Consider the following 124,360-nt stretch of genomic DNA (forward strand, 5'->3'; position numbering starts at 1 on the left):
CTTGACTCTTCTTCCTTTCCCAGGCACTCCAAGGCCAACCACATTCAAAATAATTTGGATCCGTGTCCACGATCACTAAGCATTTGCAGGAGAATGGGGAACATTTATTCCCTGCCAAGAGTTTCCAGACACTTAGAGAAACTTCAGATTTAGGCTCGAAAGAATTTAGGAACCAAGTAGCTCAGGTTTAGTGAGAAAGGGTAGGGCAACAGAAGAAAAGGCATGTCACCAACGCTGGTTTAAGTAGATTTTTAGGGTACTGACTTGTTGGAATCCCTAACAGAAGCAGCTGCTTCCCAGGGCTGTGACAAGAGACCTTATGTCTTTGCTAAAAAGAACTTTAAACATTATCTGCTGTCCAGCATATTGTTGAATAGGGAGGAACTAAAGGAAGCTTAGTCTCTTAAATGATCTTACCAATTTCTCCATAATAAAAATAATTCTCAAACATCACAATAAGGGTGTTTGGAAGGCATTAGCAGATGTTGAACTAAATTGGAGAAGCTTTTTAAAAACCAAAATTGCTTTTCCTTTTAGCTGTGTCCCCTTCTCCCATAATATGGCATTGTGCTACACATGTCCAAGGTGTTTACACACTTCCGTTGCCTCTGAGACTTAAAATACAGGTCACCGGGGACAATGCTGTGGTGCTGAAATATAAGAGAATATACATCTCACAGTGGAAACATAAACTCTAGACTTATTATCTTAGCTTTATCTAAAATGGTTTTCCAGGCATCTGGACTATTTTCCAGACATCACTGCAAACACAGGTAGAATAAATAAATACTTGTGTTACATGCTTCCCTCCAACACGGAAACACACACACTGCTCAGGAACATACCTGACAGAGGAACAAGCAGGTGGTCAGGCAGCCAGGGGACAGGCTGGGCTTCTGCCTTGGTCTGAATATACTTGGTATGATCATTACACTGGAAAAACTCAGAGGCTGTCCACAACCTAATATGTGGGCAAATCTGCGCTCTTCATTTGAGGCAGCACGTGCACTTGCAAGGGGTTTATCAAATGACTGGTTAGATGTGAACCTGTCCCTATTTCTCTAGTGCATGTTATCCTCCATGACAGGAACTACATGGGAAAGACTTGTCAGGTAATGACCACTTCTCTAGCACTGGCTTTGCATTTCTTTTCCACCCTGTTCCTTGAGCTACCACTGAGCACCTTAACGTTCAGTCCCTTTGGGATACAAAGAAAAATCCCAGGCATGCTCTGACCCCTGCTTCCCCCATGTCCAACAACCCCACTCCTTCCCTTCCCCTGTGCCACCTCTCTCTCCCCACCCCTGAAATACTGCCATGTACCCAGAAGGGACCCTCCAGAAGCACCTCTGAAGTGCCACCCCAGTCCCTCTTGTTCTTCCACCTTCAGGAGACAACACGCACCTTGGAAGCATTACAGCCACGCACAAGGTGACTTGCCAGCGTGTTGCTGCCTACCTGATGAATTCAACCAGTACTTACTTCTCCAGTGAGGGAACTGGTATGGTCTCTCCTCTGTCCCAGCCACTGATTTTCATAAAACTTCTGTGCATTTAACACTTCTGAAAGAATTTTGCCTCTTTGTCAGATCTGGCTGGAAAGATTAATAGTCAGAAGTTGATGGGGGGAGGGAAGGCGGGAAGGGGGCTGATTTGATAGACAGACAAATAGACAATGTGATTGCATCAGTCTCATTTCCTTAGGAAACTGGGCTAAAAATAAAAGGCTTTATTTGCCCCTGGGAATAAAGCAGAATGTCTCTCACATCTTTACAAAACATTTGTTTCTATGTATACTTATAAATAGTCAGGATGGGAGAGGAAGTTTGCACTGGATTTTGAGCAGAGAATTAAAAGGAAGAGCAGGAGGAGCGTGAATTTCAAAACCTGGGATCCTTTTAGACATACAACAGCACAGCAACAAATGCAGGGCCTTGTGCACCAATGCCCCATTACCCATGCGTATACACTGTTGGCCTGCAAACCAACTGCCCGTTGGGCGATTTCTCACACCACCACGGAATGAATGCACTTCTGCGCCGATGATGGATGATGTGCTTTAGACCAAATCCTTCTTGCACTTTGAAGTCAGCAGACTCTCACAGGTGTAAGTGAGCATCATGGAAATTGCTATATTTGATTGGATTTATGGTCTAGAGATTCCTGTCTGATGGTGACCAAGACTAGCTACTTCAGAGGAAATACTCCCCAAAAAGGTCTCGTCCATCATTAATAGATTATGTAAGCTGAAGAAGCACTTAGATAATTTTGTTATCTTTGAAAGTGTCATATGCCTCCCTTACAACCCTGGCCTCTGCAATACTCTGTGGCAGTAAGTCCTTTTTATGCATGCTGTATATAAAATGCTTTTTGTTTACAAGATTTGAATTTACTACTTTTCGGTTTCATTGAACTGGCAGCATTGTGGACTTGGGCTTTTACAGTCATACTTAACAGGAGAAAGGTTCATACAGCAGGAGCTGAGGGGGACTTCACTCGGATTGAGAGAAGAGAAGCAGTTGTATCACTCCTCTGCTTTTGCACTACCTTTTAGTTTTTGCTGCAATGGCCTATGCATGGAACTCCCTTCTTCGTGAGACATGCTAGAATTTCCATTACAGGGATACTTTGCAATCACTGTACTGAGGACTATGGAAACATGTCACTAGAGGCAGGCCTTGTCCTGAAGAATTTAAGTTTGAAATATGGAAGGCCAGCACAGTCTGGGGAAAAGAGATGCAATAGACCGTTGGAAGATAAGAAAAGGAATACATATCTTGCCTGCGGGTATAACTGGGGCTTTTACCAGGACTTGGCCTCAACTTGGCTTCAGCCTTGATCTTGCTTCCCCAGGGGATTCAGCATGACTTTAGAGATGGGATTAGGGATCTGTTCTAACTTAGAGGTCAAAAATTGATCCGATCATTCTACAATCCCTCCGTGGTCAGCCAAGAGAATTAGGTACTTCCAGGAGAATGTTCATGTGTCCTATCTTAAATAAAATAAGAACAGCCATTTCTTCTGTCTACGGTCCTATGCATCTGAGATTTCTTCTCAGACTGGTTTAAAACCCATGCTCCACTCTACTGCTTTCAGCAGAGTTACTCATTAGTACCACCATCTATTCAAGATAGACTATTTTTCCCATTTCCATGTTTGTCAGCCAAATGAAGATGGTCTTCTCGATCATCTCTGTCACTAGTTAGAAGTCAGTGTCTCTGGTATGGGAAGAAATAGAACTTATATTTTAATGTCAAATAGTTTTGAATTTCTTAGGTAACCTCTGAGAATCGTGTATCTGAATTTTAGCCTAATTTGCATGCTGGGAACTACTACTAATTCAAAAAGCATCTTAGACTTCAAAATCACTTACATATTCTCAGAAATATTCTCATTGATCTTGAAAGCAAATCACAAAGGTTGGAAGAATATGAACAAAATGGTAATCAAAGCAGTTGATTTTTTTTTAAGCTCAAAAGCAAAACCCTGCCTAATTATACTGAACTGCAATAAAGTCTGAGTCGTGACTTGTCAGATGATCCTCTTGGTTGATGTGGTTAAAAACCAACAGCTGCACATCGGGAAAGGAGGCAAACTGAAGACCTTACAAAAGCATAGATTGTCTTTATTTCCCTGGTCCTTTGCTTTTTTCTCTCTCTGTGTATTACCTTATGTTCAATCAAGCCATAGGGCAGAAATAGTATTTCCTAATATCTTGATAGTGTCATGCATACTTATGTTGCTGTACAGGCAACTGATGTGTAAAGAATATGAGCGATTCTGTTAAAAGCCAGAAGGGTAAGGTTAATACTTTATGTAAACATCACTTATATTCATTTGTTATAAACACTCCCTGAAAAAAACATGTCACAGCACTGGAAAAAGAAGGTCTTTACTTATAACAGAAGGAAAATATGTGGCTGGTGCAGCCTGGCAAGGCTGCTGTTAGTTTTATGTCCGAGTAGCCACACACGCAGGCGAGTTGGGGCACTATACGGCTGCTCCACATCTCGCTCATTGACTTCTCTGAAGGCTCTCCTGAAAATAGTACTCTCCATAGGATGCAACTACTGAGTTAGTCACCAAAAGGGAACTGTTATCTCATTTTACATTGATGTGTATGCTTGCTGGCTTCATTTTTGTTAGTCCGCCCACTCAGCCTGAGTTAGGGTGTCCCATAACTCCGCTACCTCCTGCCTAGAGGGCGTCCTTGGGCAGTTTACTTCGCTATGGAGCTGACTCGTTGCGCACTGACAGCACTGGCTGGATCTGGATCATTAATATCTTCATCGTGACCAGAGCAGATAAGCAAAGCTGTGTCTGGATACAGAGATTTTGTGTTTTACCATTTTATTTCCTTGTACCAAGGATTATGGCTTGCTTGTTTTAAGACACTGAAAATTATGCACTTTTAATGCAGCTGATTGCAACAAGCAGATTGCGGGCAAGGTGGGGAGACCGAGATCAGTAGATTGAGATTGTGGAGGTTTTTTAGGAGACAGATATTGCATTGCATTTGCCTTGTCTTTGAATCACATTAAATATACACACTGTTAAAAGCCTATTGAAATGTTCAAATGTCAGTGTTTCAAATGAAAATCAATAGCATGCTATTAGGCTCATTATATTGCTGTTATGCATCATTAAAATGTATTTAAAAGCTTTCAGCATAAAGCAGGAGATGGGATGAATAACAAGACATTTTGAGGATGTGCAGCATAGTAAGAAGGCAATAAAGAGTCAGGCAGAAGAGAAACTTTGTAGGCAGCTGGAAAGCCAAGAGCTCACTGGGTGTTTTAAACATATGGGAACACGGGAAAGTGAATGACACAGAACTCTGAGGATATAAATCAGCGGAGCTGCACCGCTGCTGGAGGAAAACAAAATCATCAAATATTTTTCAAGGTACTTTTATAAATAGGTCTTTGCAGTGAGAGGTTCTCTCTTTGCCTGGTCTATGTATATCACTGTCCCACAATGCTCAGTAACGCCCCTAAAAATACTACTGACATTTTGCCTTCTTGCGCAAAAGGATTGTATCAGGTCCTAAAATCACATTTAAAAATTAGCTTTTCCAAGCATCTTTCTGGTCAAATGTCATGTGGAAAAGTGTCACATCATCAGATACTCTAACCTACTTCTTCCCTATCTGGAATAGATTTCTAATGAGAAACTTTTGGGTTTAATAGTTAAATATGAGTGTGCATGTTTATACATGAATAAGTATGTACATATACAATTATATACATATGAGAGAAAGAGAGCTTCCTTACTAAATTCCTGGAGTTTTCTTTCTAAAGGGAAAGAATGGGAAGAAGCGACTGTCCCAGTGGCTGGGAGTTTAAATGGGCAGGAGGGACAACAAGACGTCGAGTCCCTACACACATGCATGTTTATGCTTTCATACCAGATTGTCATTGAGCACATGCTTGCCTTGCACCCGGAGCAGGACTAGAACACAGACCGCCGTCGTGCATCTCACAAAGCACACGCTCACTAAAACCATCTGCAAACTGCTTTTGCTCCCTTTCCCTTGCAGTGAATCTTTAATCCCAGTCAACAAAGCAAAGTAACTTCAGCCAGAGGAGATGAACACTCCCTTCGCTCCTAATAGCCACAGCCTGGGCTGAAGTTTAAAACTCTACGGGCAGAGGAAGAAATAGAACCTGAATTGCCCATTTCCTGGACAAGAGCTCTCTAATCAGCTCTGAATTATTGAATACTCTTCAGAAGGTGGATTTCAAATCTGTATTTTAAGCATGAAGTCCTTCCCCCTGCAATTTTATCTGCATAGGTCAAGATTCAACTGAAATCGATTTTGGATGAAAACAGAAACATAAAGCATAAATCAAGTGATCGAGCCAGGGGACGGAAATAGTGCCATTTGAGTCAGATATGCAATTGCATAGCTCAGATTATAAATGCTGAGTGCTCAAATTAAAGTTCACAGTGAAGAGTTCCCAAGCAATGCATATACCGAATGTTTTCCACACAAAACGTGCTCAGCTATTTTGGAATTACAGATGGATTTTTTAAAAATCCCTGTCTGATTAAACAGTAAGAAAAAAGGACAAATGAAAATATTGGTTTGCTTAAAATAATTTTTTTAGGAAAAAAGATTTCCGAGTTATCAGGGAAGGGTTTCCTAGTCAGAAGAAGGGTCTACGTAAAGATATATATGCAAATAGCCATACTGTATGCTGCTTTTACATGCCAATAGGACCCTGCTGGAGTTTCACCACTGATTTTCACTGGGGCCAAAGCACCATCTCTTCTGGAAAGTGTCTCATGCTCAAGAAGTCAAGTGAGTGGACTAACATTCATTTACATGTGTGAGCACCCACCGATGAAAACTGGTTTAAAATGCAGATGTATCACTAAAATTCAAAGTAGTTAAAGAATTCAGCAACAAACGTTTATTTCTAAGCCACCCAGTGCGTTCAGCACTTATGAAGCCATTCATGCTATGATATTTTTGGTGTTTCTTAAGTGCTCTTCAAACTGCATCCAAGAATCCCTTGGCATCTTTGAGGGCTGCCTAACAAGTGAAGATGTGTTCTCACATGGTTACTCAGGAAGGCTTTTAGGCATTGTTAGTGTGCCAGTATTGCTGATTACTCCAGGAATATAAAAATCTGTTTCTGCAGTGGTTGTCCCATCTTGTGTTTTGAATTGAAGAGAAGAACTAGGAAGAAAAACATGCAATGGTTACTAGAAAGATACAGATTAAGAGATGCATACAAAACGCACCTACTCCTTCCTCTTTCTGATATGTTCCTATTTAAAATACACAGTAAATGGGACGGGTCACTTAAATTATTATGGAAAGGAATTTGTCCACAAGAGAGGCGTCTCACGAGAATAAACAGAACAATCTGGAAGTGCTTTAATTTCCCCTTTGACTTAAGGTGTGATTTAATTCCTTCCCACTGTGTCCTTCCCAGATGAAATGTGGGATAAAAGATATGCTGGTGGGAGTTGTCTCCCAAGTATTCAGCCTCTTTGCTAGAAGAAACTCAAATACTCGCTGCACAGTAAGACAATTTAATATATCTTCTTTGTCACTGTTTCTTTCTCCTTCTAAATGCTGTCTTTTTCTACTGCTCCTTCATTAGAAGTTTTTTTCCCAGTACCCACACTGCAGTTTGTGTTCCTTGGCTGTCATCTAAATACAAAAGCAAACAATAACATAATCATTTTTAGTAAGGAAAGAAGGAAAAACAACATCTACAGTTAAATTACACAGCTTTTCCCTTAGCTCAGGAAATCAAATCAAATCAAACTAATGTACTCCTTTGCTCGTGGATCTAATTTTCCAGTTACAATTACAATTTATCGAAAGCTGGTGTTCATTTAAATACTATACCAATTGCATACTAACGGTCAAATAATTTGGGATGGTTTATTTGTATTTGCAAAGGGTTACCTGCCATGCTGGACTGTCTGTGTCACTTTTAGTTTGGAATCTGCGCATCTGTATTAGCATTTATGAGCCAACAGGACAGAGTTAGGCAAGGAGACTGAAAGTTGGTAATTTAAGTATAGTCACATTCCCTTTATCCCTCTTTAGGAACTCAAAGCATGATTTTTACTGGGTTTCTTACTCAAACTCAAACATAAAGAATGACGGGTGTATTTTATGCTTTTATTGACCATTTTATAGCTATTCTACAAGCTATCTAAAAGAAATGGAACATGCTCAGCCTGGTTCCAGAGGAGCTGCTGTGCAAAGGCAGAAAACGGAACCCTTCCCTTTACACCGCGAGACTGTGCTGCAGTGATGTGTCCCCTGTGGAATCTGACCCCTCCAGACCCACCAAGGAAGCTGGGGCCCCGACCTTCCTCCTCAAATGTAACGTGATCCATTTCAGAAATCAAATCTGGCTGAGAACTCACGTATCTGAGTCCGCACTAGTATCACATACTCTCGCTTCTTCATTACACAAGTTTTGAGCCCAAGAATATCCAACACGCTCACATGCCCGTGAAATGCTGCACCCTGCGCAGTTACAGAAACCCTCTTTTGCAGCACGTTTACTACACTTCCTGCCCCAGGAGTATTTTAGCCCCATCTTCTCCTTAGATTAAGTTTTTTACTATCCCAAAATGGCAATCTGTCATAAATCATCATGACTTCAGAATCCCCTTTATCAACTGACGCTTGTGCCCACCCCACTTCCTATAAAGTACATCGTCTTCTAAACTGTTAGCTTTCTTGCTCTGACCAGAAACACTTTAATTTGGATAGAATAATTACAGAACCCGCATTAGCCACGTATGAGTCACACAATTTTTTTGCTATCTATCTCAGTCATCGGGGAAAGTTTTTATTGCCCTGAAGTCCATTTCTGCAATTCTACATCCATTATTCCAGTAAGCACATTATCCAAGAGTGGTTTACATTTCTGAAATTTATAGGAAAAGAAGAGGCAGCTTTCTCTTTCTAACCACGTTTCTTCTTTTTGCTCTGCTCTCCTCAGCAGAGTTTGTTATTAGGAGCCGGTTGTACAAAAAAAGACTGCCTGGACAGAAGCACCACAGGCCTATTTGACTGTGGTTTGCACCCAGCAAACCATCCCTCAGTTTAAGGCACAGTTTTAGGCGTGATCAGTTCTAACCATAAACTTCATCCCAAAAATGAACAAATGCAACTTTTGCCAGCACACCAGAAACAGAAAATCCGCTGGTCAGCTTAAGGTCAACAGACGAGCACAACATACACAAGCCTCCAGGCAGGAGGCTATAGGAGAAAAGCTAAATTAATTCTTTGCATCTTGACATGAGATGCTGGAGATGTTCCCAGACAAGAACCTTTGCTAGTAGGGTACAAGTGAAGAGAACTGTCTCACAGTGAAGTGTTAGTAAGAGATGTGAAATTAAATGCATAAAATGAGTCACTATTCATCACCAGGATCAGGTGGGATTCACCCAAGAGATTTTTACCAGCTGAAGGATGAAGATGCTAAACTATGAACTGTGATGTGCAACCTGCTTGTCAAAACGGTCTCAGTACCAAAGGAAAAAGGATGGCAAGTCTGGTACCAATCTTTAAAAAGGCCATGGAGATAATCCAAACAACTATAAACCACCAAGTCCAATTTCTGTACCGAGAAAACTACAGCAATGACCAGAACTTGTGTGTGCAAAGGTGAGACTGAGGAGTAACCCCTCGGAGTGTGCATAAAGGGACAGATGATGCAGTCTTCCCAGGTATGTGCTAAGTTTCCTGGGGAGAAAACAATAATTCAGGACTGCAAAAACAGCCAGGAAGGTGTTACAGGAGATTTTTGTAATACTAAATGACTTAATTAAATGGCAGTGAAAGCAAATATTTTATAAACGCAAAGTAAAATACTGCAGTGAGAGCGGGGTGGAAAGGGAAGGAGTCCTTCCTTTTTGTAGTGGTGGGTGCTACCTATCTGTTCCTGCTGAGGAAGTCATCAAGGACAGTTCTGCTATAGCATCAGGTTCATGGCTCAAAAGAGCAAACAACATGGAAAGGAAAAACAGAAATAAACAGGACACATATTATAAAGGTGTATAAGTCTACAGGACACTCACAGCTTCAACACTGGATGAAGGTTTGGTACCTCCTTCTCTAAAAGGATGCAGCAGAAGTAGAAAAGAAAGAGAAGGACAACAGAATGAGGTTGCCACAGAAGGGGACACGACCTCAGAGAGGCACAAACGAGGTAAGACACGGTAAGAGATGCACAGAATGATGAGCGATGAACAGAGTGGAGAAGAAAGGACAGGTCTGCACAGCACAGATCTTAAACTGCAGAACTCATTGCACGCCAAAAATATTAATGGGTTTGCAGAGCACTTAAATTGAGCTCAAGGAAGAAAATTTCATTGGGGCTGGGAATCACAACAATGAGCATTCAACCTTTGACTCAGGAAGTACCTAAACGGCAGCTGGCCAGAAGCCAAGTGTACGCTAGATGCTTCTGCCAGCAGTCATGGACAAGACGCTGAGCTAGACAAACATCACCCTGTGTTTCTGTGTTCAGTTATGGACGTTTATAGCCACAGGTACTCACATGATTTTCTTCTGTTTTAGACCAGTCACTTCTATGAGGAAACCTTAGTTTCACTTCAGCAAGCTATCACTCTCCCAAGTCTTCTACACCCTCATATCAAACCGTAACTCCCAGTGTCTCTCACAGGTTTAAGAACGAGCCAGAAACAGCCGCTTGGGCCCTTTCCACTCTGCAGACCACTGACATGGTTTCACCTTCCCAATCTATTGCATGGTTCTTCAGCCCCACAGAGCCAAATCTCCTTCTCTGACAGGAACAGAGAATTACAATTTCTCCATGGGTCAGCAAGACAGAGGGGAAGACAAAGTCGGCCTGTTCCGTATATCCTCAGCTCCTCTGTAAAGTGAAACGTCTTCTCATAGACTGGGCGTTCACGTCAGCTGACAAAGTTCATCTTTCTACCCATTTATACACAAATCCGTACGAGTTACGAGGAACCTTCTTCTCCCACAGAGTCTTCCTCTCTAAACTACTGAGCTGTCACATTATTTGACTGAAAAGATTCAACTTTTTCTCTCTGTGCGTCACAAGTAAGGGTGGAAAGCTCTCATTCACGTCCATGCTTTCCCAAGTTCTCCAGCCAGTCCTGCTGCACACCTACACTGACTGCTCCCTCAGCAATCTGCAATCCTTTGATCTTCTTCCTAAATCTTACAGTTAAAAGTCCTTGCTGCACTTGTTAGTAAATTCTGAATTGGCCCAAACTTCCAAGGACTCCTTTGTTTCCCTGAATCCGCTGGCCGCGGCAGGAAGCTCACCGGCATCCTCTTCCATCTGCTTTGCTATTCTAGCTGTCTTGCGAGCAGAACTCTCACTGTGATCTAGTCAGCTGGCCAGCAGCTGCTCTACCAGCAAGGCTTCTGGATCACGCCTCGCACGGCTGCACACCCTGCTTTTTTTTCCCCGAAAAGCATCATTTTTTGACACCTGTGTATGCACGTGGGGCTGTTAACACCTCCCAGACCTTGGTTTCTTTCCCATTAAAAATGGGTCTTGGCCCCTCAGGCCTTTCTGTCACTCTCGGGGGTGGGACCCGCCCTCGCGGGGGGACGGGCGCACGGACAGGGGGGCAGACCCGCCGCAGCCGCGCGCCGCCGGGCTCCCCCTACCGGCCCCAACGGCTGCCGCGCCCCCACCCCGCCCCTCCCCGCCCCACGGGAGCGCGCGGAGCCGCCCGGCGGCAGCGGCAGCCAATCGCTCGCGCCCGCCCCGCCCCCGCCGGGCAGCTCGGGCCAATCCCGTTCCTCCAGGGAGTCCGGGGGGAGATATGTGTGTGTGTGTGGACGGACCGCGGCTCCCTAACCCGTCCCCCTTCCCCTCTCCGGTGACGGCCAATCGCGTGCGCGCCTCCCCGTTGCCGAGCCGGAACGTCTCGTCGCCTTACGGCCCCGCCGTAAAGCGCTGCCAGCGCGAGCACGGCGTTACAGCAGCGGGGAGCGGTGGGGCCGGAGCGGGAGGCGGCGGCGGCGGTGGTGGCGGCGGCGGCGGTGGCGGCGGCGGCGGCGGGCGGTGGCGGATGCCCGGGGGCGGGGGGAGCCCGGCGCCCGGCACTCAGGTGGGAGCGGAGACGGGCGAGTCGGGCGGAGCGGCGGCGGGCGGCGGCGGGCCGCCGGGCGGCAGGATGAGCCTGTCGCCGAAGGAGCTGTCGAGCCTGCTGAGCATCGTGTCGGAGGAGGCGGGCGGCAGCACCTTCGAGGGCCTCTCCAGCGCTTTCCACCACTACTTCGGGAAGGCCGAGCACTTCCGCCTGGGCTCCGTCCTCGTCCTGCTGCTGCAGCAGCCCGACCTGCTGCCCAGCCCGGCCCAGCGCCTCACCGCCCTCTACCTCCTGTGGGAGATGTACCGCACCGAGCCCCTGGCCGCCAACCCCTTCGCCGCCGTCTTCGCCCACCTCCTCAACCCAGCCCCCGAGCGCGGCGGCGACGAGGCGGAGCGCACCCCGCTCTCAGGTCTATATGCAGCTATTCAGTAACCTTTATAGTTACGTGCGTTAAGTTAATACAGGTATGAAGTTGTATTGAAAAGGGCGATTATTTTCCTTTCCACGAGTCCAGCGGTAGGCACCGTGCTGGGCCGGATGGCTGCACGCTGGCGCAACTCCACGCGTGTGCCCTGACCTGTGGTCAGACGGTTCCCCTTCTGCTGAAATCCCGTGCAGATACAACCACGCACCAAACCTGTACCCTCCGGGGAGGCTGGCGGGCTAGTGCCGAGGGGCTGACCTAGGAGAAAGAGGAAAAGATGGCAAAGCTTTGTTTTTCAGTTATTTGGTAATGAGACTTTTGCTGGAGTTTGGCAGCCCAGATTTGAAGCAGCCATGCCGGCTCTTATGTATTGTATCTGGTATTAATAACTCATGACTCAAATGTACCTGGCTTTTATCTCCCCTTCGTTTTACTGCGGGTGGCTTTGTGCTTGCCTGGTTTGGGCAAAAAGCGGGGGGTTTTTTTTTTTTTTTCCTTCTCCATGGCAAGCGTCTCTGAGCTTGGTGCTAGATAGGTTGGACCATGGCAGGGGGTGGGAGGGGATGTTGGGAGAAAGCTGTTGCAAAAAGCTGGAGGTCATGGGAGGCATTGGACAGTGTTAAAGCTGTGAAACGAACCTCTTAAAGAAGTACATGAAACACTTTCCCATTGCAGTAACCGCAAGCATGGCAGCGAGGGGTAAATCGGTTTCTAAAAAAATTACTGCTGTAACTTACAGTATGAATTGCAAAGTCTGGTCATGTTTAATGACCACTCACTAGTTGTCTGAATTAGAAAGCATGTAAAAAAACCGCACTCCAACTGGTTTAGCATCAGACATTGCATGTCAAGGTGCCTGATACCGATCAGTATAATGTTGTATTTTGCATCGCTTTAGGAGCTGAGTAATAGCACTATTGCACCTCCTCACAAAGACTCTTCAGTTGCACTGGTCTTGCCACAAATAACACGTTAGTTTGCATTTTATTTTTACTTGTTCCACGTGAATCATATAAAAACAATTAATGCTACTGCCTTAAAAATTGGGGGTTGTTTTTCATTGTGTCTTTGCAGGCTTCTTACCGCCCATAACTCCTCCAGAAAAGTTCTTTCTTTCTCAGCTGATGTTGGCCCCCCCTAGAGAACTGTTCAAGAAGACTCCACGGCAGATTGCTTCAATGGACGTGGGGAACATGGCCCAGACTGTGGACATAAGTGGGCTTCAGCTGGCGTTAGCAGGTAGGGAAGATTTGTGGCTGTGGTTCGATTATGAATGGAAATGCTAATTGTAATGTGGCTGTGAGTTACTTGAGAAACACTTGTGTCCATCCTAAATATGAAAAAGGTTGAACTGTGCTTTAGGGTCTTCAAGTCCACATTCAAGCACATAGAGAAACTTAAAGCAGAGATTGCGCCTTAACTGTTTTATCGTACTTAACAAACACCTTTTTAAGCACTTATGTCACTGCCTTAAACATTAGAACATTTTGCAAGCATAGGAAGATTTTTGTCTTAAGCTTTGTGGGACCTTTTTTGGGATGATTTTTTGTTTGTTTGTTTTCACCCCTTTTCACTCTGCAGTATTTCTGGTATGAGAGAACGACAGCTATTACACTGTCATATACTGGTACTTCAACTGCACCTGGCAAATTAGTTACTAAAATTATAGCATCAGTTTTATAAAATGAAGTCAGAGCTTAGAGTGTTAGCTCAAGAGTGGGAAGGCAGTCTTTTACTAGATTGAAAAGAAAAGCAATGCGATGCTTGTTTGACAGGAGAAAAGGAACATGATTGTTCTGATCACGTTGACTGAGTCACATCTGGAGCTATTCTGAAATACAAAATGTTGGGAACAAGGAGTCAGTTTGAACACCAAAAAATAGCAGGCTTTTTCCTAGGTACGTGCAAATGGACCTGCTTGCTTGAAAACTGACCATCCCACTTCTATATCTGTACAATGTGGTTTATTGTTCTGAGGTCAGGCACTAACTAGGCTTTTTCCCTCCTGCAGTTGTGTCTTGGTATCATTATTTTTTCTGTAGAATCCAACATTGGCTTGTTTTGCTGTGGTATACTGTCCCTTGTTCCCAGTGTACAAAGGTACTCTGGTGCCCTCAGCTACTATCTCCAGACCATGGGATCTCTTGACAGTGAAAATTGAATTACCCTTGCATACCACCATGGGGGAGACAAACCTTTCTGGTTCCTGTTCTGTTCATCCTGTCTGTATTTTCTAGAATAATTCAGTGCATCCAGATTTTGTGAAATTCAGGTAACTTGTGATTTTTTTTTTTTAGTATTAGGCGTATGTGATGCCTTAAAGAAGCCTGGAGCTTTTTCATTTGTTTCTATTTGTTTTCCCCTTGGTACTGTGTTTGCTTTGTGAATCGCTTGTTCTCATTAAAAATGAAACGCGTAGGGAACCTCAAAATGGTAGTTATATGGGCGGGTACTCTGGGCCATGCATTTTAATTTGCCCTTTTGAAAACAGAAGATACTGATGGCTTAAAGTACAGTACAAAGTCATTAATGGGGCTTTGCAAAATTAAGCCCTTTAAGATGTACTTGTATCATTATTTACATAATACAGTGAACATGCATAATTAATGGCTTATGAGCAGTTTTAGGAGTTATGTAACAAAACAAGCTGCATCGGAAAAAGCTTCATGATATCTTTCTCGGGCTTCTTGCTGTAGCTCCCCAGAATAAATGTCTGCTTTCTCTTCATTTTCTTAAGAGATAAATCTTTTGCTCGTTTGAATATTGCGTGCTACCTGGCTGTCTATTTGTCATGTTTTGGAAGGTCTGTGAGTTTTTTGGAAGTCTTCAGTATGCTCCTAATGATTCAATAAGCTGGATGAAGCTGTGCTGCTGACAGTGCATAAATACTCATATTAAGGTGCTTAGATACGATGTTTGAGGTGTTGCCTTTACACCCTTTCCCCCCACATTTCACAGAACAGAACAGTTGTAAGGCTTGGTGGCCTTTCAAAATTGTGGTCCCTGAGATGAATTCAGGGCTATTTAGAGCAGGATGATTTTGGCTTGCTTTAGAATATACCTGCAAAATCAACTTCAATTATTTAGAAAGCATTATTTTTTTTTCAATCAGCATATCTAATCTAATGTTTTTATTTTTCCCTCCCTTTACAAAAAAAAAAAAACAAAACTTGGCTTGCGTTCTGTCATTGTGACAGTTGCAGCTGTATGGTGGGGGTTTCTAGTTTTGATTATTCTTTTTGTTTTTAGGGTTTCCTCCCCTCCAAAAAAGTACAGTGTTGGAATAGAGCATCTTGGGAATGAGTATTAAAACTTGCATTGTTCCCTTTTCCCTTTGGTCTACAGAATGTTCATTCGAGCCTTGGTCTCTCCCTATAATTTGGTTTGGTTGATCTGGTGTGTTACTGTATCAAAAATGTCACTTTCTCCTAGTTGCAGGAATGGGTCTTCTGCCAAAGTGCTTGTAACTGTTTGCTAACCCTTATTTGATCTAAGAGTAATTGACCTGTATTAAGGTTAAGTTAGTAATACATTGTAGAGCTTTCCTTTAAGAATCAAAGAAAGTTTTTTTTTTACCTGTAAAAAGAAAAAACATAGCTCCATAAGAGAACCTAAGTGATTTGTTTGCAGATTTTTTAAAATTTAAACATTTAAGTTCAAGGTGCTATATTCTTTCCTTTTAAATCAGTGTTCTAATTCTTGCTTTTGCTTACCTGAAACTGTTGATCCAGCCCTATTTCTTAAAGCAGTGAGGGTGAGCTTTTGAGCTTCAATGCATATAACTGAGGCCTCACAGAAGCTTCCAAAATCAGTGAATTGAAGGACTGTATCTTAAACTCTTATTTCTAATTAAGCATAGCTAATCATTTGAGATTATGAGGATACAAACAAATCGGTGACTTACTGACCGATGGATTTAATTTCTAGACTATAAATGAAAAGACTGAAAAAAGACACCCAATATAATTTTTTTTTTTAGAACTTCATTTGTTAAATCAGCCTGTCTGTTCAGTGCCTAAGTGAAAGTACTCACAGCTGGAGTTCGAAATAGTTTGAAGTAGAAGACATGTTTTATAAACCAGCTCATTTAGACTTTGACTTTAAAATTGGTTTGTGTTTTTTTTTTTTAAATAAGTGAAAGGTATGCTAGTTGTTGCCTTTAACAGAAGAACACACCCTGCTGTGCTGCTTCAGTGGGGCATATGTGCAGATGTTTGCATGATGTGAAATAATTGGATAAAGTAGGACAGAAAGTCAAAAAAGAAATTAGCAAAGGGTGGTGCTTTGTTTTGATGATCTTTTTGTCACTCTCAGTTTCAGCATCTCTCGTGGATTTGGTTGGAGTCATATGAAATGCTTCATATACATGGGAAGCAGGGAAGGGCCAACATGGTTGCGTAGAAAGGAGCAAGCGCACTTTGCTTAGAAGTGACAGGAACAGTACACTAAATCTAACAGCACTACACTTAAATAGTTGGGAAAAGAAGTGGTGTTTATTTTCACATGGAACTTTTTTTAAGGGATTCCTTGTGTGGTACCAGCGATTTTGGACTTCAGGTTACTTAAGGCTTAATCTGCTGCCCCCTCTGTGGAGGGTGGGGAGGATGTAGTTGTTTTTTTCTGGTTTTTGTCTGCTGGGGTTTGTTGTGCTTTTTTTTGCCAAAGCAACGGAAAACATGATCTCTCAAAATAACACAGAAGATATCAAAGATGAGCCGTTAAGTCTTCAGATACAGGAGAGTGATAGATTGTGACAGGAGAACACCTAAAAATCTGACAGAGTTTTGAGCCCCATAGTCTTCAAGTCTTCAGCTGTATATACTGAATGTAATACTATTTTTATGTAACTTGTCTTATATAACATGGTTTGTAATTTGGTCTTTAGAGGAGGGATGCTTTCAGCTCCTCTTTGGTTTGCTTTAATGATGATGTATGTAGAATCACATAACAATTAAACTCCATCTTGTTCCACACAAGCACTTGCTGTAGCTTGACGGCAAATGCAAAAGTAGCTTACGCGATGCCACTGAAATGTGTTGGATAAATTTGAATAGCTGACTTCAGGTTTAGTATGACCATTATCGTTGTGGAGCCTGTAAATATATCTGAGTAGATATTTTAATTCCCTGCTCTGAGAAGTGATTTCAAAACTAGATATAGCGTGTGAACTCTTTCAGGAGTACCATGTGAACCTGCTAATGTTCCTTTAGGTGCAGATTACATTGGTTACGTTCCTTCTCTAAAGCCAAGGCTATGCTTCAGATTAATTTCTATTTCTTCTTTATCTTCGCTGCATACCTCCGTCACTCACCTATCAGCTGGCACTCTGAATACCAGCTGCCTGACACAGTATTAAATTTCATGTTGATGTTTTCTGTGGTTTTTGTGGTTGTTTTTTTCTTAAGCTAGCTCTTCTCTAAAGCTGCTTGTTTCTTACTACTTTTAGTATTCCAGGCATCTCTGTTTCAATTTTATGCTTTAATATTATGGACTGGCCTTCTTTCAGAACGTCAGTCTGAGCTGCCAACGCAGAGCAAGGCCAGCTTCCCCAGCATTCTCAGCGATCCTGACCCAGATTCTTCCAACTCTGGTTTTGACAGCTCCGTTGCCTCCCAGATCACAGAAGCCTTAGTGAGTGGACCAAAACCTCCTATAGAAAGTATGTGCATTTTCACATCTTTGTTTCTGTAACTCATGGCATGCTATATTGTTATGCTTCTCCAGGTGAAATGTAATGTAATTCAGAGGTATTTCCATGGTATGAAATGGGAATGAAGATGAACAAAACCGTGCAAAACTGTGTCAGGCTCTCTGGATCAGAATCTGTAGTGTTCACCACATTTCCAGACTTCTAAAAATCTGGAGCCTGTCTTCAGGATGTTACCTGTGTCATCTGTTGGCTAAAACAATGGGTCTGATGTCCCTTAGATCTTAGTCTCCTACACTAAGATCTGTATTGACAGCTAACGCCTTCCAAGGAAGCAGTTACTGTGGAAGGAGAAAAGACCGTAGGATCAGTAATGTAGTGATCTGAATCAAGAGGAGAAACAGGCTGATATAACAGCATCACTAAACGTCATAAATAAATGTTTTTCTGGGAGGCAAATGAGATTGTAATGCTGTTCTCAGTGTTACAATATCTTAAAGAAATGGGGGCTTTGGGGTTTTTCCTTTTTTCACTGGTGTAAAACGGAGTACCTGAAGCTTGGAAACAGTTTCACATTGTTGCCATTTCAGGTCACTTTCGACCAGAGTTTATTCGACCGCCTCCTCCGCTCCACATATGTGATGATGAATTGGCATGGTTAAATCCAATAGAGCCAGATCACACAATTCAGTGGGATAAGTCAATGTGTGTTAAGAACAGCACGGGAGTTGAGATAAAAAGAATCATGGCAAAAGCTTTTAAAAGCCCCTTGACTTCCCCCCAGCAAACACAGGTAAGTATCATGCACTTTTCTGTCTAGAATGGGTTTTGTAAAAAGCTGTCTAACTCATGTATTTTAGAAAACTTGGATCACTTTTATTGATCTGTGTTTGGATTCAGGGAACTCCAAGGACTCCAAATTGTAAACACCTAAGAGTTTTGGATTGGCTTTTTATGAATAAGGAAAAAATCTTGGAATTTCATAGCATTACTAGACATAGTTACAGTTGATCAATAAGCGGCACCAATATTTTTCTGCATGGAAAAATCTTCATATAACAAAGTTGCTTGTGCTTCTGTGGAAGCTTTTGATAAGTATGTATTTCAGAAATGCCAACACTGTTCAATTCCCTGTCCCCCCCATTTTATAGTATTACCCCTGATTTCAGCTTTTTTGATAGTCATTTACAACAGGACTATAAAATATCCTTTATTTGCAGAACGTTTTCTGAGAACAATGAACTTGAAATGGAGGTTTATTTCTGCTGGACAGGAAACTAAAGAAGGCTGAAACTTTTCATGTGTTTTTTTCCCTCCCTTCTTTGCCACCCACTGATGACAGACTAGTAAATGCCTGACATGGAAATTTTGAAGTATACCTCCAATATCTTTCAATAGAGATGCCCAAATCTAAAGGGTTATCATTCTCCTGTAGCTGAGATGTATTATAGCAGTTTCTTTAAGCAGTAATGTGAATAGTTAAAAAACCAGAATTTTTTTTTCTTTACAGCTCCTTGGAGAACTGGAAAAGGACCCCAAGCTTGTTTACCATATTGGTCTCACTCCTGCCAAATTGCCAGACCTGGTTGAAAACAATCCTTTAGTAGCTATAGAAATGTTGCTGAAACTGATGCAGTCTAGTCAGATAACAGAGTATTTTTCTGTCTTGGTCAACATGGACATGTCTTTACACTCAATGGAAGTTGTAAATCGGTGAGTCCTATCTTAAATCTAAGGAGGTTTCCTTAAGTATGTAAAATAAATAACTGAACAGTTATTAAGTGATTGTGAGGCTGGCCACAGGGCTGTATTTGGATGCATTCTAAAGACTACCAAAAGTAACAGGTATTGAAGAAATGACTAGTCAGATAACGGGGAAGGAAGAGTATCAAACTATCATTCCCTTTTCAGTTTCTCTACGCTGTTTGTGTGGTTTTGGTTTTTTTAATACTCCTTTAATAATAAGACTTAGTGTACTCTGATTAATGCTGCAGATGAAGAGAGTGATGTGGATTCGTTGCTTTTTACAACTACCGGACTGTCAAAGTCTGTTTCTTTCATAAAGGCTTGACTTGCTTTTTGTGTAGTTCCTTATTGGTGGTGCCTGTGGTGAAAGAAAAAACCTCTTATTTTAGTCCAGACTAAGCTTGTAAAGTTAGCTGTGGGTTGGTAATAAAGAATTGAACCTCTTAAACATCTTCAGTGCTAAGTTCAGAGAACGCTGCCAATTTTTAAGTTCCTTTTTGCAGCAGTGCTATTTTAAAATATTACTGTAATGTTAACAGCTTTCTATTAGCAGTAGCAAGACTGCAACTGAAGGGGCAAAACACCCCACAGCTTCCCAACAGAAAGATGTGGAGGCATATATAGTATATTTGTGATTTTATTATATAAATATTTTAAAAATTATTTTATACTAATTATAGCATACCATATTTTACCATATTAGGTATGGTAAGAAGCACATTTCTTGCACAGGTGCTATGCTAGTTAATCTTTCAGTCCCTGCTCCAAGAATGGAGAGGCTCATTCAAAGGAAACTCTGTTACTCTTTAATAATAGCAAAGTGTTTCTACTTTGAAAAGAATGGGGAAACACATACTGTGTTGTGGATAACTTCACCTGGAGTTGATAGTTACTAGAGCATCATTCTATTGAGCTGTTTGATATGTTCAGCTCAAAACAGTATTTAAGAGAGTTACCACTTAAGGGAGCCTGTCACTGCAATCTATAGCATGTCTAAAGTCTTATTCAGACATCAGGTTCCTGGTTAATAGATAAATGTCACTAGCAAGTATGTCCTACGTCCCAGGAAGCTGCAAGTTTAGTTACTGACTTGCAAAATGACCAGTTACTGGATGTGCATGGTTTTGTCACTGTAGTGACTGTCACTCCATCTAATGGGTCACAATCTAGTCGTTCCTGGTGAAAAATTCATTCTCATATCTTAAAAATTAGCCTGATCTCTAGCTTCTTTCTTCTCTTTCAGCTGAGGTAGCAGTTGTGTGCTATTAGGACATCTGGAAATGTTAATTTTGATCCCTTTTGAGGTATGCTTGTGTGGAAGATAGAAGACTACAGTGGGACAAAGGGCAGTTATTGTGAGAATCCTCTGCAAAAAGTTAATGCCACACAGCTGATCTGCTTAATCACAACTCACATTCTTGATGCTGCTTAAGTGAATAAAAGGTGCCATTGTTAAATAGCCGTTCTGCTTTACAGTCATGCCCTTTCTTCATTGGGAATAACCTCTGCATATAGGTGCAACCCATTTTCTTAACAGAATGCTAGCCCCTTCAGTGGGAAAACTTGCCAGACAGCTAATCCCCACAACCTACAGATGTACAACTCCCACTTACTTTCTCTGATTTCTTGGCAATTACTGAATGTGAACTGCCAAATCAGCCTCGTTCAGCAGTCTCTCTGCAGCAGAGTTGAATTGCACCTTTGAGGACAGAAAAATTTCTGAAATAAAGCCCTCCCTACTGGTGCAGACTGAGAGCAGTTATTGCTCTGAAGTTGGGCTAGTGATCACAACATGGAGAAATAGTGGTAAGAAAAGAGCTTTTACTCCTGTCCGGGGTAGCTACACGACCAGTCAGGCATGCTGGTTCTCCCACACCGTAACTACCATAGGAACAACTTTTCTCAAACTGCAAAACGATGGTCAGTGCAAACAGGGCAACACTGATTTTTAAGTAAAATAAGACAAAAACTTGAAGTGGAAATCTCAAACATGCACTGTTTTCCCTATTGCTCCCTCCCCCCTTCACTACTTGAGATAGGACTGTGATTAGAGTTACACTGGTTAAATTCTGTGTAACTTTATGGCAGTTCTACATTTAGCGTATGATATCTTGAGAGCTGTATTGCTTCTTCAACTAAGAAACAGTGACAGCTCAAATACTTCAGTAGTCAGTATTGCTAAACTACAAATAGGTGTGCTTTGCTGTTAACCCTTAAATACACTAATACAGTTCTTTGCAATAGTTCTCCAGTTCTTCTGTAGTAAGACGTGTCTGAGATTATTGCGCATCTTTAATCTCCAGTTAACACTTCCAGCTAGTCAGGGTCTCTTATTTGGCCTATAGATAATTCATACTGTTTCAGTTCCTAGGACTAAAACTTAGATCTGAAGGAACTAAGGAAACTGATCTTTCGCCATTACAAAGGAGTTATTCTGGTTGTATACTTAAGGAGTTCAGCATCTAGATTCATTAACTGAAATTCAAATATGAATATGCAAAATTGTATTGCAGTGCTATTGTTGAAGAATCTTGGTACTCGGACAGCTTGGGAGCTTCATCGTAAATTAGAAACTTGCATCATTGGCCATTTGTGTAATAGAGCAAATGTTTGTGGGCGTGTCAAATATACTAGAAACCAGTCTAACTCAGCTTCTGTACTGTGTCAGAGTGAAAAAAGTTTTGGGCTTCTAATGAAGAAATTGAAATGATTAGAAATATATCTATGGAAGCTGTCAGAAATCAGCTCTGTATGACGTGACTGGGAATAAACTAATGTCACAGGCCTAACTCATCCATTTTGCAGTGGAATCGCTGGATTTATGGCTTCATAAACCACTGGATATTTTTAATTTGAACAGGCTTACTACTGCAGTTGATCTCCCACCTGAATTTATTCATCTTTATATCTCCAATTGTATCTCCACCTGTGAACAGATTAAAGACAAATATATGCAGGTGAGTACTACAGTAAATTGATTAGAGAAAAGGGCCCCATGTATTGTTTTGTGTAATATGTGCCGAGATTTTGTACGGCTGGTGGCATTATGTTATTTTTGTCTTACTGCTGCTTTATTTCAAAGGTACATTGTTTTTGTTTATCTTTCTGCCCTAACACACTCTGCAGTTCTTTATAGTGTTTAACAGATGTTTCTTCACCTTCTTATGAGACTTCACAGGTAATTACTGTTCCCTGTTTTTCTGTAGACATAATACACTTCTCCCTGACAAAGCTGCGGTTTTATGTGGCTCAGGTCCTTACATGCAGAAGGTGTATCTGTCACTCGGTGTGCCTTTTCTTCACCCCCAGCATTAGTTGTTTGCCTTCTGCTTAGTTTTAAGCTTCAAGTTTCTTTTCTGTACAAGTGTGCCCACTACTTTCAGACCTTCGAGATGATGTTAAAAAACTTGCGTGGAAGTTTTGCCCTTGAATCATGATTATTACCCACCTATGACAGCTTGCAGATCTACTCAAAGACCTAAAAACTTGGTTTTCTGCTGTCCTAACACCATACTCCCTGCTTCCCAAGCCTGTCATACTTCCTCAGTACCAGCATGCAAATTGTAGCCACTTCAGGGATCTTTAAACCCCAGGGAGGCTTCCACACCTTTGGCACACAAGGTTGTCTATATACTGTGCGAGATACTCCCTTTTATCCTAAACAGATCTGTTGGTTTCACCGAGTGCCCAGTAGAACTTGTTTTCTTGGATGTCATTGGTGAAAAACAGTTCCGTGTTCAATTTACCCAAGGCTTTGTGAATCTTGACCAAGTCCTGCCTCAGCTTTTTCGTCTCAGTACTGAAGAACTGCAGCCTCTTTGGTCTCTTGCAACAAGGCAGCTGTTCCTTTTCCTTCAGCTTTTTTTGGTGTCCTCCTCTAGTGCCTTCTCTACCTCTACTATATCTTTAAGCTGCAGAGATGAAAACTGTGTGCAGTACACAGGACGTGGGTGCTATGTGGTTTTAGATAACAGCAAACCCCATCCCCCCAGTCTCATTCTCACTACCCTTCCCAATGATGACTAATCATTTGTTATCTTGTGGTGACTGCTGATGGTTCTCTGCTTTGGGACTGTCAGATACATATGGGTGGCTTGATCTGTGACCTGCTGAATAGCTGTGCCTACTGCATTTGGTTCAGAATCGGAAAACAGCAGCAGACCTGGGCTGCAGCTGAGAATACGCCCACAAGTGGGACGCAGTGCTTGGAGGGGCTGCTGAGAGTATATAGCAGCTGTGCTTCAGGCACACGGGACAAAAAGGAACAGTGTCAAGGAACGCATACTGGTCACCAAGTAGTATGCGAAGTGTGTGAGGTCTAACATTTGTTAATACTGCGTACGAGGCCTCACAGCAGCTGAGACACAAGATGTTTTGTCTGAAAAGCATGGTACAAAAACACTCCTATTGGAAGTGAACAAGGCGTGATCCTCAGAGACTGGGAGTCAGCCAGCATCTTGCATTTGTACTTTTGTTCTGAGTTTCATGTTCCTCAATTATTACTCTTGCAACTTAATTTGTGTCGCAGAGAAAACGTGATGCCTTTTGATGGTAGTGAAGCAAATAACATGTTCAGTTTCTGAATTCTCTTGGTGTAGGTAGCAAACTTTGCAGTAGTAAGCTCAGTTCCTGTAAAAATAGTTGGTAGCTTCTTTTCAGTGTAAAATATTCTAAAATACTTGGGACACTTAACCTATCAAGTCCTCTCAGTTCTGATAAACATTGTTAATGTATATAGTTGCTTTTAGAGAAAGGTTTGGGTTCAACTCTTTCTCACAATGTGAACTATGAGACCACGTCAATGATAAAGATCTGATTTTGTCCTTGAGGAAAACAGGATAAAGCAGATAGTTAGTGACTGGATCTGGGTGTGACAAATTGTAGGTGCCAATTCCTAGATCTCCACTCCCCAGCTCCCAGTGTGCTCTACCGGGTGTTACCTAAGCAGACCTTAGGAAGGAGAAGTGCTTCCCAGATCCCATGTTTTCACTGGAGCAGGTGGAAAATCACAGCTTGCAGCCATGAGCTCTGAAGTGTCTTCTTGGATTAGGTGTCCCTGGCACTGCCTTTTCTTCTAAAATAGAGCAAGAGGGTCATGTGTTAAGTCAGCAATAGACCCCTTCCCACAAGGCAAGTTTGGGATCAGTTCTGCCGCTGTTACTTCCCAGCTGGAGTGCCTTAATCATGTGGTTATGGGGAATTTTGAGATGTGAACCTTGTTCATCTTTCTGTATGAAAGAAAATAAGACTAAGTGGGAGGGGTGACCCTAGTGATGACATCATCTTGGGCTATGATCCCTTCTCTCTGAGTAAAGAAATTAAGTACCGTGCATGTGTAGATCTGGCGTTCCACTTGTGTGTGGGACTAATCTTGAGAAAGCTCCTGTATCAAGAAGTAAAGTACCATAAAACAGAGTCCATTTTTTAAACACAGTAGTAGTATGAGAGGTGGAAAATAGGGGCAGCATGTACAAAGCTTGGGAACAAGATGACTGCTGAAGCTGATTGCTCCTGGAATTGCGTCAGTTGTACTGCTGAGGGTCAACAGTCCTTTCACTGACTTGGTTGCAAACATTTATTTGGTTTATGAAACCATCTCTCTTCTGTTTCAGAACCGCCTGGTACGTCTTGTTTGTGTCTTTCTTCAGTCTCTAATCAGAAACAAAATTATTAATGTACAGGACTTGTTTATAGAAGTGCAAGCATTCTGTATTGAGTTCAGTCGGATACGAGAAGCAGCTGGCCTTTTCAGATTGCTGAAGACGCTAGACACTGGGGAAAATCCATCAGAGACAAAAACATCAAAATAAAAACCACTGTGTCACTGGCAAAAAAAAAAAACTCTGCCAGTGTTCCATACCAATTACTTGTATATTTTTAACTTAAATCACTGGATTAATTATGTAATACACTATAAATAGCATTTTATTCATTTAAACAATAAATAATGCTTTTTCTGATACATATGCTTGAGTTTGTGAAATGTGTTAGACTTTACACTTCTGCTGTTTTTGACTCTGGGTTAAGTTCTGTATGTCACACATATTCTGACCTACAGGCTCTAATTCCAGAGGGGATGTACATGATACTTGCCATTTCACAGCAAATTTACGTATTAATCTGGCACTCACTGTCTCTGTGTCCAGAAGTCAAGTCGTATCAAAGTGAGTAACTTTAGTTGCTGTTTGCCCTTTCTTTACTGTGTCAGACCTTCTAGCAGCTGGATACAACTTCTAATGATGCATGCTGGTTTTGGTGAGTGAAAGAAAGTCTGTCTTGATGTCTAAAAAAAGCTAAAGGCTAATCGTTCTGTGGCAGATATGAAGTGTTGGGTGCTGTAGGCTCAGAGCAGTACTCTCTCTTTTCAAGATCACTGAATTGTGCCAGGATGCTGGCCTTACACCATCAGTAGTTGAAGTACCATGCCTATTTCATGCTTGTAAGAATCTTTCACTGATGAAAGATGGTGGGTCCCATTTCTTCTGTAAAAATCCAAGTTCTGAGCTGCTTCTCACTTCAAAACTTGCATAGGCAACTGCTTTGTGGCTACCAAAATTAAAATAGCCTCTTCCTTTTAAAGCATGTAGTCATGAGTACATGATGCCAGGTGTTGGGGTAAGGAGTCTGCTAAAGTATTAGTTTAAGCCGAGTGTAGAATGCTGCTGTTTGTTATTTAAGCCCTGAGACTGAAAAGGAGAACATCTTGAAAAGCTAGCTACTTCCAAGTTAATGCTGCTTGATAAATGAAAGCTGTTTTAAATCTTCATGTGTCTCACACTTCTATGAAGTGTAAGGTCAATACTGCAAGGTCAAGAATGTCTTTTAGCTTCCTCTTTCCAAGTAATTTAAGTTGCTTAATTGCTTGGATTGAAAAATCCCATTGATCTCTCATCTCATGCAGCATAATCTCTTGGTAAGAAGTCCTGTGAGGAGTGTTTGCCAGTTATTAGGAGTTGGACTTGTACAGCTTCCCAGAGTTAAGATGTATTTGAGACTGCATTTGGAGTACTGGGTCCAGTTTTGGGCCCCCCAGTTTAAGAAGGACACAGAACTGCTTGAGCAAGTCCAGCAGAGAGCTACCAAGATGATCAGGGGGCTGGAGCATCTCCCTTATGAGGAAAGGCTGAGACCTGGGTTTGTTCAGCCTGGACAAGAGAAGACTGAGGGGGGATTTCATCAATACCTATAAATAGCTGAAGGGTGGGTGTCAGGATGATGGGACTAGGCTCTTTTCAATAGCACCCAGTGACAGGCCAAGGGGCAATGGGCACAAGTTGGAACACAGGAAGTTCCACCTCAACATGAGGAAAAACAACTTCCCTGTGCGGGTGCCAGCGCAGTGGCACAGGCTGCCCAGGGAGGCTGTGGAGTCTCCTTCCCTGGAGACATTCAAAACCCACCTGGATGCATTCCTGTGCCCCCTGCTCTGGGTGTCCCTGCTCAAGCAGGGGGGTTGGATGAGATGATCTCCAGAGGTCCCTTCCAACCCCTACCCTTCTGTGATTCTGCAATTAGGCTAACTAACGTAGCATTTATTTAAGGTCTGTTCCAATTCTAGACATTCCTTCTAGCACCCCAGACACTTGCTCTAAGTCAGTGTTAGTGCGCAAGCTAGCCTAACTTGCTGCTGGATTTGTACCTTAATGCTTCAAATCCATTAAAGTTTAAGTACAATTTGACTGTCTTCTACATACTAGTACCCCTCTTCAAAGACAGTTAATAAAATGCTTCATATAGGTTTTAGATTTTTGTTTGGAACTTTGTATTACAGCTTATAAGAAAGTAGGTGGGGCCATCAGAAAACTGATTACCACTGCTTCAAGGCATTGCAATCTGCCTTATGACTTACTTACAGAATTACTTCAGAAGAATTTAAGCCTTGCAAAAAAAAAAAAAAAGTAGGTTGCTACAATGATGTTATAAGAAAAGCTTATCTGTTCTGCCTCTTCACAGTATGTGCTTCAGTTGTACTGACATACATAAATCCCTGGTCCCTGCATTTGTCCTGTAATTGAAAAAAGATACCAAGAAACAGTCTTACAGAAGTGCCTGTGATGAAAATTGTAATATGTTTCTATACTTGGGAAGTAGGCAGAGCTCATTAATTTCAGAGCCCTGTGCATTGATGAGACCATTCACACTTGTTACTGCATTCACTGTATGCTTCTGCATTACTTGCTTGTTAGGAGGGAAGTGTCCCCCAGTCCCTAGGTTATTGGGCTTATGTGACAAGGTTGCAGTAGCGGGGGGGGGCTGCAGGGCAGCCCCTCTGAGGTGCGGCCAGGGCTGCCCTGTGCCAGACCCAAGCAGGTGCTGGCTGGTGGCACCTCTGTGGTTACTCTGTGTACCCCATGGAGGATCCACATTGCATCAGTTCTTTAAGAACTGAAGCCCATGGGAAGGGCCCCACACTGCAGCAGGGGAACAGCACAGGGAAGGAACAGCAGAAGCCAAATGTTACACACTGTTCCCAGCCCTCCTTGTTTATCTTGACCCATGAGTTTTATCATCTTGTTTTGCGCCCTGTCCTATCAAGGAGGGGGAGTGAGAGCAGCGGGGTGGGCATCTAGCAGCCAGGCAAGGTGAACCTATTGGTTACATCGGGGAAACTCAACAACATAGAGAAGGGGTCTTCACCAGCATGAAGGTAAGCCTGAGTTGTGCTGTGCTACTTGAGTGTCTCAGATACATTTATGTAAGTGTAGCAAAGAAAACAAAACCCTCAAGTGTCTCAGACAGTGCTTTTTAAGATGTCTGTATAATTTATTATGGAATTTGAGCTTTTAACCATTAAGTTACAACAACAATGCATAACTTGACATTCTTACAGTTGTACATACACAATGGAAGAGACATAGCCCAGTGCTTAATCCAAACAATGCAACCAAGTTAGTACAAGTTACCATAAAAGACAGTCAATTGTGAATGGTTTTTGACAGACTAGCAAGTTCAAATGTTTCTCTGCAGTTACGTTTACAGTAGAAGTAACAGGCTTCAAAGTTTTGGACTTAAGCTTCAGACTAACAAAACAATGTAAACTCAAATTATTTTGCTCTTCTGAATGAAGTAAGATATGTTCATTTAAAAATGCAGTATCATTACCATATTTCAGATGGTGAAAAGTAGCTTCAGGTCCAATGGAAGTATAGTGGACATTTTCCAGGCAATGCATTCTTCACACAAACACATGCAATTATAGAGACATTCTACTTTTAAAACTTTCCTCAAATCAAGTTTTGCAATACAGCAGGATATCTGAGGAGAGAGATCAGGACCCATACTGAACAAAAACAAAAGCCTTCAGCTTGATTTGTGTATGTTTAATCTACAATTCCAATTTCCAAATCTTCACATAATCACCTGTGGGAGAAAAGAACACATCTAGTAAAGATCAACCTCAAGGACAGAAGACATGTTACAATTGTTGCAGCCATTTTGGTTGAAAAGGTAAGAATGCTGCTGCCATCTTCCATTTCAGGAACTGTAATTCTCACCATGGCCCTATTATAAAACTGCATCTCTTAACCAAGGAGAGAGTCTTGCTCTTCCCTCCTCCACCCCAACTCCTCTTAAGCCCAGCTCTAAAAATCAAGTCGGTTACACAGTAAGGATATTCAGTTTCCTAGCTTCTCAAAATACAGCTTTGATAGAGTTCATTTTCTGCCACTTAAGCTGAATTATCTTATCACATACTCTTCATCTGAATGTGAGACAGATCAAAGTAGATAGAGCAGAAAAGCAAACCAGAAAGAACCACTCTCTCTCTCCTTGTAACAGCAAGCTATTTAATTGGTCTAAGCCGTTGTGCAGTCTCACCCAGCCTAGTCGCTGAAGGGAGACACACAGAAGATAAAGGTCTCTTGTCAACCTACTGACACCAAGAACTCTATTCCCTCCAGGTTAACCCAATGAGATGTTGCCGGCTGGTTCCTCAACTAGATTTTAATGTGTTCTTACTGATCTCAGTATCTTCGTTCAGCACAGAAACACTGCATTCAGTGCCAAGTGCTGAAAAAATCAAACCAATGAGGACTACACATGCAACCTCCCCACTCAGAAACAACCAAAACCCCAACAAAAACAAAACAGACCAACCCACAGAAAACCCCAACACAACACCAAGAAGCAAACAAAACCCCCAAGCACCCACTGAACCATCACCACAGGATCATCATTAGTGTCTTGATTCAGGGCGCTGAAGGCTCAGTTGAGCAAGGGTTCCCAGATTTACCGAACACTTGGGACAATGTATAGCAAAACCGTATCTTTATTACACATTGTGGCAACAACTGAAAAAACATTCCATAAATTCAGAACGCCATTACCCTACTGGTGTATACTTCAAAGTACAGTTAGCAATACTAACAGTACTTGCATGTCTAGAGAGAAGTCTGCTTTTATGGGGCAGCTAAAGAATCAGCCCAACCTGCTGTGTCCTATCTGTTGCCATCATCATGCAAAACCAACACCGTTTGCTTCTGGCCAAGCTCATCAAAACCTGCGAGTGTAGATGCTGCCTCTGCCTCAGCCATCCTCTGAGCCACAGGGCACAGGAAGCGGGGTAACCATCGTGACACGCTTGCTGGCCTCCTCTCCGCAAAACTGCTACTGCCTAGTCTTAGAGAAAGCTTAGCAGGGCATGCAGAAAACTAGGGCAACTGCTCCTGAATCAAGTGATTACAGATGTCTTTGCACATCTGACAAAGTTGTTGCACTGGTGTTTCTCTGTGCCAGTTACACCCTGGCGCAGGACCAGAATTCCCAAAGTGAAACAGCCCGGTTTTGGTAGGAATATACCAGTGCCCAATTAATTACGTCAGCATGGATTAAAAGCATTCTCACTGTAGTTAAGTTATCGTGCAACTCCTCTGGCATACCTCCAGAATCTACTGCTAATTACTTGCAACAGGTTACTGGACTACATTCACATACTCGGGCGGGTGTGTGTGTGTGTGTGTGTGTGTGTGTTAGGGGCAGGGGGAAGGAGCTACTGCCATCTAATCAAACTTCCCTAGTACATGCAAAGAATCTCCTCCAAGCATTACTTAGAGCCAAAGAACAACCCAGTCTAGAGGTACTTAGTAAAAAGCCAAATTTTCTAGTTAAATTGGAAGGTAGCACAGGTAATTAAACTCACTGTTAACATGCATTTAGGTCTGAAGTGTCTACAGGTCATTTTTGCTTGCTATCCAGTCTGAAAGCTGAAGCTAGTTTAAATGGTTATTTACTATCAAATTTATTCTCCAATTTGGCATTTGTAGACTATTATTAATAAACTAAGTTTTCTGAACCTCTAGTCTCACTTTGAGCACCAGTCCGTTTTGACATGTTCATAGTTCCTTTTTGAAATCACTTCACCAGTTTTCTCCCCAATAGTAACACCAGAACTAACAAAGCCATACCCACAAACATGATACTAACAAAACCCATTCTACAACAGCAACATGCCCTAGCCCTGACCAGGGCGGGATTCTCCCCAGCTGATTCATTCAACGCCACCACTGGGGGGCCATCCACTTCATGCGGGCACCCTGATTTAGCTTTCTGTAACCATACCACATGAACATCATCAGTAAGAAACAAACCCTCCGCCCAATTTCAGCACGATCTGACAGAGAGAAGTCTCAGACGGGTTCCTGCATGTTTTATGAAAAATGCACAGCTGGGAACAGAGAGAGATTGGGCCGGGCTGGGGGGGGCGGCCCAGAAGGAACCCACAGCACATACAGCATCAGCTCCCACATGAGGCAGGGCATTGCCTAAGCAGAGGGGGCAGATCAGAGATTCTCCAAATGGTAGGGAAGGCACCTAATCCTGCAAAAACATTCACAGCGTGGAAAGACTTGTTAGTTCTGACTTTCATATAAGCTTTTGGTAGTTAAAGTGCTAAAAACTAGAAATACCAGTGTGATCCAATACAGCCGGTCCAGATCAGAAAAGTCTGGGAACCTGTATTTACCTATAGCTGCTTACACCCATTTAACTGTAACAGTAACAACTATAGGTCATAAAGCTTCATGTTTTAATCCTCTCTTGCCACTGTTTTAAGCTCCACAGATTGCGCCTTTCCTGTCCTGTGCTTTTTACCTAACGCTTTTTGCTAATGCATGTCAGCTTTTTGACTGAGGTCAGACTAATGATTCGCTTCGGAAGATTTTTGTCATTGTGCTTCCACAGAGAGCAAACTGCTTGCTGGAGGCACTGCAATTCGGCCTTTTATTGTCATCATTCCTCAGCAGCACAGCTGGCCTTATGAGACCTAACTGTATCGAAGATGACCTATGTACAAACCAATTTGACTGAAACACTAACTATGATTGTGAGAGGTTGAAATAAAGTGGTACTGTGGCAGCATTAGATACATAATCCAGGAATCTTCATACACGGGTATTTTTCTAAGTCAGAAGTGTTACTTGCACTTCAAACTTTATAAGCCCACTTTTCAATTTGCAGCTTTTCTTCCAACCTTCTGCCAGATCTCAGCTTTGATCCTTAAGAAAAGCTTTTGGTTTTATAGGTATTACAGAAAAGCTGAAGTACTTACCACATTTCTCCCCTCCAGCATGAATATTGTGCTGCAGGTATCAGCAAGACACACTCCACAGACTGACAAGACTTTTCTTGATAACGCCTTTTGGTTCCTCCTTGAGCCAGAGTTTAAACCCTCTCAACATTTACTACATCAATGTTCAGTTTTGTGTTGAGGAAGAGGGAGAAGACTTTGATTTTAATATTGATGAGATAGTTAAAAAGGCAGTTCTGGAAATGTTGATAAGCTTCTTTTGGAGACATAAATGTCCCTTTACATTGTTTGGTTTACTTGCGGGTAGGTTTTTTTATTATTTGTTCAGTTTTGGAGATGGTTGGTCAGTCATACTCCATTCTCATGTGCTTCTTGTAAGATAAAGGCATCACAAAAACTTGCACCTGCTGGTGACATCAGAACTACAACCTGACAATTTTCCAGTAAACCTAAAAGTTACACTCCTACAGGGAAGAGGCAGATTTTTTTTTTTAAGTAGGCATCAATAGGAATATTTTGAAGGAAATTTAGGGTGAAACATCTGCTCTGCAAAGTAGAAGTTCAGATTGTATTTCCCCAGCTGAAACCTCTGTCATTTCTGGAACATTCATTCTAAAATTAAAAAAAGTTATTGCTTCTATTGAAGCTCAATATAAGTTAGAAAAAGAATTGCATATTTTCTTAAAAATCATTCCAAATATACATTTTAAAAACAAAATGCACTCTAAAACAAATGTCTAGTAAGAGACACTGTTTTAAGCAACCTGTAGTAACACAGCTTTACAAAAGAAAATTGAGGAATGTAGCATATTATTTATAACATGACAATGCTAAAATCCTAAACAATTAACACTCTTAAGTAGTGTTTTAAATATACATATTTCTTTACAAAACAGCTTAGCAATTCCTTATACCACTTCCAATATATAAATATTTGAAGAGGTCATAATGGGAGATGCCAGGGTTTATATTTACTCTCAGATGCTTCAGGTTTCTTGAGTGTTCACTATAAGGCACAATACTGCTAATCTAAAAGAAAAGAATAAAAGCTAATGGCAAACCCAGTCAAAACTCCTAATGTGGAGTATCCAAGAGAAGAATTCCAGCATCCCTATGCAAAGGAAAAGAAAAAACCCAAAACAAAACTGAACTTTGTAGATCCTAAGAAACAGTTTCAATTTGTACATAATGAAGTAGGACAGGATGGGAGCAGGAGTAAGAAGGAATTAAGTAAATTCTTATAAATAGCCTAATAAATATATTTTAGCCATAATTAGCCCTTTACCTCTGTTCTACTGAGTTTAAAGATTGAAAGAGGTAACCAGTGTGCATATATCTAAATAAGTCTACATGCTCAGCACGTGAAGACCGCCTAGCACAACCTATTACTGCCAAATTCAATATAAAAGCTAGCAAGATGGAGAAAGTCTCCTTTTCTCTCAGCATCCACTCCAAGTAGAACACATTACAAGATCAAATTAGTATTTGTTACATGTAAGGGAAGTTGCAACTAGCAATTGTTTCATCACAAAAAAGGACATGCAACGTATCCATGAAGTTATTTGAGTCCTTCAAGGTTGGATTATGTCTCTTCTGAGACTATCCATCTCTAATTACAACGGATCAGAACATTTTAATAGTTGTAGTCTTGTAAGTGTTCTCCATGTGTACATACTGAATGGAAATAGTGCATCCAAAATATTTATCTGTTAGACATTCTACATTGTTTTCACTGCCTAGTCTTCATCTTTATTACAGCCCTCTGGAACACAACGACATTGTAACAATGCTTACAGAAAAAGGGTTATTGCATCTTTTTTTAGGATGAGACATCCAGAGGAGATTTTATAAAATCCTCCTATGTACAAAATTCTTAGTTATTAGCCCTTTTGGAACACCAGCTAGAAAAGTTTGGAAGGTAAAATAATTTACATTGTTATTTTTTCCATTAACTAGACAAAAGTCCATACTAATTAAATAAAAAATAATAGTTCTTCAACAGTCTATTCAAGGTCTCTTCCATGAAACAGTTCAGTGGGAATTTCCATTAGATAGATGTTCTCCATGCCGGTTATTACTGACATCCACATCTAGAAGCCAGGAATTAGAAGAAAAATTGTTTGTCGATTTACCATTTTAATACATTTTATCTGTTACACAGATCCAAACTCTAGCAACAAATTTCATATTTATATATACATAAGGTTCTCAAGATTCTCTACGTGAGTAATGCTCCTAACACACTGTTTACCTCTCCCTCCCCACCCCCTGCCCCATTTTCTCTAGCTTGATAGAATTCTCTCAAAATCTACCTGCTTGTGTTTTCTGACCATCAGTAGTGACACCACTCAGCCTGGTCCGCAGTGCGATACCAACACTACCAACATCACTTAGAAAATGGCTGCTTCTAACACAATGAATGGCGTTAAGGACTGCCAAGCGATAAACTAAACTATTACTTACCAAGCAATGCTGTCGTTTCACCTGCATCCTCTTTTAAACTGGTACACTGCAATACCGATTCATTAGTGGAGGAAGCCGACAATTCGCTTACTTCATTTCTGTCATCATCTTGTAAAGCAATACTCAGACTTCCAACTGAAACACTGCCACTTATTGATTCGGGTATTGGAACTTCAAGTACATCTTCAGGGTCCCCCTTCAAAATTAAATACATTTAACTGACTTTTGTCTACCATTAGGCATCACCATTCCTCCATGTTACCACTTTGTAACATCATCTTATTGGAGAAACAACCCTTTTTTTGCCTACTATCTATGCGCTTATGGGTACAGCGTTGAGCCGTGTGTACTTGCAATGTTATTGGCTGATTGCAAAGCAACAAAGGCAAGCAGAAGAAAAGCCACTTTTACAAAGCCACTCCGAAGCCAAGAGCAGCAAGAGCAGGAGTCAACCCAGCCAGCCTTTTGGATAGAATATTTCAACACTGTAGCAACAGTATTGCTGCAGTCTGGTTAGGATCAGGCTCGGCACATGCAGAGTCTTCACCGAGCAAACATATCGATCCTTTACAAATTCGTGGAAGCTGCTGTACTTCATGATAAAGATGGGCATGGTTAGACTTTTTTTACTGGGGCAAGAAAACATTTGACATCAGAACAAACTTCCTTCCTCCTCTACCTCCAGCCTAACTTTAAGTCTGTTCCAAAAAATGCAAATATGCTGGCTTGTCACTTTGCAGGAACAAAACATCTGCAGCACAGGCAAAGGAATTTCTTTTCACCTATTGTATCGCATGAGCTATTTCTGATCTATTCTGAAAATTAATTAGAAGTCCTACGTGCACGATTCTGTTCCTAAAATTAAAGAGGCTACCTTCATTACACCATTGCCATTGATACACTGACATTATTTATACATAAGTATACTGCAGTACCAGTAGCTATTCTGTGGGCTTCATAAGGGGTATTTTTCCCTCCTCAATAATTAGCAAAGGCCCATCCTAAGATTTAAGAAATTCTAGGCTGATCTTTTCTTTAGCACCAGAGTGGCATATTTTAAAATGTACTGAATTTTAATAAGCTATAGAACTGCTACCATTGAACACAAGTTAAGACACATGTGATACTAATCTCTAGGTATTTGGCTGGGGGTATTAATGATTTTGGTTTCCAAAACTCAGGCAGTTAAATAAGCAACAAAACTACAAGATTCAACAATGCTCTAAATCAGACACGTTGGACTGCAGATCTTTTCTTGTAAGAAATAGCATAATGCAGAACTAGACCGCTGAAGTCTGCTCTTCAGAAAAGAAAAGCCAGGTAATAGGACTTAGTGCCTTCTTTCTACTTTGAGCCCTCAAAAATTTTGAGGCATCTGAAGTACTTGTTTCCCATAAAACTGAATTGAGCCTTCAGCCTGTGTGAGGAGGTTTAATAGATTTCTATAATAAGGCTGCACATTCTTGTCTGCAGTTACATCACTCAGCAAGCACGCTGCTGAAAGAAGCTGCCTTGCTCTTCACACTTTTTCCCCCTCACATCAGTAAAAAACTCATACAATCACTCTACAAACTAGATTTTGAGCCTGATCCAGGTTGATCAACCAAGCTAGAAAAAAAAAAGCTGACTGATTCCCCACATTACTAGCTTCAGTGGGACTTGAATGATTGATGCATAAGCAAGACACATTTTCCTCATTTCAGTAGGGAAAAAAAAAAAGAACTGGGCTTCTGTATTTAATATAATCCCATTCAACCAGCTTCTCAACATTTGTTTTGCCTAATGAGCAGAGGAGGTATTACTCCTCCTGGTTAGGCTTGGTATCAGTATCCTCTGCAAGAACAGGAATCCAGGGAATAGAAGTGTTCTGAAGGCCCTAGTAATTCAGTTTTCAAAGGGTATACAAAAGGATATATCATTCTGCATATAACACAAGTTACACCAACTCCAAGAATCAAAATGTGAGCAAAAAATAAGCTGGTAACATATAACAGTAATAATAGCTATTTCACATGACAAAAAGATTGCAACTGTTGGGTAAAGTCTGACAACACATAGAAGTGCCACAACCTGGTATATATATTACATGGCAAGCGTATTGTCACCTTTGTCATAAAGTAAGCCCCAGTAATTCATAAGAGTCTTCCATAGATTTACTAAGTCTTTGCAATGAAATAAGAGGAAAGCTAGTCAAAACACAGTCCTAGTCTATGAAAAGATCCCTGAAACCAAGAAACACCCTTATTTTCTGAAGATCTCTGTAGATCAGTAGAAGAGAAGTACATTTGCACCTATGGCATTTTAGTGGAACTCAAGACTATTTATCAACAGTGACCGAGTAACCTACCGCATGTGTCTTCATCTCTCTTTTCTGGTGCTGTCAGAAAGAAATGAGAGCACATCATTTTCTCTACTTAACCAATTTCTCGTGAATGTCTTTAGGGAGGTTCTAAGTACTGGCTCATTTACGGGGATAAAACACTGGGCCTATGTGGAAGTACACAAACACTCGAGATAGAAAAGCTATAATTTCTTCCTTTGAATCGCAGTTCTCACCCAGATCAAATATATGCTCTAGGTCTATAGAATTAAGCCAAATTGCCTCACCTCTGCTTCAGCCTCCTTACTACCATCAGCTGGAGACAGGAAAAAAACTGGTTATCACAGAAGAGTACACAGAGGACTCACAAGCCACTCAATACACTGTTTAAGCTCTTACCCATAAAATTCCCTTATTTTTCTGGTTCTCACTCAATTACTCCTGCATCTTTGTCCAGCTTCTTGTCTCGTCAAGTAACAACTATTCTCATTCTGAACAGTTACATGAAGTCTTGCCTCCTGCACTGTACTTCTACCTTGAAGGTTAAAGTAAGTGTGCAACATACCCAGTATCCCAAAGCTTTGATAACGTCTAGTTTACACATTGGACAAGTTCGGTGGTCCAAAAGCCAAGGGTCAATGCACGTTCTATGGAAGATGTGCCTAAAGAAAAGAAATGCCCTTTAGAACTTATCGTGAAACCCACACACTATTCCTTCAAATGGTATGCAAGATACTGCATTAAAAATAAACCCATTCCTTTACAATCTTGATGATTAGGTACTGCATAGCTCTGGAAGCATCTTCTTCTGGAAGCATCTAGCTTTCTGAAATAAGAGATGTTACTAACCACAAAGACACCACAGAGCTACCAGTTCAACAGTGTACAGTTCTAACTTAATACTAAGAAAGCTATACTTCAATCCTATGCCTCTCAGTTGCTCCTTTTTGCTGCATAGATATGAAGTGCTACGTGTTCTTCCAGTGCCCTTCAACATGTGACAGGCCATGCAAATGGCACAGCTTCAGCTCTGCTACCGGAGTTTCAGAGGGGTTTCCAGAAAACTTATCACATATTTCTTAAGGAAAATACGCTGAGGAGAAGAGAGTAATTATGGCAACTTACTTGCATGGCAGAATTCGGACAGTGTCTTTCAGTTTATAGTTCTCAATGCACACAGCACAGTTTTCCACATCAACATCTAGCCCCTAAAGATGACAATACATTTAAAATACACCTCACCCATATTTCATTACAGAACAAGCTTTGTATAATAGCTAGCTTCACAGAATGTTTTTATTTGCTAAACCATTTCATACATTTTACATCTCCCTCATTTAATGCAAGATTCCATGAAGAGGTGATTTGATCAAGTGATACCAAATATTATAAGCAGCCAAACTTGGATTTTCTAATTTAAATAGCTATATGTGGTACCTTAATTTGTTAAGTCTCAAACATCAGCTTTGTTCATGGGAACACAGTAAAATGTCTGTTTAAAGTAACTATAAAACAAAGAAACTTTAAGAAGAGGTCAGCTTAGATGAAAGTGCACAATCTAATTCTTAACTGGTGGTCCCAGAGACTTGCAAGTGCTTAAGTAAGATGAGATCCTTGGGATTGCATACAGCAAGCCCCTCTGCCCCACTTCTGTTTTTCTACCACATCCTAGCAGATATCCCTTGATAGCTACAAGAGAACTCAAGTATGCAATTTGGGTTCGTTTTTAAAACTTCTCTCCAAACTCACACCAGAGAGGCAGTCAAACTGTAGTATTTCCCCACTTCAGTTTGCTTCTCTAAGGGTTAAACATCTTTCCTTACTGCCTCCTTGAAGCCATGGTTATAGTTACACTGCAACTATGATGGATATTTCCAGATACAAGACAAATAATTCAATGTTAATTGGGTTGTATAAAACGTAAGTATTAGAAGAACAAAGTGGGGCAACTTCTTCCCTTTCATCTCCCACAAAAAACTTATTTTGTGTTTACTGCTTACTGAAGCACTTCAATTTCATTACCACAAACACTCAAATGAATTAGTACTGCAAGCAAACTTTCAAGTTCAAGGCAAATTTTTCCCTCCTTTGCATGCTATCAATTTACATAATTAATGCCTGAAATTCCCAAGTCAATCAAATTAAGGTTTTTTTACATAAGCAAAGTTAAGACTAGTATTTATTCTATAACAAATATTTTTTTATTCTCTACAAGAGGCAAAACCCAAGCATACCATATGTAGCACACTCAAATGAGTGTCCATTTAACAATAATCCCATAAGCTTCTCAGGAAAGATCTAAATGATAGCAAATACACTTTTAAAATATTGCCCTATTTTTAGTTAAATACCTCAGCCCCAAGTGAAGTGATAATGAAAGACTGTACTGTGTCACAATAAAAGAAATATACTATTTTAACCACAATGGCTGAAAGGAAGTATTTAAAGAAAAAATACACATCTACAGAATAGACAGGACTGTATTTCCAGATAAATTTATATTAGTTCATGAAAGTACCTCTGCATCATTAAGTTAAATAAATTTGCTGATAGTAGGTTGATTCAAATCAAATTGGAAGACTTGATTTACCAAGCAGAAAACCTCTATTTTGATAGAGAGATTTTAATCTAATCTTGTTCTACGTTGCTTAACTTACATGGCATTCACAGTTACAACCAGCATACTACATAAGTTAAATTCCCTCATTTTGTTTATTTTAGTCAAGGGTATATTGATGGGAAGGAACTACCTGCTACACTTCAAAAATCTCATAATGAAATCCTTTTTAGAGGTTTACTGAACATCAGCTTAAAAGCAGTTATCAACTTCCTTGTGGTTCTCACCACAGGTTTCAGCATGACCCTTTTACATCCTTTTCTTCCTGTGCTGCTGTTATGCTTTGATACTCTTTTACACAAGTTTTGGTTCGGTACCATCTTTCTTGATCTCTGATCTCACCATTGGACGACTAGAAGTATGAACATCCCTATGTTCACAGCTTGATAGCATTTTGAGTGTTTGTTACTTTTAATTATATTCTAAATTCTAAACATGCTGAATGCATAAGAGAAAAAGAGGCAAGTTCAAAGACAGTTGAGTTTTTTAATTTCAAAACTGATTTACTAAATGAAGGACATTCTCTGTAGCATGTCACCTGAGCTGAACAGCTTCTGTTGAACCACAGCTTTTAAAGTTCTTACTCATAAATGCCCTCTCACACCTTAATTTTATTCATGGATTAAAAAACAATCCTCGTGTTTCATCTCTGAGCAAATCAGTCCTTCAGTAAAAACTAATCAATAAGACAAATAAGGGGAGGAAAAAATGCCTATATAGTAGCAGAAGTTTAGTCAAACTAACTTAGCAGCTGCCTGGAACTCCAACTAAAATAATATTTTCTTTCAAAACATTGGCTTTTCAGTTATTCTAATAGAGCTATGAGTTTAGGCCGTATGCTGTCAAAGCTAACTGTATGAAAGCTGTTTTAATTTTTAGAATAGCTTTATTTTAATACCTAGAAATGTACTTCTAAAAAATTTATGCTTCAAGTAAGTCTATACAGCTCCTTAATGTATTGTATGTCAAAAGATGAAAGCAAGAGTTTCATTTTTCAAAGCTTTTTAGCTTTCTACAGCCTTCTGATCAATAAAAAGATGGATGTTCTTTTAAGAAAACAAAAGATTACATCAGCTGTAAAAACTGTGCAATCAATAGGTCCTAGGAAGTATTTTGCAATCCACTTGTTGATGTTTTCAAATGCTAATAAGATATTAGTATTTCCTCATCTTTACAGTATCAGCCCTGTAGTCTGCTGCAACATTCTGTATAACCAGACATTATTTGCAACAGAACAGTCTTACATTTCATAAGTAGTTCAAATTTGACTCTGTTTAAGCTTGGCCTTATAAGCAAAGGTGCTGAAATGAGCCTAAAATTTTAAGAGTCACACTGCAATTACATTGTGACAATTTTAGTTTAAATTCTGTAAAGACATGACAACAGTTTTTAATCATACAGCAATAACCAAGGCCACTGAATTACCTTTTCTCCACGTTTCACAGTATGCAGCTGAAGCTGGCTGATTGCTTTCTTGGTTTCTTTCCTGTGTCCCTTGAATAAAGATTTTAAATATTAGTACAAGTTAGTTTTAAGAGTTACATTTCAAAGCTTTTAAATACTTTCCATGTGGATTACTACATCTTCTGAATGCATTTAACAATTCATCTCTGGCTAGCCAATTTGTTTACAAAATACCTCCAGCCAGCAGGTGCTGAGGAACGGCAAGTTTTGCATTCTCAGGGCACAGCAGCAAACGTGATCTATAAACATAGTACTCTTACAATGAGCTCAACTAGTGCAGAACTATTCGGACCAAGCTGACATACATAGGCTCCATCATGACTGTCTGCGTCACGGGCCTTCCCGCACAAGAAAATGGACACCAATTTAGGCTTTAAACACATCAGAGCTGAAAAAACAGACATGTAACCAGACCTTCTAGTTAGGCAAGCTCATGAGCGAGTACACCCCACGTTTTGCACAAGCTTGAAAGAAGGTGGAATCCTGCTGGGCAGCCTACAGCTGGCCACCAGGTCAAAAGGCTGCTTGTAGCTATTAATGCTTCCCCTCAGTTAAACACTGTCTCACACATTATGCAAAGCTTTGTACTGAAAGGACACATTCTGAAAGGAGATGACAAGAAAGGCTTAACAGACATGAGACATCATACTGGACTTCTATACAGTAACAGTCCTAATTACGCTTAGAGGGGAAGCAAGAAAAGAAAGCAGTACTGTATTCCAAGACAAAGTGCTAGCTACTGCTAGAAATTGAGAAACTAAAACTCACCCAATTAACAGCTGTGGATCTGTCTAGCAGCAACCCTCACTGATGAAATCCCATAAAGCAATCAAAAACATAGAATGGCAGCTTTTCTCTGTACAGATAATTACAATTATTTGTATAATTTTACAAATTTATAGTATTGATAACTGGAAATTTTTTTAATGGGGTTAATAAGAATTAATCTGAAAGTTCTCTCAGAAACAGACAGACAACTAGCAGCAGCAGTCTGTTCCACCTTTTCTATCAGCTCAGGGGTTTCTGCACAATCCTGGTTCATCTTCAGTAGCAAGGAGGTCTTCCAAAGACTTACTGCTAAACTGATATTAGAATACATCTTAAGATAACTGTCTTCACCTTCACTTAGCAGCTACACAGTCACTTGCTTTCTCCCAAGTTTTAAATATACTGGAGTCAATAAATAACATTCGGTTTAGAAAAGCAGCTTTTTGTTTCCAAAATTCTTTTACAGACTTGTAATGATATATCTTGACCAAGGTATTCACAACATTTTCAAACTCTGCATGGTTTTATGAACATTTTTGTTTTTCAATGGCCATTTGAAAAAAAAAAAAGGACAATTGAGGAAAGTGGCATAACCTTTAATGCTAAACAATTTCATTTAAGATGCATTTAGATGACAAGCCCAAAGGCAAAAATCTATTTAGAGTTTGTGGTACATATTTCTGGGAAACATCACATTTGACCTAAAAAATGATCTTAGAACTACTTATAAAGCACTTGAGCATCCCTTAGCATGAACTATCCTAAAGCCAACATAACAGGAAGAAGCAGCTGTCCTCATGCTGTTCCAACACAAAACTACACCCCTTTTCTAGAAATACTTCTCAAAATTTTTGTTTTCTTGAAAGTCTTCTCAGAACGTAAGTTATAAGACTTAAAGCTTAGTAAAAAAGACCCTAGGGAACCAACATTTCAAGTTTAACCAATACAGAAGTTCCACATGTTATCCTCAGTTACTCCAAAGCTATCCAAAGTTATCCAAAGCTAAAATCTACATGTTCAAACAGAAGGCAGGGGAAGTCCTTGTGATAAGCAGTCATATGAAACATTTTTTTGGTTTTGTTTTTCTGAGAAAAAAACTACAGAGAACTGCTTGCAAAGAAAAACAAGTGTAACTTTCTTCTTCACTGTTTGTGGAGAACTGTGGCAGAGCTGCTGATGACCACGGAAAGAAGCTAACCTATTTAAGAGGGTTGAAAATCACAGGGAAGTGCCTTCCTAAGGTATTTTAAAACCTCAACTGGACTAGGTCCTCAACAACTCCATGTAAGTTGCTCTCTTGAGTGCAGGGGTTTGAACCAGATAGCCCCAGAGGTCCCTTCCAACCTAAGTTACTTTATGATGAAGTACTTCTCTCACAGGTAGAAAGTAAAGCTGACTTTTTATAACCTATCAAAAAAATCCCAGGGATTTCGAAGGGGCAAATTAAGGAGCAAAGTTATTCCTTCCTGATCTTCCCGGTACTCCCACCACTCTCAGTGCTTCAGGTAGTCAAAAAGAACTGAATCTAACCACACATGCTCCTTCTAGTCTGCTGCCATTCAGTAATCCACTACAGTGGAGTTGTAGTATTACAAGTATCAAAAGCAGTTTTCATAAAGTTTTAGAACCAAAATTTTAGCCCTAATTACTTGTGGATCTTAAGATTACCATGGTCCCTGTCCATTAGAAAAAAAAATCTGGTTAAGGAAATCAGTGCTTTCAGAATGAAAATTACTGAAGAATGAAAATAATGTTAAAAGGAAGGAAGTTAAGTTAGGTGACAAATCACACAAGAAGTTGCTTTTACTCAGTTGTTAACAAGTGGCTAAATCTTTCCCACTTCATACAGGTATCTAATAATTACAACTAGCCAAACGTGTGATGCCAATTAGCACACTGCTTATTAGCCTCACTAACCATTACCGAATAGCATTCACAGCTACTAAAGTAGCAAGAGGGCACAGACCTTCAAGAATGCTTCGATAAACAAGCAAAGTTAGGCAAATGATTTGACATGAGAAGGTGGTAAATACTCTAAAGCATCATCATGTCCAATTACCTGGTTTCCAAACTGTGATCCTGTATATAGGAACCGTTGTATGTAGTAAAATATGAGCCAAGCAAGCGATATAATCATCATGGTGATAAAGGCAATGGCTACAAACACAACCGACTGACCACTAATATATTCCTGCACATGTCGTGTGCCAACAACAATAGTCATTTTTACTGGAATCCCTCTTCGTACTGGCTCCAGTATCTCTATTCCTTTTGGATAGCCAACCATTATCACCACTGTATTTCCTGTTCCTGTTGGAGGGGGAAAAAGACAAAGAGTCAGTCATCACAGTAAAAATTCAGGCATTCTGGCTTGATGGTAATTTGGGCCTCTTCAGTTAAGATCAGCAAGCAAAGCTGTAGGAAAACCTCTGAGTTTTTTTCAGGCACAGCAGACTTGATAGGAAGTTTATAGTAAAGAACCCTTTATTTACTTAATGAAACTCTCAAACACAAGATAAATGTCAACAGATGCATCTTTGCTGTTCAAGGTCCTATACTCCTCATTTCACACAGCAAGGTGGGATGTGGATGCTGTGCAAAAAAGAGACAGGCAAGTTATACACATCTCACTTTAAAGTTGCTAAAGTTTTAACATGCAACTCAGGAACAGCTGGCCTTTTATTTGTCAGTGTGGGAATTTTAGCTGCAGCTGGAGACAGTATGTGAATACCATGGAGAGACATTAAATTAAAACTGAATCTGAAACTATAGCATGATTACACTAGATATGCAGATATTAATATTAAATATTGAAAACTTAAAAGATTCTTCAATACTAAATATTCAAAATGGAATGAGACTTCACGACAAGGACTTGTCAAGAAATACTTTGGGACTCTTTTGGGAGCATGGAGCCAAAGGATTTTTCTATTATATTAGAACTCAAAAGCACTCAATCCATGTGAAAAAGCACCTAATTTAAAAAAACCAACAAACTTTAAGCACCATACTGCCACCAAAAATAAGGTACTGCCAAGACTAGTAGAAACCAAAAGATCCTCTGACTAGTGTTTTATCCCATTTTGTCTGCAAGCATCTCCAATGTTGTCTCAGAAACATCTAACCTAAATATAAAAAATTATACGCAAACATACTTAAAATCATCACCTTTTCACTGGTCTATGCTGTTTTTATTTGAATAGTTCTTACCTTGTGTGTAATACAAACGGCTATATACCCTTGCTAAGTCATGTCTTTGTAGCTTACTTTGCACTCTTACCTCTAAGAAAAAGTAAAACTAAGCTTGATTCAGAGAGGAAGTACAGGAAGAAGCAAAAAGAGAAGTTTCCTAGCCAGAAAGCTAAAGCTGTAATGTCACAGCTACCTTTTTAGATTCATAAGATTACCTACCTGCAACAAGACCTCCCACAGAAGACTTAAAGCCTTTTTCCCTCCCGGCTATGTTAGATTCACTACTGAGAAGCTATGTCAAAAGAAATGGTTGCCTAATTCATAACATTACATCAAGTGGGGATTTTCAAAACTCAAAGCAGCATTCTGGACTCGCCCACCTCTCTGCCTACTAAGACAAAGAGTTATTTGCCTGAAATATTTCAAACGCCTTTAGTTGAGACTGCTCTGGCTGTGATACCTCTTCAACCTGGCCGCTCAGCTACCATACCAAGGGGAATTTACAGAAGATTTATTTCTGTAGCATAGTTTCACTTCTGTACATAGCAGGTCCCCCCCTCCATAAGGTACAGATGATCTGCTGTGGATGAAACATTAAAGTTTCCAGTTATTAGTTGAATAACCCTGATATCTCAATGACAGTTACCCTTTTTCAGCTTTAGCTTACACAACCATCCCACTTCTGGTCACCTACTTCAAGAACCATTGTACCCAGCTGCCAGATCCAGGCCCAGCAAGAGAGCAGATTTTCCACATAGGGCTACATTTCTAGATTTTTTGAGGATGGTGCAGACAGACAAAGAAAAAAAAATGCTACTGGGGAAAGGCCGTACCCATGCCTCCCCTCGGGCACCCCACTTGGCTGGCCAGCAGCACCCACCCAGCTCCCAGCACGGGTTGCCTTGCCTGGTGGGTGCATTAGGAGACACAAAGCAGTGAAGTGGAAGACCAACAGGACAAATCCACGATCAATGAGGCTCTGCTAATTTGTTCTACTCACCATCAATGTGCTGAGCCGTGATACCACAAGTCCAAGCATACTAAGAATTGGTTAATTAATATTATTCTCCTCTCTGAACCAGCATAAAAGCATTACCAGATAGACTCATGAATCTCAGAGTGCGTGAAACACTCCCTGCTTTCTGACCCTGCACACCCCCCCAGAGAGCTAACAAGAAAGGAACGTATGAAGGTAGGAGTTTATCTCACATTGCTGTGAACTGTTATCTGCATACCTAAATCAGGAGATTAGGTCCTATGTCCTTAATCAACTGTAAGAGTTACAAATAACAGGAGGGGTGCCTAAGGATTGCTAGCAAACAGTACAGGAGCACTGGAAAGATTTACATGGTTTCATTCAGGCTCAGGGAAGAAAAGAAAGCGTCAAGATTAGAGGCAGCCTGGATTTTTCGGTCAATAAAGGTTTCCTCCTCCACCCTGGAATCTTGAGTCAATGTAATCCTGCTATCTAGTTCTCAGCATGATTTCTAACAGAGAAGTATTTAAAAACCTCACAAAAATCAGTAATGTCTTTCCTCTTTTGCCACTAGCATGGCCGACTATCAACCAGTTATTTCTTTGAAAGAGAAGTCAGGATACTTTTGTGCAATGGCTGCTAGACACTGTGATACCTTCCGGTTTCAGAACTAGCACAAGTATGCCATACATTTTTAAATAAATGCTCATTAAAAGCATTTTAACAGTTTTAAAGAGTTGGTGTAGAACCTGCCATTAAAAATACATGCAACTAAACATGATGGCCTTGAAGGTCATGAGACAGAAGAAGAAAAAATTGCAATCCACTATTGCAAAAAGAACAAGAGCAGTCTCAGAGAAAGCAGTTGCCCTGAGCAGCCTGTAATACTAAGGGCTTTAACTCATTCCTCACTAATTTTAGGCTTCTGTTCTGTTATTCCAAGAGTGAAATGCTGTTGAGTCATTCCATCAGCTTCAACTGCATCATAACTCAGAGACCTCACATCACATTTATAAAAGAACTCCAAGTGTCACATACACTTATTTACTGACAGCACGTTTGAAGGCTTCACCGTTCTATAACTTTCTAATTTTGCAATACATAACCACATTTTTACTCTGCTAGAGTAAACTTCTTTTCTAGGCTTGACTGATACTTCAGTGGAATCAGGAAGATTTGAAATCTGGTATGTGCCTTTTTTTTTTTTAATATTATCCAAATAAAGCAGTGAGAGCTCTCAGGTCATTAGGATACCTGGAAAGGAGGGCAAATTTGGAACTCTGAAGATGAAGCTATGTTTCCTGCCAGTGTGCCAAGGTCAGTTTTACTGCTAGAATTGCTAGTCTTCTCTCGCAAAAGGAAAACAGCACTCTTCTGATGAGGAAAAAGTAATACAGATACAGATCTTGATTCCAAGCATCCCAAACTATCACATTTATTCCCATGCATTCCTACAGATGAAGAACTTTCTATCATCCAGAAACCAACTGCAGACATACTCTAGTTTTTTGTCCTCATGAGAAACACCAGAAAGCTCCCAGAGTTTGAGCACCTTAGTGAAAATGTTCGAGGTCAGTCCTTAGATCTATTTAAGCACAGGCACTCTACTAATATTTCCACAATTAACACCGAATGTTCTCTTTAGCTCCTGGTCCAACAAATGTCTCTGATCTTCACCAAACATGTAACAGTACACTAACAATCTGCTGACGAGCTTTCTCTCAGTCATGTTCCCCAACCTCATCTCACCAAATCCCTGGCACATGTTGTTTTCACCTGCCTCAAGAAGGAGGATGTGTAACCAGAAGAGTCAAGTGATCAACGCTGGTACACATCCTTCTTTCCACGTGGGTTTCCAACACATATGCACTCTTACACATAAAACAGATATAAGCATTTTCAGGTTAATCCTGCTTCTTCAGAACACAGCAGCTCAGCATCATACAGTCACTGTCTGAGTTAAGCACGCACTGATTTCAGTTCTGTCTTTTCAGTAGTACAGTAGCAGAAGCTTCTGGTAGAAAGCATCAGTAATACAGAAGTTACACAGTCCCCAGGATTCCAGTCCCAGAATCACGAGTAGCACTGAAAGCCATGTAGCAGAGTTGAAGCACATGCCAAAATAACCCTAACTCTGCCGCTTTGGAGCTAGTGCGAGCTTTTAAAATCAGGACTACAGAGTCATTTGCACCTGTTTTGTTTAATATACCTGCATAAAAACCCATGACAACGAAGGAAAGAACTAGTTGGGTGTGCTTTGGCAAAGCTGCACTAAATAAAAGACCATTTTCTTTACATAGCCAAAGTCATACACTCAAGCTAAGTCCCAAGCTTCCCTTAAACCCAAAAGCCATGCACCAAAGCTCCACTACAGATCTGTCTTCAAATGACTACAGCCAGTCCCCCCCCTTCCTCTACAACACTGCCTGGCTGTCAAGCACAATCATACGTTATCCCATAGTCTTCAAGGTATCAAACCTATGTTCTGATCAGGATCACCAAGTCCTAGCTCGAGAGGGGATTCAGAGATGCCTGGATGCCCAGCATTAAGTGTAACACAAAAATACAGAATCAGACTTTCTTTCCACAGCAATATACCTCTGCCTCCCCTTAATTTCTTGACCAGCACTGAGCCTCTAATACTCCTTAATCTGCTCTCTACAATACTCCACACCTTGCTTCTCCAGACTCCAACCCACTCCCAGCTAATATTTACATACAATATTTATTTTGGTTTGAAAAGGAATCTGAAACCTCTCTTTTATACCAAGTTCATCACCACCAGCAGATATGAACAGAATTAAGACTGCCTGCAAAGTCTATATTCCTGTAAAACTGAAGTTTGAGTTTATACTATTCAGATACAATTACTGAAGTACAACGCCTTAAGTCATTTGGGTAAAGTGAGTATCTTCCACTGGAAAAAGCCTCCTCAACCACATGTGACACTGTTTCACTATTACTTCACTCAAGGAGGGAAGTCATCCAGCATTTTGAACAATGTAATTAAGGCAGAGAGCAAAGGCCTGAAAAACATGAGACACATCACTAGAGTCATATTTGAAGATCCTTCTTCTGGAAGGAGGGACAGGATTGCAAGGCTACATATTCAAACTCCGGGCTCTGCTCCTCCAAAACTTTTAATTAAAATCCCTACACACTGCACTCATGACACACACAGGGTATCCATGAAACAAAAAACTGAACAGCAGAATGTCTGGAATATTTGTCCTTTATCAAACACTTTGACACCAGCTAGAGCAAATAAGTGATTTGCCTAATTAAGAATGTCTCTTTTTACTCAAGCTGGAATAAGTCTAAAAACACCGAAACCACCAACAACAAAAGCACACACATGCACCACACTTACCAGGAAGTTCAAAGGCCAGATTGTTTTGGTTTGGGGTTTTGTGTTGTTGTTGGGTTTTTTTTAGGAGGAGAAAAAGATGAAACTTGGAGATCAGAAAAGTTACCCTTTTATCACTCCCACATAATTCAGACTGTGCCTCTACCAGCCGTAACCATTGTTCCATCATTTTCAGTGCCACTAACTGCAAATCTGTTAAGTGGATGTTCCTTATGCATAGAACTCCACTCCTAGTTACAGCACTGCAGATTTCCCAGATTATTTGTTCTCAGCACTCCTCAGAAGCACCTCAGCAGTCCTCAGCACTCCTCCCAGACGCAGGGTTTGTCTCCTCAAGCATCAAGCTAAGCTGACTTCTGATCTGTGAAGAGTTCACAAATCCCTTCACAGGAATGGTAAACTTGGATCCTGTAGAATACAGCTCTACACTCCACGTCTTCCTTTGCCTGTCTTCCACAGACTCTTCCCCCCCTTAAAAAATTCTAGATTTAAAACACTAACAGTAATTATTCTCTATATTCCTAAAGTGCATGGAAAAATTTAAACATTTACACGTTTGAAAGTTTTGACCATGAAGCAAAGATTTGTTACTCCAGCAGATCTAGTGATTGTATTGATACATTATTACATTCCTGCCCCATCCAAACCATCCTGAGGGCCAAGCTGCATTTGCGAAGTCAGTATAAATAAGTACAAATAAGTATAAATGGATTTCTGTGATTCTATAAGTCACACTGTTTACGCAGAGCTACATAGAGCTTTTATCAGCAACATTCTGCCAGAAGAGTTCTTAAAGAAAAAAACAACCAGCAGTCAGGGAGCACTTCTCTTTACACCACTGATAGGTGTAACTATACCAGCAAGTCCAAACCTGAGCATAAGCCCAAGAAGGTCTTCTGCAACACAGTGATGATAGCAATAAAAGAGAAAGTCATAAAAATTTGATAAAATAAGCAAGAAAAGGAAGAAGATATTCCACAAAAGAGCAAATAATATTTATGAGAGGCTATGATGGGGCATGGAGAGGAATGGGGAAAATCCCCACAGGGAAGAAAAAAATATTTTGTACTAACTGGCCAATACAGAGTGACAGCAAGAAAAAGAAACTGACAGCCAGTAAAGGGGAAAGAATTATTACCCAAAGTACTTCAACTGCCACATGGGATCAAGATCCCGTGCACACCTTACCTAGCATCCCACCTCCACCTCCACAGTGGGTGAGGAACACCAGAGATGGGCCAGGCTGATCCACCCACGGAAGCAGCAGGCAAAGAGTAACGGCACTCACTCACGTCCGGCCCCCAGGTTGGTACCACTCAGTATTCCACAAGGATACTTGTTTTCCGCCCAATATATCATACATGCTATGAAGCAATAGCTCCCTAACCAAGATCTTCAGCTCACTATATTAAAGAAAGTAAGTCTGTCTTCTTTAGAAATGCGTTATGGTTCTACTTCAACCAGTTCCCTGGTCTTCTGCCTCCTCACCACCAAGAACAATGGCCTGGGCATTAACAAACTCACTGTATCAGGACCATGGGAAACACACGTTTGCAGCGTTTTTTACTTAAACATAGTATATATTTATGTGTTCGTATATAATATATACCTATGTATCATATATAATAAACTAAGTTAGCCTGCTCTGTCTTTACATCCTCCTCTGAAAATCCTCCAATTCCTCAGAACTCTACAAACACAAACAGATTTTATAGCAGAGTTTCAAGGGGTTTTTGCCTTTGATTTTGTCACGTTCATAAAAATCCAGCAAGGCTTTTGCATCACGGCCCGAGCAGCGACAGGACACCTGGGATGGTATCTCAGCAGAAACCCCAGATCCCCTCTGCAGGCTGCGGATCATCAGCACGCTCAGACAAGCCAAACCAAGCCAACATCCTTCTCCAGGCTTCTGTTTTCCTACCGCATTCGCAAGCGCTTCAGAATTACCTGATGCTCACACCTCTCTCCCGCCCCCTACAGACCTGCGCAGGGGAGGGCAGCGAAGCTATCGCAGTAAAGCCCGTACCCCCCCCCCCCCCAAAAAAATATCTACCTTCGAACAGCCACAGCAATGCCTTCAAAGGCACCGGGAGGCACCTCCAGGGTACCTGGCGTGCTCCTGCCCGGGCTGGGGAAAGCGGCCCGCCTCTCTCCGCCGCAGCCGCTCTGCCGGCGGGGGTGGTGGGGAAGGGGGCACGGAAGAAAGAAGCGGCTCTAAATGAAACCGGGTGTCCCGTTCCCCCCTCCCCGCGCCCCGTCGTGACCCGGCCGTCCCTTCCGACGGCTTCGCCCCGGCCCCCAGGCTGTCACTCGGGATGCAGAAACCGGTGCCGGCGTTTCCCCAGCGCGGCTTAAAGGGAAGGGGGGAGAGGTTGGAGAGAGGAAACAAACCGCCAGCTCTTTATACCGTCTTTAGGGGGATTTCTGCTCCCCGTCCCCGCCCGGCGCCGGCCAGGCGGGCCGGCGTTCGACAAAGCCTCCACCCGCCGGCCCTCCCCGGTCCCCCCCGTCCCCGCTCACCCACCCAGGTGGGACATGGAGACGGTGCTGTTGCCGAAGCGGGCCTCGTTGTAGATGACCACGGCGGCCGCCCGCTTCCGCGCCGCGTTGGTGACCTTGTCCTTGAAGGTGCAGCCGCCGCGGGCCACCAGGGCGATCCAGGGGGGCGGGTCGCCCTCGGGGGACCCGCGGCCGCCGGGCGGCAGCGGCACGTCGTAGTCGGTGTCGGTGGCGCAGCCTTCCATGTGGCGCGGCGAGGCGCCGCGGGGGATGCCCACCAGGCCCTGGGCGCTCTCCTTGGGCGAGCTGTCCCCGTAGCGGCCGCTCTCCGTGTTCCCCCGCACCGTGCGGTTGCTGAGCGGCTCCACGTAGGCCGTGCTCACCCACGCCGTGTACCACTCCAGGGCCCGCGCGCCCTCACCCACCGGCGCCCCCAGCGCCACCAGCGCCGCCGCCACCAGCGCCAGCCGGGCGCGACGCACCATGGCCCGGCCGCCGCCGCCACGCGGCCCGCCGCCACCGGGAGGAACGGAAGGAGGCCTCCCCGCCGCCTCGGCTCGGCTCGGCTCGGCTCTGCCCCGCCAGCCGCCCCGCGCCGCCCAGGTAACCCCCGCCGCCCGCCCCGGGCGGAGCCCGCCCGCCGCACCGGCTAATGGCGAGGCGGAGGCCGGGCCGCCCCGTCCTGCCCCGCCCCGCCGGACCGGCCGCGCATGCGCCGCACCGCCCCCATGGAGGGGTCTCCTCCCCCTCCCCCCGCAGTATGCCGGGAGGGGGGCGGGGCGAGCCGCCCCGTCACGCCTCTTTCGTGGCCGGTCACGCCCACTTGGCCGCGGCCACGCCTCTTTCGTCGTCGGCCGCGCCTCTTTCGCCACCAGCCACGCCCCCTTCGCCGCTGGCCCCCCGACCCCGGGCTGGTGGGTCCCGGTCCCGGTCCCGGTCCCGGTCCCGGTCCCGGTCCCGGTCCCGGCGGTGAGGGTCCGGCCCGGGGCGCCTCCGGGCCGCAGCGCTCGAGCGGGCCGGGCCTGCTTGGGGGCACAACCGCGGGGGAGGGGAGCGAGCAGGGCCCCGGCGCGGAACCGGTGCCCGCGGGGGAGTAACGGAAAGCGCCTCCCCGTGCGAACGGGCCCTCGGGCGTTGCTCGGCCTTCCGCCCTAGCGATGGCGGCAGTCCTAAAGTCCGGTCCGCCAGCTTGGCCGGTGACGCAGGCGTGAATTTAAACCGGTCACTACGGCACCCTCCGGCATCACGCCTGGCTCTCGCTGCGGGGTACAGCGCGTGCCCCCGAGCAGAAGGCGGCCGGAGCGCGGGAAGCACGGGCGGACGGACAGACGGATGGACGCGGAGAAGGGGTGGTCAGAAGCTGGCCGGCAACGGAGCGATGTGCGGCAACGCAGGGACAGGGGAACAAAGCCACCCGCAGCTCAGATAGCTGTTGTACTGAGGGGCCTGCTCTCGGAAGGATGAAAAATGGTAAGAGGGTTAGTACCAGGCCAAAAAAAAAAAGGGGAGAAAAATGTTTTGAAATAAGAGATAAAGGTACTGAATAAACATGATTGTTTCATGGATTTGTCTTCCATTAAATAGAAATATTTGATATCTACGTCTTCTGAAATAAACACATTCAAAATCTTACCTATTTTTCCATACAAGACATCTGTACCTTGTCCCAGCTTCTGAAACGGATTGCTTCTTTTCACCAGCTTCCAGTCTTTTTTGAATGGTTTCATACACCCGTTTATTGAATTGGCCTTACTTGAAATAAATTTCACTGAAGTACAACATCTGTTTAGTTTATATATGCAGGCTGCCCAGAGAGGTGGTGGAGTCACCGTCCCTGGAGGTGTGAAAAAAACGTGTAGACGTGGCGCTTCAGGACATGGTTTAGGAGGCATGGGGGTGTTGGGTTGACGGTTGGACTTGATGATCTTAGAGGTCTTTTCCAACCTTAATGACTCTATGTTTCCTTCAGAAGTCAACAGTTGTGCGATCGCACATTGCTAATCTACGTTGTCAAATGGCGTTGCCCAACATAGGTAACATCCTTTTCTTCCTAATTGTGATTACACTTTGTGGCTGCTGACGCACTGTGGAACAATTGCTGGAGGTGGCTTAGAAATTAAACTTATGTTTTTAGAAAAGGGACAGCATTGAAGAAGCTGTCAGGGTGAAGTGCAGCTGATATGTGAGGAATCCATTCTAGGGAAGTTCCCTAGTAACCATAGATGTCGGCAATGCCAGGAGAACTTGGCGTACTGACTCTAAGAGGAGTTGTCCAGAGGGTGGAGCGGTGTGGGGGCATCGTGGCCAGGCTTTGTGATAAATGGGAACTCGAGGTGCCCTGGAGCTGGTACGCTGCATATTTGCTACCCTGGGCCAACAGTCCGTCATACTTTTGACAAAAAGCTGTCCTTCTGGTGAACTTTGCTCATTATAATGTCATTATAATATCAAAACACACCTCCATCCCAAAAGTTACCCGCCTCTAAGGTGCGACCGTTCCTCTCTGGGCATGCGCTTTAAACTTCTTCTAGTCTACGCTTTTAAAAGCAAAGCGAGGAAATTCTACACCAATCATAATAAAGGTATGTATGACTAGAGCCACTCAAGCTCCACCTGAAAGGTAAAAAATAGTATAAAATGTGTGAAGAGTAAGAGGGTGTTAGGGAAGATACCATCACGTACCACCCTGACTTCTGGGACCAGTCGACAGGCTGAGCCTCCTTCCCCTCCACTGGGAGGCCTTTGGGTAAGATTGGAAACCTCTAGAGAGTCACTTTAAATACCTAACATATCAGAGTTGCTTTGCTTCGTATTAGAGTCGCTTCATATTTGTTTAGCATACTTGTAGCCTAGCAGTGTACTCATATCTCTGGTATTTATGTGTGTCTTGTAACCAGCAACCTTATCACTGGTAATCCAAAGAACGTGTGTATCTGTTGCTTTAATAAATTGTACTATTCATTAATCTAGCCGTGATCATTCTCATTGAACATGACCAGCCGGGGCATCTGCCAAACTAGTTACTAACAACAAATACTCTGATGGGTGGTTACTTCTCCAACCCTTAGAAAATAAACCGTTGGCCAAGTCTGAGACTAAGACTGGGCTTAGCTGCACCTAGACTCCTCTTGGAGTTTAGAAAGCAAGGGGTCCTGTCTGACCCTCATGACTCAGTGGTAGGGTCTCTCCCAAGCCACTCCTTAGACTCCTACCATTAATGCAACACGCAGGCAGGGTATAGCAGAGCCTGGAACAGTTTGTGCAGAAGGTGAACTGCCCTCCTGTGTTGGCACCAAGGCCAATATGTTCCCGTTTCTGTTCCAGAGTCGGTGTTTAAATAAATAAATAAACTTACTTCAACTGAAAGTATTCTTTAAAGTAACTCTTCAGCATTCTCCTGAAATACTTGGCAGTGTTTGGACTCTTGAGCATTGTGAGAACAAGATTAAAGTAGCAACATAAGAAGACTGAGCAGACAAAGTAATGTGGAAGGGGCTGTGGAGAAGGAATTGGCAGTTGAGGGAAGAACACAGAAAAACTAGAGTTAATGAAGAAAAAAATCGGGAAAAGAGGATAAGGCAACAGAGTGGCAGGAGAACGTTAGATGGGAGAGGGTGCGTGGAGGTGGTGGCAGAGTAGAAGCAGCTAAAGGGTAAGCCGCGTTGAAGGACAGCAAGTGAAAGACAATTCAGAAGGAGCACAAATTCACTGTATGGCAAAAAGCTGATCAGAAAAAGGTACAGTACTTCAGTGAGTCTGAAAATGTTGTTCAAGTAAGAATTTTTTGGTAAAAAAGTGAAAGACACTTAATGTAATCAGAACAGACATCACTCCGGAAATGGGATAAGAGTAAAAAGTCAGTACAAAGGAAAAGAACAGCTGCAGGAAATGTTCTTTTGAGAATATGGAGTCACTGGAAATAGGAAACTGATGTTGAGTGTGATTTGTGCAGGTTAGGAAGCTGTTGTCATGGTCCTCACAGCCAATGCAGTTCAACTAGTGGCAAGACAAAGGCCATAAGGCGTAAATAGGAAACACAGGCTGTTTCCTATAACCTTTATCAGATATGAAGTGGCAATTTTAGTGGGAGAGCTTGAATTTTGTTGAAAGGAGATGGTGTAGGAAAGCAAGACAAAAAGGTAAATTGTCAGCCTTGGCTTAAGAAAATGTGCCAGAGGAAAGTAGACAGCAGAGAACAAGCTGTAACAAGAACTTGTAAGAGCAAGGCTAGCAAGGGAAGCAATAGCACGGAGGAAACTTCCAAAACACCATTAGTACACACCTGAGAGGTGAGCGCTCAGTCCCCACATGCAGACAAGAAAAGCACACGTTGTTAAGAGTGACATTTAGCTGCCACAGTGAAAGCAAAGCTGACAGTAATGAGAAGGCGAAGGAAAGATGAAAGGCTCTTGGCTAGACTTTTCCTGTCAGAGAAAAGCGAGGCTGTACCAACACAGATCTAAGTCTCAATTCCCAGAATTATTTTGAGACAAATTAGCTTGGTTCAGGAAAACTGGGGGGGGAAAAAGAAAAGCAGATGTTCAGATCAGATAGAAATTCTAATGGCTGTCAGCAAAAGGTCAGTTACTCTGGGTAATGCTGTATTGCAGACTCAATAATTTTCTAACTGCAGTTTCCACTTTGAAGTTTGTTTTATTTGCATTTCTTCTCAACAGGCGTTTTGCCTACAACATTCAGTATCTTTAGAAATCAAAATACATTGTAAATGGCAATACACATCCAGAAATGAGACAGGTCGCATTTCATCCACTGAAGCGATGAAAATTTCATCAAAAACAAAGCATTCTTTGGTTAAATAAGAACAGCAGTTCAACCTACCTGTGCTTAAATCCTGTAAATGCATTATGTTTGCACAAAGTAATGTGCAAGCTTTAGTCTCACCTAGCAAGAAGTGAGAACCCAGGTTTAGAACTTTGTCTTCCTTTTTTCAGCAAGTACGCAGACATGACCAAATGCATCTCTTAAATATTGCAAAACCACAGTTAAAGTTTTAAATAATACACATTGTGCAACAAATGTTTTTGGGGAAGCTACAGAAATAACTAAAATACAGAACACAGAAATAAATTACACATCGGCAGTTGAAATGCTTAATAAATTCATAACGGCTTATTAACACCTTTTCTAAAAATGCTTCTTTGATCTAATAATTAAAGCACAACAAATAAATAGGATTTTTGCTATTGGCTTGAACTGAAGCAAGATCAGACCCTTTACACTCTCAAGGAACTATGATTTTATGATGGTATCTCAGTAACATTCTGTGGGTTAAAAGCTTTAACAAACATCACTTACCGTGTGATGACCACTATCACCAGAGACACTTGTCAGTTTGAACAAAAATTGGAACTAGTATATAATAACGTAAAGCCCAAGTAAGCAAACTACCATCTGCTTTTTTTTTCCTCCAGAAAATTCCATTTAAAACCTGCAGGTCATATTTTTCATTAATTTCTACAGGTTTTCAAGGACTTTGATAGCAGCTATTCCTTGGGAGAAGGAAGCATGAAATGAGAACAGGTGATTTAAGAAGGCATTTCTTCATGAAGCCCCTTTTGTCACTTTACATGCCACTGCCATTTCATGTTTTGAGGTTCTGCCAAGAGCCTCACGGCAGATCCATATAGAAAAACTTCTTGATGAATGTGTCAATGTACAATGCAGAAGCTACTCCAATTAATCGAGGTGTGGAAGGGAGACAGCCTATAGCAAGTAGGGTATTGTAAATTCAAAAACTTTCTTAGTGCACACTAACATCTTAAGCAGTTAAAGCTCTACTAAACGTTGATACAACCCCTTACTGCTTTAAGGCAAGAGTGTTAATAAGTTAACAGATAGGACATAGGACCATGTCACTGTTACCAGGCTGTCCAAGGATGTAGGTGAAATTGAGAGTATAGTAACAGCAGCATTTCTAAAATTCTTCCTCTCTTCTTCTTCAGCTTGTTTAAACATTAAGCTTGTACACTGGACTTGCTTAATCTCTGTGTGTGTGTGTGTTTTTAGGTGGGGGAGAGAATAGGCAGTTCCGGTTTCTCTGGGAATAGCAATGAACTGCAATAATGAAACATGTAATTAAAGTTGCACAGAAACGTCAGCCTCGTGGAGGTTCCCTCGCAGGGCCTACTGCTCTGCTTGTTGAACACAGTTTTAAAAGTCCTATTAGTCCTAATGGGGAAAGTATCAAGTCCATAGTGGACAAAGCTGTCCATGGCAAAACAATACAAATTGAGAATTTCACTTGATGGTACTCCACAAATCTGTACAGGATGGGCTGTTTTGTTTCAGTACTACACAGTGCAAGATTCGGGGACAAACTCAAATGGGAAAATGCTGCTCATCTGCCAAGAAAAAAAGAAAAGGAAATGGATTCCGGCAGGACACTGCCTCCTTTTGCAGAATTACCTCTGCAAAAGATCAGCACTGCTAACAGAGTCCCTGGCAATGAGACAAGGAAAAAAAACTACTTACAAATGTCTAAACAATTTTTTTCCCCCGCATTTGTCTTTGATTCTTACAGAATGTCAGGAATGGTAGTGATCCCTAGAGCCTTGAACTTGCCCAAGGGCTAAGTGGCCCCAGGTAGTTAAACCAGCATGGTGCCCTGCTCTGCTGCGGGAATGACTGCCTCTCTCCATGCCTGAACCAAAACAAGCTCAGCTACACTTAATTGGCTTCCAGCTTGTCACAGCTCAGGCAGCTGCCTCTGAGCTCTCTCCGGGGATTAACCTGTACAAGCTCAGGTCACTCGCCCAGTGACCCAGGCTCCTCCTCAGTCCAGCTGTGGTACGGGCTCGTGTCCAGAGCTCAGATGCCTTCCCAGGGATGCTGGAAGACTTTTCCCACAGGGACAGAGACCCCATCTCAATGGGCCTCTCTCTTGACAGGGAGAATAGCTCTATAATTTGCAAACTGTAATGACTTGGCTGGTTAGCCACAGGACCTTTCCTTCTGTGATACCCTTAGGAAGTGCAGAGTAAATTTACCAGGACACATAGAGAAAGGGCTGAAGGTGAATAACACTCTTTGAACTCTTTTCGTATTATCATGAGATGCTTATTCGTAATGTGTTTGCAACAAAGTTTGTGCTTTCCACACTAGGAATATTAGTTTTTCATGGCCTGGAATATCTTTATGCTTCTTGGAAGAACAGATTAATGAACAAGCCCTTTAAAACTGGGTGAGGAAGCACAGTTAAGGGACTGGTTCCACCCTTAGGTGAGATAGTGATGGTTTACAAAGATCAGTTGCACAAATTAGTTAAAAATAAAGCAGTGGCTGGAGAAGGGATGCAAAAAAATTGGGACTACAAGCTGTTAAGAATATTTTTCCTGTCTCGTAGCAGGAACAGCCTAGCTGAGAACATTTACTTAAATTCTTCTTATGAGAATATTTATACTTGTATTGGGATAATCCTTGTGGGGCTGATTTGGTTTGGGCCCTTAATGTGTTTAACCAGCTTTGTGTCAGTGAGAGATGAGGTATACTGGAGTCGGGTTGTTTGAGCTGCTTGCATCTTTTCTACTAAAAGAGGGAATTTCTACTCAATTTCCAAATTATATACCAGATTAGATAATTAGGGAAGAGCACATGTAGAAAATATAAGTTAGCAAATGAGGACAGCTTTAGCAAAATATTTTTTTAAAATGTAAATATCTAAATTTGCAGCTATTAAGTTTATCTTAGAGTACTTACAAATCAAGGGAGACCAAGCAGCAGTAATACATCCACAGTGCATACAGGGTTCTGAGTAGGCAATTTGCTTTTTCTGTAAATCAGAACATTATATTTAGCACATACTATAGTTTTCCTGTGGGTGCAGAGCAATAAAAGTCAAAACAAACAGATACAAAGCATTTTTAAGCAGCATTCAAGATGATGCATTGCGTGTTTGAAATGACACGTTTGTACATTGCAGGGTAGGGCTAGTATCCACCTCTCCTTTATAATTTGAAAGTCTGCGTTGGTTTATTTTCACTCTGCTCCATGTGAGATGGGGCTATTTTGAAGCCTTTTGGGAAAAAAAAATCACTGTAAAGTAACCATCCAGCATGAAATTTTAAAAGTGTTTGGAAAGGAAACTCAGAAGATCTCTATCTTGAAGCCCATTCAATTATCCTTTACTTGGAACTGCTTTTAAATACTCTTCTACTGCAATGGCAGAAACTTCTCCATACCAGCTTTGGAGCCAGATGTGCTCAATGTTCATTTTCATGAAGAACCACTCATAGCTGCGAGGCCACTTTCTTACCACTGGGTGCCTGGAAGGACAAAGAGAAGAAAAAAATTTAAAAGATGTGCCAAAGCATATGCATAGCCTGCTTTTTAATGCAGCCTCGTGTGCTCAGACAAAGTGAAACCTGAGACCTGAGAACTGCCACCATTCATCTTTTTTGCCCTCCCTTGCAATAAGGTTTATGACCTTCCACACCCCATCTGCTGAGAACTGCAACGGAGGCAGCCAGCGAACATCACCCTCCCCCAGTGCAGAACCCTATCGCTAAAGACGGATGTTGTTTGGTCTCTGAGTAAGTGAAAAACAATTAGAGGAGATTCTCTGAACCTGTGTCAGGGCTGTGCCTGTATTTGTTCAAAGGAAACAGTGTTCTGAAAATACTGTGTCTTCGGTAGCAGTTGTGGTACGGCAGGAGAGCCAATAAAACTGGCTAGCAGGCAGAGCACAGCCTCTTCAAGCTGTTGCCTGCTAGAGCCTTCTCATCCTCTGTTTCTGTCTCATTTCCTGGGCCTGCCCTTACAGCTAGCTCGAAGAGACACTCCCCGCCGGCAATACTGGATGCAGACATACAGTCCCCAAGCCCCCATGAGAGCATCTGCAGAGGATGCTGTGGGATGCTTGGCAGCAGTGCACAGAACTGATACAACAGCTGGAGCTGCAGCGTTCACGGGAGCATGGGGGGAAGCGGTGCAAGTCAGGGCAGAGTTTTCCCAGTGCCCCTCTGCCTCTGGAGAGGAGATGGTTGGTTTGGCAACCTCTGGGTTGAGCTGGGCTTTCCACCATTTTCTGAGTTGTCCCTTTGAGTGCCCATGACTGGCACTGGGAAGTGGCTCCAGTGGCTGCTGGTGTTGGATGGGGTGAGCCATGGCAGCCCTCAGTGTCGGTCTAGCTTTTGCTCCCTGACAGTGGAGCATCCACTGCCTAGGTGCTGGTGGACTCTGGCCCGTGCAGTAATCTCATTTCTGCAAAGTTTGCAAAAAACTGAGAGGTGCGAGACCCACCTAGGGTTTGGGCTTTTCTTGCCTGTTATTCTGAAGACCCACTGGAGGGCACGGGGCACACCCTGGGCGTGCGTGTATGTGTCAGGGTTGTGCTTAACAGCTGTTCAAAGGACACTGTTCTCTAAGTATTATGGCTTTGGTACAGTTGTTGTGGTATGTCAGGAGAGGCAATAAAACCCATACGCTCCAGCCTGCAAACAGGCATGCGCTCAAAGGCAGCAGAGCTCTGCTCCATTTCTGAGTAGGGGGCTGTGGCTAAAGAGCACTACCTGTCTTAAGGTGAGGGAGAATCATTAAAGTTAACAAATACACCCTGGATTTAAGGAATCTCTCCTCAGAGCCAGGTGAAACATTTTTATAATCCCCAGAATATAAATCATATGCCTCACCAGAATTCAACACCGCCTAACTGCATTTCCATATTTTACTACCTCAAGAGTTAAAAAGAGGTCGCACAGCTCTGCCTGTTGTTCCAAGCCACACAGGAGCCAACGTGCTTCGTGGCCCCAAAGTAAAGGTCAGGCTTGTTACTTCTCACATTTTCTGTGCCAAACGGCCACATCTGTATATTTGTCTCAAACCTGTGAGTTAACTCTGTACTATGTGCCTGTTACATACAGACCTGGAAAACATTGCTTGCTTGGCAAATTCCACTTCCTCCGGAGGCACTGTGACCATCTGTCCCGTAAGAGTCAGCCTGGCACACCTTGGATCCTCTGGATCAATTACATTTTTTCTGTGCACAGAGAAAAATGCTCATGTGTAATAGCTTGGTTTCTTTGTTAAGTGTTTTGGAGAAATACAAATTCCTGCTCGCATATAAAAAGCTGAAATATTTTGTCAAGCCTTGCAGATCTTTTCTACATCCAGCTGTAACATTTGGAGGGGCTCTTGAGGGAGTACTCACCTGAAAGAGATCTCTGCTGGAAAGATTTGCTTAGTCTTAATTTATGCTCTTAAAAAGTGGATTATGACATATGCACATACATCAAATGTGAAATGTATGACGTGTGTACAGACCTCAATTCAAGTTCGGAAGAGAACTAGTGAGATGGTCAGTCTGTGTCTATGCCTACAAAATAAGCATGCCTACATGTATTTGTGTGTAAAACTTAGGGTCTTTTCCTTGTGCCTATCCTAGAAACTCAATCCCTGTTCATTTTTAGTGATTTTTCAACTGCTTTACCCCAAAGAGACAAGTAAGACCTATTAAACAAATTCTCCAACTGCATTCATCCTCCAGACCAAGCCAGGGAAGGTACTTGTTGCTTTTTGGCTCTTTCTGTACAGTAATAATAAATAAATCCCATTAGTAGCTGTGGGGCAATTGCTGACTCTGATATATACAATACAAGGATATAAATCATAAGTAAATTGACCAGTCACAAAAAACCAAAACCCCCAACATTGTATGAAATAACTGCAAAGGCCTGATCCTGGAAAGTGCTGAGCAGCCCCAAGTCCCATTGCCAGCAGTTTGAGACTGCTCAGCATCTCACCGGACTGTCTCCCCACATAAGAACATAAGCCCAAAAAACTACAGTAGGAAAAGACGACTGCATTTCTCCTTCTCTGTGTTTTAACTTGAAGCAGCAAATCACAGTAAATTACATCTCATGTGTGTGCTTAAAGATCTTGGCTTGAGCCCTTTAGCCTTAACTGCGTGCAACCTGCAATGCTGTGATTTTTGTTGTAATTCTCAATATGTGTTTTTTGCGTGCAGGAAACATAAGGGCATCCTCCTGCAGCTAATTTAATACCTGCAGATTCCCTGCAGATGGTTATGAAAGACTGTGAAGCTCACTGGACAAAGTATCTGCTTCTATAGATAGACCAATGAAAAGGGATACGCAGGGAAGTATAGCAGGCTGATTGATACTCAGCTATGTCCAGTAAGCACTTGGCACTGTCTGTAGCCTGAGTTCCAAAGAGCCATTTCCAGTCACATCTTCTCTGGGATGTTTTTTCAGCATCCTGTTCACTCTGGAGCAGCAGTTGTCTGAAGGGGGTGTTCAGCTCCATGACCTCTGGACAAACTCCACTTGTACACTTGTACTCTTTTTCCTCTACCAGGCTTTCTGCATGGGAGGAAGGGCAGCTGCCAAAGATCAAGCTCAAACTTTCTGTTGTTCACATCAATAAATAATGATCAAATTTTCTCTAGTCCTTTTTTTTTATTATGAAATAATAAATGAATGGTGTTATGAGTACCTGAAAATCTGCATTCCCTACGCTGGCACTGGGTTTATTTCTATCAGTGTGTGTTCAGAGTATAAACTTGTCTACATGGTCACCCTGGCTCGCTGTAGATCCTCAGTGCTAACTCCTACAGCATGCTGAAGATGCAGTTTCACAGCTGGCTGACAGTGGCCTGAGAGCATCCTGTCCCTAAGCAGCACAGCTCCATGCCCCGGGGACACCCATAGCCCCGGCATTTCTTTTGCACAGGCTTTGGGCATTCAATGTCCACGGTCCAACAAGAAGCTCACCTACCAAAACACAAATAAATATAGGCAAATACAGCACATGCAGCTGTAGAGAGAAGAGCTGAATCCCACAAAGGGTATCACCCAAGGGTCTGCACGTCCAGCGGCCAGAGCAGTGAAGATCCACACTCTTCCAACGCTTGGCCCCGGATAGCAGAGTCTTAAAGTCCATTTGAAGTGATCCCCTGATCTATTGTTATCTGTTGTGCTTAATCTTAATACTGTATCAACACCCTCTACATACCTCTATGTATTTACCTAGATGATTCTTAAAAATGTGGAAGGGAAGGGACTTCTTACCAGCAAAATTTTAGTTCAGAAGACTGCTTTAAACTAATAACTGTGTATCTGTGTGTATGAAACCATTTCTAACGCAGCCTAACAGTATCGTAAAACAAGTGAAGAGCTGGGAAAAGCAGGTGTATTTGCAAGTGCCTTTCTTGGATATAGCTCCTAGAGTAAGATGCTGTTAATTACTTTCAGAGAGGAATTAAAAAGGGATTTTATTAAAGGAAGTCTGCATTTCAGGGTGGATCACAGTGACAAATTGACAAATTTGGGTGAGATCAGGAGCAGAAGAAGTGAGAGATTTTGGTCTCATACCTTCTCAGATTACTATTATTTGACCTTTTTGTGTAAGTACATGTCTATTCTGAAAGTCTGCTTGCTGATTTTGAGTAGGCAATAGACCTGGCATTGCTATGGTTAAGCAGTGAATCCTGCCTGCCTTTGCTGAGACGGTTTTGCCTGATAGGACTAGTGTCAGATGTGACTCTTCCCCAATTTACCGGAAAAACTACTCTCCACGTATTTGGCTGACAACAAAACCCCCACTCTGTACATCCATATCTGGAATGGTTTTATTTCTCTTTTTTTTTTTCCTTGGCTCCTTCTTCTGTTTGCAGTTTTCTCTATGTTCTCATGAGTCAGGGTGTTACACCGATCAACACACAGAATACTATCTCCCCAGTAAAAGTTACTCAAACTGAATTTTGCACATTGGAATAATATTCTGGAGGGTCAGTTTGTTTTTCTGGGAAATGAGGCAAACGCATTATTTGTTGAGATTATGTTAGATGAAGTTTTAGAAGAGCTGAATAGAACAATGATACATTTGAGTTCAGTACGCTGTGTTATTACTTTGTTGGCTTTGCTTTCAGCGCTGCCTGTTATCATAGGTTTTCTGTTTCAGAATAGTAACCTGTATTCTAACGTTACATTAGCATTAGGATTTTCTTTATCAAAGGAGCCCTTCATATTCTGAAGTAAATCTGTTTCTGCATGGGTTTTGGCATAGTGTTTCCCTCATAATGTGCAATTACTTTTATGCTTTTTAAACCATCAAAAATCACTAAGCTTAACAGCTACCACTTCTGACTCCATTGTGATCAGGCAGGTCTTGAGTTTTCAGTGGTGGTAGCAGTGGAACTAATGTAAATGCAGGCTTTGCTTCCTAGGAGTAAAGGGATATAATCAGGGATATAGTTCATATTTTTACTGAAGGTAACAAAGGGATACCAGGGATAAATAGGTATATTTAATAAAATATTCCTCCCTCGCATCTGTAGAGGTCTAGTCACGCATTCACTAGTCACTTCTTGCCTTCTGTATAAATAAACACATATTCAACTCTCAGTCCTTGGGCTCCTTTTATCTTCGCTGGCACAAGAAGAAGTAGGCGCGGAGGAGCAGCTCTATGTAACGCTTGTGCGCTGCTGACTGGGGCGAGGGGGAGGCAGAGCCGGGGGAGAGGTGGCATGCCGGCGACACCGTCTCTCTGTCGAGGAAACCCGAGGTGGCTTCGCAGGCCCTGCCTTTACCAGAATCAGGTCCTCTGTCTCCCTGGAGTGGATTTCATTAAGGCTATGATAAAATATGAACTGAGGAGGAGAGAAAGCAGGGAACTGTGGAAGGAGACCAAGCGATAGGGAGCACATTTATTTTTTTATGCTTATGTAAAATACATACACCTTGTTGCAGAAATTGAGGGAAGCCAGATTAAAACGGAAGAAGATTCAGTTTATGCGTTTTGTAAGAACACAGTGCTTTACGAGATATTATCTTCATTATTCATCTGATTTGTGAAGAGAGAAGAATTCATTGTCTCCGTTCCTCTGCTTACGGTGAGCGAACTAGGTATGCAGAGTTTGACCTGGTCCAGGCAGTTGTCTCTTCCAAGCACGTGAGATGAGGACATGAGCTGCATTCACTTACAAAGGTGCCAGCTTTACTGAGCTTAAGGAGAAGTCAGAGTCCAAGTGAAATATGTTTCCCAACAGCAATGCAATGCTACGAAGTGCACTGCTGATGAACACGTCCCACTTATTTTAACTGCGTACCACTTCCGCATGTTCTGGGTCATGGTTCAAGAGTGATTCAGAGTGAAGAGTGCCACCTACTCATTAAATTGTTTACTACACTAGCCATCTCTTGGATTTTAATTAGAAGGTTCCTATATAACACCTAGCCAAGTCCAGACCTGATGAACCCAATGCAGTTATATTGACACACAAAGTGATGATATTGCGACTTGTTAGATTTCCCTTTTGCAGTTGAGATCTCTGCTTTGACTGACGCTGCTCTGTCTCCTAGTTTCTGACTAAAAGAATCCCTGAGCACTATCTTCATTCTCAGCCTCTGCAGCCCATTAGTGAGGTGAAACAGATCAGCAGTAAAGGCAAAACAGGAGTTTGGGAGGCACCTGGGAAGGAGAGCCAGGTATCCCCAAGACGGAATTGGTCGGAGGAAGGTGGGAGGGTTCAGTAATGCTCTAGGGACTGGGGGAGGAAGCAGGGGTCTATGGAGAGGAATCTCCTCCTTCTTCCCCAGCCTCCTTTTCCTACAGAGGAGCTTCTGTCCCTCTCCTCCAGCCCCCTGAGGAGCCAGGACCTTCCATCCTCCCTGTCAGGATCCATAAGCCCTCCCCATCACCCTTGAACACAGTTCTCCCTGCCCAGGAAGAAAGCACTGCTTTTACCCGTCTATTTATTGAGCAGAATGGAAACAAAGTTGGGAAAGAGCTTTCTCCTATTGCAGAAAAGGAGAACCAGAGAGCCAAGAAGAAAGCCCCAGAGAACAGTTTTTGTACTTTTTTTCTGCTTTAAAGCATGCAGCTCATGTGTGGCATAAGGACAATGACTGTCTCCACACATCCTAACCTCCCTATAGCAGCAGCAGCAGCAGCCATACAAAGCCATGCAATTAGGAGGTGGGGACTCGCTGCTGGAACAGCACATCCCTGCCACCTCCCACAGACGGAAGGTAGGCACCCTGACATGCTGCGCAGGGCTCCTGCTCACCCAGCATCAAACTGGGTATGAGGTGAAGACTCAGTTGTGTATACAATACATCATGGGAATTTTTGTCCCCTAAAATCTACAGAAAGGAAGGGAGGAAATGCTATACCCTCAGAGAATTACTGTAAAGTTCTTACAATTTTGACTCATAAATGTCATTTATTTTGAAAAGCAAGTTATCCTCCTCATACATTTCATTTGCTCACCACTAACTACCAGAGTCTCTGAAGCAGAAAGAATGTGTTGGTGCTGCTAATCTACGTGGCACGAACGTCAAACAAAATCTCTGCTGAAAGCAATTTCATAATCTGAAAAGCTGTTGCTGGCCTGCAGCTGCATACGGCTGGGCAGTTTTGCCCTGCCCTGCTCTGATTTTGACAAGAATTTCTTTATCAGCTGTGTTTGAGAGGCAGCAAAGATCATTAAACGACATTCTGTTCTGAATCTGAAGTCAGGCTTGGGAGCTGAAGAGCACTGGTACAATGGTGTTCTGCATCTAAGTAAGCCTGTATTCATAGTATACCTGGTTTTGTGTTTTAAATAATTTCACTTTTCCTACAAGATAATCCTGCCAATAATGTTTCAATTAGAATTTGTTAAATGAAGTCAGTCTGTTTATCTGTCTTCATTGACATAACAACTCATTTCTTTAGCTGAACTCTATGTTTCAGACAGGAAACTTTTATATAGTTTAACCATAGAAAATTCACAGGGAAAAAAAAAGAATCACAGCATCAACTATTTCTGTAAACAGAGTCACAGAAACACGTACTACTTCACTAGAAAGGGATTTTGGGAAGTTGGTTATTTAAGAACACAGGAAAAAATAGTAATTTAGAGCTATATTGTGTGCATTGGGTCATGATGATACTAGGTTTCATATTTGACTTTCTAATTTGGGATCTTCCTGATTTTTTTAAATACAGATTCCTCAGGAACAGCTACTGACATAATTATTTGCATAGGACTAAAAAGGGCCAGTATAAATACCAGAACTAGAAATGTGTCTGTGCCACAGCACCAGGAGGCGGATCTCAAAAATTGAGGGATGTCTGGATTCAGCCTTTGTCTTCTGCGTGCGTCATTTCTCTTTGTGTGAAGAAGATGCAGTGCCAAGTTTCTGTGTTATATTCATCCTCTTATTAACAGACAGTGACTCTACAAACCCAGAGGCAGCTATACGTTGGATGGCCAACTGGCATCTCAAAAGTTGTGTCTGCCACCCTTGGCAGGCTTATCGTCTCCCAGGATTGCCCAGGAATGAAGTCGGCAGTTTATGCATGCTGCCGATCCACCATGCAGCGGGGACCATAACCCACCAAATTACTCTCCTCTTCCTGTGGAGGAGATGGAGATGGTCAGCGCTTCCCATCAGCCTTTTCAATGCAGAGTTCAAGAAAGCTATGGAGACAGCTTACATCTGCTGTAGATGTGTGCCTGGTCGTGCCAATCTGCTACCTCAAGCAGTAGATTAACATGGTGGGTAAAACGGCTCTGATGGAGCCACCCCTAATGCAGGTCATAAACCAGGAGAGGAATCGAGACCCTCAAAATCACTCGCAGTCTGCAGTGTGGATTTGAAAAACCATCCTCCAAACTAATAACAAAGGAAAACCAACCGGTGGACTGCCCCCAAAGCTTGCTGCTTTTCTTTCTTTTTCCCTTGTGTGAAAACCAGTTCATGGCAGCCGTGTAACTGCTCCTTCTCTAAGAAAGCTGCACTTGGTCCCTAAGAATGTGCTGAACCTGATGTCAAGCGACACACGCTTAAAATTAATTGCCTGTTTTCCAGACTGCAGCTGTAACGAGGCAGACCCAGGAGCTTACTTGGAAAGAGAGATCCTCTGAGCAGCCTGTGCGTTGGGAAACGCGTTTAGAACAATAGCTGCTCTATTCTTTAATGTCGGGCTCGGTCTTGGCCCCTCTGAAAGCTGTAAGAATGGGACTCAATCTTTACAGCTTGTCTGCGGCATAGACATGCCAGCTTAGTCTATTTATAGCTCTGAACCATTTAATTTTTCTTGCCTCTATTGTCCATTTATCAGCCTTCAGATAGGATGCAGTGTAGTTACTAACGAATGCTTTCTGTAGCCTGGCCATCAGGGAGCCTTCTCACAGAAGTGCAGCCCATCTCCCTCTGGGAAATGGTGATCTCTAGGTCAGAGATGAGGAATCCAGAATGTAGCTGTAACATTATAGTGTCTTGCAATTAGATGCTATTAAGATGCATCACAGCTCTCTTTCTTTCATTATTAAATGTTATTTCTCTTATTAGTTTAGGCTTTTCAAAATTTCTCTCCAGCTGATTAAATATTAAGGCTGTAGCACCAAAAAGGCTACTCTGTATTCCTCACATCCCTGAAAGTGAAAATATTTATTGTCAAGGTTTGGAACTCGAGTCTGTTCTGAAACAAAGCAAATGAAATTCACTACTAAATAAATTTAATATCAAACTGATGTACACACACACAAGTCACTTGATACTCATTATATACAAGACTATTGAAATGTCAGCTATGCTTTCTTTCTAAAGGCCAGAGATTTTTTTTGCGTTCAATAGGTCAGAAGCATTTTTCAGGAGAGTGCCAAATACTCCCAGGAGCATTGACTACAGGCATCGACCAGCTTTCACATTTATTTTAATTTTTGCAACTCAGAGTAGGTTAATAATGAAATTCTAATAAAATTCCACATTAAAACAAGCTACAAATGCATTGCTTGGCATACAAGGACATGAACTTTCTCACGTACAGCCTTATTCATTTAGCTATTTTGTATAATTATTTTGAAGCCAAAACAATTAACGATGCCCTTGCCCAAGAGAACTTCTGGTATTAAAACCATCTATAAATGTCACTTCCTTTTGTGAAGGGAACCCCACAGATACTGTCTTAATACTAGCAGGACCTGAGGTGTCTCAGAGTAAAAGGTCTTGCCTCTCACATAGTGTGAGTAAAGAAGTGGAAGAAACCTGCTATACAAAGCCCGAGCCACCACATAAAGCTCTGCACTAAGGATGCTACGCGCTGTTTGCATGGCACAGCCTGGCTATCTCAGCAGGCTGAGCACACCCCGAAGGGAGGCTTGGGCTGCCCGCAGCAGAGGTAGCAAGCTGGCTGCGTTACCAGCAGTACATCCAGGGCTGCAGGCAGTGCTGGGGACAGACAACCCCAAGCACTGGCAGCACGGCCCGGACACGCTGCTTGTTTTCTTCACCATTGTGCTGCCCACAGAAGCCCTTTTTGTGGGGTAACGGTAGGATGCTGTACAGGGCTGCAGTCTAAGATGTTGCTAGTTTAAAATTGAAAAATCACTCACGGGTTGCTAGTTTAAAATGTAAATTCATTTCTGACCCTGGTTTCAGAGGGAAGGGGAAGAAGGAAGTTTAAGTCCCAGTGCCCACATGCGTCCTGGCTGTGAGACAGCCTCGAAGCTTGCTCACATTTTCCTAGCTATCATCAAAAACACAAACTGCAGCTCAACAAATACCCCAGCTTTTCATTCTCCATATCGCTTCCTCTTTGCACTAATGCCAGCCAACATCTGTTCCAGATGAGAACTCCAGAAATAATGAAAAACAAACTGAATGTAAGAACAAAATAAATAATGCGAGGAGTGCTGATCAGACTCTGAATCTGTGTACTCAATTCAGTAGTAAGCTCGATATTTAGAGTATGGTTACATGCTAAAATAAGGATGTCCTATTTTCCTCCACCTTCTCCTTTCCCCTCTCTTTCGCACTCCTCTGGCTCTTGGGGAGCTGATTCAAGTTACTAACCCAGCAGGAATCTAATCCAGAAAAAAAAAAAATAGGAAGAGGTTTCTGCTCGGTTACTGAGCTAAAATAGGCCCACCATATGGTCAGCTGAAGGGAGGGGGTGGGACTGCATGGCCAGGAGCAGCAGCAGCCATGGAAGAAAAGGACTAGCAGAAAACGTAATTCTCATCATTGGATTGATTTTCTTCAGATTTGTGTTTCAACTCAGGGTCAGGCAAAGCCCAGAGCTGAAGTGAGAGAGAAGTATGTGGGACACTACGCGACTGGTGGTATGGTGGGAGAGCAGGGGTGTGGCCACCAGCAATTTGTTTGGCCTAAGCCGCCTTGGAAATCCAGGTTTAGCTCCTTGGCAGCACCCAGAAAGCTCTTCTCGCCAGAGAGCACGGCCTCAGGCTGCGGAGGGAACTAGAGAGTTGGGTGGCAGAATCCAGGTTGCCCTGGCTGCAAGAGAAACATTCTGGCACACGGAAGCCAAGGGCAGGGGTTTGGTTTGGAGATTAACAGTTATTTAAGAGAAAGACAGCAAATAAATATTCTCGGAGGGTTGTGATATATATGAATGTAATATTTCTATAAATCACGCAGCATTTGTCTTTTATTGGTGAATCGGCACTTTCCAAACAGGTAAATCAGGCGGTGAGGTAGCTCAAACATAAAAGGCAAAGACTTTCAAGAGTGGATGTTTAAAGTCAGGGATGAAAGGCCACACTTAAGTGCCTAAATGGGTGTGTAGTTTTCAGAAGTGCTCAACACCAGCAGTTATCACCAATGGAAGTTGCTCTGAGTCTTGAGCCTCTGAAAATAGGGCATTGGGTAGGTGCGAGGACATCGGGCTTAACATTTTTAAGCCCTTGGTCTCAATATTCAGCTCATTATTTGATTGAACGAAAATGCTTAGAAAGCAGCAATAAGTTCCATTAGCCTGTTACGAAATAACTGATACAGGTACTTAAATTTGAAATGATTAATTCAAAATATTTAATGAAATAATTTTAAGGAACAAGCAGAACTATTCTGGTCTTAACTTCACCACTCTGTTGACCTTCTCAAGCATTCAAGACTGAATTACCTTAACAAACGCTGCGATAGAAGATTCCTATTAGGGGTTTGACATTGCAAGAGGAAGCCATGTGTTCCTTTCCTTGGGAAAGGGATGTCAGCCTGAGTCACTCGTATGGCTTAGGACTAAGAAACATCTCATTTTGCCACCGTATAACTCTTAAGAAAACAGAGAGTATGTTCTGGAGGCAAAAACAGACAAGCACAACAGTAACATGCTTCATATCAGCCACTCACTGTTTTTTCCAGTGCTGTTCTCAGCTGGCAGGCTTGAGAGGAGGGATGATACCCAAGGCAATCCCCAGCTGGGGAAATCTGGGCTCCAGTCCTTAAGATAAACCTCTCCACCCCCAAAGACGACCTTAAGTTTGGGTAAAAACTTCCAAACCTGTTTCTTTCTGAAGCAGCCTGTAATTTCCAGGTCTTCTCTCTCTCTCTCCTTGGAATATCAGCTAAGATCTGCTTTGGTTATGGAGTCCTGTCTGACACAGTTTCGGCATCATGTACCTCGTCATGTAAAGAGGCCTTTGGAAATAACACTTCACACAAGGGTGACCCAGCCAAATTTGCCACATGTTTGACTGTAAACAAACATATGGCAGAGATACGTCTTTTTCAAGGAGACCAGCTTGTAGGGGAAAACTGAATCAACTTCGACTTTACATACATACATTTTACACACATAAAGCTTCACTGATTTGGAGTTATTCATTGTACATTTGATTAGGAAGGAAGAAGTCACCCCACTGCTGTCTCCACAGAGACAAACCTGGGACTGGCTGTAGATCAGTAAACATCAGACCTGGCTTCCTTTATGTGAGGGATCGTTTACTGACTCTTTATGATACACAAGGTGCCAAAAATTTGTGATGATATCATATTCAATCATACCCCTGGAGGAGATGGTAATTAGGCTGAGCGGCATGGTCCTGAGCATGTAACTTGTGAACTGAGAGCCTGAGATCCCCTTACAGACATGGGAGAGCTAAAGTCATGTCAAGGCAATCAGCAGAGCCTCCAGATCTGTTCAGCAGAGCAAGGGTGTCTGCTTTACCGTGACTTCGACAGCCCTTGAAACAACATGACTCTACTGACTAGATCTCCACGGCCTATAATGGGATCTTGAATACCTAGATTTCATCTGGCACCTCCAAGAAGAGATTAAAATTTAGATATGTTAATGTGCGAGCTGAAAACCACTCCAGATGCTGATGCTACAATATGCTTCAATGACAGTTCTGCTTTTCTTTACCATGCTTTACTGGGGCAACTTACTGAAAAATAAAGCTAAGGAGAAGCTTGTAGCTGATGGTGAGAGCCAAAAATAAACTCAGGGCTTTGAAGGTGGGGACCCAGCATTTTGTTCTGACTCTGCTCTCACTGACGGTGATAGGCAGCTACCACCTAGCTAGCAGGCAGATAAAACTCTGTTACCTGCAGAAATTTCCATCTGCTTCTGGCAGGGTCAGAGAAGCCACGGGATTCTTCAGGAGATCTGCCACAGTGTTATCCTTCGGCGTCACGTAGAAGAAAGGGATTCCAGTGCTGTTATTGACGGGACCGTCACTGAGAAGTAAACAGTTCCCATAGGGCATACCTTGGATCTGCAAAATCCAAATAAGCAACCAGTTACATTTTTGCACATAGGTGGCTTACAATGTCAGGGATCCCCTCAAGGGCACTACCAGAGAGGACAGCAACCCCTAATTTCTCAGTCTCCCACCTTCTGTTGTCATCATGAGACAGACCTTCTTCTAAATTTGATCTATCATGTTTCTATGAAAACAGATCTCCCCTCTATTTCTTCTTTCCAGTCCTGTCCATGACACTATAGAGAACATTTTCTTTTCAACTGACCTTAAAGGATCTACCAAATTAAAAATGTTTAAGTGCATTAAAATCAATGCCCTCAGCGTCAAGAAATGTTTACTCTATAACAGTGCTGATACCTTTTCTCATACCCAAAAGGATACAGAGCCTACTGTAGCCTTGATTCAGCCTGCTTTTTATGCTAATTTTACCTCCCCTTTCAACCTTGATTTGCAATGTGATCGCATCCATTTGCCAAGAGAGAGGGAAAGGCGTTTTAGCTAGAGCTGCTGTGTTTAAAGTCAAGCTGGATGTCAGCTCAGCTGCCTGGGCAGGAACCTCAGCTATGGGGAGGGGCTCGGCCACCGAGCCAGCCCAAGCAAACCTTCCTCTCACGTCACAGGAGGGACACCAGGGAGACAAGTTTTCGAAAAGTTTTCTGCCGTACACTGACCTGCGTACACACACTGGATGTAACGCATGCGAAAATGTCCTTGGCCAGTAGTGACACACATTAGTATTCTCCAAAAGGATTTAAACTCCTACTGTGCTTTTCATGCCATTATAAATTGCAATGACAGATACCTAATGAATTACTATTTTTTTCATGTCTTCAGATATCTCTTTCCTCATGGTCAATTAGATGCTAAATAGTAAAATTATCAGTCAGTACATTAATTCAATGTAACTAATAAATCTTTTACAGCAAAATCAAATTAAGTATGAACAGTTAATAAGAAAACCCTGGATGATGTTATTACCTGGATTGCATGGTTTCTGATTTTTAATGTTTATATGCCTTTAAAATTGTAATGCTTATAAATGGTCCTTTTTAGCATTCCTTAGAAGGAATGCTTTAATGAAGCTACGTAACTTAGGAACTAAAAATACTTGTTTATTATTAAGATTTAAGATGTAGAAAAAAAAATAGTAGCTATCAGTAATACTGCGGGACATGTTTCCATCACGTAAAATGCTCAGTCTGTCATCCCTGGTTAACGTTACAGTGGATTCTCAGAAAGAACTGGGATCACGGGCAGCATGGCTCACCATCCACGGCAGCAACACCCCTCTCATCCAATTCCAAATTTCATTATGAATTCTGTATTACTTCTGTGTTGTAACTAGAGACAGCTAACCGCACACCACATTACGGCTGTAATTCCACCGAGGGTTTCGGGCGAGACCATAAACCAGAAGCATTACGATCATACGATTTGATAGGATTTCTGACAAACTGATGTAGAATTACAGGGCTCTTGTGTGTACGTATATATTTATTTAATGGCTTTTTCTTTAACCTGTTGCTTTCTATTTCACAATAACATAAACTGCCACTAACTCAGCCAAGTTTTCTGCAGATTCACGTGCTTCTAACTCTTGTCTGTTTTTTAAATTTTACGTTAATCAATCTGCGAACACTTTCCAGAAAAAGTTAAAGCTCTGTTTTCCCTTTTTCTCTTTTTCTTTTCTCTGAGTGGTATTGGCTGCTGTGCCTAATTCCAACTTTCCATTTTAAGAAAAGGGGAATATTCTAAAGCTGGAAAAAATAACGGCCCTGATTCTCCAGTGCAGCCCAGCTATTTTGCTTAACGCTCCCGACAGAGAAATCGTCCTTTAAGCTGGTATAGCTGCGGGACGGACAGGTTTGGTGGTAGCCCGCAGGCTCTCCTCCCCCTCCTCCTCCTCCTCCTCCTCCTCGGGGAGGCAGGGCGGGCTGGCGCCCCGCGGACCCCACGGGGGCCGGGCGCGGCAGCGTGGCCTGGTTCTGCCTTCCAGATTTTGCTTTTCCTGTGCCTCTCTGGGGTGGCTCTTTCAGCCTGCCCCCGGCGCCGTTCTGCAAACACGACTTCTCCTCCTAGAAAGATTTTTTTTACTATTTCCTCCGCGCATTCGGTGGCCGCTGCCGGGCGCTGCTGGCGGCGGGACGCACCCGCTGTTACCGACACGGCAACGCGTGACCGCGGCAGCGGGACACCCTACCTTTCCTTGCGCGGCCCGCGTAGCCACGAAGCCCCAGGTGTTGTAGCGGGCGAGGAAGCGGGCGGTGCCGGGGCGGCCCGGCGCCCCGCCGCCCTCCCGTCGGTAGGAGAACATGCGGGAGGGGGCGGCCCCCTGCCCCGACCGCCGCGCCGCCGGCCCGGAGCCCAGGGCCGCGTCCTCCCGGTAAGCCGAGAGCGGGTAGCTCTGCTTCCAGAGGCCGCCCGCCTCCTCCAGCAGCGCGGGGAGGGTCTCCTCGGTGGAGGAACTGTGCAGCTCCTCCGCCGCCGCGCCCCCCTCCTCGGGCAGCGGCCAGGACACCGAGCTGACCACCACGTACCCGCCCGCGCCGCCCCACAGCACGGCCGCCAGCAGCCACCGCCACCACCACCGCCGCCGCCCCCCCGCCGACATCTTGTGCGGCAGGGCCCGCGCCGCGCCGCGCCGCTCCCGCAGCACCCTCCTGCGGCCGCCGCCCGCCCCGCAGCGCCCCGGGAGCCACGAATACTCGCAGCAGCCCCGATCGGTTCGTTCCCCCCTCCCCCCAACCCCGTGCGGCTAGGGTAAGGCGCAGCGCCGGCTCTGCCCACGCCTGTCGGCGACACCCGTGGGGGACAGCCACCCGCGGCGTGGGCTCGCCAGAGGGAGCGGCTGGGGTGGAGCTCGGCCCCTCTCGGCTCGCCGGCCACGCAGGGCAGAGCCCGGGAAGTGGGGCGCGCTGCGGGTTTACCCTGTGTTTGCATGTCCTTTGCTGGGGACTTGGGGGGTTGCTGGGCTGTCTCCGTCAGGTGTTTCATTAAATAATTCTCCATATGTACTTCCTGTGCAAAACCAGGTACATGAAACCACCGGGGCGGAGGCGGTGCGATCTCTCCATTTATTAGAGAAGAGAGAATCCACGGGGGAGCGTGCCCGTGTTAATGCTCCCGTTGCAGGGGATGCTTCATTTGGGCACCGGGGTTGAGCAGCAGCAAGACCCCAAGTCCTAGGAAAGCAGACCTCATTAGTTGTGGTGCTCGTGGGATTCGCTTTGACGTGTAAGTACGCGGAGCTGCTATTAAATTCTGTGTTTCCCAGGCAAGGTTTTAATTAGGCAAAGATTTGAATGTGTATTTAAGTTTATATCAATGGCCCTCTTTAGTAGAGGTGCTTTTTGCAGCTGTGCTCGTTTTCTGTTCTTGGCGGTAGACTCCTTCAGTGAGGCAATGCAAACTTGTGATTCTTTAAAACATATGCTTGTAAACTTTCATTGCATTCATGCAAATTATTTAAGGAGTACAGGTTCAATGGGAGATGGGGAGGAATGAATCTCACAGAAGCCTTTGCTTTTCACACGGTTATCACATCCATCTGATCGACCTTGCCTTTCCATAGCTGTGAAGAACAGATCACAAGGACCGGGTGCTGGTATGGTTTCTGCTTAATTGCTCCATGAGGATATGCTGCATATTTAATCTAGAATATAAACTTTTTTAAATACAAGTGGACTGAAACCCTGGGTATTTTCAGTTTATATTTTTTCCTAGACTCCTTTTTTTTATCTTCACCCTAAGAAATCTGAAGGAATGATGAAAATGGGTATAATGGGCCTTAAGGCCCAAATGAATTTTTCAGACAGAGTATGTAATTTTGCCAAAAAACTTAGCAAAATTGAATGCATGACTACCTTTTCGTTTAGCACATGGCCCTGTCTACATCTGCTGTAATACCACGCTTTTGAATATTGATTCCTACTTCAGTGCTTCAGCTGAGACGGAAGAATGTAGATGCAAGTGGAAAATAAATGCAGATTTCCAAAACCAAAATGAGTGAAAGCTTGCTAGGGTCCTGACAACTGCTTTTCTTTAGGTCAGGAAATGTCCCTTCTTAAAATAATCAAGCAGTTGTCCCTTCCTGAAATAATGACCAGGCCCAGTCAACTCCCTGCAGACAAGCTCTTCACAAATACTTAAAAACCCAATTCCCTGGTGTTTCAGGGAATTTCCCCATGTTATCTGATGCCTGTGAGAGACAATTTCATCCTCTGTATTTACTATTCAATAAAAATTTATGCCAGGGTTTCTCTTTATAAAGTCTTTTGCTTGTACTTTGCTTATAGAACAAGTTCAAACAACCTAGTTTCTGACATAGACAAATGAATAACATGATACACAACCTATTACATTTCAGTTAGTAGAATAATTATATGTGAGATATTGACTCTTGTATCCTGCAGAAATGGGAAAAAAAGCAGGAATTTTTAAAGAAACAGGAATTAGCACTAAGTTCTAGATGCAATAAATACCAATTTTAAATAACTGACTGTAGACATAAAGCAGCATTGACACAGTCTTTCATCTATTCTGTAGCTTCCAGATAAATTTACCACAGTGACTTCAGGCAGGTGTTCAGCTTTACTGGTGGCAAAAAATACAAGTAATAGATAAAACCAAACCACAAACATTTCACTTTTTCTTATGAAGATTTATTCAAATAAAGTCAAACAACCAAATCGTGTGACATCTTAAAATAACTGTGTTGCTAGCACAGTTTTGCATTTAGTATTTCCAGAAAAAAAGATGTTAAATTTAAGAGAATGAAAACAGTATTTCATAAAGTAGTATCAAAAAGTAAAGAGTTTTCAAGTCAGGCTGTTTTTCTCTGAAGATATGCTGTTCATCAGAGGCGTGTCTGTCCATCTTTTTGAGGAAGAAGTGCTTCCCTTCCAAAGATCCAACTCAGCAAAAGTTTTAGTAATTCTGTCTTCCAAAATGACCTGGATGAGCTGAAAATTAGAAAAGCAACATGGCAATGTTTTGACTGTAGGGATTGCAAATCATTGTTTCTCATTTCATCAAATACAAAAAGTATTCTCTGTTCTTTCCTGCTGAACCTGAGGTATTTTGCAGATACCCAACCTTATTTTACATCAATTAATCCAAGAAGAGGAGCTACATGTTGGGTTTCCCCATAGCATGGCAAATGCCTGATAGGAGGCCACATCCACTTTTTAATCCATCATTCACACTTTGTATGTCTGCTGTAAGACCTTCTATTCTTTTTCAAAACAAATAACCTCAGTCCTGTCTCTCCCCCTGATGGGGACTGCTTGTTCATGCTGAAATCCTGGCTTTCTTAAAATCAGCGGAAGTTTTGACACTGAATTTAAGCTAGGTCAAGATTTTACTCTCATTTTTTGATCATTTCAGTTAATGATTTCACTTGATCTCTGTGTCCTGGATTATACAGACCACTCAGATGAACACTCATCGTTCCTGTAAATGAGGTAGTTAACTATGTCCTTATTTTTTCTCCCCTTTTACCAAATCAAAGTGTTTGACTTGCTTTCTGCTGACAGAGCTTTGAACAACGTCACCTCCATCTCTCCGCTCCCTGATTTGCAATATATTGTATGTTACAAAAGTGTGGAATTGGATTAAAAGCTACAGCACGGTGCTCTGCAGATACACCCGCTGCAGGGGTGCAGATTAATAGGATTTTAATTTGGTAACAAATGAACAGAGAGGAAGCCTAGAATGGGATTTTCTAGATTAAAAAAATGCTATTCGTGCAGAGAGAAAGCAACTGCAAGCTCTGTGATAAGGAATAAAGATCGGGCCAATGCTCTCTGAGCTGCACTTTTATAGATTACGGCTCACTCAGAGCATCTTCGTTACTGCCACCGGTTTTAACAGTTCTTAGTTCACACTACATGCGTTTGGCTATATAGCATTTCATCTGCCACACTGCCCGTTAAGCCAGTATGTTCAAGTCTTGTATTGTCTCAGTCCCCGCCCTCTACATTTTTTCATATAAAAATAATGTTTTCCTTGGGACGTGTCACTAACTTGGAATGTGTTCCATTTTCGAGATTATTAATGATTATCTTCATGCTTCAAATTATATATATATTAAAAAAAAGATTCAGAAATGTGCTGCGCTGTTCAAAATAAATGGAAAAACATGGTGTCTCTGCTGAGGAGTGTAATTTATATTCAGCATGAACTAGGAATGGGAACCAAAAACAGATGGGGAAGGAAGAGGAAGAATGAAAGTGACAACTAAAAGATCATGAAGGGATCTGCTAAGCCACAGGCACATATTGATGCTGCTGATACCAGGGCAAGGTTGGGAGATTCTTTTCTGACTTCTGTTACCAGTTCTCCCTCTCGTTTTTTCCAGGGTTTCATAGCAAAACTGAGTTTTTAGCACTAATTTCAATGAGATGAGGGTGGAGGTGCGATGAACAGATTTTTTTCCCAAGCATAACAGGCTGTAGAGAAGGCACAGAAATGCCTTGTGGGACAAGATGTAAAAGATACGGAGGTTGGTGTTGTTGGCAGAGGACGGAGTGGAGGATGGGAACTGACGAAAGACACTGGGTCGCAGAGAGCTGCAGAAGCTGCAAGAGGTAAAGGAGTTAAAGGGAAAAATCATGAAATATACCCGTGATGCACAGAGCGATATGTCAGGCAGCAGAAATGTGGTCCAGGAAACAGCAGCGTGGATGGTGGAAGCCGCTAAGACGGCAGAGAGTTTAGATATCCCGTAAAACGGGTTGTGGCCGACAGGGGTTAGTCAGGCACAGGGGCAGATGGTTGCTTGGGAGCATGATGTTGATTTTTGGTGATGAAAGGTCACAGAACACAAATCCTCATGCAATGGGAATCTGTTCAGAGGATCTAAGGACATGGCAATACAAACAGGTGGGTGATGGAGATACTTTCGGCAGCTGTGGTTTTTTCAGCAACCTGTGGAATCAGTATTGACACCCAAAAAGAAAGAGCCTGTGATGGTTGAGGTGGGAGCTACCACCTGTTTGAAGGACACAAGTAGGCAGAAGTGCTCACTCACTCTGTCACAGCTCCTGAAACCCTTTTGAGCCACAGGTTCAAGTTTTTCAGCTCCCTCACAATCTGCAAACACTTGAACCACAGCATCAGTAGACTCTTACTAGAATCTCTTTTTCATCCCACCATTATCAGCATCTTGCATGTGGATGGGTAGAATCCATCAGCTGTTGGGATCTTTAATCTCTAAGCTACTTCTACACTCTCCCAGTCTTTCACTGTCTCCTTCTCCCCTCCATACCTTCTCTCAAGTCATCATACTCCCCATTTCACGTTTTATACCCTTTCTCTCTGACACCCCTCATCCCTCACTCTAATCAGCCTTGCTCTGTTCTTGACATCATGTACAAAATATGCAAAACTGATAGACATATTCGTAGGCACATCACTTACACAGGCAAAGCCTGGGTCAAACCCTTGTCTGCTGACACCCGCGTGAGAGCATTGCAATGGGCGTAGTGGGCCATACAACAGCGCATATGGGCCGCACAGTGAAAGACCATAGGAAGCAGGGCAAACACTGAATAAGACTTCCACTGGTTTATCTGCTAATTTCTGATCATCAGTGTTTTAGAGGTTCTTTGCTCGTAGCCCGCACCCAGCACAGTTTTGTTTATGACATTAAGGTGGTGTGGCAGGATGGGTCATTATATTACATTTGAAAAATAACAAAAGCTGTCAAACGTGCCCATCACATGCATAGACCATTCTTGGTTTGTCCCCTTTGTGCCTTCTTTCTCCCCTCCAATTTTCATTGCTGAGGTAGTTTTAGCATATCTTGCATTTAAAAAACAAGGGTCCATCAAGGGTCTTTATAACTAATAAAGATGTTTTTAAAACAGTCCATTTTTGGTCCTGGTCCTAGTTTATGGAAGCTGAATACATCTTGGGAGTAAAATAACTATAGCAGGATCAAACCAAAAATATAATTTTCTTCGTGACTCTTGGTGCCAATAACATTTGTCCAGCACTGTTTTCTGGAAAACACAATGTTCTCTGAGATATAAGAGAAGTGCTGTTGCTGCATGGAAGAGAAATCTGAAACCATCTGAATGTCTAATTCATCACTTGTATTAAGCACAGAGGCTTGATCCATGTTCCCGTATGCCCTTGTATTTAGCCTTGTATCCTAGGAAGACTTGGAGTCTATCTTGTTTTCCACCTGTATGTGATCCCTTATGCTAGTAAGTTTGAAGCAGTGGGCTGACTGCAAGGAAGTCTGGTGGAGCAGAAAGGCCTCAAGGATTTCATACTTCTGCATCCACCACATTATGTTTTGGTAGAACTAACAGGTAGGTGGAGGAGAAAGAGCCTCAGTGCTTTCAACAGCAAGGAGAGACCACACCATGTGCCTTCTCTTCTGATCAATAAATACATGCAGCCTTCTCATCAGCTAGCCCACAAGCTGCCCCTGACCCACCAGAACAGCGCTGCTCTTGCTTAGACAATGCTTGGGGAATCTGAAGGAGAACCAAAGGTCTCCTGGAAACCTAAGGAAAGAATCGGGGAACTGCGGTGGGTGGTGTGGAGGTTACCGTCCCTTGAATAGGACTGTGGGGTGGGGTGCGGAGGATGCTTTATGGCTTGAGGGTTAGGTGACATTTGACACAGCTCTGTGCAAACCTAGATTTCATTAGTTCTACTTTACACACATAAAACCCCTCCCAACAACCATACCCCTCCCAGTCCTTCCCAATTTACCCAATTTATAACACTTCAAATTTTTTTTGTCATTTTCTTTAAAGTTAATGGTTATTTCACCTTGCTGCCTGTGGCTCTGTCCACCGAAGAGCTCAGAACTCCGGAAAAACATTGCTTAATCCAAAGTTACTCTGCCTCTGCATCAAAGTTATGAGAGCTGCCTGCGGAGCTTCAGCTTGAGGTTGCTCCTCCACGAAATAGCCCCAGAGAGGGCTGGGCTCATAAACCCACAGGACGGGGGACTCATCTTCCTTTGCAACCCAGAAACTTTCATCTCCCTCCTCCTCTATATAGGACAGGAAAATGTGAGCCACAAAATCCATGAGTAGCAAATTAAACAAATGCCAGGATCCTAGGTTTAAAGAAAAACAAAAATAATTTTAACAACCTCTTCATTTGCTTATCTTCATGATGTGTTCTTTTTTTTGAAGGGCTTTGTTACAGTAACGGGCTAGACAAAGTAGCAGACTAGCACTCATCGAATAGTAGTTAGAAAATTATCTCTTCCAAATAGCACAGCAAAATAGGCACCAACTGCAGATTCCAAACATAAGCAAAAGCCTTTTCCCCTTACTTTAGCTAGAGCGGAAAGTGTACTTGTGTTTATTCACTTTCCGTTCAAGTTCTTCCCCACATTCACCGCTACTACAAGGCTTATCAGCAACCACATATCATCCCCATTCTCCCCTCAGACAGATAAATCATTCCACCTCTTCCCAAGCAAACCCTCCTACAGATGTCTGTATGTCTTGTATCTATGACATTAAATGGCCTACTGTGCAGCTTGGGGCATAACTACTAAAAACCAAGAGAAACTCATTGAGGCCATTGACTTTTGAATCATACTTTGATTGAAAGCCCTTACAGTAAAGAGTAGGTCTTCTTCCATGCCATAAATCTGCATAGGAATTCATCAAGCAATTCATAACCTCTGCATCCCACAAACATGTTTACATGGACATCAGTGAGGAGATACCACAATTTATATGAACAACCAAGGTTTACAGAGCTTTAAAAATGAAAAATACTGCCTCTTTTGGTGTAATATGTGTCTGAGAAGCTGCTGGTTCTGCTCTTTGTCCTTTTGTGCATCTGTGAATTACAGCAAAGTAAGTAGAAGTACTTGTTTGTCTATGGGACAAGGAAAGGGACTTTTATACTTGGCATTCAAAGTCTACAGACCTGACATTAGTAGTCCATGAGTGTTTCTAACAGTCTTACAGGTGTTTTCAATATATTTAACAAGAATAAGCATGAAAAAAAGGACCCGCTCCGGTTGTCACTTGGGATAATACAGAGGGACACAGTTTTGAAGAGGGAGTGTGTTGAAGCAGCTTGCTTGCAAAAGAGGAATGCACAGGTCACTGTCCAGCCAGCGTGGCTCAGCAATATATCCCTAAATGCCTCTGAAGGGACACCGATAAGAAAATGGAGGTGTACCAGCTGATGTGAACCTTGGTGATGGAGATATGTAGAGGCACATTTGCTGGAGAGGAGGTGAAGCTGAAAGAGCTGTAGAGGTCCCACTAGCCCTGACTGCTGTAGCAGTCACTTGCTCTTTGCTGCCTTACAGCCAGGGTAACGGCACGGTTCCTGTGATCACACCTGGGCATTACCCATGTGGGGGCTGGGCTGGAAAAGTGTAGAAGTCAACCCTAAATTCAGAGGTGTGAGTAAGCCAGTATATTATGTGTGCCAGATGTGCCAAGCTCCAAGGCAAGAGCCCCAGACAGAAGTTAACTTTGGTTTTGGTTACTGGTATGTGGTTTATTTTGCAGGAAGGCACACTGCATTAACAAGACACACATTTCCCTAAGTAATGGTGTTTCCTCAGTGTGGATGTTACGTATTTGAACTTGCAGGATGCCCTTCATTCCTGCAAGAAATGCTGAGATTTAAGAAATTTCTGAAAAGCAATGACCCGGAGTACAGAACTTTTACACCAGATGGCTTGTTAACATGATGGCTTCAGCCTCATCCACTAAAACTTGAAATCCTACCAGAATAGAAACATGGGAAAGAAGGGACATGGATAGGTCATACAGCCCAACATCTTAAAGAACCAAGGGTATTAAGAAAGAAGATAATAATGATCAAACCGGAGCATCACAGAGGAAGACTAAAAGACATTTTTTAACTCTCTCATATGTGAGAATAAATTCAGTCTTAGTGTTACTGAAGTATAGTAGGAAGACTGTCATGAATGGGATGAAAACATAATGTGTAACTTGTTTAAGGAAGGCTCAGCAGAGGGGATGCTCTCCATCAGTTGCGTCCCTAACCACTGACAACTGCAGAACAGGAAGGCAATTCATTAAACTCTTCTTGTGGTGGAAAGAGAGAAGAGGATTTCATCATTGTGGGGAATTTCAATAAACATTATGTTTCCAGTGCTGTTCTTGGAATCCATTCCTAATTTCCTCATTGCCCAAAATATTGCATGTAACATTGGAGAGGTTTGTGCAGAACTCCTCTGGAGAGAGAGAAAGGAATGATTATTTTATTATTACTGTAATTCAGCAGCTGATGGACAAGGGACCCTACTGTGCTATGCTCCCCACAGACACAGAACAAAACTGTGATCCTGCTCCAGAGAGTTTGCAATCTAAATATAAGGCAAAAGGTAGCAGCTAGATGCAGAAAAAGGATGCGCACATACGTGCACAAACACAGACAGACATTAGCGGGGGAAGAATACCGCAGAATACAAAAGGCAACAACCTTAACATACCCCTTTGTTACCTCTTTGTAGGGAACACATGAAAGTACGGTTTTGAAGGGGGATTTCAAAGAAGATAATGAGGTTTTCTTTGGCTATTTGTGTGAAGCCCCATCCGACAGAAGAGGAAAAAATACGAAGGTGCTCCTTTGAAAATCTAAAAAGTGGTTCACACAGTTTGGGATCAGATACTACTCACAGGAGATGGTGCATTTCTGCAGAATGAATAATAGCAAGCGAGCCTCTGAAAGGTTTTACAAATGAACAGAAAGGCAGGGAGGGTTGATGCAATCTAGAAATGGAAGAGACTGATCTGATTCAAGACGTGGTTGTTCCACTTCAAGCCACTTCAACTGAACGTGACTGCACGCTCTCTTCACTTCTCTTGCCTTGCACTGGTGTGGGATGGATTTGATGCTTGACAGCTCAGAGCCCTAAAATGGAGAGAAAACTAACCCAGCTAAAGGAGTCACTAGTTTGCAGTCAGTTTAACACCTTAAACAGGCTTGCTGCTGGCTAGGCAAGCACTTGTCAGTGTAAGGCATAAGGAAAAGGAGCATACAGCTCCAGTTGTCAGAGGAACTGCCTGCCTTTTTGGCAAGTAGTTATCGCAGTGGCTCTGCTCTGGCTGTATTATACAGGAAGAACCTGAAGGACTGGGAGCTATCACTCAAGAGATCTGGAGTTTTTCTGGTTTGGGATATTAGTGGCTCCAGCTCTCCATCACACCCTTCTGACAGGCTGTGCAGCTTTTGTAGGGAGGAAGAGCAGAGGCTCACACCTCAGGCTGCTCTTCCCCATATTTTCACAGACAAATGATGGCATCTGCAGAGAGAGGGAGTCCTGCCCTTCCCACCATCTCCAGCTGCATGCTCCTGCTTTCCTCCCTTCTGCTCATCCTAGAGTTTGGATCAGAAAAGAAATCTGGTTGAAAAGTAACCCTTCCATTTCCCTGACCTGGCTAGCTACACCACGAGGCAAATGGTGCTGCTTGATGCAAGGAAGGGAGTAGGAAGAAGTGATGCCCCTATTGACTGTAGCGTGAATTTATGTCAGTTAAAATGATCTGGTGCCTCTGCCATCTCAGGGAAGAAAGGGGTGTATCAGGTGAGAGTCACAAAGATCCTACTTACCAAAACTGTCTGAATAGTTGAGGGTCATAGCCTTGCTTACTGCACTCAGTAGGAAGTTCCATCTCAACTGGAAATCTGATGCCAGTTTTCTAAATTCCTCTTTACTCCTGCTTGGCTGCAGATAGAGAAAATATTGCTTTATGATAAAGTTAGTTAAAAGAAATCCTTATTATGTTGCAGAGTATTTTCCTGTACAAACTGCATACAAAGGTGGAACAATCAGTGGTTTTTGTTAGAATCCTAAAATAACATAGCTTGAAGGGGATCTTTGGACATCATCTAATCCAACCTCGTGCTCAAAGCATGGGCAGCTTAGTTCAGGCCTTGTCCAGCCAAGTTCTGAATACCTCCCAGATGGAGATTCCACTGCCTTTGTGTGGAACCTCTTCCCATGCTTAACTACTGTCATGGTAATTTTTTATTTCTTTTTATCTATTGGAAAGTTTCTTTGCTGCAACTTTTGTCCATTGCCTTATGCCCTATAACTGTCACCACCCATGAAAAGGCCTGCTCTGTCTTCTCTGCGCCTTCCCATGAGGTAGCTGAGCGTTCAGTGAGATGAAGGCACCACAGAACTACAAAGTACTAGTCTTAATTAAAAAAAAAAAAAAAGGAAATAATCAAGATAAAGAAGTGCAGTTTACCCTGCTTCTTCAGAAAGGGAGGGCAGGGAAAGGCTTTAACCACAGCCCAGACCCAAATTAATTGGTCTGGCAACCAACCAAATGCAGTGGTGCCGTCAAGCTACTGCTAATTCTGAATCAGTGATGGAACAGGGGTGGTAGAGTTGGTAACCATGGGAAGGTGCATCTGAGAGGATGATCATACTTGAATCTTTCACAAGAGCTAGAGGCATTGTACTAGAAATTATCACTCTCCTAGCACCTGCTAAAAGTCAACAGTTTCATGATTCAATGATTTCAGCAATCATGAAGTGTTCTTTTCATTTTTACTAACATTTTTCTTCTGAATTTTGGTTTATTGGGGACTGTTATAATATGCATCTACGAAATGAGAGCAGATACTGAAATTGTGCGAGTGGATATATGTGCAGAAATATGTTTGTAGTTGTTTGTACAGATGGAATTTTTGTATGACAATTAATTCCCCCTTTTTCTGAAGCATGCATAAATTGTATTTATGCAAATCTGCAGCCTGGTCAGGTTGCTAGCGTACAATGTAGCTCCTGCAGACTAGTGACAGAAAGCATGAAGCAGATAAATGATGGGCCTTTCTTTTCTGAAATTATTAAATTAATTTTATACCTGAATGACAAAAGCCTGAAGATTTGAAGACACGCAGTTCAGGAGAACCCGAATATCTGTGGAAGGTGCCAACAAATACATTATGTCGTTCAAACCTATGAAATATAGAAGGGAGGTCATTACCTGAAGTGACTCACTTGCTTTTTGGTGTTTCTTCAGTTTTTAGCTTTTCCTTTTTTATCTTTAGCTTAAAATATATTAAGACATCTGTTTATAGCATTATGATTAATATAATCATACTATTCCTTTAGTGAGGAACAGTACCCTAGTTTGAAATCAGTCACAATTCATATTTATGTCCATTTCCACAATGTCTACACTGACTTAGTCATCATGGCAAGAATAAAGAATAAACATTTCAAATGCAAAAGCTGGGATTTGACCAACTTAGTTATGAGACTTTGTGTGGTTCAGGAAAAAAAAAAAACTTGTTTTATCTGTTGAAGAGAAGAAAGCAGTTTTAAAACAATAACAGAAAATACAGAATACTCTGTACATCGTCAGAAATGCAAATTATATTGCCAAATACCAATGCAGCTGTTCCCCCAAAAGCTTGGAACCTACAACTCGGTGCCAGACAGTACAACACTATTGCACCTCTCTGAATTTATACCCTTCTAACTGAGACCTCTTCCTTCAAGAAGGCATATGGATATGGTCTGTGAAACCTTCCTTATTATAAATAATTATTTGGAAAAGCAATGAAAAGAGAGAATACAATAAATCCCCCTTGGAAAGAATACAACAAATATAATAAAAGCATTCTGCACACTGTTTTTTATTTTAAGCTGTATATAAATATTATTTAAATGGTTCTCCTGATGGTTCTGCGAAGAAGGCAAATTATTATTCCTACTGAAAGCAGTGACGGAAAGGCTGTGGCGCATCCCTTGTCAGTGAGCGAGTCGGTGGCAGGCCAGGAACAAAGAGCTGGGGTTTCCCCCCATCAGTTCTGTGCACAGCCTTGTCCAACTTGCCCATCTCTTGCTAATAATTTAAATGGCAGCCCATTAATCTAAAAATTAACTTGTCATTATGTTCCCATCCTTTTTCATTAAGCTGGCAAATGCATTATGTCATGGCTGCATACAAGCTGTGTATTTTATTGTTTACAGTAGCACAGCGATCCCACAGGCTGCAATACAGCGAAAGGACACAAGCTGAAAGGCCAATAGTCCTCATCCAGTTCAGTATACAATATCTTAAGACCTGGCCACAAGAAATGATTTTGTGTACTTCAATTAATAACAGAGGACAATGTGAAATGACACTCTTGGAAACTTCTTTTTGTAAAAGAAAATGATAAAAAATTAATACCCCTGGTTGTCAACCTTCTTCTAGAAGATACATCATTTAGTAACACAAACCCCACTCCTACTGCCACAGAAGGCCTTAAGAGAGAGTCAGAATGGAAAGCCTTTCATTCTTAACCTTTAAAGTTAAAAGGATAATATTATATGCTGCATTCTCATTGTTATTGGCTCTTTTCCAGTACTTTGGATTATGGCAAGACTGTAATTCCCGTTAGGGCAGATGCCATGAATAAACAAGAGGAAATGCTGGAGCTTTAACAATGGCAAGCAAGGGCTTCAGTGGATAGACAAAATACAGCAGAAAAGTATTACATTTGAGTTCTATGTTGTTCTGCAGCTCCTCTGGATTGCTAAACTTCCTTTGAAAGAGGCTTCCCGGCACATCCAGAAATCCCTGATCGATGACAACATGCAAGTCTGATCGCAGAACAGTGACTTTGCTGTTGCTGTTCAAGACTGTTCTCATTGTCTATAGAGAATAAGAAAACAGTTAATGCCTTTCATTTTCTCAAGCCCTTAACTCAGTCAAAAAGCTTCCCTTATTCACTACTAGACTTTAGATAACCAGCCTCCAAATTGGAATAAATAAATAATTTAAAAAAAAAAAATCAAAGGAGATGAATCTTAAGTTGTCTTCAAGAGTTTTTTGTTCTGGGAGATATTCTTTTCAATGACACTCTGTGTTGTTGCCTGTGATGGAGCAGACAAGGCTAACATGCTTGAAGTATATGGGCAATTGCCCGGGCAATTGGTTTTGCCTAGAGTTATTATAGTTATGCCAAATAATGGTATTTTGTCTAAAGCATGGAATGGTGTTATCAAGGCCGACTTTCCCTTGATGTTACCTGTCCTTAGTACGTTTCAGTTAAATTCAAGGACAAGTTCTTTCAAGTTGCCCAAATCTTTGAGAAGGTAAAAATAACATGAGAAATATGGTATTAGTTAAAATAATATTAGTTGGGATTTTATCCCATTTAGCTGCTTATGAGTCATTTGTGAGTGAATCTGGCTTCATATTTGTCCCAAAAAGTATTACTCACATAGCTATTGCAAACAATTTTCAGCCTAACATTTGATCCTCATCTCTTCCTTTTTTTTTTTATTTAATTGCTAATATCACACAGTATTGCTTCAGATTCTTGATTAAATTATTAAAATAGTGAAGGAAATGAAACCTGAATCCATTAAAATTTGTTAATCCACTCATTTAGTCTCTAATTTCCGTATTGAAATCAGCAAGATCCTAAAGCCTTTGTTGAATTTTGGGGTTTTATATGAATAATCTGTGTCCAGTTGGGCCTTCCAGAGGAAAAATATTTCTTTGTAAAATTCAGAAGAACTTCAGGATTCATAAGCATTTAAACAAAACCCATTCACAAGGTGCTTGCCATCACCCCACGAGCAGCAGTGAATGCAGCTGACCATTTGCTTGCAAACATAATACTCAATCTAGCAATTTTTCTTTTTCATCGTTCTGCTAGCTTTACTGAAATACTGGAGGCACTCTGATTCTCACTCAGTAATCCCCTTCAGCTAAGTTAAAGACAAAGTCTTTTTTCTTATTTTATGTGGAGTTGCCAGTGTCAGAAGAAGACCTGATGCTTGCAACAAGAACACATGACCCAAAGGCTGGTAACTACCAGGGGCAGTACCCTCAGTAGGCTGCTAGCACCCAACTCCATGCCCAGTGTTTTAGACTTGTCCCTTTAGCCATTGCACTTCACTATACTAAATATAATTCTCTAAGTGACTGAGAGCCAGCTCTGACAACACTTAAATACAGCTTACCAGAGGCAGGAATCAGCCCCAGGAAATAACAAGCATTATATCCACATTCCTTCCTCCCAGGGAATTTGCACCTTTTTATGCTCTAATTACTTCTGCGTGTCCAGGTAGTAGCAGCTGTCAGCCTGCTTTATCTACACATGATGGGAAAGTTACTTTTTTTTTTTTCCTTTTGAATACTGATCCTGCCAAAATTGTTCCTATTTTCTCACCAGGTGGCTAAATTATTTCAAAGTACTCTATAAGGGACAATGTTGTTACACCATTCAGAGGCTGCAGCTACACAGCTCCTCCATAGTACTTCTCATTAGGAGCACTCTCACCTCCTTTGACCATCAGTCTCTAGTCGAAATTCCAGGTGCATTTCTGACAGAGACAACTGAGGACAATTAGAAACGTCAAATGACTCCTATGTGAGAAGATGAGATAAACTTCAGCTTCACATAGAAATAACTGAGGAAGGATGTGATGGAGGTTTGCAGGGAGAATTGCATGAAGAAGGGTAGGAATTTTAATATAATAAAAAAAGTATTTTTTCACACAACAAATAATCAAACCCTGGAACTCACTACCCCAAGATGTTGTGCATGCCAAAATCAAGCTATTAAATACCCAGATGTGGATATAGCTTTCATCTCAGATTGCTGGAAGCCAGGAGAGTTCAATGGAGGAGTGAGGTGTTACTTGTTCTGCTCATACCCACTTCACATGAGCGTCTGCTGTGGGCCACTGGAGGCAATGGGATACGAGTCCACACAAGCCTACGATTGGGTCTGATTCTTTCTGAGGGACATCCACCTCCCCGTGAAGCATCTGCATGTTTCTCAAAGCTGAAAACTTTAAACACCTGTGGTGTTCAGCTAACAACTTTCTGGTGTTTTTTGGACAGGGGGATGCATTTTCAGGAAAATGTTTAGCCAGTATTTTTCCTACCCTGTTTTGCTGAAGCCCAGTATCCATGGCTTTGGCAAGATCTCTAACAGAAGTTGTAATATAGGCTGACTCCTGAAAGACTATGGGGATGCTCATTTACAAGACTTACATAATTTCACTTATTGAAACTATTGGTTTTAAGTTGTGATGGGACTAACCATCAGGTACACTGGAACCCCTTTGCCCTTCCCTTGTATTTTAAAGAGGCTCTAGAGACAGTGCAAACATAATTTACTTGAGAGAACAGTGCCAAGAGCTCGTTAGCATGAACAAGAACCAGGCTCAGAATGTGCTCGGCTGTAAGCATAGATCTGACCCAGATTCTCAGGTCTGCAAGGTTCACTTTATGCCAGTTAAATAGCATAAAGGGGATGTAGAGCAGCCAGAGGCTGCCGCTAGAGAATTCCCCCAACTAGGCTGAAATTCTTTTGCCCTAAATCTTGAGGGTGTAAATTCAGTGTTGACTCTAGAGCTTTCCTGCATGTTAGGAATAAGCAGGGAAGAAGCAAAAAGCTACAACCAGTCCCTTGGCATCATGGCTCAAGCACATGAAGAATGATGTAAAGTCTGAGTGCGCAAATCAAATGCAAAAGGCTGGGAATAGCTGGCACTTGCAGTCTTGCTGGATCATGCTCTTCGATGCATAAGAAGCACTGTTTAGAAGCACATGAAGCTGAGCTTTTCAAGAACTGAATATCTCCAAGGGCTGCTGCAGTAAATGGAACTATGAGTGCTCAGCACCTCACAGAAGTCAACCTTTTTCCTGTGTTAGTGCACCTATGCAAGTTTGTGCATTATTATTATTATTATTTGTTTAAAACTATTGAAAATTGTGAGGTGTGTCTTTTGTATGTCGCTGATGATGAATTTTTCCCATAAAGGAAAGCTACATTTACTAAGGAAGAATGTGACACTGCTGTGCAGTCCAAGAAGCCACAGTTCTGTTCCTTCTCCTCTTTATTTTGGGGACACAGTGTAGTGATTTAAGCCAGCCAGAACGCTGGGAAGATCTTGTACTTGCTGTTCAAAGAAGAGACAATATACCATCTATTCTTTTCTGCTTTCTTCTCCATTCATGACCTATCTGTTCTGTCATGGTCTGGACCACCTCAAAACCCAAGGCTTTGGAAGTATCCAAGGACAGCAACGCAAGGAAGGCTGCAGGGAGGGTACAGCCCTCATAACAATGCAGAGCAGAATAAGTACAGGCTAATGAAACAATTTACTTCGCAGTGTTCAAAGGGTTAAAAATGCATCTCCTGGATGTCCTTTGTCCTCCTTTGTCACTGTAGCTGAGAAGAATGGTACTGTAGAGCAAAAAGCAGGCAGAGATATTAATTGTTAGCGAGATTTTTGTCTCTTTCTTCCCAAGGAAAAAAGCTGGTCTGAGTGATGACCCTCAGGAGGAAAGTTCAGTGGACCCTTCCCTACAGCACTCCTTCCACCACTGTCCAGTCAGAGGATGGAGAAGATTTTGCCAGCTGATCCCTGGGATCCATGAAAAAGGAGAAGGTCTTTTGCCCCTATAGACCTCACACCCTGCTCCCTGACCACGCAGCTTCTCTGCAGCCAGCATGTTAGTGATTTCCCTCGTGCAGGCTGCTGCGGCACTCGTCAGAGAGGGTGGTCAGGTCACTACATAAAACCAATTTTAGAATAACTCCAGCATGTGCTATCTGACTGGCTCTGGCATGGCTGAGCAAAGATACTGGAAACCATCATCTGACCCTACTAACTGCAACTGTGATGTTCTCCTTTCCATGGGGACCACTGACCATATCTCAGAGGCTTTAATGAATCCATAGGGAGGAAAAGACCCCCTCAGCATGCTTACAGTGTGGGAAGAGATGGGTAGGAGGGTGAGCATGATCCGGACCATGGTCAGTATACAGCTAAGAACACCTGTGCTGCTGCTCTTGTCCTACAATGGAGCATCTCATAAATAGTCCAAACTGCAGATGGGCTTATTGAGTGAATGAAATGCCCAGCTTTTTTGTTTCATGGATTCTGGAACATACCTTGGCCATGTTAGAAAGGTCTGTCTTTCTCCTGAGTCTTTCTATGAACACTGTAACTTCTGTTAAGGAAAAAGAGGCAGATGTTTAATAAAATTAATATTTTACCATCTAAAAGACGTTAATGAAGACATATCTTTCAAGTTAGAAACTAGATCCCTAGGGGAGCAACAGGCTGTCGGAGGGCACAGCGGGGGCACTGAGCCCACATTACAGGCTGGGCTGGGGACACTTGCAGTTTAAAGCTTGCAAGCGGAAGATACCCAAGTCACCACTCTTAGTTCACTGCAAATCTGTTAACCCATAACACACAGGAAAAAATACGTGTAATGTTTTTTACATTAAATACTTCTTAATCAAGACTAATACCCTTTTATATGTGTTGTTTAAGGTGAATGAAAGCAACGTTCATTCTAAACCTCCTATATTTTGATTAGAGGTTACATTTCAACTTTTATTCATCTAATATTCTGCAGCACTGCTAATAGGAGTTAGTTTCTTTGGTACTAAGCGTGGTCCAAGAATATATTTTTAATATTAAAATATAAAAAACTGATTCATAGTTACAGGAAAATTGAGTATAAAGTAACTTACAAACTTCTGTAGACAGGCAATGGTTTTCAAGTGAAAATTACTGTTTCTCTGAAGTTTGTACAAACTAGAAAGACCACAATGCATATACAAAGGGTCTCAGCTGAATAATTACATAGACTTCCATGCACACACATATTAAAACCACATTACTGAGTTTCCTCTGTCAAGCATTCAGATGTAAGAAATGCCAGAATTATGACTGCCTGCAAGTCTTCCTTGAGCATATGAATGCTAGTACAATCTTTTGTCTACACAGGAGCCCTGCTTTGCCACTGAAGAGTTGGTCTCTACTCAACAAGCACCTGAGCAATGGTATGTTTTAGCCAGAATTGTCAGCATCATGTATAAATACATGTAGTATGTAGATACATATTTACAAACACACACATATACACAAACACCTTTGTAAAGTACGGATTTTTCAAATCCTCCTCTAATGACAGAGTCATAGTTTCCCTATGGGGCTATGGCTTTTTTTCCCTTTATATTGAACTGCGCTATAGTAATTAATTAATTTATCTGCATAAAACCACTTGCAAGGTGAAGAAACAGAACAATACCTAAATATCAGAGGGCAGACTGCATATAATTCAGACATCTACACGGCCAAAGCAATCATGGCAAGAGACGGATCTTTAAAAATATTTAAGTACACTTGAATTTACTATGAATTGGGGATAATTTTGCCTCAAATTTGTCTTCACACATTACCTAAGACTATTTGTTTTTAACTGTATCCCAACTAACTCTAGTCCTCACTATTATCAGCTAAAAAAGTTTTTCAAACAACTTCTGTAAGAGCCTTGTAACACAGTCTTCTCTGCAGTTTAAGCAAATGTTATTTCATGAAAAATCTCTCTCTTCCTCAAACATACCTTTCGATTTGGATGTTTGGAGCGGTAGTGGAAGCCCTTCCAAAGCATTAAGCAGCCAAAGTTCAACATTTTTACTGAACAATCTGATTGACTTCATGTGTTGCACAGGCACCTCCTCCAGGAAATCATGAAGTAGGATGTTCTCCATTTCCTAGAATACAAATCCATGGAGCTGCACATGACTGGTGTGCTACAGATATTTACAGCAGCATGAAACAAAATTGTATTGATAGTTTAAATGTAGATGTAAATAAGCCCATTTTTTTCCTTCCAAATAAGCAATAGCTAAGCTACACTTATTAGCAGAAGGAAAAGGATCCTAACAGTAAATGTCATCTCCTGAATTAATTACTAGACACTGCTTAATGACCTGCTGTATATAAGAAGCAAATTAGTTTGATCAGAAAACTGTATATTTCTATGTCGAATGTCACCAAGAAATTCAGTAGTGTTCTCAAAGGAAAAATAACTCTCCTAATTTGGAAAACAGTTGTCAGTCAAAATTTCAGTCACTTAACTTCATGCCAGAACCACAGACCACATTTATAACAACATACTCTATTGATATTAGGGACTTTCAAAGGAATAAATGGAAGTTATCTTAAATTCCACTGGCTCCGTTCAAAATCCATACTGTGCTGTCTCAGAAGCCAAAGAACAGACTTCTTGAGGTATAAATTAAAATACCTTTGTACAGCACACAAGAAACAGCTGGCCCTTCTCCTCAGGTAGCAGTACCAAAAAGAAACATACACCTAATAACATCATTAGAACAAACAAGTGTGTCTACAGTACCTTGAATAGCTGCCTATCATAGCTTTTGAACAGCTGGCATACATCTGGCAAGGACATAAGTGCTATTCCTTCAGGCTGCAGAGACCTCCAAAATGACATGATACAGTCTTCCACCTGTCGCACAAAGTCCTTTATGGATTTTCACTGATTTTACACTTCTGAAACGTGAAGTGTAACTCAGTGAAACAACACACATAAGCACAGACACAAAAGAATGACCCTTGATCTGGGCTTTTTGCTTGGCACCTTCCTGGATGGGCTCCAGCGTAAGTGGAAGCATCCCAGAGCAACAAGCTGAACCTCACAAGGCAGTACAAGAAATGAGAGAAACAACTGTGCCATGGATATGCGGGTATAATTAAAGATATGTGTCCATGGCCTTGTGTTATGTGCTGGGCTCAGACCTGTTGATGTGCCAGGAGTGCTCAAGATATGCCCACAAACTCAGGTTCTCGGAGCATGTTATGTTAATTAAAATTTATTTAATAATTTGTCTGAATGCTCCTTTTGTCTATAAAAGATCATCTACCTTAGATCAAACCATCAAGTAAACAAGCTACACAGAAACAATTTTATCCTTACAGTTGTTTGCTGTCATCAGAGTGACAGTTGTTAAAGCAAAGGCATACCTTGCCAAGCTCTTTCTTTCTCACCATGCGTAAAATATCTTGACAGTGGCTGTAGTACTCATTGGCAAGCAGTACAACCTGGAGAAGGTGACCAAAAAGAAGGTACAAGAAGATCACACAGGCAAAGAGCTAACTTGCTTGATGACTGAATACGTGAACGTACCGTTTCATAGGGGTATTTCTTCCCTAGCTCTTGCTCCCAAAGATAGAATCTGCTGAATTCAGGCCAAGGGTACTGAAATCTCTCTTGTTCAGTCTTCAGATAAATGACAGATGGAGAATGGTGCAAATTCTTGCTCTCAATGCATCAGAATTTATTTTGAACAATTAAAAAAAGAAGATCACAATTATCTTGTCAGTTCTGTTAAAGGTATTAAGTACTTTCTTGAAATTATATAACATGATTTTTAATAAGATGTGTTTCTTCAGAGGAATGCTTGTCCTTTTTTTAAAAAAAGTAGGGGTGGAAGAAAGAAACAAGCATGACTGACTAAATATTTAAATCCTAAACAGTACATGATTTTCTTTTCAAAACCAGTGAATATTTCATGCTATACATACCTTCCATATATATTTTCTATGGCACTCATGTCACAGTTGTAACCTTCTAAATAAGGCTGCAGAGAGCTGGCTCTGCTGTCAGGGTGACAGCACATTTCTCATCAGCTGTCATTACATCCACTTCAGAGCACTCATTCCCACACCCGAGTGCTCTGTAAAAATAAGACAGACATCCAGTCTTTCCTTTTTTCCTCACTTTGGTCCACATAAGTTTGTTGCTCGTGCTCTGCTAGCTGACTTACAACAATGCCGGTGTCAAGCCATCCCACGACAGCACGCTTATGGGAGAACTGCCACAGGTTAGCCTCCTATATGCCCTTTTCGGTGAGCAGGGGGTATGCTCTTTTTTCTTCATCATTTCCTAGTATTTAAGTACTTTATTGGCACAACAAGTCTGAGTGCATTGAAAAGACACCGGCTCAGCAACATGAGGGTCTGTTACTGTGGGCCTCAGGCAAGGAAGGTTGTGCCCCACTACCTCCCCTAGTATTCAAAACCCGGGCTGTCAGCCACAATTTCCGCTCTCAGCACAGACGAAATTATTGGAGCTGACGTTAAGACAAGAAAAATATTTAGCTACCAGGTGAAATAGGAGTGGGGGAAGAAGCACTTGGTGAGATTACGCAGACAAAGAAGATGATGGATTAACTGTATTTCATCAGAACATATTCTACAGCAGTTCTAATTAAACACACAGAGAGACATTTTGTTGTAAGTCTAATGTATCCGAAACTCACTGTTCTCTTTCTTTGGCTATTGCTCTTGTAACCAGTTGCATCTCCATAACTGCAGACGTTTCCACTATGGTAAAATATACAACAGAAAAAAAACCTTTAAAAAGCTCACTGATTTATTCTGCATTTAGTATGAAAACGAGCTCAAACTGGATAGAGTGCACTAGGTTGAAGCACTGTGCTTGAGAAACAAACCCCACTCTCTTTCCTGTCATTCAGCAGCCCCATGATTTTCTAATGAGTCTGAAGACCAACTTCTTAATTTCAAGATAAAACTGACCCATTTGTTATAATGACAGCAAGGTATTAGCCGTTTAGCAGTACAGTGCCTTCCAACTTCTTGCACCAAAATTGTGGGTTTGTATTTGTAGCTGCAGTTCATTTGGAATGCTAATAATAATTATAAACATGGAAATAATCAAAGCACAATCATCCTTGTGCTTTGATTTCACAGTAATTACATTTTCTGCGCCCTAAATCAGTTTAGATGGCATTTTGTTTCTGACTTTCCCCCATTTACTTTGTAAGCCTGCGTGACGTTCCCGCATGGTCAGAATTCACCTGAACTTGCAAAGGCTTGACCACTGGCTTTTGGCTGAAAAGCCAGGGATGCAGGCACAATAGGCTGCTTTACTATCTCCTGCCTCTCTCCCTGCCTGTTTTGCTGAGGCTAATCCTACAGGAGGGCGAGGCAATGTTGCTAGTAAGAGGGACATGCTGTGAGAGTTGGATTCCTACTGTCAAGCCCCCATCTGCTGCTGACACCTGCTCACTGTCTGTGAAGGCATTTCAAACTCCAGGGTCCTTTTGGACTCAGCTATTTTGAAGGGTGACAGGCAGGGGCTTTGTAGAAAATGTGCTTCCAGTGATGACTGCCAACACTCAGGCTATCTAATCAGATCCTGGGTGCTGGGTTTCAGTGCTGTGATGTATTATAAAACAGGGTACCACCAGACGTCCTGAAGGGACAGAAGACAAAATGGAACAGTTTATCAGCTTGGAAACTCAAGCTGCTGAATATGTCTCCTCTCACTTCTCTGCTGTCCACGGGACTGACCCTTGTCACCTGAAAAATTACTTTCCCTCTGCCACTGCTCTCTGCCATGAAGGTGGTGCTCCAGCAAAACAACCAAACTGGCTGCCCAAGACAGGGCACATTCATGTTGGGTATGTTTGGTAGCACTGTTGACTCTTTCTCCCACACGTTTTAGAGTTGGTGGCAGGACAAAGGGAAGAATGTGTAAGTAGAGATGTTTCATAACACTTCTTTTAAGTGGGTCCTTCCTCCAGTTTTCTAAAGACTGTGAAACAAAATTAATGAATATTTTCCAGCTCCTGCTCTCCCCGAGCAGGCGGCCAGCTGTATCTTCTGCTGCTGCTGCTATGGCAACACGTATCAGCATCGCTCTCCTCCGGTGGGGAGCTGGCTTCCTGCTCCCCCCCACGCAGGGACAGCAAGGTGTGAGAAGGGGGGCTGTGTGGGTCCTCCCGCACCCCAGTGGCCAGCCCGGAGCTCAGTGGTGATTAAATGCAACTACCTACAGAAAGCCAACATATATGTGCTCCCGCTGTTAGCAAAGGGGGTTTGGACTCACCCGGTGCCTGCAGAGGTGCTTGGCTGCCAGGCAGAGCTGCTCGCTTCCTCCAGGGAGGGGTGCCTGGGTAAAGACAGGACACACAAAAGAGAAGGTGGGTGGGAGAAGGGGAAAACGGGTGACAGCAAAATCACAAGGAGTTTCAGCATGTCTCTTGCAGAGTTTGGATGATGCTATGGGCTGGGAACTAGAGCTAAAATGGGAAATACAATGGTGGGGATGACAAAGAGACTAACAGAGGAGGCGAATGGGAAGGACAAAGGGAAAATGAAAGGAGGGAGGGTGGTGAGTGTGCCTGCTGTTGACTGTCAGATTACACTGAGATTAGAAAAGCTAATTTGCTAAAATCATATCAGATTTTTTTTTATTAAAAAACCATGGGTTTGCTTCACTAGAAAGTCAGAAGCCCAAAGCTTGCCTGTTACCAGAACTATAAACTAACCCTTGCGAAGCCAGAAATCAGTGGCATTTTTTTAACACTGCCATACTCCAAGCCTCCTTGATCTGCCAGAGCAAGTACCATTTCAGGGAGAGCTTGTCCTCAAAGCTCCCATTCCTAGATGTTACCCTATTGTAAAACAAATCAGTAAAATACCAGATTCCCTTACATCTCCGTCATACATTTGGGGACCTCGCTGGGTACAGTTGTGTTTATTTGCGCTACTTTTACAACATCATCAACAGAGTTGCAGTACACACATCTTCAAAAAATCCAAGATTTCTAAATGAACCAACTCACAGGTGCTACGTAAGAGCATCCTCATCACTCCAACTCAGCAGCAGGCACATCTGAGGCCCCACTGACCATCAAAACGCAAACGCCTTCTTTGTAGTCAAAGGCAAACCGTTAAAATCTTTCTGCCATTTCTATTACACCAACAAGCAAAGCTCCCAACCTGCCAGAGCCTTCACGTCACTTCATTTCCTCACTACCGGCACCACGTCAATTGCTGACTACCTTGATATTGTCAAGAAATATTCTTTCCAGTAATTACAGGGAGTGGATCATAGTTTTGAAACGATCCCTTTCTTCACCAACCCACATGTTGGGTGGATGTGTTGTTCTCTCAACTGGGGTCCCAACTCCATCTTCCCCTCAGGTAGATGCATCAGAAAAAGCATCTGCATGTTGGACTCTGTTCAGGCATGGGAGGGAGCAATAGTTATTTGGGATACATTCCCTACTCAAGCAGACATCCCCTGTCTCTGCAGAGGAAAGTGGCAACAAGCCAGAAAAGTATATCCCATTAGCTGGGTCTGGTCCACAGACCAGCATTTGGACTGCACTGAAATGGTGTATTAAAAATCTTCAGTATTTTGGGGAAATTTCCACACCAACACACTCTCAAAAATTGAGATCTTATGGGTCAAATACCCATGCTGCAATTATCTGATTACGTCTGTGAGAACACAATTTGTTCTTGCAGGTAGAAAAGTCTTCAAGCTTTCGTTACTCTTTTTCTAAATTTCCATTTTTCTAATTAAAAAAAACCAACCAAACAAACTAGAATTTGCCAGTGCTGGTTTTATCAACTTCATTAGATCATGAACAATTAATTCTGATTTCAAAAATACTGAAACCTACTGAGAGGACAGTAAAGATGAAGTATTTCCTTGATGTATTCCTATTTATTTGCAAAGAATATATAAAACTCTGAAAACAAATGGCAACAAATTCCCTTATTTGGTTGATGCTGTTGCTTATTTTGTATGTGGCCTAACTATTTTTTTCAGAGTTGTGCTACTAATGCTTTTCTGGCTGTGTTTTGAGCTTTTTTACTGCTTTCTCTCCATTTTTTCCTGCTGCCCTTTATCAGAGACCAAGAAGTAACTGACACCTGGCCACCCAGGCGTTAGAGGTGTGCATGTTGGCTCAGCACAGGGATGTGTGGCTGCATTTAGAGTGGAAGCTGTTCTGATCTCAGCTGTTGGGCTTCACACAACAGCTTAGTGAGTTCTTATAACTATCTTAAATGAAGGAAGCAGCAGACAAGATAATTCCGTAGTTGAGAGACTTTTCTATTGCCACTAGAAAGATGATCTTCATCTGAATACAATCTTCATATTTTGATTTTTTTTTTAATCTGAAAAATGATCCCAAGAAACTATATCAAGATCACTAGACAGCTGGTTGATGCCAGCGTTTTACCTGCAATACACCTCCTTTTCCTTGGTTTGACCAAATTAAATATAGATTTTTAGGAGTAGGTGTCTGGGCAGGCACCTCTGGCAGCTGGTGGAGAAGGAGAGGGAGGCCTGCAGCCAGTGCAGCAGCTCCCCTATGGTTAAGCATGGGCTATAGCGTGTTCCCCCGCCAGTCAGGGAACATGGCTCATTTCCATAACGGGGGCCCAAGGACACAAGCTATGCTGGCACACGTGGTGCTTCTGGCTCCCAGCAGTGGCTAAAATCTTTGTTTCTGCACCTAGCCTGGACTTAGCCAACATCACTTGTTTGGTTACTCCTACTTCCCCTAAGTTTTCAGCATGCTTCTATGCTGGGAGGAGAAAGAGCAACAATTCAGATTGTTCTGTTCTTTCTCTCATCTCTTCTAGGATCAGAACTAGCAGCTCTCTTACTACGCCCAGCGAGACTGCTGTTTTCAAGTGACGCTGCAGGGAAACACCTTTCTTTTCCTGAAGAAGAAATACCAGCAGAGAGGCAGCCACAGACTTGCAGTGTTCCTTGAACAGCGGCCAAGACCTTTCCTCATTACGGACGTCAAATCTTAGGCCTCTTCTGGTTATACTGGGTGCATGGGTAGCGTGGGATATCACTTCAGTAAGGGTCTCATGGAAAACGAGCCTTGAGTTGCCTATGAATACTTTGTTTGGTCTCACAACAACCGATTGCCACTTGATCATCTGTAGAACCTGATCCTCTGCCCTGTCCCATTCTTTACCATTTTCACTCTATGGACTTCTGCAACATCATTCTGGTGTAAAACCCGTGGAGAAGGGCAATAAACCTATGGGTATGATTATTCTGTTCTCTCACAGAGCGTGGATCCAATTAAGTAACTATCATGTAAAATATTACAGACATAGAAACAGCTTTCATCATCACCAGAACATCTGGATGCTTAATAGGCTGACTTGTATGCCTTAGAAAAATAGAAATATGCTATATCTCCATTTTAAAGAAGGGAAACCAAAGGACAAAATTTATCTGTATACGCATTAAAGTAATGTACAAGTCTGTAAGAAGAGTGAGGATATATATGAGCTTGGTCTCCAAAGTCCAAAGCATAGGCTGCACCCATTTTTCTTCTGTGCATTTAAAAGGAGTGTAAAACTGCTAAGGGGGTGGCAGCATTTCCCATCCTTTCTCTGGGGAGAAACACAAGCCTGTGGTCTGTTTATCTCAACCATGAGCTTAACCGTGAGAACTCTTCCTCACCTGCCTACAACCGGAATGTGCTCACATCTACAGTTTAGTCTGCCAAAGTATTTTACATTCATCAATTATTTTCAGACTTTTAATTTTTGCCATCAATTTATACTCATCTTATACATTTTCTCATTTCCGTACAAGAGGTTATTTTAAAATCTGAAATTTTAAAACAAATTGAAGGAAGTATTTTCAAAGTAATATGCTCATTGTTTCAAGTAGTAAAAAAACCCAGATAACATGATTGCGTGTAGGACTCTTCAAAACAGTGCATTTATACTCTAATACATGTCTCTTCAGCCTACTGTTTAATTGGAAGGTGCTACAATGTCATGAAGCAATTGTCAATATGTTTATCTGAGCTCCCATTTGGAGTCTCAATACATTAAGCTCCTCTTAGATTTGGCACAAGTTCCTGCTCTTAAGATCTAGGTGGTGAAACTGTCCAGTTCAAGGAGGTCTGATTAGGCAGGGCATGTTTTCAAAACGGAGCTTCTCTATAAGGGCAGAGGACTTAATGGCACAGCACCTTTACAGTGTGTATAATAATAAGAAAAATGTAATACTGTTGTCAATGTTCAACAGACGATTTACAGACTTTTATATACAGACAATATATAGACTGTCATGGACATCTGATGATTAAAAAATTTAAAAAACCAAACCTGTGATAATTTTTTTCAGACAGAAGAGAGCAATAACGTGCATAAAAGGAAGAGTTCTTCTTGATAGCTATTCCATCATAATGATACCTAGAAATTTTAAAAAAATTATGAACTGACAAGCATATGACTTTCAACAAGTCAGCAAATAATTCATATTCCTCCTTTGAAAGCAGGTGATCATCATGTTTAAACAAGAAAAGACCAAGTAAAAAAAGCTACATACATTTTTTAAAATTCTGTTGAAAATGTATTTTTCCCAACAGAAGATAATTGCACAAATGCTTTACAAACTCTTTTTAACAGTTTTTGCCCTGGAATGATAACTTTTTCTAAATGAACAAGCATAAGCTAGTGCAGGAGTGCAACAGATTTATACAGGACACTTAGTGAAGTCAGGAACCAGAGTCCCGGCTTATTGAGGACCCCATATTCCCACAGAAGTTGAAGGATTTGGAGCAGTTGTTCTGCAGCCATTCACAGTAGCTTAGGGACTGGGTGGCCCATCGGTGGTCATGGCAAGCTAAAAACCCAAGAAACCCTCCAGACCTCCTCTAGGGTTTATCCCAACCTCGGTGAGCAGCGGAGTCGCCATCCCTGCTACCCAGGTGCTACCAGCTGACTCTTCCCAGGCTGGGTCAGGAAGCCAGGGGAGCAGTGCAGCGGTTTCAGGACACCAGCAGCCGGCAGAGGGTAACCTTCTGCTGATGGGAAGAGAGCATGGAGGCTGGGGGCTATCACGCACCGTCCCAAATCCTGCCAGCTATGAGGAGAGGCCTGGGAGTGTCTGCGGTGAGGCGCTCCCAAAATAAAGGATCTTGCTGGATCAAGGTGATAGCAAGTCCAAACTAGTGGAGAAAAGTCGCAGATTGAGTAAAGGCATGTCAGTCTCAAAGCCAGTACTCAAAATGCTTGTAAAATTGCTGTGTCTCAATGACCTTAAAATACCCCTTTTTCCAGTCTGGATGCTCCAAGTGTGGTTATAACTTTGGACATTGAATAGATGAAAGAGTATAAACTCTCTGGGCTCTAGAAGAAGGGAGGGAAGGGAAAAGAAAGAACGTGCAGGAGGAGGATCTGAGGCGGTCTGATGTAAATGGTTTTAAACTGTTTACAACATTTCCATTGACCACCAGTACATGCTGGGTCACTCCACAGATATGTGCAAGGATGAAAAGCACAACACAGACATTAATCACAGCTGCCACCCCCGTGCATCCTGGAGCCAGGCTTTCCTGGCCTGGTGTCTCAAGCGCTCTGAGTAAGGTTGTGATGTCTGGCAGATGCCTCATGCAAGTCATGCTGTAAAAGATACTACAACTCAAAGAACTAATTTTTTAAAAACCAGTCTGATCTGGAATTCACGCCCCACCAAAGCAGCTCTCATGTGGTGATTTTCATGGAATTAACTCTATTTTAATGCACTTGGTGACATCACGAATCACTCTGGATCTTGCGATGTATTAGAGACTTGCAACCAACAATTCAGCCACTGTATTATAGTGCCGGAGCTGAGCATTCAGCCATTTTTAAACATTATTAGAGTAGCAAAAAAAAACATTTTTAAACAAAAGTAGCAAAACCAATACCTGGTACTCCCTCTTGTGCCCAGCCTTCTTGTCCCCAGGCCTGGGAAAACTAACCGAATAAGCTAAAAAAAAACCCAAACAGAAAATTAGAGATAATTGCTAAATTCATTCTAAAATGCAAAAGCATATCTGCTACATTTTTTTTTTCTCATTAATGACTTCTTTTGCTTTCCATCATTTGAAGGCTAATATCTGTTCTTACCTCTCTAATTGTAACTGTTGACCTGAACTCTGTTGGACTTTTGTGGATTGAAATCTAAGTAGTTTAAAGGATTACCTGTACCTGCCTCAGGTAGGAAATTTCAGACTAGCTGGTTTACCTTGCGCTGAACCACAGCCAGTGCACACACCAGGAGACCACCCGCCGTCAGGTGGGGTACATCAGCTAGGGGAACTCAAAGGTGCCGTGATTCTCCAGTACTCTGCCAGAGCTGCGAGCCTTACTCATTCGGGTAGGACTTACTCACACAAGGGACTTCACCTACACACTCACTCTTGCAAGGAGTACTTGCAGGGTAGGGCCTGACTTATCTGTTTTAAAGGGAGCTGAATCATCAGGCTGCAAAGCAACCTTTTGACCACCATGGTGGTAAATGTGAGCTGAGGTCACGCAGCATCTGTCAAGGTTAGGCCCTACAGAGTAATAAGATACTGTCAGGGTAATAATCCACTTCACTATGATTATTCTGCATGAGCTGTCCTGCAAAGACAGAGACTAACCCAGGACAGCTGGAGCTAACATTCCCTGTATAGCAGGAACAGAGGATCTAGTACTCAATGTTAGTGAGGAATGAGGGGAGCTTCCACTCAGCAGTGCAAAGTTTGGACTCTGTGCAGAAGTGCATGTTCCTGATCCAAAGGCCTGCTAAAGGACAGCTTTCCCCAACTCACACTAACATGCACCTCCAGTTTGAACGGTGTTAGAGTGGTCCTGTTCTTTGCACATTTCTGCGTGCACCCACCCCAGCTGCTCCCTTTCTCTAGCTGGTATTTTTGCATAATCCCATTTTATTAGAAGGACAGTCTATTAAATTGGGGCTTCTGTGGCATGAGACACATTACTTCTTCCCATTGCCTCTTCTACAGAGACAGTGGTATATTTGGGCAGAGGTAGAGGGCAGATGAGATTAGTAGTGTTTTGAATCACAGAATCACAGAATGGCAGGGGTTGGAAGGGACCTCTGATCATCTGGTCCACCCCCCCTTGCTTGAGCAGGGGGCACAGGAACGCGTCCAGGAGGGGTTTGGATGTCTCCAGGGAAGGAGACTCCACAACCTCCCTGGGCAGCCTGTGCCACTGCGCTGGCACCCTCACAGGGAAGAAGTCTTTTTTCATATTGAGGTGGAAAATCACCAGAGTTTGATTCACATGGGGCATGACTACAAAAGTCCTTAGGCAGTCAGGTTACTACAGCTTGATGAATTATTAATAGCTCAGCCCATTAGCTAGGCTGTGGTAACCGATTACATGTGCACCTTTAAACCAGCATTCCTGCCCTCCTCAGCCTCTTGCTGCACATTCCCGCCTCCTGCTGCAGAAGGACAGACCATCTCAAGCCTCTGGGGAGCTGCACCCCAGCTTGCTCACTTGGGATGTATTAACTTGCACTGTAATGCACTGGGTCGGTTAAGGCTGTGAGCAAACAGGTGCAAGCACCAACCTATAGCAGCTATGGCTTATCTGCTAAGCTCTTCCGTGTGACCAGGCTCATGCTTCACCTGTGCCTGTCCCAGCCTAAAAGTAAAATGCATTAACTTAAATGGCAAGAAGGCTTAGCTTACAGGTGGCAACTCAGCCGTGCTTGGAGCACCTGAAAGCGTATAGACCAGATAGGATTAATCTTACCTACATGCTTACAAGGTAGAGATATCTAAGCTAGTTGCTGGGGATTCTGTAGGCAATGGAGAAAAACAGGCAGTTCCGAGGCACATTTCATCTGAGTTGCCTGAGATGGCTCATTTAGGGTGAGAGGAATCATATGTAACTACTTATTTCTCTCCATTGACTACCAAGAGATTTTAAGGTGACTAGCTTCATGGCAGACATCTACCCTGAGCCAGGCAAATTCTACCCATGGGCTTGGTTGATGGGTGATGATCCATTAAGCTATCGTAATAAATCACGCTGAATCGCTCACTCAAATCTTAATTTTAAGTAAGAGTGATTTAACTTACCCAGTAAAAAAAAATTAGATTCAACTGAATTGAGAGAAATGATTCGTAAAACGAGATTATCTGCACAAATGAAAATGACTTCAGGTACAACTTTTACTTAAATTGTTTTGGTTTTGTGTTTAAAAAATGCTTTGTGGCTCCTACTATGGGCACTAATAGAATAATATTAGCGGTAAAAATAGGAAACTCTGAACAGAAGTCTTGAGCAACAAATAATCACAAGGCATTCTCTCCTCCTTAACTTGTTAAATAAAGTTGAAAAGCTATGAGTGTTTGTTGCAATTGGGATTTCTAAGCGGTGATTGCTCTGTGAGTTGTATCAACCTCCATATATTAGAAGAGTGGAACTGTTTAAAGGAGATTGGGTTTTACATCTGCATTTGTTTAGCTTGAATGATTCTATAATGACATTTTTAGGGTGTGTTTGGAGCAAAATCTCCCCAAGTATACTTAAAAAGGAAAGTATAACATTATGTTACAACCAAAGGGGTCTTTTAAGGACAGAAGAATCAGCTCCTCGTGACAAGTTTATTAACCTTGCACTGTTTACCCTGGTAAAGCTTTCTAAAATATATTGGCAAAAGAAGTTTTTGCTAGTGTGACATACAACAGTTCCCTGAAGAAAACAGACTCCATCACAGACAATACTCTTTTCTCTAGTATAACTGTGTCTACATGAAGGGTTACCAGAAATACATCAGAAAAGACACAAGCATAATACATTACATAGTCATTCTTCTCTGTTGTTTAACCTCTTTTGATATGCAGTGTGTATATTTGATAGTCAGATTTTCTGTTTAGATATCGCTGCTTCTTATCTTACATATCGTATCTACTCTGTACCTTTCCAAAGGTGGCTGCATTTACTTGACACTTGGAATTTGGACTGCAGCTTTCCATATACAATTCATATAGTAGCCAACGGGGTACAGTGCATCCTTCACACAAGTAGAAATTATCAGCTATCCTTTAAAACAAGAACATCAATTGGTTTCTGTCAGAATTAGAAGAGAGAATTGTTAGCTTGAGATTTTAACAGCTCATCAGGTTTGCAGTGAACTCAGTAATAGTTACTCCAACTTTATAGAAGTGTAGAATCAAAAAGAGAGCTACTACTTTTATGTCAATTCTGTATTCTGGGAAAAAAAATTATGCATCTTCACATGCACGCGTGCGTGCGATCTCATTGTTTTTAATAAAAAAATGCTACTTAGTGATATCACTCTAACATTAACACCAATCCAGAAAGTATTAGCATCTCTCATATGGTAACTGTTGTTACATCAGAGGATGTAACTTTGATCTTCTAATTATAAAGGTCTCCACTACACCAAAGATAAAAATACAAGCATTTTTTCCATCTAAAATGTGCAGTATGGTGTTTTGGGATGGAGAGTGCACAATGAAGGACTAAATTCTGTTCTCATACAACTTCACTGAATTTAGCACAAGTTTAAGAAGAGAACAGAGTTTTCATTTACAGTTACTCTGTGACAGAACTGCCAGGACTGAAACTGGTTAAGGCATTTAAATACTCGTCCTTTGCCCAAATACCTTACTCATCCTACTTATCAGAATGGTCTCAGTCAAGTAAACGCAACTACTTGTGTGAATAACATGAGGAAGACGTAGTTACTTATTACCCTGAAGTATTACCTTCACCAGAAAAAAAAGACCTTTAATTATGAGATCATGGCAATGGTTTCGATGTCAGAAGGTAATAGCCTCCTGCAGTACAAATACAGGGCCAAAGCTGGAGCAAGGAAGCAGAGAGATTAATTTTCAAAGCATGACACACTGATCATATGACAGTGTTTTCTTACTGTGACTCTGCTTCCGTTATACCAAATGATTTATGCATATTTAATTAATTTATCAGCTGAAGGCTAGTGCTGCACAGTGCCAGTTACTCACTGTGTCTTTACTGATAATCGAGTTGGTGGGGAAAGCAGACTTTTCATAATCACCAGGTGAGATAAGCCGGCTGGATTTTAAATCAGCATCCTGTCTTCCATTAGTAGCCTGGTTCCAGGTGACCCAGTGTTTATCTTTCTGGGTTAGCTGTATTGGCAGTAGCTAGCGGATAAGGTCTTCAGCAAACTGGCTTGCCAGAACAGACTGAGCAAGATGATCGCTGTGCAGTCTGACGATGCCTACCTCACCTTTTATTCATGCCTCCTCCCCTTTCTCCAGGGAAGAAGGCTGACTGCCTCCCCTAGGTTTCCCTCTCCCGAGCAAAAGGCCCCAAAATGCTTCACTTCTACCTCCTCAGAGCCCGTCTTCTCACTCACCAGCCCAAGAGGCTGGGGCCGCCAGGCGCCGGGGCTGAGCTGTGCTGGGCTCCCTGCCAGCTCCTCACCACCTCCGACCCCACCACCTGACAGCAACTGCTTCACGGCTAGAAATGAGCAGGAACTTGCACCAAAGATAGGGGATCTGCTGCGTTAATGGGGTATTTCCCGCCATGGGGCTGAAAGGTAAATGAAATTTATTCTAGATAAGAGTCGTGATGGAGCTCTGCCTCCCAGCAGGCACAAATGCTTGTTTCTTCTAGAGCAACTTTCTCAAAACCTTTCGTAACTGAGCAGTCCCAGAGGAGGTTAAACCTAAGTCCAAATTCATCCTTAATATAACACCACAAGAGTCATTGGAAGTGCAGCAGAAATTAATTCATGCTTCAGTAGCTGGTTTCTGCCAATAGTTTTGCCTCAGCATTTAACTATTTAGTGACAAAAGATTTGGGAATTTCACTTTGTGAATTTATCATCTATTAAACTGCCAGTCTTTTTCAAATAACAAGTCAAACACATTCTTAGTGCTGACACATTATACAAAAATACTGTCTATCAGGAAAAAAATAAAAGTCCACAAAAAGCACAGTGCTCATCTTCTTGCACATTCGCCCCAAGGTTCTCAAAACCTGAGTGTTTATGGCATGGATCAAAACAAAGCTCTTAATAAAGACAACAAAATCAAAAGGAACGAGTGGTAAGGGAGGAAGATGGAGGATAAAGAAAAAGCACATGGGGAGACACCTCCATTTATCTACTACTTTCTAGCCACATTTTCCGTTGGGATTGTTATGTGATTGGTTCTAGGACCTCAGGTGGACTCCAGGTTTTGGGGGTTTGCCACCTGTTATATGTGAACCCTCGGCCGTTATATCGGCGTGCAAGTCTGCTGTTAAACCATTTCTGCGCCAAAATCTAGTTTGCTTTGTTGACGCACCAACCATAAAATGAAGCTAAATATTTAAAATTTTTCAAAACGTGAAAAGGTGATTCAGAAGGTTGTTGTGATGAAGAAATCATCGCTTCAACCTTTCAAGGATTGTTATGCAGTGTCTCAAACTCGTGGGATGACCTTGGATGAATGTCTTTCTTAAGTCCTTTTAAAATGGGAGTGGTGGTATCTGTATCACAGCAAAAGCGGAGACTAACCCCCGCTGCTCAGGTATTACTGAGAGGGGGAAGAAAAAGATTGAAGATCAGTTGCTGTCAAGTTAAAAGTTCGCTTGTATGTGCTGTTACTGTCCAACACAAATTTTCAACACCGTTTCCTAGCTGGACTCAGCTGTGCTTGGGGAAAGGAGAAGAGTAGCCTTGGTTTCTCTTCCGCTGTCACACGGCAGGTGACGGCCTTCTCAAAGCACAAGAAAACGAGGGTGACAACCTTACTGCACCACAGAAAGTATCTCACTGCGGAGTTCAGCCATTACCTTCACCTCAAGGAAACATAACCTTGGAGAATATCAGTCGCTCAGCATCTGAGCGCCAGCCCGCCACCGGCCGTGCAGCCCCGCAGCCACCCACGGCGCGCTGTAAGAGCACGCCAGCCACGAGCGCTCGAGCCAGGGATGGTCCTCGCCATCTGCACCGCAGCATCACGGCAAGCGGGTGGCAGCCCGGCGGCCAGACCCCGGAGAGTGGGTAGGATGAGACACAACCCCATTTCCCCCATGTCAAGCCACCTCTGCGTCAGTAAGGCTTGTGGTGGGAGACGGACTATCTGGGGAAATTTCCCTGCTTTCATGGTGTCGTTTATGCCCAGCCATGACGGTGGGGCCTTTACAGCAAGGCTTTTCTCCAACGAAACAGTGTTAAAAGCCGGATTCCCGCCCTCCCTGTAAGAAGCCCAGCGGGCAGGTCGTGCGAGACCCCCGGCGAGGTGGGGGGGGGGGGGGGGGGGGGGGGGCAGAGGGGGTGTGTGAGACCACCCTCCCCCCCTCCCCGCCGCGTTCCCCCCTCCATCCTCAGCCAGGGGTCTCCCCAGCCGCCCCGCCGCCTGGGTCCCCGGGGCCGCCACGCACCAGCGGGTGATGGAGAGGTGCAGGAGGGAGGTGGGGCTGCCCTCGGCCATCCCGGGGGGTGCCGGGCGGTGCCCTGCCGTTGGGTACCGGCCGTCGGGGCGGGCGGCGGGTGGCCGCGCGCCGCCCCCGCGCCCCCCCCCACCCCCCCCCCGCCCCCCCCCCCCCGGAGCCGGTTTCCCGGTGGCGGCGGGGCCACCGCCCCTTCCAAGCCTCCGGAGGGGGCGGCGGGTCTGGGGGCGTGGATCCTGCCCCCACTCAGGCGTGGGAGAACCGGCGGCTCCGGTGCCAGCGCCAGCCCCTCCCGGCGCCCAGGCCACATAGGGATTCTATAGGAATGTGGCCAAATAGGGGTTCTATAGGACCTGCAGGGGAGAAAACGAATTATGTGTAAATCAAGAGGTACGAAGACGCCGGAAAGCGGCGCGGACGAACAGTTGCGCGGCAGCGCATTCGAAGGGCGCGAGTGCTGCCTTGATACGTTTTGCAACGCCTTTATCACAGAATCCTAGATAGAATCATAAAGGTTGGAAAAGACCCTTACGATCTGGAAAACATTATTTTCAGAGTTTCCGACCAGAATGCTGTGAACTCCCATAATTGTTTAATTTCTCTTTGATATAGATAGATGAAAGGGCTGCCTGCTCCACCGAAACCCTGTAAGCACTTTTTTGTTGCAAGTGTCCATTATGCAAAATGAGCTTTACTGCCATGTGACTGGCAAAAATAAATTATGTATGGCTGGAGCGTCTAAAAGCTTCCTAGTGGATGGCATTGGGTTACATCAGGGCTCAGCTTCTCAGAAACTCCCATGGCTTCCTCGTGTTAATTAGCTGCTGAAAGCCCAGGCTGGCTTGCTTGCTTTGTTACGACAAGACGACCAAAGCCAACATTTTGGTAGACAGCAATATTAAAGGGGGGAGGGGGATGGGACACAGGGGATCAGGAAAGAGGAATTTATGGTGGAAGGTTGCTGGTTTTCTCATCCCTCAATGTACCTTGCTTCTGAGGAGCACTGCGCACAGATATCATGTATAATACATGTTGCTTTTAATCTGTAAAGCCTCGTGCTGTGTTGAGAACCCCATGGGAAGATGCTATTCACTCACAGGGGCCCCAACCAAAGCCTTGAAAATGATGTCTGCCCGAAACAGGTTAGGATACACATTGGAACCAATGCAATCTGTCATCGATAACTGTACTTAATAATCTATTGTGGAAGCTTCCCTCAGTTACAGTTCTTGGATGTTGCCTGATTTTGTGTCTCTGTAGTCTACTGACCTTCAGCTTGCACTGCAGATACTCCTGCAAATACTGCAGAGTGAAAGCTTACTCAGATTGCTTTAAAATAGCTGTCATAAGAACCAGCAGCAATCATATTGCAGCAACCGTAAGACCTGTATGGTTTCGCCATGCAGGTACTTAGAGAGCTTCTGAGGTGGGTTTTTGCAGTAGGTGCTAAAGACTCTGCTGCCCCTACAAGGCTCCAGCTGTGCCTGTGCCTGTCACACTCACCGCTGATTCAGGTGTGCCTGTCCACACCACAGCCATAGCAGTGCCTTCTGCTTAATGTACCTGGGGAAGAGGAAACCTCCTCTCCAGTTTCCAACAGCTGGCTTGCATGTTGCAACAACACATTTGCATGTGCCTCTCAGTCTTGGTGGTAGTTCTCAAAGTTCATGGCCAACGACTGCCCTTCTGGGCCTGTCTGAAGCTCCACAAAGTTTGTCAAGCTCCCTAAGCCCAAAGATATCTTAGCAGGAAAAAAACATTTGCAACTTATATAAACCTGAAAAATGATAAGTGGTCTGTTTCTGTAGTGACACATGGAAAACAAGGGGTGTCACACAGATCAGAACGTCCCTCAAAGTACCTACTACTCAGAAGAGTTTTGATGAGAGGAAGCAAATAACGCAAAAAGAAACTGTCTGGTTACTGTCCATGGCTTGAGAGATAAACTAGGTCACCTAATTTCTCTTACTTAATTTCCAGATCACAATAACTAGATAGACAGATCCGTGTGCTGTTCAGACCTTGACGGTACCATTATTTGATTAGGTCTTTTCCATTTTTTCAGAAAATGTCTCTTTCACTTTTCTAATAAATCTAATACTTTTGGGATGGTGGTGGGTGGAAGAGGAGGGGATTCTAATTTTAAACACTAGGCTGCTAATAGAGTTTGATCGAACACCTGAAATCTCCTTCTTCAGTTTAATCCAGTCAGATAGAACTGGGTGGATGTACACTAGGTCAAGCGCTAGTAAGTCTTTATTCTTGCATAAGCTGAAAGTTGCAAAGCTCTTTATTACTGTCATGGACAGCCTTCTTGCGTAAAATGAGAGTATTTAATGAATATGCACTTTCACTGAACAAAATTTTGACCTAAAATTAGGAGTATGGTTGAACTGATTAAAAGGCGTGCTAAATAAGCTCCTTTCCTCTGACTTTCACCCATAACTAGGACAAATTTAAATCAAACTTTGAGGTAACAGACATCTCCAAAATCTTGCCATGAGTGCCTTTAGCACAAAATTGCCTCTTCACATTACTCTCTCCTCTCACCCCCCACCTCCACCCCCCTCCCCCCCCCCACCCCCCCCATATTCAAGAGGAGATTTGGATACCTTGTGAGTTATTCTTTGCTGTAGAAGTAAATGGACCATGCAGGAGCTATTGCTGGGTACAGCTGTCTTGTAAAGCAACCATGAAGTGCTAAGATCTCTCAAATACTTAAAATATTTAAAATAAGTGCTTTATAAGATTTTTAAGCACTTAAGCCAAAGTATGTCTAAAACAGTCATGAAAGCAAGTGACTCCACTACTGCTTCCACCACTACCAGCAGCAGTGAAAATATGTGACTGTAATAAATTGGATTCCCCTAGAGCTGAAAAGGCCTCTATGGTATTTACTTCATTCATTCTCCTGTAGAAAGAAATGGGTAAAAGAGGTTGAAAAGTAAAAACAAAAAAACCCAAACTCCTCCCTGCCACCCACCAAACCAAGGCCCTGGAGAAACATACTATCAAATATTCAATATAAAAAGTTAAAAGAATTTGGTCAGTGTTGGAGTAAGAGTCCTAGGGGACAAAGGCTTTGAGAAATCAGTCAGTACGTTTTGCTGGTTTGGGTTTGTTTTTTTTTTTAATCTCTACAAGGGACGAAATGACATCTGTGCAAAGGTTTACTAATTTTTCCTTCCTTTGAGATCTGAATAATGCCAATGATCAGGCATTACCTCATTCTGATCAGTTTACTGTGAAGAGAGATCTTCAGAGTCGTAGCTACCTTTCAAACTTTAGTTGAAAATAAATCAACTTGACAGAACTCAGAAAATACAGAAGATTATTTCTGGTTGTGTCATGACATTTGGAGCAGCAGCAAAACCAAGACAGGATTGCAACCACCTTCTCCTTGAATATAATGCTTTGACGTTTTAGAAAACTCTGTGTCCTTCACAAGCCACACGATTCAACATGAATGCAAATGAGGACGAGGAAGGCTCCTTTCCTAAGTGCCTATGGCAAGAGAACTCTTTTGTGCATGAAAACCGAGTTCAGCAAAGCATGTCAGCATGTGTGTAAGACAGCTTCATTTCAGCAAAACATTTAAGAACGCGCTTAACTTTAAATATGTACTTAGCTGAGTTGTTTTGCTGAGTGGGGATTGATGGCTGAATTAAGGCATTAAACATTAATGACAGAGCTGGGAACACAGTATGTAAATTGGGATGTGTCGGGACTAGAATGAACTGATTCAAACAATGCAATAATTGCATGATTAAGATCTCTTGAAAGATGTGAAGGCATTAGAAAGGCTTAGGGTCTGGTGACTTGAGATGGGGACAATCACTGACAATCTCTCCAATCCTTACACCATCTCAGATAACCCAGTTTTGGAGTGCCTGGTGGGGAGATTGGGTGGAAATCTCTTCCACACAGTAACTGAAACACTTAAGTCTCTGTTGGCACAATGTTAATCCTAGATGTTGCCGAGGGCAGTGTTGGTTACTGGTATTTTGACTAGGATGAGGAACAAGGGTACCGTGACAGGATTTCCAGGTGTCTCCATATTCTTTGACTGCTTTTAGTCCTGCCACGAGTGGTAGCAGGGTCTCTCTGAGCAGTTCTGTCCTCATCCTGAGGGACTGTGGTGTGAATGCTTCCCACAGGGCTCTGCCAGTCGCCCTCTTGCTTCCTGAGTATGCAGTGCCTCTGGGAGGGTGACTGGAGCTGAGGACTGTGGTTTCCACCATGTGCTGATGACACCTGCTCTTTATATTTCTACCTCTTTAAACCCTCTCAGGGCAGCCAAACAATTTATATGGTGACTCATGAAGATGGAGATATAGATAAAAGCCTATCTCTCCAGAAGGGGCTGAGGTAATGCTTGCAGGAGAAAGCAACTGCTTCATTTCTGCTTGGCAGAGGATGCTGTGTTTGCTCCTCCAAGTCTAAGTGTTATTTTATTGTGCTTCCCCCATTTTTGTGTGTGTGTGTGTGCTTTTTGTTTTGTTTTCTACTTCCTGGATGTATATTGGAGTTAACTTTCTGTTTAATAGGACAATCTGTTATTAATGGCTGTGCTCTAAACTCTGAAATAGTGATGCTGGGTTTGCATGTTAACCATAATTTGAAGACAAACAAAGTATTTTTTCTTTACAATAAAAGCAGTGGTGAGTCAAACAGAAAAGCTTAATCAGTCTCAGAAGCTGGGGAAATCAAACAGCAGCTCTGATATTAGCTCCTGTGACTGACTTACAGACCACATGCAAACGACCCTTGACTGTATTTGTGCATGAGGAATGTTTACACAGTGAATCAATTAGTTTTGAAGGAAGTAACGGCATTAAAGGCAACTTTGAAATATGCTCAAGGTAAAGTCCAACTACAAAAGGTTTGAAAAGAGAGAAACCATCTCCCTCCTCCACCAGAATACATACAGACTTTACTGTGAAAAGATGCCTTTTTTTTTTAATTAAAAATGACAGGTAGAAGGGTTTCACTTAAATAGCTAGATTAAGCAATAATTTTCTTGAAAGTGTTTGTTGAAAGCTTCAACATAATAAGTTTGACATAATTAAATGACAATGCAGTTAACAGTTAATCTCCTCTGAGAATGACTTTTACTTTAACAAATAAAAATCCTGCGTCTTTGAAGGTAAAGCATGTATTACATGAGTGATGTAGTTTTATCTTCCCACCTTTTGAATGTCTTAGACCAAAGTGGCACATCAAAGAGATATTGTATGGATGTAGTGTCAGCTGTGATATGATTACAACTGTAAACAGTTGTATAACTGTTCTCCAGCTTTCATATTTGCAAGCCCAATATTCCTATTATTCTTTTACAAATCTTGCTTTATCCTTCAGACTAGAAAATGTCGCAGGAGATAGCATGATTCATGCCTTGCTTATAGTTACATAAATGATATTTTCATTTAATACTTGTATCTGAGACTACCAATAAATTCAAGAGAGGAAGAAAACACCCTAACAGACTTAATAAGCATTACCACATAACCACTGTAGGAATAATGAAACCTGAAAATCCCAGGAAACACCTGAGTTGTTCAGATCCATCAGACGCTGTGTTTGAGCAGGGAGGTGGACTAGAAAACCTCCAGACATCCCTGGCAACCTAAATTATTCCATGATTGCTGCATGGTCTCTTTCTTAATTGCATCTAAAGCATTTGTGACTTGCCTGTGTTTGGCTTTTGTTCAGATAAGTAGAACATTAATTTACGTTGCTAGTAGCAGCATTGCTGTAGCTGCAGCAGTGTAAAGATATAGGCAAAATGAGCTTTATAAAGAGAAATAGTATCTTTCTTAGGCCAGTTGATGCAGCTAGAATAGATACAGATATTGTGGACCTGCACATAGCATGTTGGATCTGAAGCAAGTGGCAAACACAAAGCTGAATAAAGGTTGGGAACAACTGCTCTGGTGGAATGAGAGAGAAAGCAGCTGTTGAGGACCTTGGAGTGCTGGTGGACAGCAAGTTGACCCTGAGCCAGCACTGTGCCCTTGGGGCCAAGAAGGCCAACGGTATCCTGGGCTGCATTAAAAGGAGTGTGGCCAGCAGGTCAAGGGAGGTTATCCTCCCCCTCTACTCTGCCCCAGTGAGACCATATTTGGAGTACTGTGTCCAGTTCTGGGCCCCCCAGTTTAAGAAGGACAGAGAAGTACTCAAGGAAGTCCAGCAGAGAGCTACCAAGATGATTGGGGGGCTGGAGCATCTCCCTTATGAGGAAAGGCTGAGAGACCTGGGTTTGTTCAGCCTGGACAAGAGAAGACTGAGGGGGGATTTCATCAATACCTATAAATATCTAAAGGGTGGGTGTCAGGAGGATGGGGTTGGACTCTATTCAGTGGTGCCTAATGACAGGACAAGGGGCAATGGGCACAAGTTGGAACAGAGAAAGTTCCGCTTAAATATGAGGAAAAACTCCTTCCCTGTGAGGGTGCCAGCGCAGTGGCACAGGCTGCCCAGGGAGGGTGTGGAGTCCCTTCCCTGGAGACATTCAAACCCTGCCTGGACGCGTTCCTGTGCTCCCTGCTCTGCATGTCCCGGCTCAAGCAGCGGGGTTGGACAAGATGATCTCCAGAGGTCCCTTCCAGCCCCTGCCATTCTGTGATTCTGTGAATCTGTGTGTTTATACTCTGACCCCATAGCTTTTTCTACCATTGTGCACTGACATGAAGGAGCTTTTGGGGGCGTTGGAGTATGAACAGCTGTGGTGGGTCTCTGGACTGATCGGCATCTTTCATTTATGGTCCTGATTTGTGGTCCCGGTCTTGAACTACACTCCATCATTCCTGACACTTACAAATACATTCCTTACTGCTAAGCATTTCTCAGATGGGTTACATAAAACATTTCCACCACTGTTCTTATTTCAGCTGTGTGCTATTTCTAACATGGGGCTGGCCCTCTGGTTAGTACTAATGGAGTTTTGCATGAGCAAGGACCAGTGTGTATTCACTTGAGTGAATATATACCCAAAATATTCATTTGCATTCAAAAGGGAACTTCTATTTAATTGTGGTTGTAATTCTTTCCTATTTATTTTCTATGAATATGTGATCATGCAAGCTTTCCTAGCATAACACTTGTATGTGAGAATTCCCATGTGACTTACTCATGGGAAGCAAACATTTAATTCAAATGTTGGGTCACCAAAAGGCAGTTCAGAATTTTCTGTTGACTTTGTTTTTATTACTTATTCAAATTAAATGTTACGAACCTTGCAGATAAACCAAAGCAAAACTTGGCAATATTACAGTCAGTGGGACAACTACAGTCACACTCTACTTGTTAATTTAAAAAACTGCATCAATGTAGATCAAAAGATGTATGGGGCATAAATTAACATTACTTGATTTATTGTAGAAAATACATTTCCAGTTGAAAATTCCAATCATCCGGATTACAAAATTCAGACCTACCATTATTCACTGAAGTAATTAATTCACAATTTTATAACAAGCAGATTTCAGACATGAACTGCAGATCTACAAGGGAATCAAGGTAACATTTGCCAAAGAAAATCCTGTGGCAAGATCAGCGCATGTGAGTTAAAGATGCAGGATGAGGTTGCTTAGTTACTAAGCAGGAGTCCACCTGGAGAGCACAGTGCCTCTACACTTCAGAGTATGGAGATGGGGTTTGCCTTTTACTTTTGAATGGCATTACTGCTGAGTGTGAAAATCTAAAACATGGAACCAGGCAACTTTAATGAACAGTCACTCGCCTCTGGCAGCCTCATTGCAACTGCAGCCAGTGGTAGTGTAACCATCCTTCCAGCACAGAAGATAGAATCATAGGAATAATAAGAGACAAAACATCATTATAAGGGGCATTTTAGAAAATGTACCTCACATATTTTTCTCTCAGATGAACTCCTACTGCCCTCAGATTGACAATTCACCATGCTTTATTATCTGTGTGGTATTTAACAAGTTTCCGCAATTTGCCAAGATTTGTTTATAAAATAAAATATTCTTTCTACTGCTGCTTTTGAGTTTAGACCAGGCCTAGTAACTGTGAGAATGGGAAAAAGTTAGGATGTGAGGATGGTACTTCAGAATATTCTTAACAAAATACTTTCTGAGAATGTGAGATGGCTCTTCAGATCTTCTCAGTCTACAGTATTCCTCATGCAAGCTATAGAGGTTCAGCCTTTCAACATGTTTCAAACATGCAGTAATGTTTACTGTTTCCCCAGAAGGCAACCTTCTTCTCCTGAGAAAATAACTGAATCATGTGTGGTGGCATAAAATTGTGGAGGTTGTCAAAGCCTGTCTGGAAATTTCCAGGGAGCTCCGGTAAGGGATCCCCTGAGCAACTCCTATAAACGGTGGGCTACCCTGCTCAGTCGAGACACTGAAAAACCACAACATAACACACCAGAAGCCATTGGCAAAGCTTTGTAGAATTCTTCCTTGAACATCAGCTCTTAGCTGGGTTAAAAGTGCACAAGTGATGACTGGAGTCTGGAGTAACACAATATTTTAAGAGGCAAAAAGCAAAGCCACATCTACAGCTTTAATTCAAGGTGAGCAATTCAGCGCAGTCTTAGGACTACATAAAAAGGCAAGGTTTTTTTTAATGCTGTGATAAATTATTATTGAAATGCTAACTTTCTTTGGGCTGAATTCTACTTTGAAAATGAGATTTAATCAAAAGTTACTGTGCTTAGTGTTGCTCTGCACAGGTGTGACTGATTGATTCAGTTTTCTTCTTGCTCACGTAAAAATGAATAAAATAAGACATGACTTAAATTAAAGAGTGAGTTATCACCTTCAGGGAGAATCCAAAGGAATTAGGAAGAACCTCTAATAAGGGATGGATGAACACATTAATGACAGAGGAGTTAGTATTCACTGGTTGCTTGTTTGAAAGAAAGGCAGATCATTTGAGCATGTGTATGACAAAGCTTTCTCAGTCTCCCGAAGCCCAATTTGTTAACTATTAGTGCATGCTAAAAACCCTTAGCCCTTTGATAAAAGGTTGGGAAATAAGCTGTGCATGGTTAAATCCAAAGTAATTTTTCATTATTAGTAATATTATTAAATACGGTATATTGCCCTCTCTGTTTTTGTTGGGTAGGTAGCTGCTCATGTTCTGCCAGTTAATCCTGTTCTTTTGTGTATTTTAATTATAAAACACCTAATAATGTGGATGGCTGCTTCTGAGAAATTAAAAATATCTGGATAAATAGAGAGGTGCTGTTGTCTATTAGGCGCAATATCCAGGTTTGGTTAAAAACAGGGAAGTCTGCTTGACCTCTTAAAGTAGAAAGACTTTTCCGCAACTTAACACAGATGTGAAAGACTTGCTCTCAACTCCAGCAGGGACACCTGAAGCATAAGGACCTGGAAGTTTTGTTTAAGGGCAGAAATAATCAGCGCACGCAACACAGTTTTTGTCTGTTCAACCCTCCTTGTAAATACTGTTGCTAATTCTACATGTGACAGTGAAAAAGCATTTTGCAGGCTTGTGAGATTTTTACATTTTCAGCATAGTGTGGTTTAACCACAAGCTTTGTAGCTCAGAGAAAAATAACCTATTTGTGCATTTCCCCAAAAGCAACAGTTCATATGCCTCTGAAGCAGAGACGATAAAATGCCTGTGCTGTGGCCAGTTTCAATGCTTGCCTCACTGGTGGTGTTGCTTGTCACCCTGCAAAGCCAATGCAGCTTTTAATCACAGCTGTTCACACTAACTTCTGATAGTCTGAAACAACTGGGACTTGCCATGATTCTTTAATCAGGCCCTTCTATTTGTCCTTTTGTTGGTACACAGAAGTGGGCAACTATTAGAGTCTGGGTTTAGCCAGCATTTGTGCGTGATGTCTCAGCAAATCTGGATTCTTTCATAGAATCATAGAATTATTACAGTTGGGAAAGACCTCTAGGATCACCAAGTCCAACTGTCAACCCAACACCCCCACGCCTCCTAAACCATGTCCCGAAGTGCCACATATACAAGTTTTTTTAACACCTCCAGGGATGGTGACTCCACCAGCTCTCTGGGCAGCCTGTTCCAATGCCTGACCACTCTTTCAGTACAGAAATTTTCTCTAATATCCAGTCTAAACCTCCCCTGATACAGCTTAAGGCCATTTCATCTCATGCTATTGCCAGTAACCTGGGACAAGAGACCAACACCCACCTTACTACAACCTCATTTGAGGTAGCTGTAGAGAGCGATAAGGTCTACCCTCAGCCTTCTCTTCTCCAGACTAAACCCCAGTTCCCTCAGCCTCTCCTTGTAAGACCTGCTCTCCAGGTCATGTACGAGCACATATGGAAACAGCTCTTTGGAAAGCCTCATCATCATTAAGTGCGACTTTATCATTCTACATTAGCATAACCTTTCTGGGGACCTCACCATGGATGAAAGTATTGAGCTGAGGAGAAAAAAGGATCAGGAGAAAATGTACTACAGTAACGCCTTATTAATGAATGAATGCATACTCATGCATACTTCAGCTATCTGCTTTGATATCCAAATACAATAGAGCTATAGACTAGGCTCAGAATTTGACCTCCAGTATCATACCACTAGGGCATATATTCGCCAGCTGGTTTCTTTAGTCTTAGGTTGTTCTCCTAATCTGTGCTAAGTACTGAAGAAGGATGGTAACCCCTACTAGGCCGCAAGAGATTGTCCCCGTCCAGTGACGATGGTATAAGACTGGCAAACTTGAGCCCGACACGTAATGCACATTTCCTGCCAATCCTTCTTCATCCACAGAATCCAAGCTTTACTAGATAGCTTTAGTGTTGGGATAATATTTACTTCTGTCTGTCAAGGCTTCCTTTTCAGTGAGGTACAGGAGGGATCTGAATAAAATCTTGGTCATGAAATATCCTATTATGTTATGAAGCACGGGTTGTACCACTGAAAGCATAAAAATTTGTGGACAGAAAAGCCATTTCTGCTGCTCTTCTACATCTCCCCATCTGCCTTTTATGTAATTGTTTATCTTCTATATTATGAAATATATCTTCCTGCATGGTGGTCATAGATCAATGATTATTTGAAGGGAATGATACCTGACTGCCATTTTGCTTGCTCAAGCCGTTGGAGTTCTTGAAATGCAAAGATGTATATTTTTTGGCTCTGTTTGTCCCTCACAGATCTCCCTCCCTCTCTCTCAAATTGGCTTATTAAAGTAACGTGTATATAGGAATCCCCATCCTAAGAACAGTATCTTCAGCTACACTCGTGGCTTTGGTCAACATTTGTCCTTTGAGACAGTGGAGGAAGACTACACAATACAAGCACAAAATCACAGGGCAGGGAGTATTTTTTAATTGTGATCAAAAATTACACTGACCTTTATTCCTTTGCTACCTATTGAAAGCCCATCCGCCTATAGAACATGACGCGAAAGCTTTGAACTGGGGAAATTAATTCAGCAAACACGAGGCCCTGATGACTCTATGATCAGTTCTCAGAACTGCCCTTTCCCCTTTAATAGTAGGGATAATATGAGGATGTATTTTGGGAGTCTCCATAGGACTCGGTCAGATAGCCAGGGCTTCAGAAAGAGAAAAGAGCTCTTCCCTTTTAGGTAACAATCTAAAACTGTTTTAACATCCCTGAATGGGTTCTCCTTCCTGTGGCAAACAGGATTGTAAGACTGATGTATGCAGGAGCACATGAGAAAAAAGCTTTGTCACCTCACTTCTACATTACAAGTATTTGAATATGGATCAGAATATCCGGGGTCTAAATCAGAAAGGCTGCTACCACTTGTGAAGTTGTTAACCACTTGTTAACACCATGCTCTTACCTCCTTTTAATCCACAGAGAGGCTGATGGATACTGGAGATCTGCTGACTTCTGACTGCCCGAGCCCTGCTTGGAACAACACGGACTGCTGCTAAGGTTAGTTTTCCACGTGGATAGGGCTGCCGTGCAGTTACCTGCAGCAATGAGGGATGAGAGGACCTACTTGGCTTACCAAAATAATTGTTCAACCTTCAAGTAGTCTCATAACAACTCATGAGAGATAATGTGACAAAAATGAATGCTTATAAACGGCAAAATCTAGGCTCCTGTAAGCAGCAAAGCATAGCCAGCACGGGCACCCACCGTGCTCTCTAGCATGTTATATTCAGAGAGCACTTTGGTAGTTATGGGCTTTCCAGCCACATACTGAACATCATGACAGCCATACCATTGACGTGCTTTTTCTCCTGTCCCTTCCCAAAGGTGAGAGTTACACCTGCAGTGTACTACTTTGTTTTGGCAGGAGTTTTGTTTTAAATGCATGCGCTGCTATTTGTGTACAGTAGAAAAAATGAGGTTTAAAGCAGAGGTCTTGCACGTGGCACAGAAGATGCAGGCTTGTACTGTTCACAGTTTCTGGAGGAGTTCATTCCCCATAAGATGAGGTTTGTCATTATGGGAAGTTCTCTCTCAAGTGAGGAGCAAAGCTTGTCGTCACAGTCTTCACACAGGAACTGTAGGTGTATTTGGGACCCAGGCCACTGAGTGCTTTGGAGACAAGGGACTTGGGCTGGACTCAGCACTGTATGAAAACACTAAAAGAGTGTAATTGTCCTAGTCTGTGCTGGTGAGAAGCAGTGTCACAGCCTTCTGTACTTGCTGGAATTTCCTAAAGGCTCATGACTTCTTGCTTATATACATGGCATTGCTTTAGTCTAGACAAGAGTTGACAAAAACTTGCATAATGGGGAACAGGTCATCATCTGTCAGAATAGGGAGGAAGTGTTCTGGAACTGGAAGCGGTGGGGTGTGGTAGGAAGTGAGAGCTTAGCATCTGTCAGGAGCTCCTGGAGCTCTTGCAAGCAGCTGACCCAGTGTGCCACTTGTGGTTTGGTAACTTCTACCAAAGTCTACAGGAAACTCCCTGGGGTTCTTCCCTTCACAAAATAGTGTAACGTCTTTCTGTTGTAGGACTCACTTGTAACTATCTCCATCTGCTCTTCTCAAGACTTGGGAATAAGCTGATAGCAATGATACTGTTGTAGAGAGTTAGAATTATTTTATGTAAATGCGCTGCTGACATACAAGTCCAATTTGGTAGTATCCACATATGGAGCTGGATAAAGCTGTAAAGTGCATTGGCTTTTGGGGGAACGCAAAAAAATGGAGGGCCGAATGACAGACGCGTGGTTTCACACCAATAAGCAGTTGATGCATCTCGCAGGGAACAGCTTACACTATTTTGGTGCAACCAGGGCTCTTGCTACTTCCTGAAGTTAGAGTAACAGCATCTCATTGCTGACAGTATCAGCACAGACTCCCAGAGGAGGGGGGTGGATATTTGCTCAAAAGGCACTGGTGGAAAATTATTTATCTAAGCCAGGGTGGCCAGCCTGTGACTCTCGTGAACAGCCTGACACGGTTCCCAGGCTGGGCTATATCATATGACAGACTTCAAGGCTGTGCCAATGTAAGGCTGCTGAGTAATTGACTCCCCAGCTGCAGGAGGAATGCTGCTAGCTGGGGCTTCTTACATTATACTG

The 124,360-nt window shown here is 42.5% G+C and overlaps 4 protein-coding genes, 1 long non-coding RNA gene and 1 other non-coding gene across 8 annotated transcripts; 2 read left to right on the top strand and 4 right to left on the bottom strand.

Annotated features, from left to right (window-relative positions):
• Window positions 1-11,371: 11,371 nt before the first annotated feature.
• Window positions 11,372-25,363, top strand: CNOT11 (CCR4-NOT transcription complex subunit 11). Its single transcript, XM_064439104.1, has 7 exons — window positions 11,372-11,991; window positions 13,081-13,245; window positions 17,513-17,665; window positions 18,244-18,446; window positions 19,164-19,366; window positions 22,260-22,356; window positions 25,012-25,363. The coding sequence occupies exons 1-7, from the start codon at window positions 11,559-11,561 to the stop codon at window positions 25,207-25,209; spliced, it is 1,452 nt and encodes a 483-aa protein (XP_064295174.1). The 5' UTR covers window positions 11,372-11,558; the 3' UTR covers window positions 25,210-25,363.
• A 2,774-nt stretch (window positions 25,364-28,137) lies between these two features.
• RNF149 (ring finger protein 149) lies at window positions 28,138-52,112 on the bottom strand. Its single transcript, XM_064439116.1, has 8 exons — window positions 51,614-52,112; window positions 43,614-43,864; window positions 40,748-40,816; window positions 37,831-37,913; window positions 37,271-37,367; window positions 34,386-34,581; window positions 31,944-34,012; window positions 28,138-28,759 (listed from the first exon to the last, which is right to left on the bottom strand). The coding sequence occupies exons 1-7, from the start codon at window positions 52,071-52,073 to the stop codon at window positions 33,954-33,956; spliced, it is 1,215 nt and encodes a 404-aa protein (XP_064295186.1). The 5' UTR covers window positions 52,074-52,112; the 3' UTR covers window positions 28,138-28,759; window positions 31,944-33,953.
• On the bottom strand, window positions 31,521-31,636 carry LOC135311679 (small nucleolar RNA SNORD89). The gene has a single exon (XR_010371292.1). It is a non-coding gene; the product is annotated as a small nucleolar RNA SNORD89 (small nucleolar RNA).
• Window positions 52,113-56,221: 4,109 nt separating the features above from the next.
• On the bottom strand, window positions 56,222-75,699 carry CREG2 (cellular repressor of E1A stimulated genes 2). Of its 3 annotated transcripts, none has more exons than XR_010370713.1 (5): window positions 75,258-75,699; window positions 72,900-73,069; window positions 61,469-61,582; window positions 59,305-59,870; window positions 56,222-57,950 (listed from the first exon to the last, which is right to left on the bottom strand). XR_010370713.1 is itself a non-coding variant. In XM_064439131.1 (4 exons), the coding sequence occupies exons 1-4, from the start codon at window positions 75,666-75,668 to the stop codon at window positions 59,723-59,725; spliced, it is 843 nt and encodes a 280-aa protein (XP_064295201.1). In that variant the 5' UTR covers window positions 75,669-75,699; the 3' UTR covers window positions 56,222-59,722. The 3 variants fall into 3 exon arrangements, 1 of the variants encoding a protein (XP_064295201.1); XR_010370714.1 differs by having other exon boundaries at window positions 56,222-57,740; window positions 59,301-59,870; XM_064439131.1 differs by having other exon boundaries at window positions 56,222-59,870.
• Window positions 75,620-77,312, top strand: LOC135310640 (uncharacterized). The gene is made up of 2 exons (XR_010370720.1): window positions 75,620-75,780; window positions 76,090-77,312. It is a non-coding gene; the product is annotated as an uncharacterized LOC135310640 (long non-coding RNA).
• A 4,543-nt stretch (window positions 77,313-81,855) lies between these two features.
• RFX8 (regulatory factor X8) lies at window positions 81,856-110,905 on the bottom strand. Its single transcript, XM_064471599.1, has 16 exons — window positions 110,856-110,905; window positions 107,390-107,513; window positions 104,372-104,433; window positions 102,786-102,872; window positions 100,873-100,893; window positions 98,731-98,769; window positions 97,139-97,202; window positions 96,004-96,138; window positions 95,841-95,918; window positions 95,212-95,325; window positions 94,417-94,567; window positions 92,951-93,009; window positions 88,527-88,683; window positions 86,902-86,996; window positions 85,637-85,751; window positions 81,856-82,136 (listed from the first exon to the last, which is right to left on the bottom strand). Exons 1-16 carry the CDS (start codon window positions 110,903-110,905, stop codon window positions 81,877-81,879), a joined length of 1,611 nt encoding a protein of 536 aa, XP_064327669.1. The 3' UTR covers window positions 81,856-81,876.
• Window positions 110,906-124,360: the final 13,455 nt, after the last annotated feature.

This window comes from Phalacrocorax carbo, chromosome 1 (genome assembly GCF_963921805.1).
Source record: "Phalacrocorax carbo chromosome 1, bPhaCar2.1, whole genome shotgun sequence".
In the NCBI taxonomy this organism is placed as follows: Eukaryota; Metazoa; Chordata; class Aves; order Suliformes; family Phalacrocoracidae; genus Phalacrocorax; species Phalacrocorax carbo.

Excerpts from the sequence above, each read along its gene's own strand:
- RFX8 (XM_064471599.1), bottom strand. The coding sequence starts at position 110,905 with ATGGCCGAGGGCAGCCCCACCTCCCTCCTGCACCTCTCCATCACCCGC. Across the intron at positions 95,919-96,003 it reads AGAAATACCCCTATGAAACG|GTTGTACTGCTTGCCAATGA; the intron begins GTACGTTCACGT and ends CACCTTCTCCAG. Across the intron at positions 94,568-95,211 it reads ATGATAGGCAGCTATTCAAG|GAAATGGAGAACATCCTACT; the intron begins GTACTGTAGACA and ends TTTGTATTCTAG.
- CREG2 (XM_064439131.1), bottom strand. The coding sequence starts at position 75,668 with ATGTCGGCGGGGGGGCGGCGGCGGTGGTGGTGGCGGTGGCTGCTGGCG. Across the intron at positions 73,070-75,257 it reads CGCGGGCCGCGCAAGGAAAG|ATCCAAGGTATGCCCTATGG; the intron begins GTAGGGTGTCCC and ends TGGATTTTGCAG. Across the intron at positions 61,583-72,899 it reads GCAGATGGAAATTTCTGCAG|AAAAAATGTAATTGATCCAG; the intron begins GTAACAGAGTTT and ends CTCTGTGCACAG.
- CNOT11 (XM_064439104.1), top strand. The coding sequence starts at position 11,559 with ATGCCCGGGGGCGGGGGGAGCCCGGCGCCCGGCACTCAGGTGGGAGCG. Across the intron at positions 17,666-18,243 it reads ACCAAAACCTCCTATAGAAA|GTCACTTTCGACCAGAGTTT; the intron begins GTATGTGCATTT and ends TTGCCATTTCAG. Across the intron at positions 22,357-25,011 it reads TTAAAGACAAATATATGCAG|AACCGCCTGGTACGTCTTGT; the intron begins GTGAGTACTACA and ends CTTCTGTTTCAG.
- RNF149 (XM_064439116.1), bottom strand. The coding sequence starts at position 52,073 with ATGGTGCGTCGCGCCCGGCTGGCGCTGGTGGCGGCGGCGCTGGTGGCG. Across the intron at positions 43,865-51,613 it reads CGTCTCCATGTCCCACCTGG|GAACAGGAAATACAGTGGTG; the intron begins GTGGGTGAGCGG and ends CCCCTCCAACAG. Across the intron at positions 34,013-34,385 it reads TGAAACGACAGCATTGCTTG|ATGTGGATGTCAGTAATAAC; the intron begins GTAAGTAATAGT and ends CCTGGCTTCTAG.